Raw genomic sequence first — 142,832 nt, 5'->3', positions numbered from 1 at the left:
CAGCCTCCCTGGGAGGAAGGTCCAGGACTATGCACTCAACAGCACATCTTCTCACAGCATGTTTCAGAAGTAGCTGTAGCATGTGCTTTTGGGATCTTCTGAATTGCAGATCAACAGTCGTTTGAACGCAAGAGAGAAATCTCATAACTGCAGAAAGCTGCTCTGTAACTTGCCCTTTCTGAACTGGAAGAATATTTTAGATGGCTCTTAAGTAATTTGTAGAAAAATCTTCAGCTCAAAGAATCTTGTGGGCTCAAACCGTGTAAAGACTTTGAAGTGCAGACCCCTGGCTGCAGCTCGGAGCATGGTACAATTAGCATGGGCTGTGAAGGTGAGAAGAGGGAACGCTCATGTTATTTTGTAAGGCCTCCATGTCTGGCTTTATGGGGTCATCTGAAAGCGTGATGCAGAGGCTGCTGCATACTGATGAAGTGTCATATCAGGAACATGGGTAAACTGACTTGAGTCTCAGGCTTCAAAGAGTCTTTGTATTCCAGACTCTGCCTAGATGAACAGTGATGCCCCTTTTCCTCACAGTGCTGAGTTGTTTACCAGTGTGTGGACCTTGCATATGGATTTGACCTGCCTCTGTCATCTTGGCAGACGGAGTTTATGCTTGTGTGTCATCCGTTGCAACAAGAAGCCTGATAAAATGTCAATGCTAGTAAAGCTACTTTCTACATTGCTTTAAAAAACTCCAGATTGGATGTGGTGTGTTCTGTCCTTAGCATCGTTCCCTAGTGCTGTCCTTGCCTCTGTCCTAGCCCAGCACTGCAGAGGTAGATGTAATCTCTGAAAAGTGCTCTGGTGGTGGTGAGATGAAAGGTACTGCACCGCAGAAGCGTATGGTAATAAGGTCATTTTTCATAACCACTACCCTGTTCACTGATGGTCCTTTTTTGATCCTTTAGGGCCTACCGATTTCCATGTATGGCGGCGCTCTAATACCCTCACACCCTCAGCTAGCGGATGGCCCGGGAGGCCCTCTCTTCAATGGGCTCCATACTCCAGACCCAGCCTGGAACCCCATGATCAAAGTTGTCCAAAATTCAACAGAATGTACTGATGCTCAGCAGGTACCGTGGCTGCGTTTTTTCCACCTTTGCTTACGTGGGGCTTTTTACAGAGTTATACTTTATTTTGTTTTCCTTTTTTCTGGATAGGTGAAATTTTTTTCCACTCTTAGATACTAGAATTAAGATGGTTTGCATGACTTTTTTTTCCCCCTACAGTGTGCGTTTGTAAATATATGTGGCTTTCAGATAAATGACCAGAATTTCGAGAATGCTCAGCAGGGTACAAACTTTATTATAAGTGATAGGGTTTAGACGCGTACTTAGTATGGTACTGGTTGTCAGTCAAAACCTGGCTGGAGCTGAAGATAGCTCCCAGCCTTTTGACAATCTGATTATATCCTAGGGGGAGCCTTATGCTTGCCCCCTAGTGCTTAATTGCTCTGTTAAAGGAACCTTTATTTGTTTTTATAATAGACGTATTTTTTCCTTCTTGCTGTAGATTTGGCCTGGCACCTGGGCACCTCACATCGGAAACATGCATCTCAAGTACGTCAACTGATTTAAGGGGGTCTATCCTTTTTAGCCTTGTTTGGGAAACCTTATGACCTTGAAGAACCCTGGGGATTTTTTAATGTGCCTAACTAAGCAATTTTCTGTGGGCTGTAACAATGGAAACTTGATTGCCCGTTGTATAAGAACAAATTGATTTACCTATACAACTGATTCTGTTCTCCAGTTAGTTTAGCCATTTTGAACTTAAATCAGATGAAGCTAGTGCTTTTGGCTAAACACTGCTGAATGCTACTTGTATGCAGCAGAGAACTAGATGATTACATGATTTCAACCTTTTAGGGTGGTAAATACATGTATAATTGTTTACATACTTAAGAGGAAAAGTTGAGTAAATTTCATGTCGTATAGTGGCTCTACTTTATGTAGCCTGTATTAATGTGAAATATTTACCTGAATATTCAATAAAAGGCAAACAGTATTTATAGGTTGTGTGTGAGAATTTTGGAAGAGGATGCATATTGTCGTTGGTAGCTGCCATGTCCAGGGGTATACCTTTTTAGGATCACTTAATTAGCAAATGGATGCGGTTGGGGAAGGGGAGGAGGGTTTTGAGCTGCAGTCATCTGTGATACAAAGTTTGAGTGCTTCCCCCTGCCGGTTGTTACCCTTTTGTTTTCTGTGAGCATGATTGTGTGGATTTGGGGTTTTGTTTTGTTTTGTTTTTCTCTTCTGGATCAGTTCTACTTCTTTTAGCACCCTCTTTACAGGTGGGTTGCCTGAAATATCAGGTATTGTTCAGGGGCTGGAAATAAGGGCTGACTTGACACCTTGGCAACCAATGACGTCTTAATTTGCAGAAGGCAAAACCTGAGGTAGCTCCTAGATAAATGCAGGGTTGCTTCACCCGATTCTCTGTGACCAGCTGCCCAGAAGCAGATATTAGGAAAGCAGAGACCACTTCCCACCAGACAATAATGTAATGTGTTTTGATTTTTAAGCTTCGTGTAACCCTTTAAATCTGGTAAGAGCTTCGCAAGTCATTCCCATGAGGAAGAAAAACTTTTTTTGCATACCGTTTAAGACGCAGATTCACTGTCCACACAGGCAATACTGATTCCAGTATCGCTGTACCTTGGAAGCTTTCCACTTGTTGCATTAAGAGTACGCTTATTTCTACTTTTGCTCAGTGCTGCTGCAGTAACCACACTGAATATTTGGTCCATTTCTCAAGCAGGTAACTACAGTGCACAAAGTGTCCAATGTAATGGGCCGCTTTCGGTGGTCTCTCAGGCCAGAGAGCAGATGGAGACTTCCCCACCTTCCTTCCTTCCTCCTCCTGACCATTCCTTACATGCAACAGCAGAGTTTCCCCAAGAAAAGCGTGAGGAAGGAGCAGCCAAAAGAGAGGATTCAGTGATAACTTGCATGGAGTGAACTCTTGAAATAATGTAATGGCATGTGTTCTCTGTCCCAGTTACTTCTGAATATTCAGGAGTGCTGAAAATATGAAGTGCACAAGTAATATGAGAGTACCATAGGCAAATAAATCTCAGAAGCAATGCTGGATGTGTTCAGACATTCTACCTAGCATTCAACAAGGACATGCAAAAACCTGAACTTTTGCTCTTACTGCCATCCTGATAAATGCAAACGCTAAAGGAGAAACACTTGTGTTAACAGTAATTGTATTAAAGGCAAATGGTGAAGGAAACAAATGGTATTGTAATACAGTAGCTTTTGTGCGAACTAGGCGCTTGGTCTGGGGGTTGCCAGCATGAGTTGTCGTAGACGCAGTCTAACAGTGTTCTGCTTAGGAGCATGGGAACGGGACTGCGTTTCCAGTGTCTGGGCCAGGATGATGCCTGGCCTGGGAGTTAGCCTAGATATTGCATTGGCGAAGAGTGAAGACCGACGGTCTGCTCTAGCCGTCCGGATAGCTTGTGTTTGCCATCGGCCACTACCGAGAGTGGACTGGGGGAGACAAAAGGCTGACCGGGCTTCCCAAGCTGGCTTTGCGGTTGCTCCGGGAGGAGCGCGTTTGGAAAGGTGGACCCGTAGCGCTGCCCGGCTTGGTTCAGACGCGTAGCAGAGAGCGGGGGGAGATCTTTCCCGGTGCTGCTAGGGTGGAAGAGGGCTCGGAGAGCGGTGGTGCCCAAGCGCCAGGCCCCTTCTTGGGGGCGGGGAGGGAGAGCGGGGCCGTGGCGCCGGGGGCGGGGAGGCTCCGGGGGGGGGGGGGGCGGCCCGCCCGGCGCGCCCCGCCCCGGCCCGCACACGTGTCGGGCCCCGGCGCCCTGCACGGCTCGGCTCGGCTCCATGGCCGCGGTGGGCACCGCCACTTCTTCCTGCCCCATCCCGGGGGGCCGCGATCTGCCCTGCCCGGACGGCTACAGCTCCACTCCGGGCGGCACCCTCTACTCCACCACGCCGGGGGGTAAGGGCGGGAGGGCCCGACAGGGCGGCCCCTCGGGGGAGCGCGGTCGTGCCCGCGGGGCCCGGCCGGGTGGGAGCGGGGCCGGCGGCTGTGTGCGCTCTGCCGGCCCGGGAGAGCTGGTCCTGGCCGCGGGCCTCTGCGGGTAGCCCCGAGGGAAGGTGCCCTGGGCTCGCCCTGCCTGAGCTCTTCCCTTCCCACTCTTTGCTGCTGCCTGCGCCCCTCCGCCTCGGAGCAGAGGCCGCTCGGTGCTCGGAGGTGCAGCGGCAAGCTGCGCGGTGCTGACGCCCGGGCCTCCTGCTGCAGTACCGTGGCCTGGGCCCCCGGCAGTCCCCTCCCAGGCGGGTCCCTGGGGTGTGTTACTTCCTTAGCTGCTCGGGGCAGGTAAGGGAGCCTAAAGCTTTGTAGGGTGGCCTTACCAGGCGTGTACAGCTGCTGCAGAGGCCGTCACTGCCTTGTGCTGCGTCCTGGCCCAGGCCGAGACGGTGCCTGTTCCTTGGGCTGCATCGCTGGTGAGCGAGCTCCTGGCAATGCTGCCGCAGTGTCTGGATGCGGTCCTGCTCCCTCTCTGGGACAGGGCTGTGCTCGGCAGCGCGGCCATGCAGTCGCCCTGGTGCGGCTGGCCAGAGCTGGAGGGGTTGCTGGTGTCCCGCACAAAACTCTGCTTGGAGCAGAGCTCTCCAGCCCTGCGGGCAGGAACAGGCTGGTACGGCTCGCACCACGGGGTACCTCCAGCTCACTCCACCTCCCCTCTTGCAGCCCCCATCCAAACGCCTGGTTCAGCTACGGACGGATCCTCTCTTTCGACAGCTGCCCGCTCCTTGGAGCGGTGCTGTCCTGCACGCGTGAGCCGAGCAGGTTTCGGTTGGGCTGCAGGTGCCCACCCAGTGGGCGCTGGCCCCATTGTGTGCCCTTGATAAGGCCTATCTGGGGCCTGCGGGAGCCAGGCCAGGTGCTGGCACGGCCGCGGCGGGCGCCTGCGCGGGTTGTGTAACGTGTTTGTCATGTTGGGAAGGGCCCAGCCCATACAGGGAGTTCTGGGCAGGGCTAGTGCTGCGCCAGCTGCTGCCCTCAGCTGCTCCCTGCCTTTGGCAACCTGGTGCCGAAACACTGCTCTGCCCCCTCGGGACCCGGCCTGGCCTCCCACGGGGACAGCGGGGCCCCTCGCCGCCGTGGAGAGGAAGGGCTGGCCTTCGCGAAGGGGAGCGGAAGTGTGGTGCGGGCTGCTTCAGTCCCGGAGCTCGCCTCAGGCGCTCGTGTGCGGGGGGAGCCTGCGCGTGCCCTTCCCTGTGGCAGCAGCCGCCTCGGATGCTGGGGTGGGGGGTGCGGGGTTATGCCCAGAGCTGGCGCTCAGCACATCGCGTCCCGTCTAACCCGGCGCCTTCTCCCTTTGCGGGGAACGCAGGGGGGCCTTGCTCAGCTGAGCTGATGGGAGTGGTGCCCTCAGTCAGGCCTCCCCGTGAAGCTAACGGGGGGGGGGGCACACTGGGTCTCTGCTGTTGAAAGCTGAAGGGATCCACCCCAGAGCCTGCCGCACTGCAAAGCGCAGGCTCCTGGATGCTGGCATGCGCTGGGGACCTCAGCTGTGCCAGAGCCTGGGCAAGCCTGCCTGAAGTTCTGCAGGCAGCACAAAGGTGACTTGGGATTTTGGGCTTGCTAGCGCCACGAGGGCTGCCGTGGGGCATCCAGGCATTTCCCCCCGCCCATGCTGGGCCCCAGCAGGGCTCCAGGAGCTTTGGGAGGAAGGAACGATGCAGGGAACAGCTGCCATGCAGGATGGGTTTCACTCTGTCCTACAGGAAATCCTGCAATGGCTCCAAATGTAGCCACGATTCCCAGCCGCGGCTGAGTGCTGGGTCCGGCCCCTTGCCTCCCCCTGCTCTGGGCTCAGGCTCTGGCTGTGGCACTGGGGGAAGGGGGCTGCCAGGGGCCAATGGTGCCTGACTGCCCCCTGCTTTTGGCAGGTACCCGCATCATCTACGACCGCAAGTTCCTGCTGGAGTGCAAGAATTCACCCGTGGCCAGGACCCCTCCCTGCTGCCTGCCCCAGATCCCCGGTGTCACCTCCCCGGCCCAGCCCAGCCTCGTCAAGCTGGGGGAGCTCAAGGAGCAGAATGAGAGCGAAGAAACCATGCCAGGTGAGCAGCCCGGGCACTGCATCCCCTGCCCAAGCAGAGGAATAGCCCCATGCTACCTGAGGCATGGGGCTCCCACCTGGCCAAAAGAGCAAGGAGAGACCCTGGCTCAGCCCAATGTTCAACTTGGCCCAGTCTCAGTCTCCTGCCCCTGCAGCACTCTCTTTTCCTACGCATTTCCTTCAAGGCAGCCCCATCTTAACCCTGGCCCTGTCTTCCCTCCCTGCCCTTCCAGATCAAGACCAGTTTGAGATGGACATCTGAGTTCTCAGCTCCCCGTCTCCAGGCCATGGCTGGGCCTGTTCCTGGGCCTCGTGGAGGTGCTGGCACCATGACCGGCTGGCTGCAGCCCTCTCTGTGATGCTGGGGATGGACGCGTGACACCTCATGGGCGCTGGTGCGACTGCCTAGGGAGCTCACGCTTGATCAATAAACACCATGAAACCCCTGTGCTGGGCTGGTGGATCTCTGCATTGGGGCTCAGGTGGGCCCTTAGAGGTCTGGGGAGGGTGGTCAGCATGAGCCAGGCAGCCCCGGATGACCTTTCAGGGTGTACAGGATCTCTCCTTTGTGCGATGAGACCCTGCAAGGTGAACGCAGGACCCCCAGGGTCATAGATAGCAGTGCCGAGGCCTGCAGTACAGCTGATACCACTCCAGCAGCCTTGGAACTGTGTGGGCCTGAGCTGGAAGCAGCTGAATCTGCTGCCAGGCTTGGGATGCCACATGTCCTGCAGCCTGCCCCAGCTGCGGCTGTCACAGGGTTGTGCCAGCCATGGTCAAGGCAGGTGGATGAGGCCTTCCTGCAAGTGGAGGCTGGAGACACAGCAGTCTCCCTGCACCTGGGCTCACTAAGGACACAGCCTGGATCCCCACTGTCTTGGGGGTCAACAGGGTTTGAGTCTCCCAGGCCTCACACTTGGGTCTGAGCTGTGCCAGGGTGGTCAGGACCCCAGATGCTGAGAGTAAGGACAGGTGTTGCTGTGTGGGTAGAGCCAAGCTGCAGCAGCCCACATCAGGCTGCTCCAGCATGGCTGCATGTTGGCTTCCCCAGCCACCCCAAAACTTTTCTAGGGCCTGACTCCTTGCAGAGGAGCTACATAGCTGGCCTGCTGCTGTGGGTCTCCCCACCACTGCCAAAGACTTAGCTAGAGGGGCCCAGACTTTGCCAACCAACACAGCAGAAAAACTTGTCACTCTATCACAGCAGCTCTGCCTGGGCCTGGGTGATGCCGGAGGCACTGCTTCGTTGGGAACTGCTTCCGCTAATGAGCTGTGGGGCTGGGAACGCCCTACTGAGGTGAGAGCTCCTTGAGACCAGCCTGAAGCTGTTCTGGCCTCACCCAGCATCTCCAACCACTCACTGAAGAGACAGGACCCAGCCTGCCCCAGAGTACCAGGGCAGCCTGTAGCCAGGGACAGATTGGTGCTATTTATTAAACATCATGTAGTGAATCGCCACTAAAATATCACGGTGATTAAAATCCCCCTTTTCTGGGAGTGGATTAGGAGCAACGGGAGATGCCCAGACCACCTCAGGCACTGAGGCCCTTCTCCTGATGGTGGCCCTGAACACAGGCTGCACTGCCCACAGTCTGCAGCCCTGTTCTCAAGCATCAGGCAGCTTCCTGGTCAGGCAGGGTCTCAGTCTCATCATCCCTGGGTTCAGCCAGCTCCACAGTGGGCACGTTCCTCATCTCGGCGATCAGGCGCTTGACACCCACCAGCCACTGGCTCACCTCGTTCACATGGTCCACCATAAGTGAGCGGTGGATCTCATCAGCCGTGTCCCAGTGGCGCTGCTGCAGCTCTGCCGAGGAAAGAGAACCCATCGGTGGCTCCGTGTCAGCATCCCAGTGGGCACCATGTGCCCAATGGCCCAGGCTTGACCCAGATCCAGTCTCTGCACCCCTCACCTTGCACCAGGAGGCTCATCCTCTTCCTCACAGGGGCTGACAGCTTCCCCTGAGCCCATGTGTCCCTGAGCACCGTCAGCCGCCGCCCGATGTCATCACACACTTGTTTCTGGAAGCACCGACAAGAGCTGGAGTGAGCACCTGCTCCATGGAGCCTCTGGGCAGCCTTCTGGGCAGGGGTGGCTCTCCCAGCCCCAGAGCTCTCCTGGGAACCAGCAGCCCCTGCTTGGCCCCCCTCTGGCTGCTGAATCTCCCTGCTCCCTAGTACAGGACAGCAGCACTGTGTTGTAAGAGCAGCCACTGCTGGGTGAAATGAGCCTTGGGCCAGGAGGTAGAGGAGCAAGCACTGAAGGCCTCACCTGCACTGTGGGCCGGCAGGCATCTAGGGCTTCCCTCAGGGGGATGAGGACAGCATCTGCCAGCACACTGCAGTCCTCTGAGGGTTCCTCTACAGTCCACCTCGCGCTTTCTGTCCGGAGGGCAGGGTTGACAGGCCCAAGCGGGGGTGGCCCCAACGATTTGGGGGAAAGGGTTGTGGAAGCAGCCGGGGCACTGGTGTCTGGAGGAGTGCCTGGAGGGAACACACACTGGTGCGGAGAGCAGTCAGCCCAGCGCGCCCAGCCCCAGTGGCAGGAACGCCCAGCCTGGTGCAGAGAACTGCACATTCGCCACCCCCACGAGATGTGCCAAACGGGGAGGGGAGGATCTCAGACCCCCAGCACCCCCTAGCTTCATTGCCCCTCTGGCTCTCAGGGCTGGTACTAGGTCCTTCCTGCACAGCTGGGCTAGCGTTGCCTGGTCTCTCCGTGCTCTGAGGGGCTGCAGGAAAGGGACGGTGCCACCAGCCCCATTCTCTAGAACCAGCATGCGATGCTGATCGAGCACAGAGGGGCGACGCAACAGCCAGGCTAGGCCAGGCCGCGGCTCCTGCTGGCTCCGAGCAGGGCGACGGACCCAAAAACACGGAGGAGAGGAGAGGCCCCCGCCGGGCCGCGGCTCTGGCCCCAGCAGAGGTCGGTACGGGGGCCCTGCCTCTCCTCGCCGTCAGCCTCGGCTCCGCGGGGGCTGCAGCGCGGCCCGGGCAGCGGGGCTGTGCGGGTGCTCTGACCTGGGGGGGCTCCCTGGGCGGGGGCAGGCGCCCGGCGGGTGAGTGGCGCTCGCTTGGGGCCGCCGGCCTGTGTCTGCAGCCCGTAGGAGAACTGCGGCGGGTCGTTCCAGCCACGCGCCTTGTTCCCTGCCGGGGCAAAGGGAGGCAGTGAGAGCCGGGGCGGCGCCCCCCGTCCCCCCCCGCCCCCGGGCTGCTCGGGGTCCCCCGGCCCCGCGGGGCTCTCCCCGCCCCCCCGGGACAGCGGGGCTCCCCGCCACCCCTCGCGCCGCAGCCCCGCCGCGCACGGCCCCGCGCGCTCCCACACCGGAAGTGCGTCCCACCCCCACTCCGTTCTCGCCGCGCGGCCCCTCACCCGGTTTCACGTACAGCTCCGCCATGCTCTCACGTCACGCGCCCGGCCCCGCCCCTTCCGCTCGGCGGCGGGGGCGGCCAGGAGGCGGGGAGCGGCGCCAGGGCCCGCGCGGGGCGGGGCGGGGCGGGGCCTGCGACACCCCCCCCCGCGCCGAGGAGGCGGGGCCTGCGCGGGGCGGTGCTGGGGGGCGGTGGAGCGCGGCGGGGGGCGGCGGCGCGCTGCCGCAGGCGGGGGGGGCCGGCGGGCGGCGCGAAGCAGAGGCGGGGCGGCTGCATGGTCGTGTTTTATTGAGAAATGGTCGGCTACGAAAGTGTCGCTGAGGTAGACTCCGGGCGGGGGCCGGGCCCGCTCCGCGGGGCCCCCCGCGGCGCCGGCAGGGCCCCGCGGCCGCGCCGGGCCCCTCGTGCGGCGGCGCTGGGTGAGATGGCGCCCGCGGTGTGGCTGCGCCGGGGCCGCCCGCCCCTAGGGCGTGTGGAGCAGCGAGTGCTTCTGGCGGAAGGACTCCAGGAAGGAGAAGACGCCGCGCTTGCGGGGCCCCGGCCCGCCGCCGCCGCTCGCCTTGGGCAGCCCCGGGACGAAGGCGCTGCCCGCGGCGTCCCCCGCGGCCGCCGGCCCGGCCCGCGCCGCTGCGCCCTTCGCTTTGGCCCGCGGCGCCGCCGCCACCAGGCACTTCTGGTACTGCACCTGCGGGAGGCGACGCGCGGCGTGGCCCGGCCGCGAGGCACCCGCGACGGCGGCGGGGGGACCCGCCATGGCGGGGCATGGGGACAGGCACGGCAGCGGGGCCGTGTGGGAGCCCGCGACAGGGGGACGTGGGGACAGGCACGGCAGTGGGGCGGCGGGGTGACCCATGACGGTGGGATGTGGGGACCCGCAACAGCAGGACGTGGGGACAGGCATGGCAGTGGGGCCGTGGGGGGACCCACGATGGCAGGATGTGGGGACAGACCCGGCAGCAGTGGCAGGGCCGCAAGGCCGGCCGTGTCATGGCCGGGCTTGGGGACCAGCCCCTTTACGCCCTGCGGGGGGCTGAGCCGCTGCCCCCCTGCAGAGCCCCCAGGCTGTCTGGCTCCGTCCCCGACCCGGGTGAGCCCTCCATGGGGGCACCCCGGGGCCCCGCTCACCATGCAGGCTGCCTGCACCGCCTCCGAGATGGTGCCGGCATCGGGCTCACACCAGAACGCCGTGCACTGGAAGCGCTGTCCCATGTCCACGATGAGGGCGAAGGTGTGTGCGTCCCTGCCCACCCCGATGAAGGTCACGTACCGAACCTGGCACTCCCAGATGTGAGTCGCCTCCTCTTCCTCCTGCCGGGGATGAGCCCGTGTGTCGGGTGCCAAAGCCACGCCGGAGTTTGGTACCTGGCACCATGCCACCAGGCCGGATGACCACTCCGAGGCAGCTCAGCCACCCCAGGCCAGTCCCTCCCCAGTGGGATGTGTCCTCCCACCCTGGTGGCAGCAGGGTTCCTTCACTGGCCCCAGCAGCTGGTGCCCTTTGGACCCCCAGGGCCCCCTGCTGATGTTGGCCCCACCTGCGCTGGGTGCACCCTCATGGCCGTGTCGGACACGCTGATGAGGGAGGGCGTCCAGCGCTCCCGCCCGGGGCCTCTTGTCAGCTTCTCGATGGCCTCGTTCAGCACATCCATCCCTGGGGGCAAGATGTGGCGCTGGCGGTCACAGGGGGGACAGGGTGCCGCACAGGGTGCTGCTGGGTGGCGGGGGGTACTGAGGCCCCACGGGCAGGACCCCTTGTGCTCCAGGGCATGGCCCAGCCACGCAGCTGTCCCTTAGCCTCCTCAGCAAGGGGACATCTTCAGCCACCATGCAGGCAACGACACTTACCCATGGCCCTGGGCACAGGCAGGCTGCCGATGTACAGTGCCTCGTACTTCTGGACTGACTGTCTCACAGCATCCAGGATATCCACTGACAAGGCAGGAGAGGTGCATGGGACCCCTGCACACGCAGGCCCATGGTCCCCGAAGCCCCCAAGGATGCATCCAGGCAGGACAAGGGGCTTCAGCGGCCATGTGCAGCACAGCCCCACTGCACCTGGGCCTCTCTTTGCGCTGGGGCGGCAGCACGCAGGGCTGGGGACGTGGGGAGTGTGGCGGACGGCCCTCGCAGGGGGTCACCAGGGTGCCCGTGGGACGGTACCTTGCAGCGGCAGGTCATCAGGGGAGAGGGGCTCCAAGCTGATGGCACGTGGGAGCCTGCTGCTTGCCACTGCTCGCTCAGCCATGATCTGCAAAGGACAGCATCATATGGGGCCCCGTACTTTCAGGGGTGCCCTGGCTGGGTGGCGGGGGCATCCAGGCACCCCTCAGCCCCTTGTTAGTGGAGGGTGGGCAGCATGCTGAGGAGGGAAACTGAGGTGTGTGCTGGCTGGCAGAGCCCTGTGACCCCCCACCCCCCCCCAAAACCACGGGGTCGTGTGCAGATACATCCCCATGAGCTCCACCACTCCGTCTGCCTGGGCTGCGGGTGGGCTCAGCCCAGCTGTGACCCACAGACCCTGGCACCCCACCTTGGAGCACATTTCATGCAGTGCCTTGGCGATGCCCTTGGCAGGCACATTGCAGTGGAAGACGTGACACTTGAGCACGCAGGTATCCTTGTCACTGGCCACGAACGCAAAGTCCCTGCAAGGTCAAGGGCAGGTGAGGGAGGGCCTCAGGGAGGCAACTCCTGGCATGGCCCTCTTGCCCCACACCACCTTACCTGTCCCTGCATCCACCATGGCAGTCAGGAGAGAGGAGAGCAGACAGGTTACTGCGTGGGTCCCACCATCCCAAGCAGGCAGAGCCAGGGCTGCCAGAGTCCCCTGGGTGCCAGGCCATGGCTCCCAGGTGCAGGGGCACCCCATAACCCATGGGCTGTGCTGCTGCCCACCATGGAGGGGCCCCTGCCCCCGGCACCTGCCATTGTTGCAGCCAACACCCCAGACGCGGATGTTGAGGATGGGCTGGCAGTGGATGAGGCTGTGGTCCAGGGGGTCCACCAGGCTCATGGTGTCCTTCTTCAGCATCATCACCAGGTTCTGACCCTGTGGGGAGCCGGGGGTACCCTCAGCCTGGTTGCAGGTTAGTCCCAGCCACCCCACTAGCCCCACACCTGGGCACCCTGGCACTGGTCTTGTGTGCAGGGACAGCCCCATCCACCCAGCCTGTTTTCACCTGGGCACCTCCCACCATGGTCCCGAAGTGTGGTGACAGCCCTGTCCACCTGGCCTGGCCCACACAGGGGCACCCCTGATACAGTCCCCATGTGTGGAGACAGCCCCCTCCCCCACCCCAGGCACTTAACAGCAATGTCCCCTTGTGCAGGGAAAGCCCCAACAGCCTGGCCTGCCCCACATCTGAGCACTGCTGTCTTTGACCCTGTGTGGGGAGACAGCTGGCTCTACCAGTGGCTCTGGTCCATGAGCTCCCCAGGCCTGGTTCCCATATGCGAGGACAGCCAGCTGCAGCAGTGCTGGCCCCTGGCCACAGCTGTGGGAGCCCCCCCCAGCAGCACCGTCCCTGTCCCTCACCTCACTCCGGCTGCCTGCAGAGCCCTGACCCTGGCTCTTGCTGTTGGAGAGCTGCTGGATGCAGTTGTTGACGGCGATGCTGCTCTTACCAGGTGCCAGGTCCTCCTCAGGGATCTCAACCCAGCCCAGCGAGCGCACGGCGAAGCACTGAGCAGGGACACAGGAGGTTTGTGTGCCAGGCCATCATGACCATCACTGCCCTCACCCCCATCCCTGCGCCTGCCAGCTGCTGCGTGCTCCGTGCTGCCCTCCATCCCTCCACGTGATGCCTCAGTGCCACTCCTCCAGGTGCTCTGAGACAGGGGCAGGAGCCTCCCAGGCTGTGTGCCAGGAACCCCCCACCAGATGCAGTACCTTGGAGCTGGGCTCGGTGGTGTGCTGGAAGTCATCTCCATGCCAGGGCAGTGAGGTCCTGCAAAGGGATGGGGCGGTGAGGTGTGCAAGACTTCCGCTCAGCAGTACTGCCCCTGGGCACCAGTGCCCTGAGAAGTGCCAGGATGCCCTGGCATCATAGCAGGAGGCCATGCTACAAGCTGGGGAGCATCCCATGAGAGTGCCCAGCTCGGTTTGGCTGACTGCAATCTGTGTGGCTGCTCTGGGGGAGGACGCTAAGGACCAGCACCCAGCGGTGGGCAAAAAGGTGCCCACTGCATGGTGCCCCAAAGTCCCCACTGGCCCCATGTTGGCAGAGTGTGTGGATAACCCTACCTCCTGGACAGCGAAGCCATAGGGCTGGGAATGGGCCTGTCCTTCAAGGGGTGATTCACCGTGGAGGCCTGGCGGTCCTGGGAGAAAGAAGGGGATGAGGGCAGCGAGAAGGGTTGTTGGAGGGAGCACATATCCACAGGGGCCTTGGCATGTGGCCTTCCCTCCAGGAGAGCAAAGCCTTAACCCAGGGGGACCTCAAGAAGTGCCAGGATAGGGCCTCCCAGAGTTCCGCAGGGAGTTAATCCCAGCCAGGAAAGGGCTGAGGAGGCCCTTGGGGTGATGGAGACAGTCCCATTCCAAGGGGAGGCTGGACTAGAGACACCCAGTGGTCCTTCACTAGCCCCTTTGTGGTGGGCTCCTACCAGCCTTGGGCTAGCTGCTCTGGGCTGCTCATCCCTGGTGAGGGGATCCAACACTAGCCCTCACTCCCCTGCCCACATGCCCTACCATTTCCTGGAGCATCTCCTCTCCATCAGGCTCCAGGCTCCTGCCTGGGCCAGCGGTGCATGCTGGGTGCTGCCACTGTGTTGTGCCGGTGGGCACATGCCAATAGTAAGTGCCCAGAGAATCACGGATTTTCCTCCAGCCTGAGGGGAGGTCAGGGTCCGTCTCCAGGCTCTGGTCACTCCAGAGGTTGTCTAGGCAGAAGAAGAGTGTGAGATGGGGTAAAAGTTCTTACAGCTGCTTTCAGCTGCAAGAAGGCCTGAGAAGCAAGAGGCTTCAGGCAGCAGAAAGCTGTGGCTGCTGCTGGGGTAGAATACGGTGCCCCAGTGCAGAGCTGGGCATGTGGCTGAGAAGAAAATTTCTCAACGGGAAGCCCTCGAGAGGTGCCAGAGAGGCTGCAGTAGCAGGGCCCAGTCCTGTGGGAGCTCAGCTCAGCCCAGCCCTGTCTGGCCTCATTGCCCATGGAGCAGAGTGTGGATGGCAACCCCCTTGCCCCAAGAAGAGCCTTCCTCCTGCCATCAACCAAAGCACAGGGCACCCTTTGTAGGGGGTGCTTGGCAAGCTCAGAGCTGTCTGGAAGCCATGCCCCTCGGTCATGGGAGAGATGTGCCACTGTCAGGATCAGACCCAGGGGCAGCAATGGCCTAATACCTTGCTCTACCCACTAGATAATGCTCCCTCTCTAGGTTAGTGGTGGTGCAGACCCCAGGAGTCCTGGCACCGTGACCAATGCAGGCAGTTGGCTTACTGCAGCAGGAGGGAGGGGGTGACTCCAGCATGGGCACAGGCCAGTGACCAGAGGAGAAGGCACAGTGCAGAGGCACCCTGGCAGGGCACAGGGCTGCCAGGCCAGAGATCTCACTGCCAGCATGCATTCACCAGCCCTCTGCCAACACCCTCAGGTGCCCAAGCTTGGCTTCTACTCAACTTTGCTACGGGAAAGGATTGGTGATGGACCCCTGGAAGGGAGAAAGCACCCTCGGAGGGCTGCAGGGAGGGAGGGACAGATTAACCCCCCTCCTCCCCACAACCCCAAGCCCAAGTGAAGTCGAAGAAATGGCTCCGTGGTGCAGAACTGTAACAAGATCTGCTTCTGGGAATACAGCTAAAAATACTCAGAGGTCGGCATGCCTCTTCTGGGTGCTTATCCCATTGAGCTGTGCTGCTGAGAGGGACAGACGGTGGGTAATCAATCAATGCCAGTGATGAGCCATACTCTGCTTCCCATGCTCTGCTGGTCCCCAGACCTGCTCACACAGTAGGTGGGCCCAGCCATGGCACAGCACAATGCCGCAGCCTCCTGCCCCACATCTGCTCTCAGAGTCCTGTCCACAGAGCAAGGGGGTGGCCCTGCTCGATTCAGGGTGTGGGTGAGTGTCCCTCCCCTACAGTCACTGGGTCCTGCTGATACCTTTGTACTGGGCACCAAGGGGATGCAGAGAAGTGGGAGGAAAATGAAGGTGCAGACAGTGAAGGTCTGGAGCCAGAGGTGTCCACTGCAGGTGCCCACTGCAGGCAGGCACCAAGAAAGCAGAGAGCCTGTCAGCCCATGGCCAAGCTAAACACCCCAGCCCTCAGGCCCCTGTCTCTGCCCATCTTGCCAGGGCCCAGCTGGTCTTCCCAGGCCTTGTGGTACGTCCTGCCCCGCAGCTGGCAACACACAGCCCTGCGCTGGTAGGGGCTGGGGCAGAAAGTGCCTTCCCTGCCCTTGAGAGGGCCTGTGGGGCAGATGCCCTGAAGCCCCAGCCCTCCCCCGCGCAGGTACCAGGCCAGGGCCTGCTGCCCCACGCGGGGGGAGGCCAGCGCTGGCGGAAGAGGGGGTCGGCGGCCCCTGCCTCTTGGGCCCAGCGCCGCGGGCCCAGCGCAGCCCCCGGCCCGGCTGCCCCGCCCGCAGCGCCCGCAGGGCCGGGCAGGAGCGCGGGGGGCCCGGGCCGCTCCCGCGGGCCTCGCCCGTTCAGCACCGCGGAGAGCGGCGGCGCCGCGCCCGCCCGGCCGGGTCTCCCCGGGCCGCCCAGCCCAGGCCCCCCGGGCGCGCACGCAGCCCGCCCCGGCCCCGGCGGCCCCAGCAACGATCCCCGCGAGCGCGGCCCGCCGCCCCGGAGCCCCCGCAGCGGGCACGGCTCCCGGCACCCCCCGTCGCCGCCCCTCCGGCAGCCGCGGCCCCCCCGCAGCCCGGCCCCACTACCGTCGCAGTTGACCAGGATGATGGCCAGCATGTAGTCCTTGCCCAGCATGGCCCCGGTGCGGGCCCGCCTCGGCCCGCCGCTCCCGGGAGGCGCGGCCCGAGCGGCGGCTGCGGTGGGGGCGGGCGGCAGAGGCGGGGCGGAAGCGGCAGCGGGGGCGGAGGGGAGAAACCAGAGTGCAGACTCTGTGTGTGTGTGTGTGTGTGTGTGTGTGTGTGTGTGTGTGTGTGTGTGTGTGTGTGTGTGTGTGTGTTTAGGAATGGCAGCACGAGAAGGTTGTATTTGGATGCAGGAAGGGTGCAGTTGGATGCGAGTGCGGACCTGGGGAGGTTGTTTGGATGCAGAGGATATCTGAGCTCAAGAAAGAGGTATTTGGGTACAGGTCGTGGGGCATTCGGGTGTAAGAGAGGGGTATTTGGATGCAGGAGGGGGTATCTGGGTGCAGGAGGTGGTATTTGGATGTGGGAGGGATATATCTGGGTGTGGGATGGGTATGACAGGGGCATTAGGGCATGGGAGGGGGATAGTTGGGTGCAGGGAGATGGTACTTGGGAATGGGAAGGGGGTATTTGGATATGTGAGGGGATTACTTCTGTCTTGAAGGGGGCATCTTTAAGTGCAGGGAAGGGTATATTAGAGTGTGGGAAGGGTATCTGGGGGCAGAAAATGGGGTATTTGAGTACAGTAGTGGGTTCAGATCAGCTGTATTTCCTTCCATGTGCCCTTAGGTTAGCTCCTTTCCCCTCCATGCACCCTTAGGTTTCCTCCATTTCCCTCCATTTTCGCACAGATCACCCTTATTCCTCTCTATCCACACTTATTCTGGTTTCATTCTCTTTCTTGCATGCTCAGGTTCTCTCCATTTCCCTCTGCCTGCAATCCAATCTCCTTGAGACATTACTGAAGGCACCTAAATGTGAGTGCCAGTCATCTCCTTTTCACCACAGGTCAGGAACTTTACATCTCTAATTTGAGACTTCTGTTTTCCTTGCCATGCTGCAAGCTGATGATCCTGAATGTTGCTCAATACTTCGGGATGGAAGCTCCAGAGAGATTTGTTATTGCATATCTCAGCTCTCCCCCTGCCTTGGATCCTTCCATGTCCCCCCCATAGACAAAGCCATGTGGGCCTGGTGACATCTTCCAAGGTAGTTTGCTATCCATGGCATGTCTCACCAGTCCATAGTAGCCTCTTAATGTTTCCTTCTGTGTAGCCAGCGGCTAGTCTAAGAAGGACTTTTTCTAGCCTGGATGTAGCTTGTGTTCTTGAGAGCCTCCCAGGCCACCTCAGCTACCCTGGTTCTTTCTATGCATTGCTGTCCACAGAGCTTTTAGTCTTTGCAAGAGCAGAATGAATTTTTCATGTCTATTCACTTGCTTTTAGCCAGGCTTTGCCTCTCTGCTCAGAGCTCGGCCCCATTCATGCCCTCTCTGGGCTAATTTTGTGAGACTGTTTCACAGTACCTCCTCCTGCATTTTAACCTCGCTCATGTCGATCGGCCTAAGGAAGACACTGGCTGCATAATCCAACTTCGCAGTAATCTGCATTCATTTCCATCTATGCATCTTCTGTTGAGCTTTGTTCTTTTGGCTACATCTTCTGCATCTGTCCGGAGTTAGCAGGATCTCTGAGACCAACCCCCTGTTTGAGCACTGTGTCCTTGGGACATACCTCACCAGTGTAACACCCCTCCACCCCTAGGCAGGGCTGAGAGCTGCTCACTGCTCCTGCCTGAGCCATCCCTGAGGTCCCAGCAAAGGCCTGGCTCAGCAATCGAGGGGAAACTTTCTGTTGAGCTGCAGACAGCTGAGCTCTCTTGGTAGTGCTCTGACCCCTCTTGGCAGTGCTCTGACCCCCCCTCCAATTTCACCGCTTTCATTGCCCCACCTGGGGAAGAGCAGAGTCCAAATCACCTCTCAGAATGTGGCTCTCCTGGTCCTTAGCAATGGATATCTTCCAGCTCTATGGGAAGGGACTCTCCACAGCAAATGTTGAGAACCATGCTCTGGACAATCAGTTTAAAGATCCATTTCAGTGCATGATGTTATCATGGCACTGTGCAAACAGTAATAAGCACTGGATTTTGCCAGGATGATGCTTAGTTGTGGCAGTGCACTGTTCACTAAGCACATACCAAACCTTTCCACCCTGTGCACTGAATTGCAAACAATACAGATGGAAGCAGTTGCTCTATTGAGGAATGCATTAATAACAATCAGTGCCAAGAGCTTATATTTATTAAGCAGTATTGCCTTTGCTTCCTGGAGCGCTGAACTCAGCAGTATGCTCTGGGCACTTCGCCACATTTTTCCATCTGAGGCCAGGAGCATGCTGGTCCTCCCCATCTGCCAGGCGCCGGCTGTGGCTCTGCACAACTGGGAATGGAGCAGTGGCGACCCTCTGCTCCCAGCACACTTGAAGCATCTCAGCTTTCCACATTGGTAGTTAAGGTACCACTTTTCTTCAAGATAAGAAGTGATGGTTGCCCTGGTCCTGATTTCCAGTGGGAGCCCATCCTTAGACTTTCCCTGGAAATGAGCCACATGAGCGGGTGCCTGAAATCACTGCTACTCCTCTGGCAGAAACATCCTTGCATGAAGGAAGCTGCCCCATACTCCTCTAATGGAAACTCCACTTTCCTGTTCACCCCAGCCATTGGGTAAGAGCCCATATCACAGGAGGCCCTGCTGCAATTGGATGGCCATTTTGACATAACCCCAGTGATCTCAGAATCCCCCCCGCACACACACACCTGTTTGGCCTCATGCAGTACCACCACACACCCCTGAGCTCTTGCACCGGCACCCTCTGGAAAGCCCAGTGCTTAGCTGAACTGGCCTGCCCTGCAGGAGCAGGGGAGACTGGGGACTCCTTGTGCCCTGTGCTTAGATGTGTCTGGGGCAAAGGGAGTCGGAGAAGGTTGTGGGTCTGCTTTGCTCAGACCGACTGACATATCCTGTTTTTCCAATGCCCAGGACTGAGCATGGTGCCCTATGCTACATCTGTTTCTGTGTCCTCAGGTCAACACGGATTTTACGGAACATTTCAAAAACAGCTTGACTGACCAGAAAGGAGAAGGCAGTTCTTATATTAACTTTTCCTGCTCCTGTTCAGCACAGCCGACAGTGGCCTTCAAAGAAAGAAAGGGGGAAAAAAGACTGAAGATGCCAGATAGGAACCACCCTCCCAACACACACCTGCTTAGTAAAGCATTTGGCTATCTGAGTAAAGACTAATCAAATTAAACACAAGGGTCTTGGGAGGGAGGGAGAGGAGGGGAGAGGCAAGATGACTAAAGGAATAGCGAAAGACAGAGGGACCTCTGTAACCTCGGCGAAAACAGAGATAGGCTATTCATCATAGAAGAACAGTTACACCATTGTCCCTCATGCACAACCCACCAAGGTGACTCAGTGAAAACATCTCTTTCCCAGGAATGCCATGCAGATTAAGAGAAATATGGCCTAAAGGCAGAAAGAACAACTTACAGGATGCAAGGGGACAAGAATTTCGGGATGGAGCAGATGGAACTTGGGAACTGTATGAAACTGATTATGGGATGTTTAGGGGAACAGACACAGGAGAAGAAAGGGAGAGCTCAGCACAGACAGGGGAGAAACAAGCAAGGGAAAACAGCAAGAAAAAGGAGAAAAGGGGCCAGCAGCCTGTAAGCAGTCAGTATGCTTGCCTGATGGAGCACTTTGTGTGATCACTGTAATCTGTCCTAAATTTTTATTAAATCCTGTTTCTTCTATGTGACTGTGCTCCCTGTTCTGAGCCTGTTTGAGAACAGCTAGTGAACTTCAGACTGGACTAGCTGCTGAGCAGGATAGGAGGTCTGGGTGTTGGCCCCTGGAGAGACCCCCGCTCTGTGTATGTATGCGCGTGTGCACATGTGTGTGGGCAACTGGCTGACTTCCAGCTGGACCAGCCAGCATGTCAGACAGGGGAGACCCTTGGCAGAGCTTTCCCCTAGGTTTCTCTCTGCAGAGTCAGAGTCAGGCTATTTGTGCTTCATGGACTTTTGTGGGTGCCTGTCAAGGTTTCACCCTCCTGTCTGTGCTAGTCTGTCTACAGTGGGCTGTCTCCATGTGGGGTGTGTGTGTGTGTGCGTGTACGTGCATTTGCACATATTTGGACTGGGACTAGGAACAGGATCAAAGGAGCAACCTCTCCTCTCACTGGCCCAGGGAGGGAGGGGCATGCCCTGATTCCTACAGTTCATCAGGTTCTTTTACCCCAAGATAAAACCTCTCTGAGCATCATTTAAACTGGTGGGTTGCTGCCTGAGTTTTTTGCCAGTGATGTGTACTGATTTATTATGCCTGTGAGTGAGCCTGATCGGAGTCTCCATCTCTCAAGAGGCCTGCAGCACTCCTTTCAGTTGTCTGAACATCAGAGGTTGGGGTGGGCTGGAGAGCGTGAAAGCAAGGGGATGATTGAAGGTGTCTAGCAAGAAACCTACTCCCAGCTCCAGCAATCAGTACTGTATGTCCAATAAAGAGGACCTCCCATCCCTGAACAAAAAAGACGCCAATACATAGCATCAGAAAAGTATATTTTTGGATGTCAGTGTAGTGGAAAAGAGGGCTGCTGTCTCTGAGGAGTCCCAGTTTGTGTCTGTGAGGAGGGACAGCAATAAGCATTGTGCTGTTCATGTACATGCTTGGGAATGTGACAAAGAGACCAAATCAGCAGGATTGCCTTTCCACTGGCTGCAGAGGTAAAATAACACTCTAAGAAGCTTCATCTTTCATTTATAATGGCTTTAATGTCTTGTTGATTTTTTTTCCAGATCTGTGGTCACTTCCTTATCTATTAAATCACAAAGCTATATGAGAGAGTACTTGATCAGGGGCTGTTTTCAGTTGCAAAACTCAAACAGAAGAAGGAAGTGTAGAGAATGTGGAAGAAGGGACAGGAGAAATATAGACACATTGTCTGAGTTTGCAGGGATGCAAAGAGAAAGGCCAAGGCCCATTTGGAATTAAACCTGGTAAGGGATGTCAAGGGCAACAAGAAGGGCTTCATTAAATACATCTGTAACAGAAGGAAGAGTAGGGGAAATGTGGGCCTGCTGCTGAATGGGGCAGGAGCCCTAGTGACAAAGGACACAGAAAAGGCACAGATAGTATGTTGCCTCAGTCTTTACGAGAAAGATTGGCCCTCTGGAATCCCAGGCCCTGGAGACCAGGGAGAAGGTCTGGAGAAAGGAAGACTTTGCCTTGGTGGAGGAGGATCAGGTTAGGGATCTCTTAAGCAAACTGGAGATGCACAAGTCCATGGGCCCTGCTGGGATGCACCCACAAGTGCTGAGGAAGCTGGTGGATGTCAATGCAAGGCCTCTCTCCGTCCTCTTTGAAAGGCCATGGTGATCAGGAGAGGTGCCTGAGGCCTGGAAGAAAGCAAATGTCACTCCAGCCTTCAAAAAGGGCAAGAAGGAGGACCCAGGGAACCAGCGGCCAATGAGCCTCACCTTCATCCCTGGAAAGGTGATTGAGCAGCTAATGCTGGAAACCATTTTCAAGCAAATGAAAGGTGATTGGGAGCAGTGAGCATGGGCTGACAAAGGGGAAATCCTGCTTAACCAACCTGATGGTCTTCTGTGGTGGAAGGACTGTCTGGGTAGATGAGGGGAGAGCAGTGGCTGTTGTCTGTCTTGACTTCAGTAAGGCTTTTGGCACTGTCTCCCCTAACATCCTCATAGGCAAGCTGAGGCAGTATGGGCTAGGTGAGCAGGCAGGGAGGTGGACTGAGAACTGGCCGAATGGCAGAGCTCAGAGGGTTGTGATTAGTGGCACAAAGCCTAGCTGGAGGTCTGCAGCTAGCGATGTAGCCCAGGGGTCAATACTGGGTCCAATCCTGTTCATCTTGTTCATCAATGACCTGGATGAAGGAACAGAGTGCACCCTCAGCAAGTGTGCTGAGGATACAGAAGTGGGAGGAGCGGCTGATACACCAGAGGGCTGTGCTGCCATTCAGAGGGACCTTGACAGACTGGGAAGATGGGCAGAGAGGAGCCCCATGAAGTTCAATAAAGGGAAGTGCGGAGTCCCACACCAGGGGAGGAGTAACCCCATGTAGAGCAGGACCTGGGAGTCCTGGTGCACAGCTGGTTGACCATGGGCCTGCGATGTGTCCTTGTGGCCAAGAAGGCCAATGGCATCCTGGGCTGCATGAGGAAGAGCATTGGCAGCAGGTCGAGGGAGGTGATGCTTCCCCTCTAGTCAGCCCTAGTGAGGAGTAACCCCATGTAGAGCAGGACCTGGGAGTCCTGGTGCACAGCTGGTTGACCATGGGCCTGCGATGTGTCCTTGTGGCCAAGAAGGCCAATGGCATCCTGGGCTGCATGAGGAAGAGCATTGGCAGCAGGTCGAGGGAGGTGATGCTTCCCCTCTAGTCAGCCCTGGTGAGGCCACAGCTGGAGTCCTGGGTCCAGTTCTGGGCTCCCCAGTAGAAGGGAGAGATGGAGCTACTGGAGTGAGTCCAGAGAAGGTCTACTAAGATGCTCTAAGGGGCTAGAGCATCTCTCATGTGAGGAAAGGCTGAGAGAGCTGTGACTGTTCAGCCTAGAGAGAAGACTGAGGTGGAGGGGGAGCTTATGAATGTGTTTAAATATCTGAAGGGAGGGTGTAAAGAGGACGGGGTCAGACTCTTTTCAGTGGCATCCAGTGACAGGATGAGAGGCAATGGGCACAAATGGAATCACAGGAAGTTCCTTCTGAACAGAAGGGAAACCTGTTTTCCTGTGAGGGTGACTGAGGACTGGAACAGGTTGCCCAGAGAGGCTGTGGAGTCTGCATCCTTGGAGCTATTCAGAAGTCATCTGGACAGGGTCCTGTGCAGTGTGCTCTAGGTGACCTTGCTTGAGAAGGGGGTTTGGACTAGATGATCTTTAAAGGTCCCTTCCAACTCAACCATTCTGTGCTTCTGTACAGTCCCTAGCCTCATGTGGTCTCAGCAATTGCAAAAGGTAGTCTCAGCCATGCCCATTCTTTTATCTTCCCACCACCCTTAGGATGCAGCCACTGCAACTGCCAAAATATGGTCAAAAAACCCCCTCCAAACCTGTGCATAAAAACCCTGACCCAAAATGCCTGGAAGCTTGGAAATCCTGCCTAGCTTTGGGCATTCCTGAACGGGCAATTCACCAAGTACCAATATTAGTGTTACTGGCTTTTGCCAACAACCCCCATTGTGTCAAATGTTCCTTGGCTGGAGGTAAGCGCCCAAGTGCCCCTCCTGCCACTACTCCAGCTGGGAATCAAGAGTCCAGGAGTCTCCCAGCCGCTTGTTACCCTGACTTGTTGGACATATGACTAACACTGCCAGTCAAAATTTATCAGTCTTCTGAGATGACATGGAGGGTGCAGCTTATAGGGTCTTTTATCTGGAAATAGACATCACCATTTCTCTTTCCTCCAAGCACAGCCTGCAGAACCTTCTTGGTACTTCAAATTTCTGGCATTCCCATGTTCCTTGTTTTAGCCAACTAGCTTGTCCTCTGTATTCCCTAATGCATAAACATTCCACCTGGGACAGGAACAACACTCATCAACAAGCTCTAACCTTACTCTTCTAAAACATTCAATAGTATCAGTATTTAGCCCCCCACCCCCCAGCCCCACTGGTAGATTGGAGTTCAGGGTCCACTGCAGTGAGCATGGAGCCTGGTGAGGCCTACTGCAGGAAAGGGGCCCTAAAGCTCCCACTCCGAAAGCGATCCATTTTGGTAGCAAGGGGTACACAGAGCCTCATACCAAGAATGAGAGCACACCTTACTTGCTACTTTTTTTGACCTTTCTGACATTGACAAACTCACTGGGGATCGTCCTCTCCCACTTAAAGTTCTGCATCCCCTTCTCCGTGATGTCCTTTGCAATGTTTTCTTTCTGGAGGGACGTGCACAACCCATCACAGTTCAACGCTGAGTCCTTGGTACCTCCGCCATCGTTGACTGAGTTCGCCCTCTGGTTCCCAACCATGTTGTCCTCACTCCACTATCTTTTCCCTATCCTGTTTTAGATGATGATCCCCCAGACTTACCTATTGAAGAAGTGCCTTCATTCACCGCTTCACGTGAGAGTACTTGGTTTACTGATGGCTCTGCAATTTTCTGCAATAATGTTTGGTTCAGGTGTGCTGCTGCCATTCACACCTGTGACACACCACTAGAGGGGTGTCCAGGATTCTTTTGGATTCCCAGGTTAGTTGTACTGAACTTGAGAGATCATCATTTGTCAAGTGTGAGAATTTATTAGAGCTAAGAGGTTGTAACAAAGCTGAAAGTATAGCAAAGCTAGAAATATAACAGAACTGAAAATATATATACATATCAGAGCTCTACAGTTCTGTGGTACAGTGACTGCTCTTGCCCCTTACAGGCCACCCTTGCAGTCTAATTTCCACCCTCCCCCTCCCCCTTTTCTCCTCACCATGCTGTTGACATCAGGGCCTCCTCGCTGATGGGTGGGTCCTCAGGTCTACAGGCCAGCTGACCGTGGGTCTGAGTCCACAACAAGCATATGTGGCTCACTCTTTTATATCCAGCCAAAACAATGCCAGGCCACAGCCATAAAAAGGCCATGTGGCTCTAGTCAATACCAGCATGCACCATCAGCAGATCACCTCACGCTCAGCCCACAGCACTGCTCAGTGGCTACCAACATGCCCTTTAATGGGTCATTCTGTGTGTCGAGATGTCTATGATGTGGGTCTGCAGTGTCACTCCTCCTTCGTCTGGACTGATCAATCATGGGGTCATTAGAGGGTGTGCCCCCAGGCTGCAGCAACCCCACAGTGTGGTGGCACCCGCCGCGGTGCACCCGGGGTTTGTTAACTCTAGGGAGCACCCCAGAGCAAATCCCTCTTCTACGGGCTGCACCATCCGGTGTCCCATGCTTGCCTGTGTGGCGCCTGTCACTTCAGCCCTTGACACTGTCAGACACACACATCTTTTTCAGAAGCCAGCAAATTCCCTTTGGTGTGCAGTGGGAGGCTTTTTGGTAGGTGCTATGTACTGGGGAAATGCGCACTGTTATTCATAGATGCCAAAGGCAAAGCATACCTATTTGTAGTAACACATAAAGAACTGTTAAAATTAACAATCTCTGTTCTAATAGCAGCAAGATTTGTTTGGCCTCTTGACCCAAATTGGGTAAATCAAAGTGTTGTTCCAGTTGAATATGTTAACACAAAAATCTTATTTCCCTTAATTACAAGCATTTCTTTCCTGCACAGAAAGATTAGTTTGATCAGATACCGATACCGAGGACATCTTCATGTGAGTTCCATGTGATCTTAGGTGAATTAGTGTCCTAACACAACACATATTTGCAAGCAAAACAGGCACCTTCCTTCAGTACAGGTTTCACAGCATGAAATACTGGCCTCCCAGTTTAACACTGCATTCTTTTACAAACAGATCTGTTAGGGCAGCTATCCTTCATACATTCCTCCTTGAGAGGCTAGCAAATAATCAAGTGCAAAACCATTTTACATCTTGGTTTAAAAGTGTTAAGGCATGGATGGTTCTGTTTTCTATCGCTGCTATGGTTACAGAGAGATTCACAATTGCTTTTTCTAGTTTAGCTACTCCCGGTCAGGGCATGAGTCTAGAAGGAGAAGGAAAGAACACAGGTCTTGGACAGGCATCCAAGCCAGAAAGGTTAGTGGCATATCAATATTACGCCTATGAAAGGATCCACCTCTCTGGTAATTCAGATTTGGTCCCCAGGTTTATATAACCCTTGCAGTTGGGTTTTAAGGCTATTTGGCCCTTGTAGTTAGGCCCAGCAGCAATTTATATCTCTCAAGATGAGAGATAAAAGATTGCTATTAATCAGTTTCTTTGTTCTCCAGACTAGAATATTTCCTTTTCTAGAAGCTTCAAATATAGTTGCCCCCCCCATTTCTCTCTTCTGTATAATATACAGAAAATTTTACACTTTAACTTAAATCAACAGTTGTTCTGCATAGATTTCACCATTTTTTTCTTTTTTTCCTTTCATGAAAGAAAGGTGTTACCCTACCTAGGATCATGAATTTTTACAAACACTAGGATATAGCTGTTAAGCTTGGTTGTCAGCCTGGTGCTAGTATCTTCTCATTCTTCTTCCTTTGATGTTATTTCTATTCTGTCTCCTAGATTCACTCTGTCACTTACACACTTTGAAAAAAAACACATTACTGATCCCAACATCTATCTATCGCTATTTCTGGCTGCTTCTTTTCAAGTTGTTTTCTTTCAGAGGGTCACTCTGTAAAACCCGAACAAAAAGAAAAGTCTACAAAGGCCATTGGGTTGTCGTAGTTTGGCTTTAACTGTAACTGTTGAAACTGTTTCTTTTAAGATTATTCAGTTACATCAATCTATTATTCAAATTTGAACAGTTTTTTTTCTTTCATTGATTTTTCTTTATGATCAGAAGTTTTTTACTACATCCTGAGGCATTTTCCAGCCCTTTCTCGTTTCTGTGTAACTAAAGATGCTGGCCTTTCACATTATAGATCCTTTCTTGTTTTGCAACTGTGCCCCTAGGGCTCTTATCTGCAAAGCCTGATCTCCTCCCTGAATGCTTCTGTGCCTCAGTGGCAGGCAGAGCAGGTATGCTGGGGAGGTGGAGGCACAGACCATTTCTCACCTTCTTGAGATTAGCCTCTGCAGCAGCACAGAGTGCAACAGCTATCACCTCTCCAGGAGCTTTGACTTCCATCCTTCAAACATTTAACTTTTCCATCTGTTTACCATTCCGGTAAGCAACTCTTTATCATTGCATTTTTTTTTTCTGCACTCACCCCATAGATGTTATTTTCTTTCATAGGGTGATGGAGCAACTCTTTATCATTGCATTTTTTTTTTTCTGCACTCACCCCATAGATGTTATTTTCTTTCATAGGGTGATGGAGCAACTCTTTATCATTGCATTTTTTTTTTCTGCACTCACCCCATAGATGTTATTTTCTTTCATAGGGTGATGGTACAAAGCTTTTTCCTCCCAAAGGTATGGTTTTCAATAGAACTGGGAGTTTTGATTCCCTCACTTAAAAGATAAAGTTAACCTATACAGGACAAGACATCCCTCTGCATTTTCTTTAACTGTTTATCCAATTTCCAGTGAACAGATACATTTTGCTCCTCAGTTGTTACGTTTTGGGTACATTTGCAAAAGGATGACTCCCCCAAGCCCTCACACTGGGGCCCTGTTCCCTCGGGAACACTCTCAGCTGTGCTGCCATGGAGCAGCAAGCAGGATGGACTTCAGGACCCAGGGAGTCCCCTTCCCCTTGCAGCCCATTGCTGTCCTTTCACCTGAACACCTTGGTTAGGTTCAAGCAGAATGGTTATGTTCCCGTGCACACCAAATCTCTGGTGAGGCATCACCAGCACAGGAGACCCCAGCCACCATGCAGACCCATGCACTTGCAGCCCCAGAAGCATGGTGGTTTACAGGCACACAAAATCCCCAGTGAAGTCATGATGGGCCCCGACCAGCTGGTAGACTGGTGTACTTGCTGCCCAAAGACGTAGTGGTTATCAGCATTATAATGCAGCACCTGACCCACACACTCTCCTGCTGGAGGATTAGGGCTTCTGCCCCATTTGATTTTTTTCATATGCTCAAATTAGCCATTGCTCTAGTTTTTGCCAGTAAACTTCAAATATGGTCTGCAATTTTCCCTGGGTGGACTCTTGCACAGATGTGGGCCTCTCTGCTTTTTCACAACTGATGGCCACACAGATGCGTGTTTGAAGCTGTGATTCCTCCCATCCTGAAAAAGTTTTTCATGAATTACAATCTTGAGGACACAGTAAAACCTTCCTCTCTGGCTGTTTTTTCTTGATATGTGTGTAGTTCAGCTGACATGCTGAGCTTTCTGCCAGGAAAAAGCCAAGAAGAAGGAATGATTAGTCCTCCAGATAAAAATAATAATAATAAAATGATGAAAATAAGCTCATGGAAGCTTTTTACTGTGCCTAGTATTTCACACACCAGTCAGATGGGCACAAAGTGATAGGACATAATATGGTCAAAAGGCTTGGTAATCTGCACATCCTATTTCTGTAGCAATGTGACAGCTCTTTGCAAGCCATTTACTTGCACAGTTGGTCATGACTAGCATGAGAGAAAAAAGTGTATTTTGTTCCTTTGGCAAGAAATGTTTTTCAACACAGTCACCATTTTATCTTAAATGATCACTTTTTTTGGATTTCCGATTTCTCTACTGCATTGGGGAGTCTCAGTAGATTCGGTCCCATAATTACAGTGAACCATCTGTGAGATATTGGCTATTTAACTGTTTTAGTACAAAATTTTAAATTGGAGAGGAAGCATTTTAAATAGGTTTTAAGCACAGTCATTAGAAATTACTCCTACCTCTAACAGAATTTACTCCCAGTTTATTTAGTTAAAAATATACTTTACCAATCTCTTTAGATCATATGCTGTACTCTTAAGATACAAAACAATCTTTAACATGAATTGCTATAACAGTAAACACACAAAAATATCTCCTTCCATCAAGATGGAAGCTAAATGTGGGTAGAATTATGGCCCCAAATACATGCAGTCAATATCAACCACATTTTTTTAATAAAATTCAGAGAGCATAAAGTCAGCCAGAATGTCTACTTCAGGGAATCATATAATAGATTTTAATTTTGAAACATGAAGCTACATTCAAGTGCCATAATATTTAAAATACAAGTTCTGCATCACACAGATAGCTTGCAGTTAGCCTTGAACAATAGTAAAAAGTGCTTTATATACACATAATACCTTAATATGAACTAACTATAGCTAATGCATTTTTATAGCATAAAGTATTTTAAGATTTTGAAGAAGCAGTATGAAAATTGAAAGATCTTTTTAGAAAAGAAGAAAGTTCCAGGATGTTATTTGCAGTGTTATTTTCCATGTCACTGGAGTGTTATTTGCAGACCAGTGTTATTTGCAGGTACTTTAGCTCCATTCCACTGTGTAGGCTCTGCCTAATTCAAGTTCAAGCTGTGTGATTAACAGGACCTTTGAAAAACAAACAAACAAGCAGTGACTAACTCTACTCTGAAGACGCCTTGCTTTTCTACAGTTAATATAGAAGATAGCAGATTCTCATTTCAGATTACAATAATTTATTCTTCTTTCCCTGATGTTTCTACCACTACAAAGTTATTTTAACTGGAATAGATTTTGGATTCCGGATCACGGGGCTCTGATCCCTTCCCTTTTATTTAGTGGCCTTTTTAGAGATTAAGTTCCTTTTGTTTTTTAAAAAACCCCAAACTTGGCATACATTTTAATTCAACTGTGCATTCGAATTCCTTCCTTCTCTATCCAAAAGAGAATGGAAAAAGAAATACTTCTGCTTGCATTCTTAATTCATCTTCTTGGTTACATGCAAAGCTTATATATTTTTGGCTTGCCATTGAAAGGCAGAAAGAAATGGGACTCAACAAAATACTGAGTTTTGTAGAAAAGGTGGTAAAATGCCAATAATTGAAGAGATTAGGTTGTCTCACTCTGTGAGAAAACTGGCAACACCAAATGCCACAGCAGTTCTGTTCATATATGGAAAATGTTCCATAAGAGGCTGTCTTGAAGGGCACTGCGATTGCACCAGCTTGTTTCAATCGTCTTTAGGAGAGCTTGACTTTATTACCTTGGGTCACCTGACTTCTCTGTGATAACATATACGACAGCGCACAAAGGAAAACAATAAGAAATGCACTGGATGCATACAAATCACGTAGATTGAAACCCTGACACACTGAAGTTCATGGAAACTTCGATAACAACTTCAGGACTAGGATTTTACTCCTACACGTAGGAACCCTGTGCTGAAAGTGCAGGGAGCAACTAGCGCCTAAATCTAAGACAGAAGAAGAGGTGTTATTAGGCAAATAGCGTTAGGAAATGAAAAGTTGTTAGAGAAGACTGACAACAGGGTCACGTAGAGACTCAGAAAGCACTTGTAGTAGCTTTTTCTTCTTTCACATCTCACAGGTTGCTAATGAACTATTAAAATCAGTGAAAAACAAACAGGAAACAAAATCCACCAGTTTTTCATAGTCAGGAGAGATTTGGGTTCCTCCACACTAATTTCTACAGTGAAATGCGCCACTGTGCGAGCCGCATGATATTTACTATTTATTAAACAGAGTTTGACATAAACATTAGCTGACTAGAGCTTGTGTGTCTTGCTGAAAACTACAGCAATGGCTGGTGAAAATACTTCAGTAACTGTGTAAGAGAAATTTTTTGTTGCAGAGGTACCCTGAGTTCTTACCTCTAATATGCCAGTGGTTTTGGTACAGTGAAGAAATATTTTTAAATATGATACTGCAGCTGAGCTCTGAATCCTGAATGTTTAAGAACACACAGGTAATTGTCAAGATAGCATTTCCCATGAAATTGTCTACTCACCTGACTTGTACTGTTATAGTCTAGACTATGAGCAGATGCAAGTGCTTCACCATTCTGTGACACTGTCACCTCCTGAATGTTTGACGTCACCCCCAAGATGGTAATTTCAGTAAACTTTAAATTGTTTGGATCAGCATAACCGTGGTGCAAAACCTTGATGTCTAAAACATTCTGAAAGAAAAAGAAAAAAAAAAAATCAGTGATTTGATTGTCTGTTGACTGTTGCATGTCAGAGTATGCTTTTTTCAGCCCACTTGAGCCTTACGGTTTTTTCCTCTTATTCTGTTCTTTTTTTTAATCTTCATGCTGACATTTATTTGTCAGATATTGAAAGCTTTGATTTTTCTTGGATTGTTAATCTGACTAAATGCTGGCCTCTATTATGTCTTTAATTGACGCTAAACTGAGGCACAGCAAACTGGGCTGTCTCCATTGCTTCACTGGGGCGCAGTGAAATACCTGCACACTCATGACCATGACGCAGGCAATGCACAGTACAGTTTGCTAGATGGGGAAATCTGTACGCCAGTATCACTGGGAGAGAAATTTTGCCTGGTCTTCTAGCATGTATGAGGCCAAACTTGGGGACCTTTCTCCCTGCTTTCCACACTCCTTCAACAGCTCCTCCATCCTCACAGGACACCAAACTGGGAGAAAGAATTCATCGGTATTCCCAAAGCCCCTGCTCCAGTGGTGGGCTTCTCTAAAAATTTTGGTACCTGAGTAACTCCTTTTTCTTTAAGCATCTGTATTTTAAAAGAACAGTTTTAAGTGCCTGTCCTGAAAAGAATCCCGAGACTGGCATCTCTGTTGGGTTGACATACTTCTTTGCAGCTGTAAGCCAGGGTCAAATCAATTTATGTTTAATGTTTTCCAACATTTAATTTTAGTTTCTTTCTCTTCGAGCAAGGATTGGCTTTCTTGATGTGGCCTATTTGACGCTGCAGATTTTGTGTCATATATAGATACATGCGCTTGACTGTGTGGCTTTAAAATGTGTGTGAACTGATGATCTAAAATGTATTCATTTAAGTAGACACTAGCAAATTATCTTTAAAAGTGACACTGACTATGCAACTAACAAAATACCATTGTACTTGTACTTACTTGATTTTTGCATCGATGCATGTTTTCATTTTATAAAAATCACTTATGAAACAAACTTGTACGTTCAGAGTTACATAAAAAATTATATCATAAACACATACCACACTTAAAAATAAGTTAAAATAGATACCTTCATAATCCTTTTTAAATTTGTTCTTAATACAATTTAATATTAATTGTATTATATTACATCCTCACCAAATATACTGCTTCTCAGTTCCTTCATGTATACCAGAAGAATTGGCAAATGTATATGTCTAGGATTCGCATCAGTCTACTGTTAAGCTACAACCTACTGTCATGTTGGAATCGTATATCCAGATATGGAATATGAACCAATATCTGCCTTAGAGGTTTCAGGCTGGATGGGCCACTGAATACATATATATGCACATCTGTGAAAGGACCTCAGTGAACTTAATTAAGTTGTCCTGATTTCTACTGATACAAATAATGCAAAATGAGTTTATCCTTCTAGTATATGTTACTTAATTTTATTGCAAACTTGCAATCCCAAACAGTTTTTTGAATCAACAGTTATAGATCTGCAACAGTCCTCATGATACTAAATAAGAACTAGTCTATCACAGAGAATTAATGTTATTATGGGCTATCTGAATATCAAAAGATCTGAATTAAAATACCTTGGCTAAATATATAACAATCATCACCCAAAGTAATCAAAAACTGTAAGGGAACATTACATACCTGATTAGCACTAAATGATGTTAGCAGATATATACCATCTTCATATGCATCTGTTAAAAAGAGAGTAAAGCAAAATGTACTTGCTCTTCACCTGAATATTTTTTTTTAATGAAATAGAAGAATTGTGTTTCATATACTGTAAAAAAGGTTTAGAGAAAAAATACAAAGGAAGGCAAACAAACAGCATTAGGAAGATGAAGGATGCTAAAGATCAGCAACAGAAAAATGTTTCCCACTGAAGAAGTTATGGCAGTGATTTCCCACATCCAACTCTATTCTTTGTCCCAAAACACATTATCATGATAGATGATGATGCTTCTTTGATATCACTGTTGTATATTTTGTCAGCTCAATTCTTAAGCACCAAAAGAACTCAAGCAACCACAGGCATTTTAGGTATTTGCCTTTCTGCTCTATAGAAAACAGATCACAGAGATCCTGCTGAAGTGCACCTTGTGATCGATGTTAATTTCCTCTATCCTTAACCTACCGTGAACATACATAGTCATAATTTCTAAATTTCAGTGATAACAGGTGGTGATGTATGTAAAGCACCTCTAAATACACTGATAGCATCCTGCAGCCTTCCCAACATGTCATTATGCTAACTAACAATTTTGTGCATTACTTGTAGTAATCTCAGGTGATAGTTTATGGTTATTACAAGGATAATACACTGTGAATGTAGAGGATAAGAGACTTCTAAATATCTCTTATCTGAAGATAATTTAAATATATTAATTCAGAGGAAATTAGTTAAAGCTTCACACTTAATCCATGGTTATGCTTTTCATAGGTACAAGAAAGCATTCTTATTATATATTTTGTCCTTGGTCCAGGACACAATTTAATTTATGCAAAATATGAATTCTATAAATAACACTATCATGGAGTTTAAATAAGAAAAAAATCATTTTATTATAATTTTCTTCTGGTCTACCTCTTTAAACACACACTTAAGCTGCCTGTGCCTTGTCACACCGTCATTGTACAACAGCTCTGAAGAAAATATTACTTGTTCACATATTAGCAATTCACAGAGCTAAAGAGAGACAACAATCATGCACTGAAGGCTTGGAATTAATTAGGTTTATTATGAAAGCAAGAAACGTTGTACTTACCAATGCGAACCCCATCATCCCAATAAAGCTGACCTTGTGCAAGCTGACTATCATTCAAAGCAACAATAAGTCCCAATGGATTTTTTCGGCTATGAAAAACAGAATAATTTTTCCTCAATTTTCTCAGGTAAGCACATTTTATGTTTCTCATTTGTTATAATTTACATTATAGATATTGCATGCAGCTCAGTTTATCACTGACACTAGTCTTCCTGAATTCATAGTACTAAATTTAAAGGAGGCCATAAGAAGGAAACTAAATCCAAAAGACAGCCATGAAGCTAATGTGCTATCATACATGTAGATTTTCTCAGGGCTGCTAATATTTATATGAAATGGGAGATATTGCTGGGCATGGTGCACATTAAACCAGAAAATTCTACTTTTCCCAGGTTGAACAGAGGAATCCAGAAAAAAAGCTGCCACCATGTAATTAATATGCAATTTATTTTCCATAGCTTTAATTACATACTTACTTTTAAAAGCAGAAAATAAAATGAAATTAATTAAAAAAAATTTAATTAATCTTATCATACCTGTAAAAAGTAGTATTAGCAGGGCTTTGTGTAGCAAGGATGTAACCACCCCGGATATGAAGGTTGATGTATTCCAAAGGAGCTGATAAATTTCTGAATTGTCCCCTAAAGCCAATGAATTCACCCTATATATGAAAAAATAAAACAAAAATTAATCTTCTTGTTGAATTGCTCTTGATTTACACTTTTTTAAGAATGAAGGCTATAAATATATATATGTAAATATTAAGAGTTGTTGCTGCAAATACTTTTTAAATGCAGAAGTAACTACATCATATTTTTAAGATAAGGTATGAAATTCTGCAAACATAAAATAATGACTTGACACTAGCTGACAGCAGCTGAACCAAAGGGTTTAGTCCAGTAAAATACTAACTAGTGAAAGATGAAGTGACTTGTGATGCCTGCTATTCCTTCCTCTAAATCTTTATTAAATTTCTGTGAAAGGCTGATGCAGCTAAAACTGTTTCATCTCCTGCCACTCCAGTATTCTCAGCAAAGAAATTCTATATAGCTTTCAAAGGTTAAAAAAGTCAATAGAAATACTTCAGATTAAAGGTATTATTCCATGTTTTGATTTACTTCTACTGGGGTCATGTTAAAAATATTGCATTAAAAGGAACTGACATTTTTCGTAAGAAATCAGCCAGGAAGATGTGATTGCTACATGCTGGCTGCATGGTGGTAAAATGGGCACAGTTGGTTCATACCTGGCCACCATTCTCAGCAACCACGCTGCTGTCTAAACAACATTAGGAAGAACATATAAGTCAGTTTTTAAGATTACTTACAGTGTAATAATCATACCAGCGGGCATTCGGTATGTAAGCGTCCACTGTCACAGCATTCTGGAAATAAACATTTTTGTTTCAGATATATTAAAGCAAAAAGCAAAGTCTAGCTAAAGTGACTTCTAATACATTCCTATACATAAACACTTGAGTAATCAAAGACCTACTGCTTCCATTACGGGGCTGATGAGCAGTGCAGGTCCCCACAGAAATTGTTTATCTATTTCCCACGTTGTTCTGTCTTCCACAAATCTGCAAGGTAACAAACCAACTGTGAGATATTTGGTATTACAAAATGTTTCCTTATTTAAGTTTTTTTGTTGGCAATTGAATCTACTATTTCCTCAATTTTATTTACTATTTATTTACTATTATATTATATTATATTACTATTTATTTACTATTAATAATAGGCAATAAAGATTGGTTATTGAAAATATATCTCATTTAATTATAAATGGATCAATTAATGCTTGCCAAGAATGTATAAAGAACTTAATGAGAAAATGGTTAGAGAAATGCAACCTTCTACTTTGTTTTCATTTCTGCTGTTTCTTTCCATTTGCTTTTCAGTATATTCAGATCATCGAACTCAAAAGATCAGTTTTGCTCAGTGGGTATTAGTAATAGCAAAATTAACTACTGGCCAGACTGGGAACAACTTTCTAATTTGTAACATTTCTTTCTTAGGTACTTTGACAGAATCAAGTCAATACATGGAAACGGTTCAATGCTCATTAGTGGAAGGCAAGCATTTAGATATTAGACTTCATCATTAGTGTTAAAAGTTAAGCTTTTGCATGTGCTGTCCCTTCTGAACAGATACAAATAAGGACTTATGTCTCTTATAAACCTGTCTTTTTTTCATCTGCTATATAAGTTTGGCCAAAATAAGTTACATTTCGTGCAAAGCTCTCATGATTTACGTCAAAATTCTCCCTCCCTCTTTTTCTGTTTTTCTGCTGTGAATTTTGACCCAGCTGTTTTTGCTACATTTGCTTTTTGATTTTACATATGTCCAGCACCAGACAGAACTTTTGTTACTTACCACCAAAGATGATAGGAATGAGCCTTAAAATTTACATATTAATCCTAGATAAGAAAATTTTCAATTTGTGAAATATTTGGGTAGTATGGAATGGAGAACTAGTGCTGCTGAAGTGTGACTTGATGTTGACAGCTTGTATTCTCACTCTCATGCAAATTTTAAAAGAAAAAATTCTATAATCCTTGAGGGAAAATATTATTTTGTTATGAGGGTACTGACTGTGAAAATTCATGATTAATGGAGAAAAAAGAGTCACACTTACTCGTGGAGTAGAGGGCGGATCACAGTACTTCCATGAGCATGGGCTTCATACATTAATGTGTAGAGATAGGGTAACAGGGTATATCTTGTATTCAGTACATTTCTGGAAATGTCTTCAAATGTTGAATTCCAGGCAACAGGATCTTGCCTCTAAAAAGAAAAAAAGAGACTACTGTTATTCAAACGGGATTATTTTGTTTTGAAGCAATTGGGGCGGGGGGGAAGCACGGGTTAAAGAATTTGCTAATGGTTACAGTGGAGTTCATATTTAGCATCTTTTTTTCATCTTATACTTCACCTATAAAATCATCTGTGGTAACAGTAACTTTCAAATGTGTATCAAAACCAATATAGCAAGACATAGCTAAGGAAATTTCTGACAACTCTTGCAAACTCCTTGTCCTCTTGTAATTTAGAGCACTTTTATTTATTTATTCTTTATTTAAGAACAAAGTGATAGTAAAAACAGTAGATGGCACTGTCAGCCTCAAGCGGGGAAACTAAAAAAGGGAGAAGATGAGAAAAAAACTAGGGGGAGTACTTTAAAAATGTTTAATGCAAACTCAACCGACTGTGAGACACATTCTGGTGTACAAAATATATTATCTCTCTTTTCTGAAGGGCAGCACTCAGGACTTTTAAAAAAAGAATGAACCACTAGTGAGGATGTCAGTAGCGCTTTCAGTCTTTATTGGATATATTGAACAATACCTTGGCAAATTGGGTAAGACTGGAAGCAACATGACAACCTGTAACCTGCATTTTTAAAAGCTTTTAAAAGTCCTATCAGAAAGTGCGCTGCAACAAGATAAAGCACACTATTTTTCAAAAGCAGACTTCAATCCATTAGATATATGCCATATAAAGACCTGTACTCTGCCAGACCTTAAGCTCTAACTAGAATATAAATGCTGTTTCAGTTATTTTCATCTTTCCAGTTATCTTGTTTTATGGATTTCTGTAATACAGACCTTAGACAGCACGGTTCTACATTTAGACTTTTTTCCCTTTATTCTTAAAAGAACTATTGTATATAATGAGAAATAAGAAATTCAATGTCTTATGGTGGGAAATGTGCAAAATACAGCAATTTCAGATACCCACCCAAGAATCTCATGACACTGCTCCATTTTCTGATTTGCTGTGTGATTATGAACAATTAGGGATGGGAACACCAAGGTCAGTTTTGCCCCTTTAAAGGTATATTGCCATAAAAGTGTTCTGTTTTAGTCCTGTAGATGTGGTGTGTGCAAATAAAAACGGCATATGTGAAAAAATAAATACGCAGAAGTTTGACTCACTCAAAGCACACAGAACAGGCTGACTTCATGTGGTCTAAGTCATGAGGCAGGCTCTCTGTGAGTGTTAAACCTGATAGCAGAGGGGGAGACTGAGAACAGAGCTGGCATGTGGCATATAACCAAAGAAGTGTTCTTTTCATGTCTGTTTTGCTTAGAATGCATGTTTTGGGGGGGGGGGGGGGGGGCTGGTCTCTGTGTGTGATGTTCTGGCTGGTCTGTTCATGTGTACTGCAAGGGGCACAACCATGACTCACCTTTGCTCCTTCCCCATTGTGATTCCTTGAATATGGGTAAAAGGCACCCAGCTCCATCCAGCGAACACACATCTCATACTGTGCATCTTGAAAGAAGCCACATATATCTGCTCCTGTCTGAAAGTTTAGAAAAGAATCCAGTTGGAATACTATAAATTTTTATATCGAGTGAAGATAATCAAATATAAGGTAATAACTGTTTAGCTTACATAAGGTATTCCAAAGAGACTGAACTCCATCATACCTGCAAGGAAAGGATAATTCAACAATAATAACTGGTTTTTTTTCCTTTGGTATGCTAATGGTTGCATAGATGATAAGTATTGAAATATAGACATTCCACAGTTTCTCCAATATGTTGTGGGTTATTCCATTACAGAAAGACCAGAGAGATGGTTCTTCAGAAGTGAACAGATGTTGGCCAGCAGGGGCAGGATCACTGGAAGGTGGTGGGAAACGAGTGGGGGGAGACTGTGGGTGGTAGGTGGTTGAATCCAGCAGGAATTAGAGCACTCAGTTCCTGATACAGCCAAATCCAATTACTATAGAAATTATAAAGAGTTTTGTAATAAGCAGTAAAAAGAAAAGGTCAAAAAGGAATTGACCATGAATTCTGACTGTTGAATTGAGTAATTTATTTCAGGTAAAAGCACATGACTATTAAAAGCAAGTGAATCAAGAAGAATTTACTGCACAGAAAAAAAAATGATTACAGATCCTTTTCTTTCTACTTACCAATAATAGATTTAGCAAGCTGATCCCAGGCTGCAGTATTATCACCAAGCCAGTGTCCTGCCCACTTTCCACTACTGGGATATGTTGAACGGGTAACAATAACTCCACGCTCCTTCGTGACATGCTGCAAGGCACTAACATCAGAAATAGTAGAAGAAACAAATTACATGAGAATCAAAATAATTTAAATAGATATTACATAAGACACTGAAAATAAACCTAGTGACTCATCTTGATATAGCGAAGTGCAGGTATGTTGTTCTTGTGAGCATGAGCAGGCATACATCCAATATGTTTTGTATTGGGATTCACTGTGATTCACATATATACAGAAACTAAGAATGGTCAGCCAGCCTATGATTAGAAAGTGAACAGGGAGGTGCTAAAATACAGATGTCCAATTAAGGCTAGTTAGCGTATGGGATTACACATTTTTAATGGTTACATGACATGGTCCAGGGCACATCATTCCGTTATTACAAAATGAGAAAATTTGCAGCAACAGTTGAAAATAATCTCAACAAAATTCAGACCAAGAAGATAGTAAGGGGGAAAATAGAGGTACCAAGAATATTGAACCTGCCAGCATAATATGACTTGCTGAAATGGTATTGGAACAAAAAAAAAAAATTCATCTGTAATCATTTCAAAGATGATATGAAATGGTCAATGTGGACTTGTCTACAAATAATCATATCAAATCAGACATTTTTCTGCTCTGAGCAGATAACAGGCCTCACAGTTAAGAAAGAACCAGTTGAAGTGACATATCATGGCATTTTTGGTCTCCAAAATTTTAGAGCAAGGGTTAGTAAATATTCAAGAATGATGTGCCAGAGCCATATTTTTCTCTCCCAAGTTAGAGGCAAAAGCATGTAAACGGAAATGGAGTAAAAGTCAGGGAATGCCACTGGCAAGATACTGTTGATTAGTATGGCCCTTGCCTCTGCATGAGGCTCCTTGCTCACACGGAATTCAGAGCACAGAGGCAGTCGGAGGCTAGACCCACTGGAGAGAGGCAGACAAACACGCCTTTCAAGATTCGCAGATCATGGTCTTCTTGTGCATTGCTGGCATTTTTAGGGACTTAGCGGGGAAAGAAGGAAACAGCTAGCACAAAGATAGGACTCCATCAATGGCTTTTCCAGATGCTGTGGCATAGAAACAGCATGGGCAAAAAGGGGTAATATATCTTCTCAAAGTCTCAATCTGCAGTATGAGCAGGGATCCTTGGGAGACAAGTTATGATGATTGTCATGAGCATCAGTACCCGGAGGTGCAAGTGTGCTCGTGGTGCATTCTGAAAACATATAGTAGGGAAAAGATCGCAATTGTGAAGAGGCTGGGATGCTGGGCAGGCTGGAGGAACTAGGTAAAGTTGTCCATTTGGTGTGAAGACTTTTGACTGCATTTTCCTCTTAGAGAAAAGGAAGAGATGCTAAGAGGCAATTAAACTGACAGCTTTCACTTGGTTTGCTCTATTTAAACAATGCTTTGGAAATTGCAACTAACATCTGAAATGTGAAGAAAGTATGTATCATGCATAGAACTGCATATGTGCTTAAAGGAAAATGTGGCCTAAGTGTTTTGCTGACTCAGGCTTCCAGGACTCTGTGCTTTAGGACTGAGCCTAAAGTGTATATGTGAATAGCAATACCTCAAAACGGTTACTGTATTCACTTTCAAAGGTTCTGGCTTTCAAGTTTACACAAAAGCCTTGTTACTAGAGAACAACATCAAGCCAATATCAAGAAGCTACTTTTAACTGTTGGAGAATAGAAATTACGTCAAGTTATGTAAAAAATTACTGTTCCCATTTAGGTCACATGCTTCTGTGAGTTTTGTGTGCAAATGAACTTGCTGTTTGGATGATCTGATATTAGAATAAATTATTATTACAACATTTCTCCAGTTACCCAACTGCTTGTCCAATTAGCAATGAAGAAAAAATTGGGAGTTGTGATTTTTTTAAGTAAGGCTTTTCTATACCTTTCAAGTGTGAGAATATTTGTATAAGCTGTGTAATTTATGAGAGTCAGTTCTGTTATAGTGCCTCTTAAAACAGAAGAAAATATTTCTTTACACTTGAGTTCACACTTCATACACAGAAGCAATGATAATATTCCTCTTTGTGTTAAATTACCATCTGCTCACAAAAACTAAATTCCATTTAATTTGGCTGATAGCATTAGTATCATTCTTTCCTGTCCTGTCAGCAATACTGTGACTACCTTGGCTGAGAGTGATGCAATGGAATGCTGTGAAATGTAACATCCACTCAGTCAAAATTTAAGTAGCCTTGACATGTTATTTATTTTTGGTATTCTCAAAATTACCAAGGACTTTAAGGTCATTGGTAACTGTAAAGAAATACTGCTTCTTGCATAGTCATTGAATTGGAAGTGAAACGACACTGCTATATTAGAAGTTACCTAAAATAGCCTCGGATATTATTCATTAAGAAATATACAATAAAGTTTCCTTGGAACTGAGAAAATAAATTCTTAAAAGGAAAGCCTGTGAACACAGTTTACATTTAAAAAATTTACCTTTCAGCATTATTCAATTTATTTTAATGATGTTATGAATGCCTAAATTGCACTCTATATTTAAAATCTATATTCATTTTCCCCTGCAAGTAAGCTTGTACAACACAAAATTTATATGGTTGAAGTCATTAGAATTGTTATACAAGGAGTGCTCCCAGCTAGGTGAGAAATAAATTTTTTTCAGACTTGGGTTAACTGTCTTGCTTAGTGTCTGTGGTTTTAGAGCTGCTAACCTCAAAATCAAGACTGTCTGCCTGTGCTGAGATAAGGAATGAAGGTGTAGACAGCTGCAGGTGTAGACAGTGCCTGATTTTTGTTTTTTGTTTTTTAATCTCTAACTGGCTACAATTGCAGATGGCATTAAATGAAGGATGGAAGCAAAGATTCAGCTCTGGCCTGCAAGGACTGTCTTACCTTCTCCTGCATGTCCCTTTTCAGCAGCTCAATTTCATACCATCCTGATTTCACTATCAACAAGATTATTGTGATACCTGAACAATAAACTTGGCTGAGATAAAAGCAATTACAAGTCCAGAGGGCAAGCTATAGCACTGGTTTTCAACCTTCTTAACAGTGAACTCCACTTTTACCTGAATTGAAGAACTGAAGATATTAAGATGAAAAGCAAAAATTACTAGGCATGCTAAATAAACTGGTGAAAGTTTTGTTCTTAAGAATATAGACATAGATAATTCATTTGTTACATATTTTGGAAATAACAAAATAATGCAACTTACTCTAGGGTAGGTTTTGTTTGCGACCATCCATAGAGATTATGGACATCGTAGTGTCTAACTGGAGTACCATCCGAGAGATACTGTTGACCTTCCATGCATAGAGTTTTGAAAATTAATCCCTCTGATCTAGAGCCTAAAGCTAATGGAAAGAGAATGAAAACATTTCTGTTTTAGTAATTAACATTCAATGATAATTTCAATGAGTTACTTTCTGTTAATTTTCTTAATCTCCCTAATTCAGAAAATATTGCAAGTCTTTGTTGGCACTGCTGTCTCATCCATATAGACAGAAAACCGGGAGGAATATTCTGAATATTAACTTTCTGGCAAATCCTGAGACATGAAGCATCATGATTAAAGACAGCAGTAAGCAAGAAAAATATTCGAATAAAGTATTAGTAATTATTACCAGTTAGCACTACTGCACACCAGTACTTAAGTAAAGCCATGCTAAGAATGCTAAGTATTTCAAGTGCATTCCTCAAATGAGGACTTATATTTTTACATGTAAATTACTGCTCATGAGAGGAGACATGAAGATATTTTATGAATTTTCACTCATTAATTTCATTATTCAGCTGAGAAAAACATGCAAAATACTGGGAACCACATTCTTGATCATGTCCAAAGCAAAGGACTTAGATATAAAATAGGTATCAAACCCCATATGCAGGCAACTAGCTGAAAATGACTTAAAAAGTGCCATGTGGTCACTGTTCTCACCAAAACAGATTGGAGTTAAGCATGTTCTTTGAAAACAGAGCCACTTTTTAGTTAGGAGTTCAGTTATGGATTTATTTACCTAACTTTAATCATTTATGCCACATATATTATATAAGAAATTATACATTAACCAAAGCGGCCTGAAACTGTTTTAAGCAGTGATTAGACTTACAGGGCATATAAGGTGGCCAGCTTAGGTTGTCATCTCTGCAGCCATCGATGGCACCATTAACAAAGTTGGAAGGTTCATTCATGTCCTAAAAACATAAAGCTAAACTAATTATATTCGTTTCATTGTACAACACACACTAAATCCTAAATTGCAGAAAAGCAGCATAGTAAAAGTCCTCAGGAACATGAACAGCTGCAATTTGTGTCTGCCATGTTACATTTTCTTGACATAGGTTTGCAGCTGTACTTCAAAAGAAAAGAAAAAAAGAAAAGTAGAGCTTTCTCTCCTAGGAGTAGCAGTTCTAGTGTATAATAGTTGTAAAGTTTAATTTCTCCATTAGAAATATTCTCTGAAAATACAAGGTTACCATGGATCCACAGGGAGCCTTGAAGTTGATATTCAAGGTATTCAATTTAACTGTTTCTTTCATTTTCTGCGTTATGTCCTTATAACTTCCACTAGGCTCTTAGGTCTCCTTCCTTCTCTTTCCTTCAGTCAGTCGGCTCCATAGACACACTCAACACTGACATGGGCTGCTGCTGAAAGGCTGTTCCCATCCTTCCTTTCTCCCACACCTGGACACCACTTGCACTCCTCCATGCAGCTGGTTTGTGAATGGGAACCAGCAACTGATCTAGCTGGAAACCCCTCAGGGAAAGAACAGGGCTCAGCTGCTTCATCTCACTCTCAGGGTGGCCACCTGCAGTGCTGGATCAGGACTGAGTGGGTGGCAAGGATGCAGGGGAGGTCCAGGAGAGTGCACAAGCAAAGTGACATGGAGCTGCAGCTGGTTAAAAGCTGCATACAACAGGGATGTTCTCCTTCACTGAAAGTTTCCTCTTTTCTTTAAAGACGAGCGGAAGTGGTGCGGCCCCTGTTTCAGAGAAGAGCCTAGTGCTTTCATTCTTCATAAGGAAATGAAGACCCTCATTTAAATTTTTAGCTTGTCTGACAGAATTCAAACAAACTTTTCTGTAAAGGGCCATTTTAAGGGAAGTGAAGGAAGAGTAGGCTCTATTCCACACATCAGAACACTGTCATTGTGGAGAAAGAACTTCGTCATTCACTGAGGCAGCAAGAATCTAAAGCACCAAACAAAACTGAAACCTTTAGCTGGTGAGCTCAGGTTCAGCCTGGTGCTCTGGTTCCTGCCCCTCCAGCCTCTTTTTGTACTAGCAGTGCTGTGATCTGTTGTTCTCTCTAAGAGTGTCTGGAAGAGAAAAAAATAGAGCCAAGCTCTTCTTTGTTAATTTTGCTACCAATGGTCTTGATACGGTCCCTGTAGCATGGTGTATTCCAGCACAAGCTGGCATATCTGGCATATCTGCTCTCCAGTACGCCTGTGTGATTTTTCAAGGAGCCTAAAGGAGTGAGATGAACAAATTCTACATTTAGGCAATTAGCTCCTTTCAGCTATTTTAGATTGTGCTCTGAATATTTAATTTTTTTTTTCAGTAGGCTGACTGAATAGATTAACTGGAAAATTCTGATTTTCAGGACTATGTACTGCATTTGTGTCTTAACCAGTGTAAACCTGATGAGAAATTCCCTTCATAGCTAGATTCAGAATACCTTGTTTCTGAGATAGTATAGTGTCTAATTCATAGAGACTACTTGAAGGTACTAAGCTTCAATTTTAAGAACTTCTTATTTAATGATCATATTGACTGAAAAGGACAGGTTTTCCTATGTATAAAACTGAAATCAATACAGAATATATAACCACAGATACATAAACTAACTAAATCTCTGAACTTTGTAAAGATTGCATGTGTCCTCAGTGTCTGTGGTCCTCTGGTTGCAATAGTAAACCAGAGCTGGCATTACAGAAAAACATCAAATATTCTACTGGATCTCTAGACTTTTTTGCATTTTGTATAGCAATATATTAATACTTAATAGGTTCTACAACTAGTGCAATTACATTTTATTTGAGAAACAAACTAAACCTCTCATCTACCTCATTTTGTCTCACAGAAGCAGCAATGGTAAAAAATAGTAGACTCCCACTGTAAAAGAAGCATGCACTTTAGGCACTAATAGAAGAGTAACATCACTGTGAAGCAGCTAATATGCAGGTCAAAGGTAAATAACGGAGATTTGATAGGAAGTAAAATGTTTCATTAGGGAAAAATAGGACAAATAATGATGCTATTAACAACAACAACAACAAACTTTAGTGGACCTTTCATAATATTTTAGCCTTAAATGTCTGCATCTTTACTTCCTCAGAGGCAACAGAACTGAAAGTGATCATATTTTATTGGGTTTTGAGGTGTTCAGAACCAATGTTATGATGAAAAGATAAAGAAAACTCTCAGAAATAGAAAAAAACACACTTACAATCCATAAGCCATCAAACTTTAAGCTTCTTGATGCATTGTTTGGATTGGTGTAGCATTCTATGATTTCTCTCTTCCACCATTCAGCTGTGGAATTGCGGAAGAAATCTGGAAAAGCTGTATATGCTCGGTAGAGCTGTAAAAGGAGTAGAAAAATAAAACATAGATATAGGACTGAAGGCATCACACTATTAAAATGTTGGAATTTGTAAAAAAAAAAAAATCACTTTTTTCCTATTTTTTTAGATGTTCTGGTAGAAAGGCTGGACTGTTTCTACATCCTCCTCCTTAGACTAAATTGTACCAGCCAGTTCACTGTATTAACTGATGTGCTGCTCCCTCTCAGTTTGTGTCAATAACTAGATCACATCAACATTTACCTGCACTTGGGTGTCCCAGTCCAGTGTGTCATCAACTTCTACATTGGGAAAATCTGGCCAGACCTATTAGGAGGTAGGACATATTAAAATAATTAAATCTAACTGGATATAAATGAGGACCAACAGTAAACAGCTGAAGCCATGCTTCACTGCTACATGTTCTAACGGAAACACAAACTGAAGACATTTCAGTCTGTAGCACTGAATGTGTCATCTAAATTCCAGAATGAACAAGTTTTTGCCCCTGAAGATAACCCTGGAGTCGAGAATAACATGATGCTTACCTGGATGCAATATACCTCTACTGTCATCTGTTTTTTAAGAACAGTACCTTTGCATATATAATATCATTGGTATCAGGCCATTTTATGAAGACATCATCATCCACACCTCTTGTGAAAGGGGGGTAATCGGTTTCATTTGCAGATATGGCTGGGTCCTAAAATTGATGGTAATAAAATTTTACTTTTATGCTCAGAAGACAAAAATAGAAATGCTGTTAAATGTATTCTGTATTCTGCAATGATATATTGTAATTTAAAACCAGAATTCAACACTGACCAGGATTAGAATAAATCTCATTCCTTCTTCTTTTATTTTATTAATTAGATCTGGTAATCCATCAAAGCGGGGATTAAGGGTGAAGTCCAATTGTCGTTCCATATAGTCGATATCTGCGTATTGAACATCCTGCAATTCACAAAAACAATAAATGTTAGGGGATTTTTCTTTCTTTTTTTATTTATACATTTACTTTTAATTTATACATGGCAGCAAAAAAAGTCCTGGATTTGTACATATATGTGTATGTATATGTATATATATATGTATTTATGTACATATATAATATACACAGCAAGTGCATGCATATTACCACACATGGTACAGAAACAGCTGGAATCAATGGTTCTATACTGAAATCCTTTTTTGTGACATTCTCAGCAACAACCTGTGCCAAAACATAACTGTCTCAGCACAGAATAATGTACGTTTTCAATGACACTGCTTAACTTTCTTTCCCACCATGTTTTGCCTGTTAATCCCTATTCCTTCATACCCAGCAGAGTGAGAGGCAATGACTGGTTGGAGCATCTAGATGGTTCTTTGATGTGCATGTGTGAAAATGACCTACGTGGCCCGTTTTGTGAACAGCTTCAAGTGCAGAAGCTCTCCTTTATCCCAGGGAGCTGGTTTGGATCTTGGAGGTGGAAGGCTGGGTTCAGATAGCCATACCCCAAAGACTGAACCAACCCCCTCCCCACTGCAAATGTTGTATTCTCTAAGCTACTGTCCAGTATTACAGTGCTGTTCTCGTCAAGCTATGTTTTGAAACAAAAGGCTTTTTTATGAAAAAAGAAGCTCAGATGCACAGCCATGAGAGGACTTGGCCCTGAATTGCCACATGTGAGACAAGTCTCTGCAGTCTCAAAGCTCTTAAATCTTAAAAATAGGATGCCAGCACCCTGAATTTTCTATTGCCTGTGTAAGATTACTTTCTACTTAATATACTAGCTTCTGAAAATGGCATTCTTGGGTGCCTTCCTCACAGTGTGAAAGGGCTAAAGCCCTGGGCGCCTAGAACAGCTCTGAAGCTGAATGTGCTATTTGGCAGCTTGTTAGGGCTACAATGCTCAGACCCATGGTGGCTAAGCATGCCTTTAAGAGCTAGGCCACAAAGTTTACAAAAAAATTTTCTTATGGCATAAAACATAGAGTGCGCTCTATTCTTCTGTGGCTGTTTTTCACTGTTTTAAATTTGACAATACCCTGAAGCCAGAAGTACAAGCATCATCATGAACTTTAACCAGTATCAACATACATAGGGTATGCGAGCTGCCTTCATTGCAGACACTAGCTCAGCAATTTCAGAGTCATTAGCATATCCATAGCGACATAGCTGGAATCCCAAGGACCAGTAGGGTGGCATGAATGGTCGTCCGATCAGCTGAAACCAAATAAGAAAGAATATTTATGGCAAATAGGTGTAAAGAAAACAAAAACCAGTCCTAGTCTGTAATAGAAGAAGAAACGTACTGCAGTGTATTCCTGAACAACAAGCTCTGGTGTTGGGCCCAAAACCATGTAAAAGTCCAGAATTCCTCCAATTGTGCGATATGTCAGAGCAGGAGTTGGCTGGAATGTCACATCTGAAAATGGAGGAAATGCAATAAGGAAATGTATGTCTGGATCAGCCACTATTGCAGAAAATCGAATATTCAAATAAAACACAGAAAATAAAGTGAATTTTGTTTTACCCATTGCATTACTGTTAAGCAAGAGAACTCCGTGGGCATTGCCATCTTCTTCAAGAGCCATGTAGAATGGCTGAACACCATATGAATTCAACTTATACTGCAAAAGAAATAAACTGGTTTCTACTGGAGAAACATTGCAAGCATTCAGTTATCTACACCTACTAATAAAGTTAATAAATGATCAGACACACAACTGCCAAACATACAATAAATAAGATTCAAAATCATACTACGGTAATTATTTAAATTCCCAGAAAAGATAATTTTTCAGCTTCAAATTTTGAGGACAGTCTGGTTCAGACTCCTTAAAGGAGAAGAAAAGCAAATGTATTAATGCCTTTTAAAAAAATCGCTAATATGAAATTCTCTTCTTTTCAAACATCAGCAGGTAACCTGTACAATCAAGAAAAGCTCATGACTTTCTGTTATTTTTCATTTACATTTCAAAGCCTGAACTGGAAATTATAGATATAATAAGGTATCTCTATTTCACTATTAATTCCCTGCAAATTGAAAACATTGTGTTATGCAGAAAATTATACATTCATACACATAGACATAAGATTTTTGATTTACTTCTGTAAATTCTACTTTGATCACAGATTCATGGGATTTTGCCTAACACAAGTCTAGCTTTCAGAATAATTAGCTGAGAAGCATTAAAAAAAGCATTGATGTGTTGTTATTTCTAAGCCATTTGTTGTTATCCAATGTCTGACTCAGCCAGAGTCAGATGGGCTTATAGGTCATGGTTGATTTAGAGGAGACTGTTGCCACTGAAAAAGCAACAGAGTTAAAAGCCTCAATAAATATGGCCAAAGCTAATAAATGTGTCCAGTAGCCACTGACTTCCACTAGACTTTAAAGCCCTACTGAACACCAGTGTAGATTAGGTTCACTGATCACTAATATTGGTATCTGTACTCCTAAGAGAAGTCTAAAGACCCAAAGGAGTTATGCGTGATCTTTATGCTCTATTGGAACATTAATGGTGCAAAGGTCTGGCCAAGGGACACAGGCAAGTTCTGCCTTGGATGGCAGATCACAACAGCCAATCAACACAGACTGGTGCAAAGCAAAAAGCAGTCAACTATGCAAAAATCAGAACTGCAATTTGTTTCCACTTACACCAGGAGGCTGGTCTCTTGCGAACATTCCCCAGGTATTCCAGTTCATGTCATGTCGAAATGTGCTATGTTCACTTTCACCAAATCCATATATATATTGGGATGCTAAGCGGGTAGATATCTGAAGGAACATGTCACTGAATGTGAAAGTTGGTAGCTGAGAATCCCAGCTAAAACAGGAAGAGGAAAATAAAAAAAAAGACCATAGCAGTTTTCAGTGTTGTGTGTAGCTGAGAGTCAACCTTCTGAGGCCATTTTTTTTTTCCTCTAGAAATCTCATTCTTCACTAAACTTGGGATAAAACTGCTACGGTTATCAAGAAAACTTACAGGACATGAAACAAGGATGTCTAAGAATTACATACACAGTCCAGAGGTGCAGAATGCCCCATTTGTCTCAGACACATATATAGTATGCACAGGTATAATTCATATGGAATTACCTCACATTTTTGCAATTCATTGGGAAAAGGCTTCTCAGGAAAGTATGAATACATTTTCTATCCAGACTGATCCTTGGTGCTATGTGTGAAACAGTAAAAAAAGAAGTATGTTTTTTTTCTTTTTAGGGTTTAATGGACTTTTTTGTGCAGATTATTTTGAAACATTAGTTGTAAATCAGTTTCTTTATTGTTAAAAACTGAATTACAATCTAATTGTACTGTTCTGATGGATGACGTACTTCCAGGAGACTGAACTTTGGAATGAATTTGGCAAAAAGGAATTCAACCTGCAGTTTAGTTTTGATTACATTAAAGAATGCCATTAAAGCATTTTTATTTGGAACCGAAATGTAGGACCTATAACGGTTAACATCATTGCTATCTGTTTTCTAGGTCTGACTAATGCTTCATTAAGGAAAGAAGTGAAACTCCTGCTAGATTTATTAACTGCCATGTTACTAAAACCCATCTGCAAGTTAGTTGACACACAATTTTCTTCTATTTTTGTATTCCTAACCATTCGCCCCCAAATAACCCAACAAATGAACAAAGTCTCTCCATAAAAAATGCCACTGTCACCTAAGGCAAACATTAGAAAGCCTAGAAAATTGTTGCATCTCCTAGATACTTGGGAACTGTACATAAACCAGCCTTTGGAAATGCCTGTGTCCTGTACTTTAAAATGATGCAGAGGACTTCTAGCATGTGTCAAACTACAAGATGACAGGGAAACATCTTAGCCAGTTTTGAGAAAAAACAGGATCTTGCTCAGGTCACCTTCTGAGTCCTTCCCCTGGGTTAATATTCTCATACATATGCAAAGGCCAAGCAATTCCTGCTTGCTATATGACAGAGATACCATTTTATAAGGTGGACAGAAGAACTATTCTCAGGTAATTTAAAACACACCAGAAAATAAAATGCTTTGGTTTGAAGACAGCTAACAAAAATAAATGAAATTAAAAAAAAAAAAAAAACCACATGGCTTACATAACTGTCCCTGTGCTTTTGCGTCGAACCTGTATACCAAATGGTTTTCCGTGAACTGATACTTCATAGAGTCGATTCACAGCTGTGCTCACTGGGGAACTAGGGAGATTTAGTGGTACTGGAACCTCATATCGTTTGTTCTGGTAATCATAAATCTGTGAATGAAAAATTACATGAAATACTCACATAGCAAACACCAGCAACAGTCAGATTTTCAAGAAATCAAGACAATACTTCAAACACTATTTCCTGTATTCATTAAAGACTGATAGAAATGAGTCTATAGCCTGGCAGATTCCCAGTCTTACATAAAGACTCGTTCAAAACCTTGCCAATAATGATCAGAAATCTGAATTAATTAAAAAGAATACAGAAAATAGTTGAGCAAATTTTCTGAGATTGGGGTTTTTTTTGATGTGTGTTTTTTTTCTGTAATTTCCTCAAAATATTTGGTTTGGAATATAAAAAATCTTAAGGAGTTGTTCTGGACCAGGAATGACTCATTTAATTATTTTGGTTCACCTTTTAGCCAGCTTTGAGATCCTTTTTCAGGTATTCTGTATTCTATAAGCCGGCCTAAGTTAATTCAAGACTTGATGTCTGATCATTTTAGTAATGTATTAAATTTCATAGTAGTTTTATTAAAGGTATAGTAATAAATTATAAAGTATTAAAGATTTTAGAAAATAAGTAAAATGGTTAACAAAAAAAATTATAACCGTAATAACTCTTACTGATAATTGTACCTGCATCCTAATGAGATATCTTTAGTTCCAGAGTTGCTGCTTGACATTACATGGCTACATTGACATTATATCCTTGATTCATATGATCACATTTTAAAAGCTGGGACAAAATTCTTACCAGAGGAAAAGATAGGGCCTAAGAGCAGCAAAAGTTATTTGTTTAAAAGGAGAAATCTATTCAGGCAAGAGTGCCATTGTCCAGATAATACAAAATTGCCTAAAAACATTATTTCCATACATAAAATATTTTTTACACCAGTGGAACAATATAAACTGGGAGAAATTCCAGAGAGAGATTACCTTAAACTGCAGCATATTGTTGTCATGATATTTCACCTCCAAGCGAAGTGTACCAATAGGTAAAGTTGAATTCTCATAAGCTTTGGTATTGACATTGTTTAAGGTGAGGTTAGCTGTGAGACCTGATGAGGTATATTTTACATCATCAACAGAATAAATGTTGTCAGAAGTATAATAGCAGTAGGGAATAGACAAGTCTGAGATTACTTCCTGCAAATGAAAATATATTGCCAATTGTTAGGTTATGTAGTAAAAAGCTCCTCTCCCCAAGCGCAATATGGACATATACGTGTGTCCCACTAATGGACCTTCCTCCTGATCAGCCAGAGAGGGGAACAGGATGCTGCTGCTTGTGCTGTTGGTTTGAGTGCTGAGTGTCTGTCCAAGCTGACTTGTGTGGTGGGCCACATATGTATATATATGCATGTAAATAAATAAATAAATAAATATATATATATATAAAATGCTGTACATGTTTGCGTGCCAGAAATGCAATCTCAGCTTCATTACTGTTTGGACCTGGTGACATGGAGCTGTGGCAGCCTCACCCCGTTAAGTTAACAGGCTCGGCCTCCTTACCTATCACACATGCCTTTTTTACTAGGTAGCTATTTAATGTAGAGTTTTTTCAAAAACTTAATGCTATTACTGAACAATAAAGAAGCAACAGTGAACCCACCGTTCCCTGTACTAATTCAGATGAGGTTAAATAGTTCAGTCAAAGCTGTACAAATAGCGCAGTGAGGAAACTGTATCCTCAAAGGAAAGATGGTTTTATATTTTCTGTATCTGTGATCTTCACTTCAATCCCATGAAAAAGACCTTTACGCCTGATCTGCTGATATTCCAAAAATTTCCTCTCTTCTGGTCTCTTTGTCATATGGTCTCCGACCTTTTGGACACCTTCAAGAGGCTGTGCCCCAAATTCTTTAGATATTTATGCAACACCAGATGAGAGCTTTCCGTAAGCTTTTACACTAAAATAACCACTGAGAATTGCATCCTATCTATCTAGGATTTCCTGACAGCAAGATCAAAATTACTTCCAATTTTCTGCTCTAATTGAATATTGGTACTCAAACCATTTATTCTGAGGTTAGATGTGCTGATGTAGGTTAATGCATTAGCTTTCCACCTCTGAATACTTACCATCAATCCTGTCTAGTGGTACAAATGAAACTATGCCTGCTAATCACATCTTAATTCCTAATGAATATTTATCTGCTGTCACCAAATTCCAAACATCTTCCAACTTAAGCAAGTGTTACAATGTATCCAGTTCATAACTGGATCAGAAGGTGATTTCACACAAAAAGATATTTCCAATTATCCAAAATTACAAGAGTACACTGCTGACATACATTTATAGCCATGTGATATCCAGAAATAAAAACTATCCAATAAAGAACTTCATTTCAGGTATCCAAATCTGTCTGATAGACAGGGATGCAGTTAACCTCACAAAAAGATAAAAATTCCCTGAGATTCAAGAATTTTTCTTCATATTGTATTCCATATATTAATTGAAAAGTGTTTCAGTGAGTACACATGCAAGATGAAGTCAAAGGCAAAATAAAAACAAAGACAAAGAGTTGCAGGTCATAGCTGCAGTTAAGAAGAGTTGCATGAAGATGTTGATCTCAAGCCTATTCCACTTTTTACAACTCTTATATTAGTTGGTATCATCTTTCAAAAAATACTATTTTCCCCCTCTATTTTTAATACACTTTGAAAGACTTCAGGGTGTTAAAAATGGTCCTAGTTTCAATGAAGTAAAGAAAATCTACTAGTACAAGTGGGCTGATGAACGTACCACAGTCTGCCAGACTACCTTTTTCACTGTAACAAATACAAAAAGAAAGTTATGATTCTTAAAATGATCTTTCTCATTTGGTTTAGACAAATCATTTTTCCTTACATCCCAGACGCAGCCAAGCTGTTCACATTTTTCTTTTGTTGCATCTTGATTGGGATAGCAATCATATCTTTCGTTGACACTGACTTCCAGAGTCCATTGTAATGAGTATGATTTTCCGAGTTCAAGCTGAAGTCCTCTTATATAAGCAACCTATACATATTAAACAATAAACAGTTATTAAATTCTACTTCAAGTCAATCTTTTTTTTCAGCCTGTAGAAGTGCAGAGCATCAGAAACAGTAAGTTGTCCTGCTCAACAACTCACAAAAATCTGTCTGTCCTGCAGCATTAAATATATTATTTTTACAAATGCATGCACCTGAAATTCATGCACGTAAGATCTGAAAAAAGAGCTGATCCTGTATGTCCTATGGAAGCACACAAGGAATGAAGATAAGTGCACAGCTCCTTAGCCTTTTTAAATTTCAGTGTAAGTGGTCAGGAAAAGTTAAAATACTTTCATTCTGTTTGAGTAACTGAGATAACGGGCAACTCAAACCTCAAAATAATTATAGTGTACAATGCAGGTTCAAACCAATGTCAGCACTGTTTTTAAGCTGGTAAAACATTTTCATGAAAACTCCCTACTAGCAGCATTGTGCTTGCATGCCTAGCACATTCATTTACTGCATTGCTGCCTCTCTGTATTGGTCCTCTGAGAAATGCTGTCGAAAATGATGAATGAAGTGTCAAAACCATACTTCTTTTTGTTTTATAATCATTGCTCAAAGAATCATTAAAAATGTAAATATTATTTCACCTAAGAAAGCTATTCCTCTCCTTATAAGTCAAATGTACCTACATGAATAACTGTATAACTAAACTTTCTGTTGCATAGAGTGTCTGAGAGCAAAACAGAGATTCACTTTCCATATAGTTGAGTTTAATGTAATTGCACTTCTGTTCTGTAATAAAATAGATAGCATATTCTGTGGAATCTACAATAGTACTGAATACTATCCTTTGCAATATGTAAAATAAAGGTGGTACAACTCCAAAGCTATTTAGTTCTAGTTTTTTTATTATTATCTACCTTATCTGTAGGATAATAGGTGATATTATGTGAAGAACTTTGCACGACATTGTTTTCAGATACAGTAACACTTGTTGGTTCCTGGACCAATCCCAAAATTCTGATTTCTTCAAACTTCAAGTTGTTTGGGTCATTGTAATTGTTGTTTATAACATTCATTTGTAGAACATTCTGAGAAATAATAAAACAATCACATTATATTGTCAAAAAAATTCCCAGTTTAATTTTGAGTTACATTTAATTTTCCTAAATAATTCTTGACAGTGCAGTATAAAGTAAGCCTTTTCCTCAGTGCATTAATTGTTGTCTTTTTTGTTATTATCACTTAAAAGCTAAAAAATGTTTTCTACCTTCTATATAATATGCTTCATACTTGTATTTCAGCTTCCGTTTTGGTTTCAGAAATAAAAAGATAACAGGTGTCTGTGATAGGGCAACATACCTCTACTTTGGTGGAATCTTGCTAGTGAGAGATTGCTAATTTTGCTGGATCTTATGACTGAAAGACTACATTCAGTGTTCATTATATAGAAAAGCTAGGCCCTGTTCGATTACTTTGGACAACACTGGATTAAGAGTCCAGTCATTTGATCTGTACTATCGCTGTCATATATGCCATTATGTATCTTCCTTACTGCTGTCTATGCAAGAATTTACATTAGCTTTCATTCACAGTAAACCTTCAGCACCATTACAGACAACAGATGATTCAGTTCCAACAGTCACAAGCTCTGATATTAAGTGAGATTTCATATCCAGAGTATTACCAGATATATTAATTAAGAAAAATAAAAATTACGAATTTGTTCTATTCCCGTGCTTCCCTTTCCATGTTCCTGTGCATTCTATCTGAATTGTTGTCCTGGTGTTTCAACATGGCAAGGGAAAGAATAATTTCAGCAGATAGTATTTTAATACAAAAAATAAATATCATACTATTTGGAATCCTTATAATATGAAATCTCCAAGCAATATGGAATAGAAAAGCTATCCAGACTTTACCTTGCTAAACAGAGGTAATTCCTATTAAAAAATACATAAATAAATAAAATTAATGAAGTGGATTCCTCAGGTTCAAACATTTTCCTCTCACTCACTGGAAGAAATGTAGCTAAGTTTTACAATATACAGGGTTTATTTTTTGAGTTTTACAACTTTTTAGAATCACAAACAATACATTAATCTCCTTTCACACTCTGTTTTAACTGCCACTGATGTTTTACAGTTATCTTGCTCCATAAACTTTCCTGCTAAGTTTACTATGTGACAGGAAGTAGGGATTCTTTAGATACTAAAAGTAATTAGGAGAACAAAATGTAAATATAAGATTTACCCCTCAATCAGATGACAATATTTTGAAAATGATACCTCGTAGACTAAATGAAATATTTCTGAGTGAATACTGTGGGAGGGGGGGAAAAAAGGATACCCTTAGAAGATATTATTGATTAAAACAGAAAATGAAAGTAAGATCCTTAAAAAAAAAATACTTACATTGGAAACTTTAAACTCATAAGCAATGTATGTTTTACTGTCAACAGTACCTAAAATGTGGAGAAAGAAATTTTAACAGATTTATAGAATCAAAGGCATTGAAAACAGGACAGTGCTACAGTTAGAGACCAGTATATTGCTAATTATTATTATCATTATTATATTTGCATTCAGAAACTGCCATCAAGATTGCTACTCCACTGAACAGATGCTGCATAAACTGCAATAAAATAATAAATTCTGATTATTTTTCAAAGCAGGAAAATCAGTTTTTATATTTAACATTCTGCCAGTTCAAATCTTGAGTTGAATGGATCCTGGGTATTCATATTTTTAAATTGTTCTGAAATCATGTTTTTCCATATTATTTTTAAAGCTCAGAGTTGAAGATTCATTAGTTTTCTATTTGGTGTAGAGTATAAGCCGGTAGAGAGATGTGCGGGAAGTCTCCTGTTCGTGAAAACACTTTGTGTGACTGTAAACTATACTTTGAAAAGTAATTGTTTTTCCATCTTCTACTGAATCTTACTGCTAAACACAGTTTAGGTGCCTTCTTATACTCATTGAAGCTGACTTGAATACATACAAGAATATAGATCAATCTCAACAGTGTGGTTTAACAGTCGGCATGCTAATGCATCAAACCTTTACATATTTAAGACTATTGTGAAGCCCAAACAGGCGAAAAAATGGGAGTGAAGTAAGAACCATTATTTTTCCACCTACAAATGATGAAAAAAATGATAATAGCTTGTTGCATATTAAAATCAACATTCACACTGACTTATTCTTGTTCTGTAAAATCAGTGAGAAGAAGAAAATCTGTAAATATTAATATTTCAGCTATCCTAGTTATTTATTCTGCTCACCTGTCGATTCTCCATCATCCCAGAATAACTCCCCAGAAGCTTCATTATTGTCATCCAGTGCAATTATAAGTCCCATATGATTCTTACGGCTGTGAAAAAAAGTATTCATCTTAGATGTATAATAAATATCCAGAGAGTCTTACTTCATCTTTAATATTAATATTAAAAATATAAATAGGCTTGTAGAACTTTGAGAATGGTCTTATATTAGTCCTTGGTTGCTCAAGATTTTCATGTCCATTAATTTTCATGTAAATGGATTAAAATACATGATAAGTTTACAAAATGCTACACAAAAAAATCTGTAGTTAATCACTAAATATGCAGTAAGTTGTTTAAGTGTGCTGTGACTGACAGTTATTCCCAAATTTCAATGTGCAAATACTCAATACAATAGGCTGCAACTTATCTGCAAACTGACAGTCCTGAGCCCATTCTTGAGATCATATTTCACACTACTCTAGTCAAAAATGCATTCAGTCTTAAAACTTACCTTGCAACTGTTGTGATATCTGGTTGTTGAAAAGGGAAAACATAGCCTCCTCTCAAATGAAGTCCCAGTTTGTCCACTGGTAGGTACATATCAATCCATTGTTTTCTCCATGAGATTTTTCCTCCCTTATTAACAGGGACATAAAAGCAAATCAGTATGTTGCAATACTCAGTGATATGAATGCTGTCTTAAAGCCTGAGTTTGAACTTAATTCTTCCTTTTAGTAAAAAATTTTAAATTATGCAAATACCCATAAAACTGCCAATGGTTGCAAAAATAAAACAGCCAAAGGTTAATATGCTATCATGTTATAAATCAACACCTCTCAGTATTTAATTTTAAGCATTTGAAGTGAACAATGCCCCTTTTCACTCATAAAAATGATCATCCCAGCAGTGGGGGAAACTTACTTGCAGAAATGAGATTAGTAAAAGATATTTGCAAACCATTTCATGCATTATTATTAATATTATACTTCACTATTTCAAACATGATCTTTGCGTAAGTTTTCATTCAGTCTGTTTTTGTATCTTCAGTATTCTGTCCACATCTGTCGATCCTTTTCATGGGGCTTCAATTCCCTCACTCCCTTCTCTCACTATTTCCTTCCTACAGGCTTTCCTTTAAATCTCTATCCCTGGAGCAGGGCTGACAATACTATTTCATCCAGAAAAATTTAGAAAGCCACACCATATTACCCTATGTACATACTTACTGTATCATAATCATACCACACTGCATCAGGAATATAGGCTTGCACTACGTCCACGCCCTAAAAGGCAAAAGAAGAAACAACTTTCATATTTGAAGGCAAGTTAATCTACTAAGACAAAATTTGCAAAATTGTAATAAGGTTCACAGTAAGAAAATTTCCTAAGAGAAGAATTAGATTCGCTAGAGGACTGGAAAATAGAAGTGGGATTTAATAGCACAACATATAAGATTTTCCATTTAGGCAGTGATAAAAATATGTTCTGAGTTGTGGGCTCTCTTGCTGGAAGCAACAAATGAAGAAAAACAAAAAAAACCCTAGGCTTATTAGGAGTCTCAGGACAACCATATTGTTTATATTCTGTATCCACGAAAAATGGATTTATCTAAGTTTTATCAGGAGATATTTCCACTAGAGACATAGCTATATTAATGATAATGAACAAGGGCCCCTGCAGTCTCTTTTGGATTACTGTTTACAGTTCTGGTCAAGACTCACAGCTCCACAATAAGATAGCTCATTGTATGTGACCCGGAGTCACGGCACTTCAAACACACTGTCTCACAGGATATTCACAAGCATCGTTAAAGCTTTTCTAGTTTTGTTTTTTCCATGCAGTTCAGATTAGAATAGCATCAGAGCAAATTTACTAGATTCATCTGGGAAGTAGAGGGAAGTATTTTTCTTTTCAGCTTAAAAAAAGAGACAGAGCATGACTTCAGGATGACATGTAGTGAGTAGGGCAAACCTAACTTTCAAGCTGAATAATATTTTCACAAGACCGAACTGGCTGAAAATTAGAAGGTAGTTTCTAAGCAAAGGAATAAAAGAATGATAGGAATAGAGGGTCAAGAAATTTTAGTTGTTGGGGATTTTAGTCTGGAATTCCCTGTAAGAAAAAAGAACCGGAATAGTGACTCAAAGTGTCCCTGTTCCCTTTAAATTCATTAGGAAGTAGATGGCAAGGCAGTGAAACGTACTGGGTCAAGTACAGGTGTAATAAGTAGCCCAGGACCCCATAAGAACTGCTTATCAATACTCCATGTTGCTTCATCAGAATAGAACCTAGACAAATGGGAAAATAACAACATTAATTGTATTTACTAATTATATTATCATGAGTGGTTGTAATATTTCAAGTTACCGATTGTCTAGAATCACTATTGAAAAATCATCACAACATCACAATATTATTTTCATCTGAGACAATATGAAATTTAGAAGGTAAATTTACAGGATTATTAGTTTAGTTAATATTGATTATACATATGCATAAGTGTTTCTGTGTGTGGATGTTCTCGTTAGAATTTGATAGAGCTTTATTCAAGAGCTGCCAGGCAAGGAAACAAAAATTCTGAAATGTTGTGAGAATAATTTCATTAACTGGTGAGAATAATTCCATTAACATAGTGAGAATAATTTCATTAACTGCCTATGACACTTTGTAATGGCTTTTAGAGTAATTGAAAATAATATATTTGTGTATGCAGAAATTATAGATGGCTTTTAATTACTCTTCGGATTACTTCAAAGTGGTATTTCATGAATTTAGAAGTTGTCTATACATATTGCAATGTGCACTGTCTTTTACAAATTATACATGTGTTTAGAAAGTCCCTAAGAGCATTCAGCCTGCCCCAATTCTTTCTTCCTAGTAGATGTAGCATGAAGTCTGGTTAGTAAACTCACTCATGCAGAACTGGTCGTACAACTGTGTCTCCATGAGTATGAGCTTTGTAAAAGAGTGTATACAGGTAAGGCAGCAAAGTATAGCGTATGTTCAAGTAATGCTTTGATGATTTCACCACAACCGAGTCAGCTCCAAACACAGCAGGATCTTGAGGCTGAAAATAAATAATATATTATGATTGTTTTATGCAGAGGGAATTTGGAAAACACTGTACATCAGATACGCAGAAGCTGGATGCTGCTTCAAAGACACTGCAATTCAATGGTGTACCTCTGCAAAGTGTCTGCCTTGTAGAGTGTGACCTGAGGTTCTGGTCCTCCAGTAAACCAGTCCAAGAGAGGGTTGCTTTGCACTGCAGGCCCTTCCTTGCCCACATGCATTCTGGATGTAACTAGGGGGTGCTCCCAAGAGTCAGGATGATGGGTCACAGCAAGTGCCCTTCATTGTAGATATGACCGATAGCGATAAAACTTGCTGACCAATGAATGTACACCCAAGTGCATATAATTAGCCCCATGAAGCTAAACCTTTTGGAACCAGAATTTCATAACGAGAGTTTAAGGTTGTATCAATTTTAAACTAAACAGCTATCTAATTATTAGTGATAAAATAATAATGGAAGTGTGATAGTGTGTGGAAATGTGGTAGTGTAACACAAAAGTAGGTAAGAGAATGTACAACTTACTATGTATAATTCACCATTGTGATTCCTGGAAAATGGATAAAATGCTCCTACTTGCATCCATCGTGTGCAAAGTTCTTCTGTGGTGTCATCAAGAAACCCACAAATGTCTGCTCCAATCTTAAAATACAAACAGAATACATAAGAAGTACAGCACATTGCACCTCTAATCTCTACAAAAAAAATCTTCAAGTAGTGATTTTCAGAGATTTACTAATTCATCTCTAATTGCTAGCCAGGGTGATAGAGCAATTCTATGTAAAATCTGTCTTCTTTCAAATCTCTCATCCACACCTAAATTTGCCCACTGTATTTTGCTCTGATTCAGCTCCAGAATTACTAAAGTTTCTAAGACATTATTTGAAGCATAACTAGCTAGGTAAATACCTATTTTTCAATAAAGTCAAATAGAGGTCTGCAAACAGGTTTACAGGCCACCAGCTACACGAACTGAATTGTTCTAATTCAAGTATAGGTAGTACAGAAAATTAAGTTAACTACTCGCTAACACTGATCATTGTTCTCTTTCTGCCAAATATTTACCTTCCTGTTTGGTGCTAATATGCATACATTAGCAAAGCAGTCCAAAAGCCACATAATACCAAATCATGAAAAGTAATATGGGCATTTCATTAATAAATAGGTGCTCCTATTGCATTTGAAGATGAATAAAAAAGTTGCAGAGGTAGAAGGTGGATTGAAACAAATAATATATTTGATAACCATGCACCTACATAATCAAGACAAGAAAATGCTAAAATCAATTATTACCAGGAACAAAACATTTAAATCAGACTCCTAAGGGGATTCATTTACAGCTTAAAAGAGAAGATGTTTATACAGGCAGTTTTGATTAGATAATCAGGTATTACAGATTTACAGAGCATTTCTAAAGTGTTTGTTTTGAAAAGAAATCACAGATTACTGTATCGTACGTAAGGAATTCCAAAGAGGTTAAATTCCAGCATTCCAGGTATTGCCCATTTTATGTGATCCCATGTTGCTGCATTATCTCCCAACCAGTGTCCTGAATACTTTCCTGATCCTGCAAAAGTAGACCTTGAGAGAAGCAAGCTTCGTTTTCCAGGAAACAAAGAGTCAATGGCTCTGAAAATAAGAAAAAAATTGGAATTATGCAAAGAATAAAAAAGACATGGAGCTGGGTAGTTCTGTATAAGGCAAGTTTATATTTGTTATTTTACGATAACAAGTCAAAGACACAGTTTCTCTTACATTTAACTACGTGTGTTATAGCTAAGTGCCTTATATTAACCTTAAAGAACTTTTCTGTAAGTTTTTGCCCACCAAATTTGGTAGTATTTGAACTCTGCACATAATAAGGTCACAGAAATCTGGCACATCATTGTAGGATGGGAGATGTAGTCAATTATGGAAAGACTGATTTTCCAGAGGCCCAAAAATTCGTACTCTCCCAAAATCGAGTTCCTTTGGAAGTGAAACCACTCACTCAAAAGTATCTCAGAAAGCAGGCCATACACTACTCTACCTTTTTTTGTACAGATATTAGGAAGCATTCCTTACTGTTTTGTTGATAAGATCATAGAATACCCAAACAGGCTGTGAACATCATACTGTCTCCCCCACATCTGCACTGCATCCATACAAAGAGTCTTGGAATACAGGAGTCCATCAAGAATACCTTTGATAAAAGAATACAGATAACAGTTCTGAAGTGCACGTTGCTTCTGAGTATTTCCATTCTTTTCCTTCATGCACATACATCATATTTAGGTCTTTTTTTTCTGTTTAGTGTTTGTATTAACCCCAGTACTGCAAGGGCAAAACAATAACCACTCATCTGTATCATGTAATGTTCTAAACTTGGCTGGTTTTATTCATCTTTGCTTTAACTAAGGAGCTTTCTGCCTTGAAGCTTCCCATATTTCGTGGCAATCAATACATAAATAGATACACAAATAGCAAAAGAATTCACCCAGTGCTGCCAGAACTTGCACGAATGCAACTTTATTAACCGAGTGGAATTTAGCAGACTGATGTATAACATGCTTCAATTTGTCCAGAACATATAACAATTAACTCATAGAGTCTATCTGTGTTTAAGTGCGATTAAATAGTAATCACAGGCTCCCTTCAATGCCAATGCTTTCTGTCACCCCTTTTAGTAAATCTTTGCACAAATGAAGCTCGCTGGGGTCTTTATCATGAGCATGGAAGCAAAGAGATGATAAAATATGCATTATTTAAAGTTTTATCTTTTAGTCTACCAAAAGGTACGCCTTCCCTATTCTTTCACCTTAAATACTGAAATGGGAACACTATAAAGTTTAAATCTGGTGCAGAGGGAAAGGTTTAAATTTCATTTGAACCCTGCATCTATGTCTGAGGTCAGAGGGAATGACATTTTCACTTACAAAGTTTGTCACTAAAATGATACACTAAGTAATTAATGTAGCTCAACGTAATTCAACTTCATGCCATCTAGACTTCTCATGCAGACACTGGTTCACCCATGCAAAGAAGGACTGCATAACTGCATCCCAAATATCTAAATCACTTGATCTGACAATGTACTGGCAATGATCACTCAAAATATTACTTAATAAAGCATTTGAATTCCACCTGAAGTTAAAAGAAAATTAATACTGTTATTAGGTTCAATTAAGGCAACAACAAAATTCAGTAATGATTTGGAAAGGGAAAAAAAATTTTTTTCTCATGAATTATATAAACAGAACCTTTGACCTGGGCTTAAGTATATTTGCATTTTCTGTCAATAATAATGTTCAAAAACCATCCATAAAACCAATAATAAAATCTCTTCGTACCCTTGTAGCTGATAGCACAGTAATTCAGAAACATTTTGATTTCTTTGCTTCCCAGTTGAAGAAGATGGACTTACAGGGTGTAAAAGGAGGATAGTTTAAGTCATTCTGCTCACAACCATCCTTTGAGCCTTGAACAAAGTTGGCTACTTCATTCATATCCTGAAAAAAATAAGCATAGACTATGCTAATGTTTCCTCAAGTATGTTTTCCTAAGAAAATTCTTATGCTTTATTCCTCTGATCCTTTAAGGAATAGTTAATTAGAACTAGTATATAATTAGGTATGATGATATAACTGAGATACTGAACTGGCTGAGTCTTGCTTTAATATGAGTCTAAATGCTGGACAGATTTTTTGTGAGTGAGCAGTATGAGTTGGGACACCTCAGATGACTGTTGACTATCTGTGGATCTGAAGCTTTTAGATGCCCTTAGATGCCTGACATGCAGGATATAATTATCCTTCTTTAATATTGCAGGTCTCCATTACCATTTCTGTTTAAAGAAGTGACGATATTCCTAAGCTAAGATGAAGTCCTAGACTGCAGAAGGATGCAGTTCCTCCCACAGTCAGGAGCTGCCAAAAGGCATTCAGCTCTCCAGCTATGCTGAGGAGGGATTGCAACCGACCTCCTCTTACTAAGCATAATTTTTTTCCTCTCAACCATGTGATTAGCCATTACTAGAAGCCAGCACACCAAGGAAGCAGAGCTCAGAAAGCAGTGAACCATCCCCACAGGACTGTGGGGAATGATTGGGTGAAACCTACCCTAAACTACATTTATGCAATGGAAGAGCAATACTTCTGAACTATGCAATATAGTTACACAGTACACTGCCTCCATGCCCCAAATTGTTTCAGCATAAATCAAATGGAATTTAGCTTCTCAAGCTGAAATACAGCTTTATCCTCTCTTATTCAAAGCCTCTACCTTCTTTTTGCTTTGTGTGAGACTAGCCACAAGACCATTCCCAGAATTTTAAATTCCAGACGTAAGTTTAGAGTCATTGCGATGTGAGTTCATTGTGATGAAAACAGTAAGTTTCTTAGGGGATCAGAAACTATCAGCAGACAAGAATGGTATACAAATCTATTTTATACTTAAGCATATTTTAGATATCCTGATTTCCTGAGTCAAAGGCTATTCTGTACTTTCAGCCACAACATAAGGAGAAAAACGAAGTTATCATACTTAAAGCTGTATAGTCCTTCAAACTTAGGTTTTAGCATTACAGCTTGTATTAGTCCAGCACAAAGACAGGGCATTATAGAAACACACTTAGAACCTTTAACAAGTGTAAATATAGATAGGCATTTCCAAAGCATGTTTAGTTTCTGAATCCTTATCTAAGCACCTAAACGTAATCTTAACCTATTTTTAAGGCTATTGAGTATCTATAAATATTTCAGAAGTAAAAATGGGTTTTAGCTGCTCTGTATCTTCCCAAAAGAGGTTAACCCCCTGTTCAGGAGCTAATATGGGGATTAAGAAGCTTAAGAACAGATCTCCCTTAGGTATCTATCTCTGAAAAGCTTTACTACAGCATATTCCTGTAAAAGATTGATTTGGTAGAATCAATATGGCCCTTGACCTTACTTAAGTTCTATGAATTATGCCTACAAACAATTGTGCTGGACTGTATGTTAATCATTTGATGGAAGGAAATATTTAGGGAGCCTGACTTTTCCAAATCTTAACTTGGAATACTAACTGCAAATGTACTAATTTGAAAATCCATGGGCTATTTGGAGAATAGACGTATAGACTATATTCATTTTAATCTTTCAGTACCTGTTCAGGACACATTTACTTAGTATGTGTACAGGTTTCCAAATATTGTCATTCTGACTGTAGGAGGGTGCTATCATTTGCCTTTATCAGTGGTTCATCAGCTGAAGTATGTTAGATGTCAGTGAACATCCACAAATAGTACACTCATTTAAGTGACGTGGTTAATGAATCAAATTCAAATTTCAAATAAAATATCAAATTTAAATTGCAAACCCAAATATAAAATCATTGCTATAGTGTTTATTCATAAATGCAATACTTCTAGGACTGTCTGAAATATTCTTAGTGACAATTTGTTATCAGAAAGGAATGAGGAGCATTAATTAAGAAGCTTAATGTTTCTGTAAGAACGTACTCTCTTATAAGAATGACTCTGGCTGAAGAGAACACGTTTGAATAAATGGATCTTCTCTTTTAAATAGTGGCTTGACTGGTCTTACCATTATTTTACCATACCACAGGTTTGTAGGCAGCAGGTATGACTGAGGGCACAATAAGAATAATAATTATAAGCTGTTGAACTACTTGACCAGAAGCCAGGACACTGTTGTACAAAATAATCAAAGAAAAGATAAGAACATCCTTTTGAATGTCAAAAAGACCATTTTGGAGGAAATGAAGATGGTAGAACTTCAACCAAGTTGGAGAACTCACGTACTGAAACCTGTGTATGTATGTATAGCTTTGCTGGGTCACTGTTCATTGGTACAGGCCTTGAATACAACCCATACTCAGTCCTATCAACCTCCCTAGACTTGAGCAAACTCTTCCCTGATTCTGCATTATAAAGGATTCTGGACTTAATTCTGGACTCAGAAAAATGAGTTTACTCTGTCAAGGTTCTACAAATGATGTAATGTTTTTCTCTTGAGGGGAAATAACTTTTACTTACACATACTGCTTATTAAAAGTAAAACCCAGTGTAGGAACTATAGCTTTGAAATGGGGCCTCAATCTGGTTAGTGGCCCACAATTTTACATGCTGTCCTTCTGCATATTTGTCTCATAGTCAGATGTTAGACAAATTAGGTTTCTTCACATACACCTGTAGAATACTGTCAAATGCACTGGGTAAATGCCACTTCCAGCAAAAGGCAAGATTTCTTTGACACCAGAAAGACAAGGATTCCATGCAGTATGTTCAATGTTACAGAAAAGATAGACATATGCCACATTGATTTCAGGTTATTAATAACAAATATCTCTTCAAATTCAATGCAGATTTAAACAAAGCATCTAGCCATAAACCTTACTTGTCATTAACCTATTTCTGCAAAACATGAAAGTTCTGAATTACTTACAATCCAGATCCCATCATATGGCACTTCATTATAAAATATTCTGCATTCTTCTACCCACCAGCTGGTGCAGTCTGGATTGGTGAAATCTGGAAATACAGTTCTTCCTGGCCACACCTACAATATTCAAAGGGAAATAATTGATTAAACTGTTGATTACATTAGAGAAAGATTAAAATACTCACATTCAGATTTATTTGAATTATTCTTTTGGATAAACATTTGATATTAAGACTTTATATTACAAATTTTTCAGGACAGTGTTAATATAGAAGATATATACATATATATAAATTTTCAGGAGTGATAATAACTTACACTCAGCAAGAATGAACAAAGAGTATGACCTTGTTAATGTCTTCTGAATTTTCAACTGAGAAGTCAATATGAAGTCAAAATTATTTTTCAATTATATGAGTCCCAATGAGCAGCTTAATTTGTAAAGTATTATAAGGAAATTTTCAAAGCACAAACTGGGAATTGGTTCTCCAATCACTGTTGAAAATAAACAGAAGTTGGCTGCCAAAGTGTCTCCTGAGCCTTTAAAATATCTGTTTTCCTTTTTACTTAATGTAAAAGATTTACTAAAACACAAGAAATACTGAAACATATCATATCAAAAAAATTGAACGTATCTCACCCTGACCCAAATTAAATGACATGTAGTGCCAACAGATTATCAACTTCATAAAAATCCAATTACCTCTCCAACTAGTTGTGTTACTCCATCTGATTCATTAATCCAGACTTTCTTGCTTTCTCCCCTGACATAGGCTTCGTAGGGAGTACCATCAGCTAGAGCCTCTGTGCTAATAGCAGGATCCTAAAAGAGAGAAAGAAAGGGGAGTGGGCAAGGGGACCAGGCAAGGGGAGCGGGAGAGGAACTCCACCAATTATTATTGAACATGAGACAGGCAATACATGTAATAATTACACAGAAGTATGCTAAGCATAATAATAAATAATTATGATGATATTATTTAAAATGGAAAAAGAAATAGATAAATTCTTACCAGTATGATAACATATTTTTGTCCATAGTTATGCATGTAAGTTCTAAAACTAGGAAGATCTTTAAAGTTCACTTTGTCATATGTAAAATCTTTTCTTGCTTCCATATAGTCAATATCTGTGTACTGAACATCCTGAAAGAGAATGTCATTATATGTGAACATTAGAAGCAACGCTTAAGTGTTTTACATATTGCTCCAACATAGTTTTCTTCTGATAATTCCCATTCACTCTGAAGTGCACTTATTTTTGTGACTGTATTGCAGATAGACAGACAGTATGGCATTAGGATCATTACGAGTAGTGTGAAAATATTCATTATTTCAGACAGGAGATCATGCAAACTATGAACTGTAGTTGGAAGAGCTCAAGAAGTACATGGAGAACTAAGCAAATACAAATTTCAAGGATGGAAAACAAGAACAGCCATCTTGGCAGGACAAGACAGAACAACTCCGAGAGATGACGGAAAATGCTTAGCAACATACGCTGCAGAGCTGTTTTGAAACATTAAGTATGAGGATTAATTTATTGGGGGTCTGCTCTTGTCAACAGGGCAAGATCAGCCAACGTTGTGGGCGCCCTGACTATGGCATACGTCCTCTATGTGCTAGAATTAGATTAAAGTTTTCAGAAATGCACCTGATGCTATATCCTAACCACAGTCAGCAGTATGTAGGTGTCTAAGTGTTTTAGAACTGTTATCCACAAATCTTGTTTTGTCACTACATCAGAAAACCCCCCAGCTCCCTAAGCTCTCCTAACTTTCTAGAGCTTCTGAGAGCATAAAATTAATTTGCTTGCAACGGTTTGACCTCAGTGATTCACAGGACCAGATTAGTACTAGCCTAAAGAAATGTGAATAATGTGGATTGCAGTTCCACAGCACCAACCATTTTGCTCTATGTACCTGCTCTTATTGGTCTGCACTATTTGCTAATGCAGATAAATACACAGTTGTCAATCTTGCTTCAGATAAATGTTGTAAAAGTCAAATGAAGGTGAGCAGACGAGCACAAATAGTCTTCAAGAAACAAAATAATCACCCATTTTTTAATGTATCAAAAATGCAGTGGATGAGTTTTTGTAAAGTCCAATGTTATTACACAATCACAGAAAGTTCACAGCCATGTCTAATGAAAGTCAAATTTGACAAAAGTAAGTATTCCCTACATTTAATAATTTCTTCCAGGTCTAATGTAACTCAACATTTATTCTCATTTTAGTTCTTCAGTCTCCGGAGAATGAATTCTGGCTATCATCTAACAACTGCCATCCCATTGAATTGTAATGCATGTCTTTTTATGCCTATACTCTTAAAGTCAAACCTTTCTTCTAAAGGTCTAGCTTAAAATTAAGGAATTCTATGGAGTGGTACTCTCAGAGTTGAATTTTAGGCACTGACTTCATTTCAAAATTGGGAGGTTTTCTACCTAGGCTCTTTATATAACTGTTAGAGAGAAACTCCTTTGAATGGCAGTTCAGAGCCCACAAGTTGGGTTTATGTTCTGCATTTCCCTTTATAAAGCTTCTTACTTGGCAACCCGGCTGTGAATACTGCTTCTCTCTGGAAGAGATGCTTATGTCTCTAAAGAGCTACCATTACCATAAAGAGGAAAATGCTGTAGGTTACCAGATCTCCCTAGCAGGAGATATCACTGCAGAACAATGATTTCTTCAGATATCTTTTCCTTCTCCCCAGTTCTTTTCAGCCCCTTTCAAATTGCAAATTTATGTGATTTTAAGCTAAAAGATTAATTTAATGTGACAGATTAAAAAATCCAATTTTAAAAATCTAATTGGAATTTACCCCTTCCCACCAGTTAAGAAGTAAACCATAGTTCTATAATCACCATTTCCACAGAACACAGGTGAAAAACAATTTAGGAGGTTAGGTAGCAGATTAGAAAATAAATGTATATAGTTGGAAACTGTAACAAGAAAATTACTTCCACAGAATTGTTACAAAAAAACAAAATTGTTTACAAAAAAAAAATAATTCATCATTTTATATAGATAGCTATATAGCCAGTAAAAACTACTGTACTTAAAAAGGAAAACCCTCAATCTCCTGCATTCTGATAGTTGGCCCAACATTCAAAAACATAAAGAACTTAACACTGGAAGTCTATAAAAGTTCTTTTATCAGCAGTTTTTACTAACTTGAACCAACTTGAAATGAACCAGCTGAAGGTAAAGTAAATAAAATCAGAATCTTATGATAATTTCTCCTCAGTTGTTCTGCCTTCACTATCAGAAGCTTTACTTACATAAGGTAGTCCAATTGCTCTGTTTCTCTCTACGACAGCTTTCACCTCGTCAAGAGATCCGTAATTATAGCGACTAAGCTGAAATCCAAGAGTCCAATAGGAAGGCAATGTTGGCAATCCTACTAGCTGAAAGTGAAAAAAAAAGGAAAAATAAAATCAGAGGCACTGTCAATTGAACTTGAATGTATCAGAGATTCCCTAAATCTGTGCTCCTCAAAACCAACATTGAACTTAAGTATGGGAAACTAGGTTTTATGCAATCATCCACAGTTGCAGTATTTTTCTGTACTATTTTTTCAGAAAAGAAAAATGTTGGAAAAATTACAAAACGGCCACCTTATTTTATTTTCTGACTTTATACTCACTTATTTACTGTCTTATACAAGAGTGTCAGCTCTTCATTTTAATAATCTTCTATTATTACATATTTTTGCAGCACCCACTATATGGACCCGGGTTCATGACTTAGGTAATAGAACATCATCCATACCAATGACCTGAGGAGCAGTGCTAAATTATCAAGGAGAAGCAAAGTAAACAAAACTATAGAATGAAACAAAAACAAATTTAACTATGGAGATCAGCATGAGGAATGACTTGTCACAGCTGGAATGGGCTAAAACTGCCCTCAACAGGCAAGGACAGCTGACAAGTCTGCTAACTGGTTGTATGCTTTATAAGGCTCTGTCCATACCTATAGCAAAAATTCATTTCATTGGTAATGAAACCAATTCTTCTTTCAGTCTCGGAAAGGAAAAAAAAATCCCACAAATAGTTTAAAACCCCCATTATATAGAAGATCAACATCACCATCGCATTTTAGAGATGAGGTGTCAAGCAGAGTAATAATTTGCTCATGCTGATTAGTGGCAGGGAAAAATGTTATGGACTATCCTCACTAGGTAGTTTGCTTGTGTGTGTATTCAAACCCAAGCTTTTCATATTACATGAGCTATTTTGCTGAAAGTTGTGTTGATCTAAGGGGAAACTGCATAAAAACAATGAAAGTTACTTAGTCAGAAATTTAACCAACATAACAGACGGTTTAAATTATTGGTTTAAATTACCATTGCTAATGGCACGTCTATTACAGAGAGAAATTCAATACAACTAAATGTAATGTTGCTTAAAAACTTACACATACTTCCTTTAGAATTCATTGAAACAGGATCACACCCCCCAAAATACAAATGGAAAATAATTGCAATAGATATTTTTCTACCATAAAATTGTGAGAAATTAGCAAGTACATTATATACCTTATAATATTATTATATAAATAAAAAGAAAATCTCATAGAGCTTGTTAGCCTCAATGAGCAAGTATGTTATTCCACACAGCCCATCAGTAGCTCAAATAGCAGATGACCACACTGAAAACCACTCAGAGCACACATATTGATGAAATTAGGAACTGGAATGGCTATATCCTCTCTGCAATAGTATTTCAAGCAAAAGTGGTGCCTCTCATTAACAAGCCAGCTAACCAAATCTACACCCCAACTAACTTCAGATAGTAATTCCTGATGGCAACAGTCAGGTTGGGGACAAATCTTGAGTTATTTTTAGATTAATAAAATAGTGACAATACAGGGTAGTGTAAAGAGAAGAAAGAAAGAATGAAAAAGATCCACAAGCACATAACCCCCCTCCCAAAAAATCTGCTAAATGCATAACCTCTCTAGATAAATCCATGAATCATAGGATTTTTGAGGTTGGAAGGCACCTCTGCCTCTCTAGCCCAATTCCGCTGCTGAAGCAGGGCCAGCTAGAGCAGGTTGTCTAGGACTGTGTGCAGTCAGGTTTTGAGTATCTTGAAGGACAAAGAATCTACAACCTCTACGGGCAACCCATTGTTCAGAAACATACGTTCAGATACTCCTGGACTACTTGCTCTGGAGTGTCTCCCAAGAAGACATAAAAATCAAGAATTCCACCAATTGTTCTGTAAGTTACTGCTGGAGCAGGCTGCAGGGCAAACTCTGTCAGTAAAGAATGCACAAATCATTTTTGAATATTAACTAAATCTAAAATAACTGTCGCACTGATATGAAAGATAAGAGAACTTGTGTAGGAGAAAATGTAAAACAAAAATACTCAAGGAAACTCAAAATGATTATTCAAACTTGCAATGAAGGTAAAAGGTATTCAGATTTTTTTCTTAATATCCATATTTACATTCTTTTACATGCCACAAAGAGAAATTAAATCCAGTGACACAGCTCCTTCTCATTAAATTTTCTGTACAACTTTCCAGTCTCAAGAGACTTGAATATTTCTGTTAAGCATACAAATATGTATACTTATCTAAGGAAAATTAAGGTAATATATTTTCAAGTGCTGCTCACTATAAAAGATTCTCATATCCTATACTGAACCTTCCATGAACCTGATCAAAATTGTATACGCTTCAGATAAGCCCTATTCAGGTGTATGACACTAGTGTTTCCAATACGATAGCACTGATAACTTTGTTTACATTGCTGATGCTAAACACTAGTAAATGCTTGTAACAATGAATGCCATCACATATTTAAGACAACTTTGTATAAAATTCTACCTGTGACTTTATTTTAAAGAAGACATTTACATCAACTCAATCTGATCACAGTGTAATAGTCCTGCTGACCATTTAAAAAGGTATTTAACTGCAATACTTAGCGCTACGGAGAAAGCTTTCTTACCCATGGCATTGCTATTCATTAAGAAAACACCGAGAGAGGCTCCAGTGTTGTCCTCCACACACAAGAAAAAAGTTTGAACACCATATAAGTTATCCATGTTCTTAAAAGAAAAAAAGAAAAGCAAGCTATTTACAACCTAGTAACTGTATATACTCCATGGTGTCCCAAATATATTGTATGCAAAGTTAAACTTCTCAAAATATAACAAGTTACTGAAATTACCAAAACTTTCCTCAGTTTTGTTTTTTATTTCAAAAATATCTCTCCTTTATGTGAATTTCTGTAAGTTGCTTAAAATACATTGATAACACAACTTTGGGGAAGTCTGCATATATTACAGTGCTATTTCTGAGTAATAAATATGCACATCAAGTAAACAATGTATGTCATAAATCTTTAAGTGATACAGTATTTTATATCTAACATATAAATAGGAGGACCTTGTTTCTCTTGTATATTACTACTATTGTTTTTTCTCTTTGCTGGGACCTTTCTTTCTGCGGTCTCTACTGGGTAGCCATTGAAGGATGGTGGACAGACATTTAGGCTTAAAAACATACAAATTTCATCAACTGTCTCACTTTGGTATCTGTCTGCATCTTTAGACACCTTATTGCCTTTAACAATCTAGCCCATAATGATGACCAATACTGACACACTTTCCTCTCCAGTGAACTCATTCAGAGAGCCTTCATCTGACTATACATCAACCCAATGTTGCAAGCCTTTCTCAGGGAAAAATCCCATAGAAGATGTCTCAAAGTTGTGAAGGTAACTTATTTCAAAACATTAATTATGAACAGTGAGCTCTCCCCTAAATCTTGTTAGCATAACTTCTGTTTCAGCAAAACACTCGGTGCTCACTCAAAGATAAGAATATGGATTGGTGCTGCATTAAACTAAGATAATATGAAAAATGTTGTTTAATAAAGGTTGAACTGATACAGTTATAAATAAATTATTTTAGGGACTACTATAAAAGTAAACATAAAAACAGTCTTATTAGCAAACATTCCTTCCTTCCAGATCTATATTTATTCCTTGCCCCATAAGGTTGATTATACATGAGACATGTAATGTTTTCGACAATGCAATGTATTTGGACACAGTTATTTATTCTGTTTATTAGTAGAAACTGAAGATTGTCATACATTAATACGATGAGCTGATTGGCAATACTTCACATAAACACAAATATGAAAATATTTATAAAAAGATATTCTGCAGGTAACTTTATTCAGTAACACCTGACATTCAGTAATCACATGCAGTGCCTGGCAAGTCTTCAGAGAAAAACTCAGTGTGTATTATTAAAGTAGCTACTGCGTGTGTTTGGGTTCCAGAATTCATCTGCAAAGAATAGAGCATAATAAAATAAGTCCTTACTCCAGAAGGGGCAATATCCCTGCTGAACATGGGCCATGTTTTCCAGTAGACATCATGCCGGTATTGCTTATGAACATGTTCTCCCACACCATAAATGTTGCTGCTAGGTAGTTTGATTGACAGCTGTAAATACTGGTCAGCATACTGCAGTGGTCCTATGTTAGTATCAAAACTGATTAAACAATAAAAAAGTTACTTCAGCACTGACTGGAAACCACCTGCACAAAGTTACCTGATGAAGGTTATATACAATAGTACAAAGGTAGTGTTTGCTCAACACAAAGAAACAAAGCCATTACTGAAGAAAGCTTTTGAGTCTTGTGTCACTAGTAGCTTTGCCACAAGCTCTATGCACAGGACATCATACTTTGTCTTGATCAAAACCAACTGGGCTTTGAGAATATCGTTCCCTGTGTGAATGTTACAGTCAGTAGGTTTGAGCAAAACTGAGCAGAAAGAACAGCCCACCTTTAATTCCTGTTTACCCTCCTGTGCGGGTAAGAACAGAATAAGCCCAATTTTTAAATTTACGTTAGTGCAAAAGAATTGCAGAAATGAGGGATGGCTCTAAATGTAGCCAAGGAAGTTCAAAGACCAAGACATCATGTACTGCAGGTCACATTTGCTCTTCTCAGCCCTGAATATTTAAGTAGCTCTCCCTGCTGTTTTCTCTGAGGGAATGATTACTGCAGGATTAATAGTAACATCTGCAAAAACATAAATTGTTTCTACTCCCTAGTAGAAACAATTAGTGCAGGACAAGTAGTGCAGGACAGAAACAGTGCTGGACAGCAGATTCAGATTTTGATACAGCTGACAGGCTGAGGAGAAGGAGGTGGAGGGAGACAGTGATAAGCTAGAGCAGAGCAAACCTCACACAGACAATGATATGTGCAGTGCCTATTGATGATATAGAAAATCCCTGTACAAGTGGCCAATCTATATTCTACTAAATTTTTCCACCAAAGCTTCCTATCCTGTATCTTTTGCACTGAATACTGAATCGGTTCTTTGGGTGGCCACATACTGGGCAGATGGAAAATTTCAGTGAGTGGCACTGAATAGTCCACTTTTTACCAAATTTCTCAAATCAGCTGCAGGTTGTAGTCACCAGGGAAAATGAACAAGCCCAGTCCTTGCTTCTGAGTCCTGCTAGGCCAGTCAGTACAGGGGAACCACCAGGAAGAGGAAACTGTGGCTACATACCAGGTGGTTTCTCTGTCCTGGAGCAAACCAAGGAACAAATTAAGAGTATCTTTCATTTGGGGTAGATTGAAGTGATAATATAATTCTCAGTATTTAAATGGTTCAAGTCTCATTTGATGGCTACTGCATTTCGAGTAGTAAATTTTGTACAAAGCAACTGAGAAGGTTCTTAAGGAACACAAAGTTATTGATATGGAAGATAGACACTTACGTATCTGCATAAACAGAACAAGCCTATGATGATAATTTTATACCTTTCTCCAATCCTTTCCATTACTGACAAACTATTAGTCTTCTGAACAAGAATTTGGAGAGTTTTAAATATTTAAGAAAAACCTGATTTCATTTGTTCTTTCTACAAAAAAGATTTGAGAAAGAGCAGGGAAATTTGAGTGGTGTTGAAGCTGAGCTGCAGTGAGAGTCTGATTCCCTCACCTACAAGGTACAGCGGAAGGATGCAACAAGAGGCAGTCTGCTGCAAGGGGAAGGTCTGACTGATTAATTTGCTCTCCTCTTTGTTTAGCTCTGCATAATATATTGTTCTGAGTAAGAAACCCTAGGAATGTTCCTTTTTTTTTTCTTTCTTTCTTTTTTAACATAAAAAAGAAGCAGAGTTGAAGTTTACATTTTTTTTTCCTATGAAATGACAAATGAGAGAGGAAAAGAAAGTTCTGATCTATTGAAGGATTTAATTTCATTAATTATAAACTTACCAGTGTTTGCTTTTTTTCTCTTACAATTTTGATCATTTCCATTTCAGAAATGGATAGAGTCCAGAAATGGACAGAGTCAAGCATTAGTGTGATTTTTTTTTTCTTTAAAGATATAAAATGCAGCCATTTTTATCATATTAAATGAAAGCCCAAGGAATTTTCCTTAGGAAAGAGAAACAATCAGAGGACTGTTCCAAACTGATCCTATTGAACTATTTTACTCACCCTCCCCTCCATACACCTATTAAATCAGTCATGGAATACTAAATACTAAGTCCATCTATTGTGCACTTTGTAACTGTAAATCAATAATTATAGAAGCTTTTAAGATAGTAATACTAATAACAGCACAAAAGTAATTCCTGTTAATTAAACTTGAAGAGTTGATAACAATCCAACTCATCCTAGTAGTCTGACAGGTAATAATTAGATTGATTTAGTGAGTATGTTACTCATGACACTTTCCCCTTTTAATGAGTCTTAGAGCTAGGTTGTTAGTTTAGGTCTGTGTTATTTATTTAGTTTTTAGAAAATAAATGGACTGAAATCATTCAATATGTAAGTACTTCATTTACATTTTTGTGTGACTGGCTTAGCACTGGCTTGTATCAAATATTCTTGTATCATATGTCTAAACAGCAATCTGATTTCCGTGAGTCAGAATTGCAGGAGTATTGTGACAAACAGGATACTAAAGGTGCAAACAGAAGTGTTCACATATCATTTTCAGCACTGGGAAGGACTTCTTCTCATAATAAAGAGGCCCAGAATTGACGGAAAAAAGTATTGTGAAGATTTCCCTAGTATCTGGGGAAAAGAAGGAACAGAGCCAATTTGGCTAGATCTAGAACATTTCAGACAGAGCTCTTCAGATCACAAAATTTATGTTGAAAGACATCACAAGAGTCCTTTCAGAAAGTTTATCAGTCAAAAGAAGAGAAGTAGCTTACACGTCCAAGAGGGCACCTAATACGTGCCAACTTGGACATGTATTACTTATGTTGCAACACAGACTTTCGGAGAAAACAAATGCCACCAGCATTATTCATAAAAAACACAGTAGTTACTTACAGAACTCTTCCATTGCTTATTCTGGTCACTGTGATGCCAAAGGGATTCTGATTAACTTCAACTTTATACTTTAAGTTGGAGGCTGCAGAACCACTGAAAGGTCCTACATGCTCATGGGGGACTTCAAATCTTTGTGTTTTAGGATCAGTGATCTGCACACATTTAAACAACAAAAGTATTAGGTTTTTAACAACTTATGTCTAATTCTAGCATTTTCCAGCATTACCATATATTTCTGGCTTAGCAAAAACACTCATTGTCAAAACAGCATTAAGATAATATATGATAAAAGTCAATAAATGGCAGAAGGAAAACTGTGTAAACTTACCCAGGGTCTTTGTTTATATATATTACGATATTTCCCTTATTGCTGATCTGAGAGTGTTTTTCACATGAACTTGTCTATCATTCAGAATTCTGCACAATTGTATTCTCAGTCATTTCATAGCCCTTCTTCAGTACCTCATTTTTAATCTTTCTCCATGTTCAGACATTGGCTATGCATAGCCAAACCCAGCTTGCCTTTCAGGTTTCCTAAAAAGCAGTCCTGCTTGTGGCAGCCCTGCTTCCAGCACCAGTCCCAGTTTTCTACTCCACTGCATATTTCCATCCCTGTCCCAGTCTTCTTCCTCTGCCTTCATTACTACTCTCTTCCCACTTTCACCACCCAGTTTCAGCTACTTCCCTATTTATACTTGACTCTGCCTTTTCCTTGCTCTGTATGCCCTGCCCAAGTATAAACCTACAATAACATGAGTTTCTCTCACAGAAAAGTCCTACTTAGGCCCAGAATCCACGGGGATAGCATATTCATCATACACAGACTGCTGAACAGAAGGCTTTGGAAGTGCTAAAGCTTTCTGACAAAATGATTGAGATATGGCCAGAACATAAATAAAAGTAATAAATACATTTGATCCCAAAATATTTTCTGATGAAGAGGGGAAAAAAAGGTAAATAGTATAAAAACAAATCTTTTCACAGATACTGGCATTTTTTTCATACATAAATCCCATTGTATTAAACCATGATCATATGGCTTGTGATAGTGGCTGAGTGTAGCCATAGCTCCATCTCCTCACTGTTCCAGAATCCCAAGTGATGTATGTCGCAATAAATTGACCTCAAAGCAAAAGAGCAGGATTTCAGTTGACCATGCCTGAAAAGACTGAGAATGAATGGGCACTGTGCATCTAGGCTTTCCTAAAAAGCTTTAAAAATGGCAGTCTGTGTCTTTCCATTAATTTTAGTTTGCATGGTTAGATACATTATCTCTTGGTCATAGTATTCTCTTGGACGTACAAGGATACACTTCAGTGGGAATCATGGGAGTGCAATGCAGAGAATTAACCCAGCACTTATAACCTCACAGCTTTTAATTTCTTCACAGTAATAGCCAGAAAAAATATCTTGCATATACCATGAACCTTCAAACAGCATAAAAAAATAACCTTGAACCGGAAGCGATTTTGTGTCTGATACTCTCCTGTGAGGAGGACAGTGTTGATATCATTTCCAAAAAGGGAAGGTGATGACAGCCTTGTTAATGTAGCTTGGAACCCTTAGGAAAAAATACATGTTTCAGTATTACTGTGTTGAAATGGACAGTTCAATGTACATAATTCTAGGAGCTTATCCTGCCACTTACCTGCCTGAGTTGTTCGCACTGCTCCATCCACTCTGTATCCATGGTTTGAAGAGAAAAAACACCAGGGAACACTGGAATCACTCTGGGGACTCCAGCAGCAGCCACGAAGGCTGCAGAGGCTCTGATCCAAAGGCATGAATGGCACAAGTAAGCTGATTTTATACAAATCAATTTTGTATACTAAAATAATTAAAATACACATAAGATGCATTTTACTTCAAACTTCAGAAACCTGTAAAATATTTGCAATCAAATCAACTCATTCTATGAAAAATCTATTAGGTCAATTTGGTGGCACAGAATATATAAAAAAAGTGGTTTTCAGGATTCAAAGTAGAAACTTTTTAGTTTTGAAAAAGAAAAAGAGAATTTTGGACTTTTATTCCTTCTTAAAGCCACAAAGGAGAAATGAATCTTAAAAAAATTATTGAATCACTTAAGCTGTGATCGATGCAGTATAGTCTGAACAAAAGTCATTTACTGAAAAGTGGATAAAATTATGGTTGTTTTTACTATTTTTTTAAATAATAATTTTGTGTCTAAAAGCAAAACAATGACTTTTGGTACTGGCTTATAAACATCTACATATGTGGCATTGATCATCTGATGCATCACTGATGTGTCATTAATCATTTTAATTTAATGTTCAAACATCGGAAATGTTAAGATTAGTTCTGCATAACCTCAAATTGAGATAAATAAACTTAAAAAAGCCCCAAACAATTAAATCTGTTGTTTAAAACATATGCCTGAGTGGAGTGGCACTAACATTTACACTTCTTTTTAGCAGTCCAGTAAACCAAATTGCCTTTGCTTTGCTCTTAGAAATTAACTTACTCATCCACTGTTTGCATGAATTTTGCATTTAATGGCAAGATTCAGGTAATTACATTTCTTTGCGTGTCCACACATTTTCTGTCATTAAAGAAATGATGCATTACTCAGGTCAAAGTGTAATAGTGATATAAGGAAATTCTCTAAGAGCAAAGGGCTATGTCATAAATGATCTCAGCTACCCAAGTCCACCACCTCTCCCTCCATCTGCTAGCTAACAGAAAACTGTTGAAACTATCACTTTCTTCATCTCTCTGTTGTAAAATATTGCTGGTGTTTGTGTCACGTTTCTTTTAAAATATACCACAGCTTATTATAGCTGGAGGTGTCCCAAAGTTGGGTCTTATTGCTAATAGTCTTGGCCCTGGGTTATGCAACAGAGTCCAGTAGGAGAAGTGCATATACTTCTGTTAAACTTTGAACAAAACAAAGACAAGCCAATTCCTAACCAGAAATAATGCAAGTGCCAAAGGGAAGTACAGAGACGGAACTCGCAGAGCTGATAACCTGGGATTCACCCTATGTTAACATGTTATTTAGTGGCAATAGCACTGAGCACAGAAGTGTCTATAAAACCACCCAAGATAAACCAAGTTCACCAAATAGATATACATCTCTTTCTCCTCCATCAAGGAGTGATCAGATCAGAACGTATTTATCCTGTCATTTTGATCAAGTTTCACACAAAAACCATGGTTGGAGGAGAGATACTGGTGACTCATTTTTCCGTAAGGATTCACAGATAGGTACACTTACTAGGGATCTGAAATACCTGTGTTAATTTCCCACCTTACCAATTCCCACCAGAAAAGCTACTTATTCCCTAGGTTATAAGCTATTTCAGAATGAATCAGAAGTAAGAAGCACCTATTCCCTCCCTCTGAAATTCTTTTTCATATTAATGACTAAATATTGTAAAAATTAGATCTCTGTTCCCTTCTTTTCCTTCATACATAGCATATACTCACTACACAGTTACAGAGTTATTTCATCACTTTCATTATTCTTTGCTAGACCAATGGTTATTTAAATATCCCATGCAAAGTAAAATAGCTGGAACAACAGAGGTTATCCTAAAGCCTGGTTGTGCAAGTATCCCCTTTCTAGTTTCATAAATACATTTTTATGTCTTCCAGCTACTTCTAATGAATACTCTTTGGAAAATTTTCAGCAGTTAGTTTACTATGTGGTGCTATTCTTCTAGTTAGATCTAATAGATCTGTAAGCCATAGATTTGTATTTACATGAAATATCAAGCTTGCTGCATACAGAAGCACATACAGAACAGAAGTGTAAGATCTTTTTTGCCTAGCACAGAGAAAGGAGCAGAGTTCACCAAAAGAGTATTTGAAAGAGTATTATAAAAACTACACTGTAGATAAAGATGTAAACTCACCACACCCTGTGAGCTATAAAAACAGCACAATAGATAGCAATACCAAAAAAAAGTCAATGAGAGAAAGCCAAAGCTGAATTAGAGATAACCTTAGATACATGTAAATAGTTTATGGTGGGATAAGCTGTGAGATAGCTTCTGAACATTGAACTTAGCACCAAAGATTAAAATAATAGCTTGACTATATACTTAACTATACTGTTGCTTTTATGTAAATCCAAACAGTTAAACCTGTGTCAACATGGTATTACTAGGAAAAAAAAAAAAAAAACACACCACCTTTCAATGGTAGAGTGAAATACTAGTGCATGCACTAGTCATAGGAGTTCATTTTTCATTGGCACGTTCTTATTATCTAATCAAAGTTTGCTATAGCCACAGCAGTGAATAGTTAACAAATACCTACTCTCAGCATTTCTATCTTCAGCAATCCTTTGAATGGTTAATACATATTTATTTTCTTCCCACACTTCTATCCTTAGTAATTCTGCTTATAAAAGCTCATTTTCTGGCATTTTAGGATATTTTGGATGAATGATGAAAACAAAACAGGTACTAACTTGAGCTTAGGTAAATCACAATTTTCCAAACTGCAGTTTTCACTCCAGAGAACTGATGCATGGCTGTGGTTTGAACCTCTGTCTTCTGTAACCTGGGCAAAAGTTGCTTCCTGATTTCTCACAAGTGTAAGCACAACTGAACTGTGTTTGTGCATGAGGATTGTGGTAAGCTGGGACATGGCTGTATAGGAAGTGATGGGAATAGAAAGGAGTAAAGCTGGGAAGGCAGGACCTCAAAACCTGAGCTTAATGCTTGTACTTTTTCCTGAGAACCAGCCTGAGTTTGTGGGCTCCAGGCTGGGCAATGCTAGAGCTGGGTTATGGTACACCACTCCTCTGCAGTGGCAACCTGTGCAGGGCCACTGTCTTCTCTGCCTTTGTCTAACTCCAGCCCTGGTCTCTGCCCAGAGATCTCACTGATTAGTAACCACTAATCAGTGAAAATGATCATACTTCCATTTAGGGCACTGTAATTGGGCCCCAAGTCAGACACAGCTGTGAGTTGGATCTACCTGCCTCTTTACTTTAAGGAGTTCCTTAGCAATATCAAAGTCTTTCATAGCCTAAAGTCAGCCTGGGGCAGGACGAGGCTGAGAATGAGGCAGAAGCAAAATGAAAACATAAGGTCATTTGTAAACTGCTCTTTGCCATCAGTGTGTCCTTGCAGGGTGGTCCTTTCCTTGGGGTTTGATATTAGTCCAGCATATCAGGAACTTTTGAACTGTAACTAATTCTATCAAGTCCTCCTGGTTCCCCTCCTTTCTGAGTCCCATCCCTGCTTGTCCCTGGCCCATCAGCAGCTTCTTGGCCTTGGTCCAAACAGCAGCTACTGCTCTTCTCCGCCACTCTGACACATTTTGTCCAAGCAAGGTGAAAGCCTTTGTCACCCTGCCGAGGCACATTGCCCAGGCCATAACATAGCAACACACAACACAACCTGATAGTTTCTCACAGATATTGAATTAAATGGACTGTTTTTCCATTTTTATTATCAAATTCAGAAATAGTTAATACCTTTATTATTAAAATGATGAGATCTTAGGACTGGTGTCTCAGTCAGAAGGCCAAGCTACATCCAAATCAGTTACCCCAACATTCAGACCTGCATTTGGTCCTACTTTTCTGCTTGTCCTTATAAAATAAATTATTTTTAATCAGGCATTCACAGATTGAAAAAGGATAAAAACCCACTGATGTAATATAGATGCTTTTTTTTGTAGTTAAACATGAGCCTTTATGGCATAAAGCCCATTTTCTAATTCTCTCTATAATGTGTTCAGACCTTTGATGCCACTTGATCCGGGATGCAGTCAATTCTCTCTGATAAATTTATAGCTGGACATTCTGGAGCAAATTCTGTTAGGGAAATAAAGTAATGTGTTATTATCTGTATTTAAATTATAGGACTATATGGATTACCTCTAAAATCATTAACTATTTCTGCAGGTTGTTCCTCACTATCTTGAAATTTTGTAACCATTATTATCAATTCAAATCAGGCTAAACTATTGCTGATACCTACGAACTGCTGCAGTCTCCATATGCAAATGGTTGCAAATCTGTAAGACAAATGGTTTCTGAAGTGCCAAAACATTAGAAGGAAACATTACAGGTTTTTATGGCTATAAGTTTATCTCCATGCAATATGGCTTACTCCTGAATAGTCCCCGTCCTTTCTTGTCTCTCTCTCAGTGATGCTTTATATTCAGAAATATTGAACTTATATTCTTTCTGTGTTGAAAAAACAAACTGAAGAAAAAGAAAGTGCAGGCTTAGGGGGAATGGATAAAAGGTTTTTTATGGCCCTTAATGAGCCAGAAGAATCATGAAGTTTATTTCTTACGTTTACCACTATTCATGTTATCTGTAAGAAGCCATGACTATGGTTTACCTTTGGTTAATGTTAAAAATATAATAATGACACCAATCGCCACAGTGAAACAATGACTTTGCAAAGTACAACAGAGAAATGCTTATGCTCTTTTTTTGTTTGAACTTCAATGTTCTTGACAAATCTAATTCTGATAGTCATTGAAATTATTCCTATCAGAGCCAAAGGGTAGGAACCAGTTTCTGAAGATTCATAGCATGATTATTTTATCAAACAGACCTGAACAATTCAAGCTCAGGAACATTTTTCTGGTTCTATGGAAGCAATGATAAATACTTACGTGTACTTTTGCGTGCAGTTTGTCCTGTTGCCAAAAGTGCAATGGAGACACAGGCTATGATCACCACCAAACAAAACAGGACAATTAGTGCTATTTCCAATCCACTGAACTTCCTCTTTCCCATCTAGGTACAGAGAAACACCATTGTGTAAGAAAAACAGAAGTATCAGTTTTGAAAGCCCTAGAAATTATTTATGTTTTAAATCATATCCCCTAATACAGAGATGAAAACAAAACAGCTCCTTATGGACTAAGTGCAAGAATTCTCATAATCAGAATAATTCAAATAACATAGTTTACTGCATTATTAAATGACTGGGCAATCATTGAAGAATTTATTTTGTTCCCTGCAAACTTCTTTTAAATATGTACAAAATAGAATTTTCATCCAAATTTAAATAAGGAAATTCTTACATTTTACTGAAACTCCAGAACAGAAAACAAACTAATCCCTAAATTTCAATCTTGCAAGGTTGCTTTCTTTCTTTAGAACAAGCAAAAACTAACTCCTGTTTTATAAAGGATGTTACTGATTAGTTATAAAAATATACTAACAAAGTAACAAGGTAAGTTACTTATTTGTAAAACAGAAGAAAAGAGTGGAAGCATAAACCCTTGTGATTGCATGGATGTTAAAGTTTAGTGAAGGCAGAAGTAACTACTATGAGCAGTATGCTGACATATATATAGCAACTGAAACAAGGTAGAGTTCGTAGATGGAGTTAGTGCCTTAAATTGCTGTGTAAAACTAGTGAGTTTTTTTTGCTTTTGTGACAAAATTCCTACACTCCAATACCGTGGATGAACAACAGAGTAAGGCACATGACACTGACACAGAAGTAAGAGAGATTCCCAGTGACTGCTTATCACTTTCATGTTAATGTGTAGGTGTCTATGTTTGATCTTTCAATGTAATCTGTAAGTGTAACTATACCAGTTGCTCATCTCTGACAAGACCCCAAGAGACATTGAGTATTAGGAATGTTGCCATCATTAACAAATACTGATGAAGTGTTTGGGCTGCACACCCAGCTACTCCGTCTTGTGTGAAGAACATTGTGTGATTAAAGTTTAACTTTACAGCAGCAATAAAACTAATTCAAACTAACACTCAGCATCCAGATGAAGATATACTGGCAGCAGTAATGGCATTTTTCATTTGGTTAAGAACATTTAACCTTTTAAATCAGTGTTAAATTAGTGTCTTTAGTTATTCCCATATGTACACATTACACTGGCATATCAAAACACTTTCACATGATTTAGGGATAAGCCAAAAGAGGAAAAATATTTTGAAAAAGCTTTCTTGTAGAAGAACAGTGTAAATCTATTGCAGCTCCTCACATCTCATATCCTCCAGGTATCTCCTATTGCCCCACCCGTACCTCATTCATAAAAATCGAACAGCCAGAGGAATGAATAGATAGTAAGAGCAGAAATAAAACAGTCCCTAGAAAATAAAATTAGTACTTAGAAAAATTAGTTTTCAGCGTGGTAAAGAAGCTTTTATAAGTAGTACAATGCTATTCATATTCTCCATATTAATATAAAATTCTTAGACATTTTTAATATTATTATTGCTATTTCCTTGGGAATGCTGTATTTAAAATCTGCAACTATATTGTTATATTGAAAATGATGCATTTTAAACATTGTTCTCTACAATAAAGAAATGATACTTTGGCTGCTTCTCTCTGCAGTTCCCTTTAATATCGTCTGAATACATGTTGACCAGGAGCCATAAGAAATAACATTCATTTTCAGGAAAACTAGAATATTATTAAAGTTTTTTGTTGCAACATCCTCCCCTCAATCCCCCAACAATCATAACATTGCATTTTAGTTCTTTCATTCTCCAGGTCTGCCCCAGATACTGAGATTTTGAAAATAAGGATATATAACTTAGAAATGTAAATTCTACTGTGTGACATATACTCGGCAGCTAGGTAAATATCTCCAGAAACTTGGATGCAGTAGATGAATTTACATACCTTACAACCCCTTTTCTTCCTTCTTCATCTGCAGCTCTTTGATAAGACCCAAACCCATGCTTTATTCTATGCTGTTATCAGTCCATTCCATTGTTTGTTAAGTAATCTACCAATGGCAGGTACATATAATTACAGGCAGATTGTGTAAGGGTGTGTGGACCATGAGAGCATCTGCTTCATTAAGGTTATATGATCAAGGGCATTTTTCAGAGCAAATAAGTCAATAAGCAAAGGGTGAAGTGATAAATGGAACACCCAGAGACACCAACCTGATCGACAAAGGGATAACAGAGACAATAATAAAGACCAAAAGTCTCCAGATACTAATCGATAGCCCATTAAGAAATTACAGTTTTGGATATGGCCAACTTTGTAACTAATAAGAAGGCAGACATGAAGATTTTGGATTGTTCATGGGGAGTCTTACGGGACTGTGCTAAACTTACTAAGAAATATTTGATAGAGGGGAATCAGGGAGGAATAAGAAGGGGGGAATAGAGAGGAGGGGGTATAAAAAAGGCTAGTCACATGTAAACAGGGGCCTGCCAGTACGCTTGTCTGATTGAGCCCTGCACCTGATCATTGCACTCCTCTTATCAAATGCTTTCTTAACTATCTTTCTGTGTAATCTCATTTTCTCATTTGTAATCCATGTGTGAGTTCTATAAGGTCTAGATGCCAACAGCTGGAGAGGCAAGAGTGAGTGAATTTGGGGCCAGCAACTGAAGTTAGACCTTAGGCAGTGGTGGCCCCTGTGCCTGTGCTGCCAGAAACTAAAGTGAGAGAGAGTTCCAGCATCAGTAGTTGTTGGGACCACAGGGTTATGGGGCCTTGTGTCAGGAGTGCCAGCTACTGGGGGGACCAGCATGAGTGAATTCGGGGCCAGCAACCGGAGTCAGATCTCAGGTAATTATGGCTCCTGTGTCTGCTGTGTGAGCAACTAGAGCAAGTGGGAGTCTCAATGGCAGCATCTGGAGCTGGACCAGGAGTTGTAGTACCCGTGTGCCTGGGCAACAGCTCCTGGGAAGGGGCCAGAGTGTTTATATTCTCCCCTAACCTGAGGGTGTGTGTGTGTGTAATTTGCTAGCAAACCTCAAGCTGGACTAGCCAGTGAGTCAGACATCCAGGGACCAGACAGGGATATTGGACAGGCAGAGGGCCCTCGCTGATATTTGAGGCATCTGTGAGTGTGGGAATGCTTGTGGGGTGACTGTGTGTATCTGCTCATTAGAGACCATTGGGAGGGACTAGCAAGCAACTAGGAGGCCTGTATGGTGGATAAGGGGTCTCAGGATCTGGGCAGGGATATCAAATGGACAGAGGATCCATACTGACATTTGAGAGACCCAAAAATATGCATGTGTTTGTGAACTAGAGAGTGAGAGCGTGTGTGCATTCACCAGTGGCCTTCAATCTTTGCTAGCCATAGAGGAAGAAGGGGACTTGGCTATCTATACTTATGTTTTATGTGGGTTCTCTTAGGGTTTTAAGTAGGTATTGTTGAAGGCATCACCTTGTCTGTGGCAGTCTGTGTAGCTGGCTACAGCTACATGTTAGTGTCATCTGCGTGTTAGTGTCATGTGTATGTGTGTCTGAGATTACACACTCAGCCTCACTACTTGTTGGACCTGCAAATGGGAGAGCAGGAGCCACATCTATCAGCCTGGAACGGAGAGACCTCGGGGTCCCAGGCACACCAGGCTGAGCCCCAGCAGCCAGGTAGGAGGTATCCCCATGTCCCGGAGCCCACCAGAGGCAGCTGCCATATAGCCTCCCTTAAGAAACTGCAGAAATGCTTTGAGCTAAAATTAGTGGCTAGGGTTATTGCAGAGAATGGCTAGTCGAGCAATAATACCACTCTCAAGGATTCTGTTTTTGAATTGCAGGCTCGTATTTGGCTAGCTCACGCTTTCCATTTCATTTTAACCACATTATTCTTCTGTGCATGTGTGCAAACAAGCTCTGGATATCTGATTCTAACAGCCATTTCTTGCTATTGCTAAATATGCTGCTTTATGAGTGCATATTTAGGCATAACAGTTTTACATGGATTATGTAGATGTCAAAGGTTTGGGACATCCTGCTGTGACTGACCAATAACCCCTACAATGGAAGAAGGCTCAGAGGAGATGGGCAAGGCTGAGGTGCCCATGAAGCTCAGGAATCATGTAGGATGTGGCTCCTTTATCACAGCTGTTGCACAGAGAACTGACTTTATCTCAACACATAGGGCACCAGAGGATAACCTTTGTGTTAGATAAGCAGACGTAGCTGTTGAGTGGATCAGCTAGTGTAAATGTTTCTTCCCAAGTTGATCAGAATAATGTGAATGTCTCCCTGAGATTAGCCAGACCATCATGAGGGAAGTGTATACATGGCTCAGCCCAGCATAGGGTATAAAACCTGAACAACTAACAAAGGAATTTTGAAGAGAGCAATGGGCCTGAGCTGGCTTCAACCCATGTATTCCTTCTTGGTGACTGGGGATGCCCAGCGTCGTGATGGTGAGCATATTATAGAGAGCAATGATGAGCATATTATAGAGAACGGTAATGGCAATCACATTGGTATTGTGATTGAACTGTAAAAGTGTACACTTGAACTGTGATTTCAATACATTGCTGGATCACTCTGCTAAATCAAAAATCCCATGTAACATCAAACATCTTTGAAATAAACTTTTATATTAAACATCGCATTCTCCATATGTGTGGAAGCTCTAAAAAAATCTGGTCAGAGAGTGCTGAACTCTGACACCTGCATATCTGTTTTCCAAGATTTATAACTTCATTTAGCTGATTCTGCAAAATAGTCCAGGAAAGCATACAACCTTGGCCTTTACTTAAGCACGTGTGTAGTCATCCTCCCACCACTATAATTATTTGCTTACGAGCTTTCCTGAACTCATAGTGCCACAATCTTGTATTATTAATCATCCAATGAATATTTTTTTATGCAGCTTGAGAAGGTAAAAACAAAAAACCAAAAGGTAAACCAAGAGGGTCAATCAGCAGGTTTTGTAGTTGAGTAATTTTTCACTAGTTTACAAAGGATATCAGCAACAGTGCTTTTAGGTCAAGATATGATACTGAACTACCAGAAGCAGGAATGGAAGATTCTGCACACAGGAACACTGAGAGACTGTAAAGACAGCCGAAAACTCTATTAAATCAAGACCTGGAACAATATGGTCTCTGTGGTGTCCTGATTTTGTTTCTAGGAACTAAGAGTCAGTTCTTCTCTGACGATCAATAAGTGGAACTATTAGAAGCCTGTGAGTATAGACTAGATGGTAGAGAATAGTCTAGGAAAATAAGCTAGGAAATCAGGTACTGTTAAAAATGTAGACATTTGAAAAGAGACATTTATCCCTCATTTTTTATCTAGTCCATTTTTAATTAAATCGTATACAAGGTTGAACAACTTTAAAAACTTGTTATCCAATTGTAGTTAGCTCCCAGATTGCATTGATTCAGAGAACTGTTAATAACTGGGTTTTCAGTTAAGGGACCATATTACAAAAAGAATAGCTTTTACTTTTTCTACATCTTCACAAGATATGTTATTCCACTGTCTTGGTATCAAACACTTACTTTAAATTACTCCTTAGAGCCTTTAATTACTGCAAGAAGATTGCAGATTACCAGTTCATGAAGCAATATAATTAACCAACACAGAAGGGCATGTATCAATGATCTAATGGGAATGCACTCGCCCTTCCATATTCCCCAGAGCCTTCTGATACAGCAGAGATATTTGTGTTACTTAAACTACACTACGATCACAGTTCAGACAGTAGAGAGCTCTTCACTGCAGTTGTGGTCAGGTTTCGTATTCAAGGGAGGAAGAAGGCTAATTGACTTTTAGAGCCAGTCTTAGAGAATCAAAGACTCATCCCTCAAGCATGGGAAAGAAGAACAGGCTTTGTCTTCTGTATATGACAAGTCAGCTGCCAGCTGCAGTTTCCTCCCTTCTCAGTGCTACTAGATGCAGTTCCTGTTACTTCAGAAGTAAGAGATATCAGCCCTTATCACTGTTTGGGTACAGAAACACAAATGACTGCTCAGAGCAATGAATCATAGGAGCAACTAACAGAGGCAGCCAACAGACAAAGCAGTTTGAATCGCAGTCTCTGGGTTCTGCTTTGGGATCTTCTGAGGACTGGGTCTGGGAACACTGGGGACTTCCAAGAACCCTCTGAGAAACCTGAGTCTGATAGTGCCAGGTAAGGACAAGGTAAGGGGAAGTACAGGAGTGTGGACCTGGGGAAGCTCTAGCAGCTTCTAGCAAGTTCAGTTAGTTGCCCTTGACCCAAAGATGCGTGGAGCCCTTGTTGCAATTGACCCCTGATTATTGAGATAAGAATCTACAGTTTCACGTGGATTACGCAGATGTCAATGGTTTGGGACATTCTGCTTATCTGTTTTCCAAGATTTATGACTTCACTTAGATGACTCTGCAAAATACTCTTCCATGTGTGCCAGTGAGCGTGAAGGGTGTGAGGAGTGGATTAATCTTGCATGTCAACAGTTGGCTGCACAACTAGTGTTGGCAACAGGGTTTCGGTTTCTATGACCATTGGACCCTGTTTGAGGATTGACATCTGCTTGGTTAGAGAGATTGGATCCACCTGGTGAAATGGAGCAGAAGTATATTTGCCAACAGGCTGGCCAACCTGGTAAGAACGGCTTTAGACTAGGAATGAAGGGGGAAGGAGAGAGCTGCCAGCAACCATGTGAGGGAGTGATAGATGAGGCTGACAAGCACAGGCCCTGGGGTAATGTTAACAAAAATGGAACACATAATCAGCAAAACATAGTTTAAGTGGGAGAACCTCAAGCATTTGCATGTAAGCAAGGAAATGGCTACAGAGTAGCATTATGGGAAAGCCTCTCATACCATTTCTGGGAAAACAGCACACTTGGGTGCCTCTGTGAAATACCTGTACATTAATGTATGCAGCCTGAGGAATAAACAGGAGGAATTATATATGTATGCAGTTGCAGGGCTGCGATCTCATTTGACTCGTGGAGAGGTGGTAGGATAACTCCCATAAGTGGAGTGCTATGATAGATGGATACAGGCTCTTTAGGAAGGATAGCCCAGGAAGGTGAGGAGCGGGAGTCACCCTTTATTTGAGGGAGCAGTGGGAATATATTGAGCTGTGCCTGGCGTGGATGATGGGAAAATTGAGAGCTTATGAGTAAGGATTAAGGCTCAGACTAATATGGGTGACATTGTTGTGGGTGTTTGCTACAGGCCACTTGATCAGGAAGAAGAAGTAGATGAGGCCTTGTCATGGGACAACCAACTATCTTTACAGTCCTGGACCGTGAGGGTTTCGTGTGGCACTAGGGAGGGGAGGAGGGGATTTACTGCTTGACTCCACAACTTATTTTAAAGATCTAAATTTACTGCACAAGTTACAACAGTACAAAGCAACAATTCTTATCAACAGAAACGTAGTTCAACTAGAATACTTATTTTCCGGTTCTAATTGACCTTACCCACGCATTGCCTGAGCGGCCAACCTACCCTCAATCCCAGGGAAGTAACTGGGAGAGGGCGTCCCTGTCCCGAGGGGATCTGCAAGTTGGCAGACCCGCTGTCACCCGCGAAGAGCCGAAGACAGCCTCCGGGGCCAACCTGTTTATACCCTTCAGGGGAAGGTGGAGGTGGAGTCGCTAGGCCAGTTGCAGTTCTCTTCACACAGTTGCAGTCCCGAGCTCTCGGCTGCTGCAGGGTTCAACTCTCCTCCGTCGTCGTTATGACGATCGTGCCCACAGTCATGGGGTGGTGGTGGGGAACAGCCAAACACCCCCAAGGGCAGGCTAGCTGCCTTGAGCACTCTTTAGCACTGGAGAAAGGATTTTGAGTGACTGTGAATGACTGCTTTACTCTTGCAGTGGTGGTCCCAAGGAGAGATCCCAGAGCTCGGGTGAGAAGGAGTTAATTCCAGTCCGCAATGATTAACACTGCCCCAGCAGTGAAAGTAGGTGTTATCTCCCAAGGTCCTGATGAGGAAGAGACAGTCCAGACTACCCTAATTAACACTGTTCCAGCGGTGAGAGGAGGCTTTGTTTCCCAGGGTCCTGGCGCCCAAGCAGGCCTTATTTCAAAGCCTTGACATCCTCCCTTTCAGAGAGTGAAGCAGAGGAATGCAAACTGCTTGTAACTGGCACCAGATTGGGGGGGGAAGCTGGGAGCATCCCCCCACAGTCCTTCTAGAGACAACTAGAAACAGTCTCGTGCTCCCAGGTCCTGGTCCTCACAGGTGAATTAATCACTCCAATATCTGCTGGACAACACGGTAGGACACAAGCAATCCAAAATGTTCCTGGACATCATTGATGACATCATTCCTGATACAGGTGAGAGTGGAACCAATGAGGAGAGGTGCCCTGCTGGACCTCATACTTACAAAAAAGGAAGAGCTGGTTGGGGATGTGAAGATCAGGGGCAGCCTTGGTTGCAGTGACCATGAGATGGTGGAGTTCAGGATCCTGAGAGGTGGGAGCAGGACAAAAACAGGATAACAACCCCTGACTTCAAGAGAGCTGATTCTGGCCTCTTCAAATATCTATTTGGAAGAATCCCATTGGATAGGGCCCTAGAGGAAAGAGGGGTATGAAAAAGCTGGTTGATATTCAAGGATCACCTTCTCCAAGCTCAAGAATGGTCCATCTCAATGAGCAGAAAGCCAAGCAAAGGTGGCAGGAAGCTTGCATGAGTGAAAAGAAGCTCCTGACAAAACTCAGCATAAAAAGGAAGTACATAGAAGGTGGAAGCAGGGACAGATAACCTGGGAGGTATATAGAGATGTTATCTGAGAATGCAGGGACAGAACTAGGAAAGTCAAGGCCCATCCATCTAGAAAAGGGATGTCAAGGACAACAAGAAGGTTTCTACAAATACATCTATAACAAAAGGAAGAGTGGGGGAAATTTGGGCTTGCTGCTGAATGGGGTAGATGGATGATGTCATTCCATCTCTGAAAGGTCATGGTAATCAAGAGAGATGCCTGAGGCCTGGAAGAAAGCAAATGTCATCCTAGCCTTTGAAAAGGTCAAGAAGGAGGACGCAGGGAACCAGCGGCCAATGAGCCCCACCTTCATCCCTGGAAAGGTGATTGAGCAGCTAATGCTGGAAACCATTTTCAAGCAAATGAAAGGTGATTGGGAGCAGTGAGCATGGGCTGACAAAGGGGAAATCCTGCTTAACCAACCTGATGGTCTTCTGTGGTGGAAGGACTGTCTGGGTAGATGAGGGGAGAGCAGTGGCTGTTGTCTGTCTTGACTTCAGTAAGGCTTTTGGCACTGTCTCCCCTAACATCCTCATAGGCAAGCTGCAAGCTGAGGCAGTATGGGCTAGGTGAGCAGGCAGGGAGGTGGACTGAGAACTGGCCGAATGGCAGAGCTCAGAGGGTTGTGATTAGTGGCACAAAGCCTAGCTGGAGGTCTGCAGCTAGCGATGTAGCCCAGGGGTCAATACTGGGTCCAATCCTGTTCATCTTGTTCATCAATGACCTGGATGAAGGAACAGAGTGCACCCTCAGCAAGTGTGCTGAGGATACAGAAGTGGGAGGAGCGGCTGATACACCAGAGGGCTGTGCTGCCATTCAGAGGGACCTTGACAGACTGGGAAGATGGGCAGAGAGGAGCCCCATGAAGTTCAATAAAGGGAAGTGCGGAGTCCCACACCAGGGGAGGAGTAACCCCATGTAGAGCAGGACCTGGGAGTCCTGGTGCACAGCTGGTTGACCATGGGCCTGCGATGTGTCCTTGTGGCCAAGAAGGCCAATGGCATCCTGGGCTGCATGAGGAAGAGCATTGGCAGCAGGTCGAGGGAGGTGATGCTTCCCCTCTAGTCAGCCCTGGTGAGGCCACAGCTGGAGTCCTGGGTCCAGTTCTGGGCTCCCCAGTAGAAGGGAGAGATGGAGCTACTGGAGTGAGTCCAGAGAAGGTCTACTAAGATGCTCTAAGGGGCTAGAGCATCTCTCATGTGAGGAAAGGCTGAGAGAGCTGTGACTGTTCAGCCTAGAGAGAAGACTGAGGTGGAGGGGGAGCTTATGAATGTGTTTAAATATCTGAAGGGAGGGTGTAAAGAGGACGGGGTCAGACTCTTTTCAGTGGCATCCAGTGACAGGATGAGAGGCAATGGGCACAAATGGAATCACAGGAAGTTCCTTCTGAACATAAGGAAAAACCTGTTTTCCTGTGAGGTGACTGAGGACTGGAACAGGTTGCCCAGAGAGGCTGTGGAGTCTGCATCCTTGGAGCTATTCAGAAGTCATCTGGACAGGGTCCTGTGCAATGTGCTCCAGGTGACCATGCTTGAGTAGGTGAGCTGGACTAGAGGATCTTTAGACATCCCTTCCAACCTCAACCATTCTCTGATTCTGTGACACTGTACTGCTCCCAGGATACCTCTAATTAGCTGCCAGGTGGATTTTAGCAGGCACACATTGTCCGTTTGCTTCCCAATTTTTACTGTATGGATAATAAAGACAACAGAATTTTGGTGAACCCTTCTGAAATCCTTAAATGAAAGAAGCTTCATGAGAGCAGAATGATGTTCTCAAGTCACAACAGGACTCAAAAATGGAGTAAGCAAGGGAAGTTTCAGTGAAAGCTTCAAGAATATTCTGAGTCGATCAAAGTTACTTTAACTACTTTTATAGTACAGATCTGAATGTATATTCTTTCTAAATTTATTTTAAAATGAGAATAAAGGAAATGGTTATTCCTATTTTTATTTACAAAAACAATGTGTTCATTTTGCAGGCCATTTTTTGCACTTGGATATTTTTATGAGCTGATATGCACATTTTTGCTTCTGTTCTGCAACCTGTGTGTACAACAATGCATCACAAGTTCTTCACATCCACACAGTTGTATTAAAACAAAATTACTTGTGTGTGAATGGAATATCATAGGGCCTCCACAATATATATTTCATTGTGAGGTCATATTAAATGATTTTTGGTTTGATTAGTAATATATTAGAGTTTTCTATCTAGAAAACAGAAGAGGGTACAGCTTTCCCAGGAGTAGCTGGATTACTATTCAGGAGAGCGTTAAAGCTACAGAAGTTTCTGGCAGTGATGTCTTCTTGAACAAATGCATTGTTACATGTGCCCTGAAGTCTTAGTCCACAGTCAGCCGCTCTGGCAGGAGTACACCGTGCTCCTTCCTGCCCTCCCTTAGGCTTCTTTCTCCATAAAACCCCAGCATGTGGATGGGAGGTACACATGCAGGTCTCATTCTGGTGGAAAGGACATAGCTGTACTAGAAGTTACTTAGTTTGGTTCAGAGCTTCTGGAATCAGTCACATATTTCTTTGGATTTGAATGAGATCTTTGAGAGGAAGGATGTATGGTAAACCTTTTATATATATATAAAATTATTATATAAACATAGTTTTCTGATTGGCACCGGGATGTGCTTGAAAGTATAGGGTTAAGTCATGAACTACAGGACAGCCAGGCAAAGCAGTGTGAGAGACAGAAAAGCCTTCAGCATCAGATACCAAACCTTCAGAAACGTAACTGACATATTACATTACAGATGTGAGTTTGGTTCATAATCAACACTAACAGGGTATAGGGAAGATTGTGATTCTAAATATTTGCTTTCTAGGCTTGAGAAGGCTAGCAGAGGTGGGTTCACAGGATGTATACTGACACAGAAACTGACCAAGAGAGGAAAACGTAAGCAAATTGTGACATGGCCCTTAACTGGGACACTCGCTTTTCTGTGTGTGTATTCCTCTATGGGATAGATCACAAGGGAGGTGGCTACCAGATCGACAAAGGGGGTCTATGTGTCAACTGAGACCCTTCTGTGTATGTGTGTCTGGTGTGTGGCACACATGTGTGTCCAGGGGTGAGGCACCTGCAGGAGTGAGGATTTAACTGTTTGTCCAAGGCCAGCTAATGGATGGATGCACAGTGTCTGTGTGTGTTGGTATGGCTAAGGGGGTCTATACCAGCAACTGGAGTGGGGCTGCAGGCCTCAGGGGCTTGTATGTCCAGGTGCCAGCAACTGGGGAAACCAGGGATCAAGGGGCCGGCTACTGGGTAGACTGAGTGTCTAACTCCACCTGCTGGAGGGATTCACAGTGTACAAATGCACGTACATATGTCCCAGTGGTGGATCTTCCTCCTGATCAGTCACAGATGGGAAGAGGATGAGGCCGTTGGCACTCTTTGTGTTTGAATGAATACTGAGAGTGTCTGTACATGTTGATCTGTGTGGCTGGCTACACAGATATGCCTACCGTGTTCTAAATGTATCTTGGTGTGAGTGCCTACTGAGAATACATACATATTCACTCTAGCTACTGGTTGGATCTACAGATGTGGATCTGCAGCATTCCTGCCCTGTGGGATAACCAGATTCGGTCTCTTTACTAAACACACAGCCAAGTTCTCCTGGGCCACTACGCTGGCCCTGAAATGTCTATTACAGCCCCAAAACAATGGCACCTCTGCACTTCCTCTGTCTTCACAAACTGACATCAGGCCTACTGGCAGATTTGCACAAGAAACGCAATGCTGGCTCACTTTCTCAATTACTCACTTTCTGCAACTGCTAATAAATGCTCAAAGTGAAGTTCTCTTGAGCCTCTACACTGGCCTATTACAGCCCCACAAAAACTGCCCCTCTGCATTTCTTCTCCTTGTCCAAACAAACACCATAACTACTGGCAGAATTGCACAAGAAACACAATACTGGCCAAACTACTTAGTTGCTACAACCACTAAAAAGTGCTCAATGCTGAGTTCTCTTGGGCATGGCATGCCTATTTCAGCCCCACAATAACTACCCCTCTGCATCTCCTCCCACTTCCCAAACTGGCGCCATGCCTACTGACAGGTGTGCCATATAGATGTGATTCTGGTGAAATGGATCACTCACCAAGACATGCTCACAGCCAGATTCTTGCTGTCCCCTGCAGTGGCCCTGGCATGTCTATTCCAGGCCCACAACAACTGCACCTTTGCTCTTCCTCCATGTTCCCAAGCTGGCACCATGCCTGCGGGAGATTAACGGACAGCACTCCAATCAATATGATTAAATGCTGACACTTTATTAAGCCTGAATAGCGTCTTTTATATGCCTTAACCGTGATCACATGAATCAAACTATACAGTGATTGGTACATGTTCATTTAGCACGCACATCTGAACAGTATGTGATTGGATAGCATGTACTGTCCCCGAGGAGGCAAAGAAACTCCCCTAAGCCCATAAGTTTCTCACTGAACATGTAGGAGTTGTTTTTCTCGTTCCAAGGACAGTTTCTCACCACATTGCATGCTCTCTAGTAACCTTACCGGTAGGCCGCAAAACCTACTTTCACACTCCTGCTATTAGCATTAGGGCTGGATTGCTCACATGTCCGTTTTCCTCCAGATAATCCTCCACACATGCCTACTGCCAGATTCACCCAAGAAATGCAATACTGACAGAAATACTCACTCGCTGCAACCACCAGCAAGTTCTCACACCAAGTTCTTTTGGGCCCCTACCATGACTATTCCAGCCCTACAACAACTGCACCTCTGTGTTTCCTCTCTTTTCTCAAAATGACACTGTACCTCCTGGCAAATTGGCAGCACAAATGAGATTGTGGTCAACTCAGAGCACAGTTCCTGCTACCCACTCCTCTCCCATACATATTTCAATGGATTGAGGGTGTTAACTAAGGGCTTATTGGGGAATACAGTTCTGCATTACAAGCAAAGAATTTCTAGATTACTGTCATATTAGAAGAAAATAGTGTCTACACCAATTACGTATACTGGTAGTATCCCCCAATTAGTCTTTGCTAACAGGAGAGAGAGAGCACCTAGTATGCTCCAGTCTAATAAAACTTGCTGTTGGACAGATCTCAGAAGTGTTATCTTCAAGAATTTCTTCCAAGGAACCCTTCTCGAAAGATGACCTGTTACAATCCAAATAATCTAAGCTGCATATCGATATGTATTTAACAATATATCTGTAATATCTTGTATCACCTCATGAGACAGGAAAGTCCAAATGAAATAAGCAATGCAAATCAAGGGGAATAACAGAAAAAAGACAATTCAAATTTATTTCACTACTCTGTACTTCCCGGCACCTGTCAATGATAATTAATATTAGCAAATACACCCTTCACGCATTGTCTTTCTCTGACAGCATATATTTCAGCTAGAAAGCTGGTACTTCTGAGTGCTTTGTTTTTATGTTCTTCAATTCTTAGTTGTATAAATGATTTTTTTTGCTTTATACAATGTCATTCGAAAAGTAATACACTTTACTTACACTGAATGTGGTTCAATATACCATGGTAATCACAGACTTAACTTTTCAATTTTTCATTTCTTTTCATCAAAAAGGATGTATTAAACATTATATAATGCATTTATGAATAAATTGGAAGTGATCTTGTGCTTCCTTTCTATTTCCTTTCTAATGGATAGTTTAAAAATTAGAAGTGGTCAATGAATATTTTGCTCTTCGGTAGCTTTTGGAGCAATCTGAAACAGACTTATTGAGGTAGATCAATACATACAACATGAAGAGCTGAAAGTCACTAAACAAAATATCACTTCTTCAACACACTTCCAGTTAACTACAGCTAACATTTCATTCCCTAGTAAGAGCGGAGGAGGTTGTTCCAGTGCTTGTTGGCCAGGGTAAGTTTATTATAGACAGCGTAAGTCTATTGAGAGACATGTAGCAATGTAATGACAGCTTTTAAGCTAGAGTTGAAAAACTGGAGTTCAGACAATCACAGTGTCCCATTGGCACTACCTTGTCATAGTTATTGTGTGCTTTGGTTGATTCTGGGTCTTTGTGTGTGAGGAAAATACAGAAAATATAGCAAACAGCATACTAACTCCCTCCAGTGTGAAACACTGAAAAGTCAAACTGAAACTGAACACATTTCAGTTTTCTTATCAGAACAACTTCTGCTTTTAGGAAAGTGAATACTTCTCAGCTTTTATCTTTACCATTTCTACCCAATGCTTTTCTGTGTATATTTTTTCAAGTATTAAATAGGAACAACTGCACAAGAGAAAAGCAAACCACGTTTTTCATCAGTGTACACAATGATTTCCAAAGGTTAGTAGACTATTTTATAGTACCCTGAGATCAGAAAGAAAAAAAATCAGAGGATTTGCTTTGAAAAAATTGTATCTATGTCTTTTCTAGCCTGATGGAATTTATTTTTCCTAGTTTTCCTCTTGCCATCTTTTCCAATTAAGGCACATTTAAGGCATGTGCACTCATGTAAAAGGGAGAAACTTACTCCTTTGTTTTTTGGAGATTCCTGGGGATGCCTTTAACTGACTGCCACTAAAGACATGTCTTTTTATGTTGTCCTTCATTTCATTTACCGCAAACCACAGCTCTGTTGTGAACTGGCTTGGAGTTAAAGCTTCATCCTGCTGAAGTCAATGGAAATTTTACTGCTTGCCACAGTTGCATCCTGAGGTCTTAGAAGGACATGGAAAATGACCTGTTTCAAGTTTCTTCTCCAGTACAATGGAAGAGATTATGACTCAGAACATGAAAAGCTTTCCTTGTACTTCCATGGACCTACTGTCATTTTCTTGAGCCTCTAGCACTCCATTTTAGATCCTTCCAACATATTTTTTCTTCCTACATCCTATTCTTTTCAGGAACACCTTGAAAGGTGTGGTCAGTATATTGCCACATGGGCAGTGACAACTGCATAGCAGTGATTTTTAGGACAGATTTCATTCTAACTTGATATGAGAAAAAAAGGATGAAAGAGAATGAGTGCATGAAATGTATCTGTACTTCACAGAATGTCCTCAGCATGTACTTGGAGCAACTTTGCCAGCTTCTTCTTCATATGTATTTGTTTTGAGGATGGAACCGTCTTGCCACCAGTAATTCGTTATTGGTAGGGGCTGCATTTATTTGAATTAATTATATGTGAACACCTTCATCTAGGGGTTCTGTGTTCTGACAGTGTTTTGGGTTATGCCAAATTAGATAATATTTCTCTGACTGCAGTCTTTGGGAAAGAGCCCTTTGCTGCACATTGAGTTACTTGGTCTATGCACGGGTGAAACTGCCTAACCCCTCAACATCTATCAAGCTGTTCACATGGGCTGTGGGCTTTATAAAAGATTTATGTTTTTTCCATTTTCTTTATTACTCCCATGATTTATTACTTTGCATGGAATCGGTATTCCCAGAGGCAGCTATTGTACAGGCTGAATCATTTATCTACAGCCAGTGGTAACATATTTGGAAATTGTCCCTTCTACGCAAAAACATCATGACAATCTTTTCCTCTGTTGCAAAGAGGTGACAGTGCATGGTCTGTTGTGGGCATGTGCTTTCTTTTTCCTTGCACATCCATTCTATAAATCATTTGTGCCAGGCTGAGACTTATGAAGTTGAAGAAATTGTTTGTTGTAGCTGGCATCATTATCTTCCATGCTGTCAGTACTTTGTGAAATCTCAGCCTCTATGCTCTGAGTGATATCTGGTGACCTGATTATAATTCACGTGTATCCAGGGGTGCCAGCTTGCTGAAGGAAAAGTGAGCGGTGCCAACCCCTTGGCACTCAGTGGCTACAAACTGTCAAACAAGATTGTGTAGATGTTCACATTCCTTGGAATCATGACACATAAGGTATTTGAAAATACTGGTATTTTCAAGGATGTGAGTGCACAAAACAGTAGAGGTAATAGGTGGGACCCCTATTAGCTAGATAAAAATATTAATAAAGAGGGGAATAATTTGGGTCACAAAAGCTCAGCCAGCACTGTTTTGTCTCCTGGTAGATAAATATCACTTATAGAAGACATAACTAAAAACAAAACAAAACAAAACTATCTATTTGTTTGTGCATAACTAAGAATACCAGTATGCACTTTTATGGTGAGTGAGAGTGAAAAAAAAAAAAAAAAAAAGTCTCCGAAAGAACACACCTCCCTCCACCCACCCCTGTTTCAACAGGGCTCACATTAGCTTCAAGAGCCAAAACACTTTTAGTAATGTTTCAAAATACTGTATGTGGGTTAAGAAAAGAGACTTTGGGACACTGTCAGAAGAAAGACCTCAACTTTACCTTACTTTAAGTTCTCTGTTTTGATGGAATCAGAAATAACAGGTCTTTCTTTAACAAAAAATCAAAACAAAGCACTATCTTAACTAAAGAGAAGGCAGAAGATTATCAAACTTTCCATCTACCGTTTCTGCAATCCTGTCTTCTTCCTGCTTCAAATCTAATTACAAATGTTTTGGCATTTGTTGTACTACAAATGAGGAATAAACATGCAGATATTAATTGGTTGTGTAACTTATTCCCAGCTTCATTCAGAACAGAGCAAATTCAGACAAGAGAAAGAGGGTGACAAATAAGCAGCACTCACACACAGACGAAGACACAGTCACACTGTCCACAGCAAACCATAAGGTTTCTTGTTCTGGCCTTGCTGACTTTGAGCACTGAGGAAACAGCCAGAGACATTTCACATCCTCACGGGTCAATGTGAAACATGGTATATCTCCACTTCATGGAACCAAACTGGCGACCTGCTTTTAGTGCTGTCCATGAACAAATAGCAGAACACAGCAGACAACAGAAAAAACTCTAGAAAATGGTGGAAAATAGAAAACAAGAAAAGGACAGAAAAAGGCAAAAAATGTCAGGAAACAAGAGAAATTGAAGGAAAATGTAAAAATCCAAGAAACAAAAAATGTAAAAAGCAGTGCAAAACAAGAGAATGCAAAAAATGGCAGGGAATGGTGTAAAATGGTAGAAAAGGTAGAATAAATTGGAAAATGCCAAAAATAGCTGGAAAAATGAAAAAATGCCAGAAAACATGGAAAACAGTGGAAAATGACATAAGGCTCAACAAGTGGAGGAAAATGCAAAAAATGGTAAAAAAAAAACCCTGCAGAAAATAGTAGAAAATGGCTTAAATCAGTGGAAAACAGTAGAAACTTGCAAAGGGGTGGGAAACCCCTTTACACTACTGTAAAAAACCCTGCAACACCCAAAACAATCTGCCACAAAAATAGTGCAAAAAAACCTGCAAAAAAGGCAAAAGAACCCCAAAGACAACCATCACTCCTCCCCAAGAAAAACCTGCTAAAAAAGGGAGAGAAGGAAAAAATGACAGAAAATGTCAGAAGAGTGTCAGAAATTTCAAAAAATGGAAAAGAGGCAAACAACACAAAAAAGGTGGAAAACAGAGAAAACAGTAGAAAATGAAAGAAAAAACAGAAAAAGGCAGAAAAAGGCAGAAAACTCAATTAAAGGTGAGAAACAGCAAAGAACACACACAAAAGGAGGCACTCTTTGCAAATGCTCAGTTGCTCCAGCTTCTCAGAGAGAACATCCCATCTGACTCAGGCCCAGCTGCAGCAGCTGCAAAGGCCCAGGCCACTGGGGAGCCACAAGGGCACAATAAGAGCGAGGGCCGGGGAGAGACCTGAGCTGAGCATTGTCCCAGTACCTCCTGAGAACAAATCTCTTCAGGTGATGGCTGGAATAAAAAGGTGGCCCCAAGTGGCAGGTGGAGGAGTGGGCAAGAAGCAAAACATCACTCATCCCACAGTAACAAGGGCCTTGGAGAACAACAGGCATATTTCACTGTAGAAACAACATGAAGAAAGCCTCCAGGCACCTTCCCTCCAGTCACATTTGGGCAACCCCCACCATGTTCCCCAAAAGCACAGGGCATTGAAAACAAAACATCTCCTGCCTGGGTGGGGAGAGAAGGGGAGGAGGCTGTAGGGCAAGAGCAGACTCCTGCTCTCATCAGCCTCTTTTGCAAAGGGGGATGGTTTGCCAGAATTTCTTGTTGGGATGTTAGGGATGGATGGCACAAGAGATTTCCGTCAGGGCTGGCCCACTCTGGAGCTCAGATTTAACTTTGCTCCTGCTTCTCTGAGCCTGGCCCCCCTCTCCCATGGGGAGAACATGCTCCAGCTGATGCCTCTGCAATGCAGCACCCTGTGCCCACTGCACAGCCCTGAAAACAGCCCCCTTCTGACCACCTCAGTCATGGGGCTCTTGCAGGCACTCCTGGGATCACCATGCCTCTGGCAGGCATCAAGGGATCCCTTCTGCGTCGCCCTGTGAGGATGCACCAAGCAGAAGCAACCCTCTGGAAATGGGGTTACAAGGTTCCAAAGCCACCTCAGGGTCTAGGTTTGGTCAGTTGTTGCTTTGGAGCACTTATCTGACATCTCCTGTGCACACATCCTCCCTCTCTTTCTGTATAAGCAGAGCTGTGCTCTTCGCCAGGGGCTTCTGATGCTTCAGTGCAAACAGCATCACCTGTGCTGAGACAAAGAAGATGCTTGTGGGTAAATGAGAGCAGAACTGGGACAAGACCAGCACAGCTCTCGCCAGGGTGCCAGGTCCCGGGTCAGGCTCCTGCCCAATTCTACCACCACTTCAGCCTCTCCCTGCAGTACTGGAGGAAAAGAGAAGCAAAAAACCAGCCCTTGAGGCAAACACCCTCCCCATGGCTATCACTAGCCAAGCTGTGAGCATAGTCATTTGGGCTCATGCCTCAGAACCAAGGGAGACTGGTTTGGGAAAAACACTGCTGTATGCGTTGGGCCCATGCACTGTTTTCCCTCGCTGTGCCCAGCCAGATGTCTCTCCTTTGGTGAGGATACTGAGCCAGCATTTCATTAGCTGACATTGGTGACCCCAATTTCCCTTATGGTGCCCCCTCAGATCCCACCATTGGGGAATTGAGCCTCCCAGGGCCCTCCTTCCATGCAACTTTCGGTGCTCCCCAAGGGCGTCTGTGTCCCTTTGATGTGCATGCTGTGCCCTTCTGGGCTCCCCTTGGTGTTGCAGGGCACCCCAGGTCCTCCATGTGCTGTGTGAAGCTCCCCACGGTCCCTCTGTGTGCGTTTTGCTGTTCCTGCAGTCCCTCGCTGTGCGTTTTGGGGGTGCTTAGTCTGTTGCAGTGGCTTTCAGGGCAACCCAGTGGCCTTCAATCAGCCTTTCATGTGCTCCAGGGGCCTCTGGTCACCTTTTGGGGCATGTCAGAGGCCTCCACCTGTTTTGGGGGGGTCTCTCAGAGGCCTCTGTCTGTGTTTCTCATGTCCCACGGGCTGCTGCCTGCTTTTTGGTGAGGCCCAGGCCCCTCTGAGTGCCTTGCGGGGTGCCCCTGGGGCTTCAGAGCGCTTTTGGGGGAACCCAGAGCCTTTTGTTGCATCACAGCACACTCTGTCGGCCCTTTGGTGTGTGCCAGGGATGGCTGCCTGTTTATTGGTTCACTCCCCAGACCTGTGTGTGTCTTTTAGTGAGTCCCAGCAGCCTGCGCGTGCCTTTTGGTGTGTTTGTTGCACCTCTGCGTGTCGTTTGGTGCAGCCCAGGCAGCTCTGAGTGCCTTTGGGTGCAGCTTCCCCAGGAGCCTCTTCTTCCAGGAGCTTCATCCTCAGTAACCTCTCCGGGTACATGGAGACTCCTGCTCCAAACGCCGATGCACCCACTGCTCACCTTGGGGCTCTCAGGGAGGGTGCAGAGCACCCAAAGGGGCGGGGGCTTTTTCCAAATGCCGTCTGTGACTCCTGCCCCATGAGAGGCTGTAAGACATGTGGACAAAAAGGCTCTACTTGCCTCCGGACTTACTCAGCCCAGGATCAAAAGGAAAATATGCACCAGGAGGGAACGCAGGGGCAGCGTCACCCTTCGTCCGAGCACGGTGATGCTGGATCAGCCCATCGGGCTGTGCCCTGTGCAGGCTCCTGGGAGGAAGGGCTTTGCAGAGGACTTTGCCTCACCCTCCTCTCCCCGCACAGAGACCTGGGAGACCCCTGGGGCGAGAGCAGGACCAGCAGCAATAAGAAATCTCCGCTCATCCTCTGGTCATTTCCAGTCCTCTGCCTTGGTGGCCTGCTCCCCTCCAGCTCCCTGCGCTCAGCTCAGGCTTGTTGCAGGGAGGCAGAGGGGAGACAGACCACGCACCCATCCCAGGGATCCCAGCTGCTGCACTGCCGCCAGCCCAGCTCTGGCCAGGAGTCCGCACTGCTTTCCCACCACCAGAAGAGCTCAGCTCCCCATGGTTGTTCCCTCATGCTCTGACACACAGGCCCCACTGCCTTCTCCCTGCTTAACAAACTCTGGTGTCTGGGTTGTGGGGGGAGGCTCTGAGGACCATCAAAGTCCAGGGCATTGGCAGGTCCCTGCTCCATGCTGCGCCAGACCTTTGATTGTCAGCACACAAGGCTGCTGAATGCTGCTTGGGCCTCTCTGCACACAAACACCCAGGCTGGCTATGCCAAGGAAATCTCCATCCTGCACTGTCCCTGCATCTGCTGACCTTGCTCAGCAGGCTGCAAACCCAGGCTAGGGTTAGGGGCAAAGTTACGGGCTGGAGTAGGGCTCCTGCAAAACCTGGGCAGGCAATAAGGCCTGGGACAGGGACCCTGGCAGAGCCTGCATGATCCATGAGGCCTCCCCAATGATAGTCATGCTGACCCAGGAAGGCAGCCTGGTAAAGCCATGCTGGCAGCCTGCAGTTGACAGGAGGTGGTGGGTCACACAGTGGCTTGGACTTTGCTGGTAATCAGGTGGTGTGGTGGCTGCTTTCAGCTCCCGCTGACCCGTTCATCTGCCCTGAGTCTTTCATGCCATGGCTGTGCTGCACAAGGAAAAAGGCACTGAGAGAGGGACAATGAGCCAGAACGCAGGGCCGGGCTAGTGTAGCTGGATGCTCCTGGCCTCGAGGCAGCAGCCTTCCTCCATATAGAGGAGGGCCTCCATGTATCAGAGCCTACTTGGAGAGCTGTTCTCTGCACTGCACCCTCTGTGGCCAAGTTGTGGTGTGTGCAGATCCCTGGCCCTGGACACTGAGCCCTGACGAGAAATCAGCATCCACAGCACTTTTGGCCGGGGGGGGAGGGGGGTCTTTCCTTGCTTCACAAAAGGAGGTTCTTTCACACATGCAAGGAAAATGCAGAGCCTCCTCCCAGACGTCATGGAGTGGCTGTAGAATGCTCACAGGGACATGTGTGTGGGAAGCCTGATGTTGCTGAGAAACATCCTCAGCTACCTGGAAATGAAGGGGTCCAACGCCATCGCTCTGCCATTGGCAGAGAAGCTTCTGCCATGTTTTGATGACATAAGGCTGGTGGGAGAGCCAGGGGCTCTTCTGGCGTGTCCAAGGGTCTAAATGCATGGCTATGGGTGCTGTGTGTCACTCTGCACATATTCCCATTGGCACATGAATTTGCATCTTCTGCCACAGACCCTGCTGCCTGTCAGGAAACCTGTGACTTCATGAGTAGTCAAAGGCTAAAAAAGAAAATAGTGGAATCACTGCTGAATGGAGTCGGAGGCCTAGCGAGAATGGACACACAGAATGCTGAGGAAGACCTCTGTGATTAGTGCAAAAGTTCAAGGAGGAGAACTGCCAGCAGTGGATGAGGATTGAGTCAGTTGTGAGAACTTGACATCTCAGGTCCATGGAACTCAGCAGGCTGCATCTGACTGTGCTGAGAAAAATGGACAGCATTGTAGGGAACGGCGATCGGAAGATCTCACGATGGCACGGAAAGAGGAAGGAAGAGGAAGGATATGACGTAGAGATAGCAGTGTGCTTGTAGGTATATAAGCAAATACATGCGTACAATAAACGCCATTTGCAGCATCCTCATATTGGTGTCAGTGCTCATTGGCCCGGAGGCTGGGGGAGCCTCCGTGCCGTCTCAGGCGAACGGGAGAGTGTCGCATCAGAAGGCGACAAGTGGTGACCCCGACGTGATAGCTGAGACGGCGGACCGCAGGCGGTCGAGAGGATCCGGATCATGGACGCGGTACTTAAGGTTGTACGCGTGGGTGCCCGGGAATGGGTGCTCTCTATGAGAGCGGATGCAGTTGCGAACTGCGTCGGGCGGCTCCTGAAAGATGGAGCGATAGTTAGACCAGGGGACATTTTTTCCCCTTCTAACTGGGAGAAGTGCACTCGAGCACTTGCTCAGAGAGCTATGGCCACTAAGAAGGCCGCAGAGCTTAAGACGTGGGGAGATATAACGATCATTTTAGAAAGGACTAGGGAGGAGCTTGAGACCTGGCAGGCTGCCCGCGCGGCGCTGCACATGTCCGCGGAAATGGCAACACAGACAGCAGCGAACGCAGAGGAGCGAACGGAGGCGATAGAGGGAGAGGCGATAGTAGGGGATGAAGTGAAAACGGAGAGTGTGGAAACAGACATAAAGGAGGAGGCGGTTAATCAAGAACCAGAGCAGGGAGAGGGGGAGGCAAAAACTCCAGAGGCTTACCCAATAACGCCCTCTTCTCCGCCTCCGCCGCGGTATCCGTGGAAAGAAATGAGGGCGATGGAAGGGGGAGAACTAGGAGAACCAGGAGACCTTTGTGGAGACCGAGATATGAAAAAGCCAGAGGCGGGTAGAGGAAAAGAAAGCAAGGTGAAAGTGAAGGAGGCAGAAGAAAAGGAAAGACTGCTTATAGTGGATGATCCCCGAGACTGGCTACCGGGGACCATGATTCGGGTGCAGTGGGAGGACGAAAGAAAAGAAGCAGGGGAAAGACCAGAAGCAGGGGAAAAACCGAGGGTGCCGCACCCGGGAAAAGATGGCGCTGGCCGAGAGAGGAGTGGGCGTCGACCAGCATTGCAGGAGGAGGAGACTGAAGACTCAGGTACAGACACTGACTCCTTAGAAGGAATAACAACGAAGATGCAGCAACTAGGGCGGAGTTCCCCGCGCAGTCAGAGGCGGGAGAAAAAAAAAGGGAGGAAAGTTACAAGAGATATGGAGCAGATGTTTATGCTGCTTACAGCTCTGGAACAAGAAATAGCTAAACAAAGAGGGCTATTAGAGGCAACAGCTAAACAAAGAGGGCTATCAGAGGCAGCAGCTAAACAAAGAGGGCCATCAGAGACAGCAGGTTCTGCCCAAGCGGGAGGGGGAAAAGAAATTCCCCTAACAGACTGGAAACTGATAGCGACGGAATGTGCCCTGAGTGGCCTCAAGTTTCGTGCGCCAATAGGGGCCTTCCCAGTACGAGTTGCCCCGGGGGGGGAGGCAGTGGAATGGATGCCCCTCGATCCAAAGACGGTACAACAGCTATTGAAAGCAGTGCAAGAACAGGGCCTGCGACACCCAGTGACACAGACGTTGCTGGACGCTGCACACGCGGGAGGCCTAATACCGTGGGATTGTCGCGCCCTCGCGCGACTGGTTTTATCGCCCACGATGGTCCTTATGTGGAAAGAAGCGTGGACCTCGCGCTTGCAGCAGGCGTTGATGGCCGCACAGGCAGACCCGCAGAACCCACTGGGCCAATCCACCCTACCGCGGTTAAGAGGAAATGATGCGGCCATGGCTACACCCCAGCAGCAGGCAGCGGGCCTGACACCTCGGGAGATACTGGTGACAACAGAAGCATCTCGAAAGGCCTTTGATGATATTGGGCCACTGGTGCAGCAGACAGACCCATGGACGACTGTGAAGCAGAGAGTGGGAGAGCCGTTTGACAAGTTTTGTGACAGGCTACAGGCAGCAGTAGAACTTGCATCTTTACCAGACGCTGCAAAAGGAGCGGTGATGTTGGAATGTATCAAACAACAGGGTTGCCACTACCATCAGCAATACCAAAGAATTGGCCAGTGGTGGTGATGGATATCCAAGATTGCTTTTTCTCTATACCATTAGCCCCTCAGGACAAAGCTCGATTTGCCTTCACACTGCCCTCAGAGAATCTGCAGGAGCCAGCAGCGCGATATCAATGGACAGTCCTCCCGCAGGGCATGAAAAATTTCACCTACGATTTGTCAGGCGGCAGTAGCTAAGGTATTGCAGCCGGTAAGAGCGCAGTTCCCGCGCGCGCTTATCATCCATTACATGGACGACCTCCTAATAGCTGCAGAGACCCAGCAAGAAACCGATCAGGCAGAACAGGCAGTAATTAACTGCCTAAATGAAGCGGGATTGTACGTCCGGAAAGCGAAAACGCAAAGGGGAGAATCTGTCGACTATCTGGGAACCACCATCCTCCCCAGAGCTGTGGTCCCACAGCCGATAAAGCTCAATAAAGAGATACGAACGTTGCATGATGTACAGCAATTGGTTGGAGCTCTCCAATGGCTGCGAGGGCTGATAGGTATTCCCAAGGAGTGGATGGAGCCACTGTTCGAGTTGCTCAAGGGCCACAAACCATGGGAACCGAGGCAGATGACACCGAACGCGTTAGAAGCCCTCCGAAAAATAGAAGATCTCATGGCAAAGGGCGGAGTAACGAGATACGACCCGGCCAGACCAATCAATCTGTACGTGGCAGTTACAAGAACAGGAGCCATAGGCGTTCTAGGACAAGGGACACCGGAGCGTCCGGAAGTCGTATGGTGGATAGTGTCAAACCAAATAAGTACGGCATACGTCACAATCGTAACAGCGTTGGCACAGATGATACAGAAGGGACGAACCGCCACCGTTCGGCACTTCGCGAAGGAGCCTGAGTCCATTTACCTGCCGGTAAAAAGGAATCAATGGGACAGCGTGGTCCAGAAACAAGATAGTATAGCAATAGCTTTAGAAGGATTCCCAGGAACAATCAGATTATCACCTGTGCTGGAGATGTATACACACCTCACCGTCCTTCGGCCCCATCTGAAAGCCCGAGTGCTACAGCGACCTGCACCAGGGCGCACAGTGTTCACCGACGCGTCATCGGTGACCAGGGCAGCGGTTGTTGTGTGGCAAGATCAAAAGGCCCAATGGCACCGAGTGAAGATCAGCGAGCCAGACAGTAGCGTACAGCATCTAGAGGCCCGAGCTGTGGCGCAGGCATTACAAATGTGGCCAGAAGAGCATTTGAATGTAGTGACAGACTCCATGTTCGTCTTTAAATTGTTACACAACATGTCATTACCCGGATGGGCCGGATCGCCCATTGCGCTAATGCTAGAAGAGGCCCTACAACAACGGCGGGCCACTGCCTCCATTATTCATGTTCGGAGTCATGAGGCAATCCAAGGAGTGTACCAAGAAGGCAACAATAAAGCCGATCAAGCGGCCAAAGGTGTGTGGACAGTCGCAGAAGCAAGGCAGGTGCACGACCTTCTCCATGTTGGTGCAAAAGCACTGGCAAAAAGCTGCAACATCCCCCTCACCACGGCTCGTGAAGTGGTTGCGGCTTGCCCGTGTTGCCAAAAAACCCCCCTGTGGGGCGCCGGCATCAACCCCAGGGGGCTGAAAGGAAACCAAATATGGCAAACGGACTTCACAATGTGCCAGCGACTTCGACCACGGCCCTGGCTGGCTGTCACAGTAGACACACACAGCGGTATCATCGTTGCGACCCAACATAAACGAGTCACAGCGCGGGCGGCACAGTTGCATTGGCACACGGCAATGGCCTGGCTGGGTGCCCCAGAAACTATTAAAACAGACAACGGCACGTGTTTCACAGCGCAAAGCACGAGAGAATGGGCCGTACGCTGGGGAATTAAGCTAGTGCACGGTATTGCCTATAATAGCACAGGTCAAGCCATTGTCGAGCGAGCAAACCGCACTTTAAAGCAAAGGATCGAGATTCTTGGGGAGGGGGAAGGATATACACAAAGAATCCCCGCGCACAAACAATCAGAAATAATTATGCGCGCCTTATTCGGTCTGAATCAGTTCATCAGGGGGGAGGAGAACAAGACGCCAGCGGAAAAGCATTGGGTGGTCCGAGCGATGCACGAGGGACCAGACGTAAAGGTTCGAATCCCGGAAAAAGGGGAATGGGAAGAGGGGTGGCAGCTGGTAACCCAAGGACGAGGGTATGCAGCGGTCAGGCAGGGAGAAATGGTAAGATGGGTCCCTATGAAGTGGGTACGCCCAGACCTCAGGGCAAGGACAAGACAGGAAGCAGAGAGTCAGGTGAATTAATGAATGTCTGAGTTTTATTGCAGGGGAGGACCACCCTGAAAAGCTGATGATCCCTTCTAGCAGCAAAGACAACAGACAGGAGAAGAACAGATGAGAAAAGGCGCGTGAAACCACAAGAAGAACGCGTAACCAGAAAACCTGAGAAGATGGCAGGGGGGAGCAACCCAAGTAGCTCTCCTCGTAGCGATGCTGGGACTGGGACTCCAAGGGGTGAAAGGCGAACCAATGTTAGTGAAATGGGGTAGTAACAATCTATGACTCACCTGGCAAACCGGACAGGAAATAAGCAATTTTGCCTGATGTTGGTGGGTGTGGGGCAGCCCTTTTAAGACATGCTTAATAGGGGTCCCATTGAATTTGACCGTAGACCTACCAAAGCTGAGAGAGCATTGACACGCTGAATGCGTCATTGCCCTGGGACCCGCAAGAGCTTGACCTTCTGGGTTCAGTAGTGGTAATTGGCTTGGGCTAGGACCATGGGCCAGGCAATTACTAATAGAAGAGTTGCACCTGCTGCTGATGCTCGTGCTAGGCATATTAGTATGTAGACTAGTGTTTAGATGCTTGGTAAGACAACTGCTAGAAAAGGGGTGGTCCCACCCACACCCACACTATGAACGCTTAACCCGCGACACGGCAATTTAAAGCAAATAGCATAGTCAAAGCATGGGGAGGGGGAGATGTAGGGAACGGCGATCGGAAGATCTCGCGATGGCACGGAAAGAGGAAGGAAGAGGAAGGATATGACGTAGAGATAGCAGTGTGCTTGTAGGTATATAAGCAAATACATGCGTACAATAAACGCCATTTGCAGCATCCTCATATTGGTGTCAGTGCTCATTGGCCCGGAGGCTGGGGGAGCCTCCGTGCCGTCTCAGGCGAACGGGAGAGTGTCGCATCAGAAGGCGACACAGCATCCTTTCCCAATGGCAGGAGGAAAGCAAAGTTTGCTCCCTTCTTCAAAAAAGGCCAAAAGCATGATCCAAAGAACAACAGGCTGGTGGGTTGTTCAGCCAGCAGTGTGCCCATGCAGCAAGGAAGGCCAACAGCAACCCAGGATGTTTGACCAAGGGAGGTGATCACTCCCCATGACTCAGTGCTTGTTAGACACAATAGAGTACACGGGCCCCACTGCCCTCTCCCTGCTTGAGAAATCCTGGTGTCTGGAGTGTGGGGGGAGGCTCCCAGGATCATCAAAACCCAGGGCATTGGCAGGTCCCTGCTCCATGCTGGGCCCTTGGGCTAGACCAGGAGGGGGTTGATTTGCTGGACCCCCCCCATTGCCTACTGCAACTGGCTTGTGCAGCACTTGCACTGTGAGGAGAGGTGAAGGAAGAGGGCTTGTTCAGCCTGGAAAGGAGATGGCTTTGGGGGTAATAATTGAAGCTTTCCGATACTTACGATGTGGTCATAATGGTGATAGAGCCAGGCCCTTCACAGTAATGTACTGTGGGTGGACAAGAAACGACAAGCAGAAGTTGAAAACAGAGTGGTTCAGATTGGGCAGAGGTAACTTTTTTCACCACGAGGATAGTTAAGCATTGGAAGAGGTTGCCCAGAGAGGTTGTGCAGTCTCCATCCTTGGAGGTTTTCAAGGCTTTATGGGATAAAGCTCTGAGCAACATAGTCTGACATCAACTTGACCCTCGCCTGAGCAGCAGGTGGGACTATGGACATCCAGATGTCCCTTCCAACACAAATTATTATTTGATTTTATGATATATGTTTCTGTGACCATTTCTGACACTCCTTTGTACTAGAGAAAGGCTGTAAGAGTATGGAGTTGTCCTACGGAGCTTCAAGGTGATTCCCAGACTTCCCAAAAAGCAGATGGAGGCCAGAGACACACTACAAGGGCTACAAACAGGGAAAGGCCTTCTGCACATCAGCACTCCTGAGGGGATGAGGAGAGCACATGGCAATCTCCAGCACACACACCTATGTTGACACTTATACTGAAATGGCTGTCATTCTCATAAAAAAACCCAATCTTCCCACTGAGGCAAAAATTTCCTGTCCTTAGAAGCTACAGCACAAATATCTGCATCTATGGGTCCATGCTCCCCTCCCTTTCCAGCCAGGGCAGTGGCTGAAGAGACTACATCTCATGACATGCAAGTCCACCATGATTAAGAGGAATCAGACCTCCTGCAGCTTGTATTTGTGCTACAACAGGAGCAAAGGAGGCCCCTGGGCACCTTCCAGGAAGGAGAGATGGACCTGAACCAGGAGGACACATCAGTAGCTCTGCTCCTTTCAGCCCCCGAAATGCCAGGCCCCTGTGCCTCAGAGACAGGTTTGGGGGCCCTGTCCCCTCAGGGAACAGAGCCTGGCACCCCAGCGGGACTCACCCCATCGCCCAGGGCAAGTCTCCATGGCTGGGAGGAAATGCCTGTGGCTCAGCCTCTTCCTCCCTGCTGACCATTGCAGGAGGCTGGAGAGACCAGCTCAGGTGATCAGGGCTCTCTAAACCTGAGAGAGTCAGTGAATAGATGGTTGTCTGCAGGGAGGGGAAGGAAATCCCAGGTCATGGCATCTCCCCTGGTTCTGCTTCACGAGGTTAGAGGAGTCCTAGCATTGCCTTCCTCAGTTCCTTTTCAAAAGAGCATAACCCAGAGCTGAAATCACCCAGAATTATGAAGAAAGGAAGCCTTGCCAGAGGAATTTACAAAGTTCTCACAAGCTCAAAGGTTTCAGTCTCCTTTGAGAGCCAGTTATGCATTGCTCACTCTCTGCAGTCCCTGGGGAGAGCTGAGCTGTGGCAGAAACCTTCAAAGACTTGTTTCCACTATAAACGTCAGGACACTCTGGAGAGCTGGGAGCATTTGGGTACTTCTGGTGTCTCACTTCAGGAACTGCTGGAAGAAGATGACAATGGCAGGAAAATGCCTGAGCCTTGGTTTGGGGTTTGCAGAGTCCAGGGAAGACAAGGATGTGATGGGGAAGATGCAGAGGGTGAGACCCTGACCTTGATCGCCATTCTGAGGCACCATCAGTGCAGAGGTCATCCCTTCGTGTTGATGATTCGAGGTTGATGCTAGATGTCCTGAGGCAAGTCAGGGTGCTGTTTATTTTGCTGCTGGGTGTTTGCACAGGGAAAGTTTGTGAGTGAGACCAGTTTCAGTCTTGTCCTTTCCTTCTTGTCTGCCAGCTCCCTTCTTCCCCCAGACTCCCCCACACCCAAGTCTCTGGCACCACACAGCAGAGATTCTGGGGAGGGGTTGGGGACACTGGCTTACAGCTGGGCTGCTGGTGTGTTGGAGCTGGCCCCAGGGCTCTAACCCACGTCAGCCGGGACGGAGGAACAGTCTAGGCAGGGAGTCTTTCCTACTCTCCTTCCATCTATTCTTTTCTCTGTGTCTCTTTTGCCCTTGGTCTCTGTTTCCCTTCTGCTGCCTCTCTATCTCCCTGTTTTTCTGTTTCTGTCTCTTTATCTTTCTTCTTTCTGTCATTCAAAGATCTGTAAATTTGGTGTGAGACTCTCAGATTTTTCAGCACTGACTCTCACCCACCCAGGCAGAGGCTTGCGGATGTCAGCCATTCTGTAGTGATGCTGGTGACCTCTCCTAACATTGCCTGTCATTATCACCTGCAGAAGCAATTCATCCCAGCTAAGAAGGTGGGTCTAAAGTCAGTTTAGGGGGGGAATGGCTGTTTGGATGGGCTCATCCCTCCCATGAACTCTCTAGGCAAGCTGGGTGTCTGGCTTTGTTGTCTATAAGTCACTGTAAAGGTCTAATGGCAGGTAAAGGGAATCATCAGGGAAATGATTTTCTCCTTCCTTGTTCTTGTGAAACTCCCAGGAAGGGCACTGGGCAGAGGGCTGTTGTGACTCAGGCACAGACTTTCCCTGACCACGCACTCAGGCATATCCTGGGCATTGTCCATGCCTCTGACCCTGCTCCTGTTCTCCTCATCCCAGCACAGGTGGTGGCCAGCAGTGCTGAGCAGGGAGCCCCACGAGCACAGCTGTCCATACTGAGGTGGGCTGAAAACCAGCTAAACTCTCAGGCTCAGAGGGTTGTGATCAGTGGCACAAAGTCCAGGTAGAGGCCAGCCACTAGTGGTGTCCCGTTTATCTGGACCAGACTCACTCTGACTTCCTGGCTTGATCTCAGAACTGTCTCGTCACTATGGACCTGCCTGGTGATTACTGTGCTGTACCTCACTGTGGTTACCATCACTGGATCTGATCCTGACCCTGACCTTTGGGTTGATGTCCTGGCTTGACCTTGGACCTGCCTTGTCACCAGAAGTGTGGCTGGAGATCTGGACTCTCGGTTGACCCCCCACTTCAATCCCCAGCTTACCTGCTAAACTCACTTGGGTACCATGGGATGCGGCCCTGCCTGGTGAGGCACCTGCCCTCCTGACTGTGTTACCATGCTCAGCTCCCAGTTCCCTGTCCCTTAGGGAGCAGCTGGCCCTTGCTGTGCTCCCTGGCACAATACTTGCAGACCTGAAGGAATAAGTTGCTTTTGGTTCTATTTTAAACAGACATGAAGGATCTGGAAAGGCATGTGGTGTGTGCCAAATATGCCTCTAGGCATGTGGGATACTGAATTTGCTGAATGGGAAGAGGCAGAGGAAAAGCAGTTCCTAGTGTAGAAGTGAAAGGAGAAAACATTGCTGCCTTGATTGTTTCTTTTATAAAGTAAATGAAATGAGAAATGATAGTCCTGTCTTTGGGGACTGTTGAAATGTCATACCCTTCTTCAACAGAAGAAAGGAACTTCAACTGAAAAGTGAGCTTTTTCCAGGGGCCATCATGAACATGTTCTCCGGACTGTGGGTTCCTGGAACAGGAGCCCTCTCCTACAGGTTTGCATGTGTCCAAGGTACATTTCTGTATCTCAGCCCATTACCCTGGCTCTTCTGCTTTCCTGCGATGATACTCAGGTGAGCAGAGTTGCCCATACCCATGCTGGTGCCTCACATGGTTGCAGGTGCCTCAGGATACCCCAGGCATGTATGTGTGCTGGGCACACAAAATGGGGACCTTGGGAAGAGGTCAGCTGGGAATTGAGGACAGAGGGGAAATGCAGGCAGTGCAGAAACATGAGGGCATCTGAGATATATCATTGCCCATGTGTGGCCAAGAGCACTTACTCCTGCAGGCAGAGACTTCAGTGCCAGCCTGTCTGCAATTCAGTCCCTGCTGAGGCCAATGCCAGCGCAGCCCACAGGCAGCATGCCTGCAGAGCCGCTCATGCCTTTCAGGGAGCCCGGAGGATGAGAGCAAGTGGGGAAGTGTGGGTCAACCTGCTGCTATAGGGGAGAGGAACCCTTCAGAAGCCCCTCTCCAGGGCCTGCCTGGATCCTTCCTTTCACCTGACTCAGGCTACCTGGTGGGGACATTCATCCACGCGAGTTCATCAGCAAAGGCTCCCTCTCCATCCCCCAGCCAGCAGAGCAAGCAGAAAGAGACACACATTTAGTCTTTCCTCTCCTCACGCATCGTGTAGTCCAGCCCCATGAACACTTTGGTAGCTGCTTGCTGGACTCACTCCAGTTTGGCCTTGTCTTTCCTGTCCTGGGGAGCCCTCAGCTGGACGCAGGACTCCACATGTGGTCTCATACTTTCCAAATAGGAGAGAAATAACCCCTATCCTAGGCCTGCTGGCTGCACTCCTACTAACACAGCCCAGCAGGCTGCTGGCTTTTGTGAGCAGTGCACAGGGCTGACTGCTCCTCAGCTTCCTCACCAGGAGTCCCAGGCTCTCTTCTGCAAAGTTGCTCTCTCACCAGGTGGCCTCAGCCAGACTTTTGCATGGGGCTATTGGGGTCATTCCATTCAGGTGCAGGACACTGCACTTCCCTTGGCTGAATTTCATGAGGCTCCTGTCAGTCAAAATTCTGCAGTGTGTTGAGGTTCCTCTGAAGATCAAGCCAGCCATACAGGCTATTGAGTGCTCCCTGCCATTTGGAATCATCCACAAATGTGTCAGCAGTGCACTCTGTCCCAGTGTTCATAGAAATGTTACACAGCATGCATACGGAGCTCTGGAAGGTAAGGACATGTGGTTTGTAAGGATATGCAGTGAATGGCTACTAAACTTTAGAAGCAAAGACAAGGGACTGCAAAAGTAAAAAAAATAATCACACAGTTGCACAAACATCTCAGGTCACTTATGGATTGACATTGAAGGCGCCTCCCCAGTGTAACCTTGGAGAGGATCAAGGAGGACTTTGTAACTGATAACAAGAAGACAAAATTAGTCTTGGTCTCTTGGGAAAACACAAACCTCTTGTGAAATACTGGAGGGGGTTTTGGGGACTGCGTAGAACAACTGTAGGGATGTTTTTAGGGGACTGTGAGAATGTGACAGCTTATGCTGTAATGTTTAGGGGGAGAGTTAAAGGCAGGAAAGAAGAGGGATGCAGGTGAAACAGAGAGGAAGAAACCTGGGAAAATGGAGAGGAGGGGTGATGAAAGGGAGCAGTCACGTGCCAACAAAATGCTGGTGGGTATGCTTGTCCGGCTGAGCCCTGCACCCAGTTATTGTCCTTCCCAAAGAGGGGTGTGGTGTGAGATCCTGCCACACAGAGCTTTGAACAAGCCAAAGTCTGCTCTCAGGCTGTTCAGGGCTGTAGTGCTGCTGTTTGTCTCCCTTCTCTCCAGATTTGGATCTCCACTGTCCCTCAGTCACTGCAGACAAGGCTGTCTCAACCTTCATCTCCCCAGTCTGTTTTCTTGGTTTGTCTGTGAATAACAAGTCAGGCAGAACACCTGCCCTAACAGGGTCAGGGCCCTGGATGCACTAATAGGCCTCAATTGCCCTGTCCAGCCCCACTTGGAACCTGCCCTCACACATCCGTGCTCCAAGGTCTCCATTTTAGCTCTAGCCAGGAACCTCAGCCCTGTCCTGAGCTATGTTGCAAGTGTACCTGTCTCCAGCACTGTCTTTGTCTTTGTTTTATGTTGTTCCAGATGGGTCCCCCTGGATGGACATTGGACCTGGTTGGTCCCCTTTCCACCCCTGGGACTGTCGATGGACCCTGTCACCAGCACCCTGCTCTGCTCACCTAGCTCAGGTGTGGTGGGACTGTGCCTGTTGCTGAGGGTACTGCCTGTGCTGGGGGCACCTTGACTCCCGGCTTGTCCCCCCTCATGATGCAGCCCCACTCTGGCTGCTCCCTGGCAGGAGTGTGGAGGACTTCCAGCTGAGCAAATGGGAGTATTTACTTTCACCTGAACTGCTCACTGGACACCTTGGACTGTGCTGAGCTTGGAGTGGGTGAGAAGGAATGTCATTGCACAAACAGAGGGTGAGGAAACCACTTTCAATATCAAAGGTATCTTATGCAGCCTCTAGTTGCCACTCCAGAAGAGTGATTTTTTTTTTTTTTCCTTCCCATAGTTCCCATGCCATATTTGCCTATTCTGAGAAGATGCCTTGGACACCTCCAGTCCTTTTGAATGGCCATAGACATTTGGCAAACAAATCCCCATACACGAAATCACAAAACCTCTGTGTAAACCCCTGAACTTAGGGGTGTGAAACTTAAGCTGAACTCAGCACACTGATATTTTGAGAATAGAGAATTCTTTTCAAGGGTCACATTCTTTCTCTCTATATCTAAAATTAACTACTTCTCCAACTGACCTGTGGCATCCTGGACAACTGGTGCCAAGTGGGTCACATCTGCAAGGCTTTGGGGAAGTCTCTGCTGGACCATTTGATCCCATCCACCCCACACACCCTTCATCTCAGGTCTTCTCTGGTCTATTCCTTGACAGAATGCAAGTGAGTCCATGATGGTTAGCTCAGATGTGCCATCTCTCCTGCATGCAGGGACGTTCAGGGGAGATTAATCCTACCCTCATCTGGCTGCACCCTAAACCTCTGTGGTTGAGAAGGGATCAAGGGGAACACGATTACTCCCTTCTTTCTCCACTAGCTACATATTATATTAGTGTGAGAAAATACCACCCCCATTCACACCTGTACTATGGACTTCTTTGAAATAGTCATCAAGCCTACAAGGTGAGCAAGAACTCAAGCAAATAGAAGGTGAAGGAACCGCTTTCAATATCAAAGGTATCCTCTGCAGCTTTTAGCTGCCACTCCAGAAGAGTGACTTTTTCTTCCCATAGTTCCCATGCCATTTTTGCCAGTGCTGAGAACCATTTTTCTGTTCCTTCTCTGCTGGAAAAGGGAAAGTTATATATAAAGAGAAAGTTAATATATTAAAAAAAACAGAAAGGAAAAGATGTTGCCTAGAAATTAACAGCATACATATACCAGTAGAAAAAGGAGAAATCAAATGTGCTCACAGTTAATGATGACAATTTTTTTTTGCGCAAAGTGATTTTCTAAAATGGGTCCACATCTTGCAAATACTTTCCATACTTCTATAATGAGATTTTCCATTTGTAGAAAGATGATATCCTCTACAGCAAGATATTTTTCTTTCTACAAATGAAAAATGTCTGCGTGCACATACAGTAATCTTGTATTCCTAATATTTTTGCTAGTTAACACCTCAACCAGCTAAGTGTTCTTCTGCCTACCTTGCCATAATTTGTCCACCTGCCTGCCTGTCTGTCTAAGTTTCAAGAACTTCTGTTCCTATCTGATATTGATCCCACCTTATCTTTGTGTAATTGCTGGCCAAATTTCCAGTCCAGAGACCTGTCACTCATTCCTGTCTCTAATCATCTCTCTACCCGTCCACCTGTGATCACCTCTATTTAGCTACCTATGTCTCCTGATCGCATACTGATCTCTGTCAATGGGGGCTGGATCTGTTGTGTGGGTATATTTTACTGTCATGGGAAAACATTACAAGAATAATTTAAGAAATGCTATAAAGCATTACTGAGAGGTTGAATAACTTCTTGCATTCTGTGACTTTTGGAAACTCCACAGAATTGTTCACCCTGACTGTGTGTGCACAGGGGAGGCACTGCAGGGAACTGCAGCTGACCCGAGAGCCGCAAAGCTGCATCATGTTGTGCTCTGGCACCCTTTCAGAATAAGTTCTGAAGTGATTCTCAATGAAAACATTACCCAGGCTCTAATAAAAGCATCACAGGTACTGCTAAAACAAGAGGGGGGATTGCTACAAATACTTTGTGCCTTGATGTTCAATCCTCATGTCAGATGTGCTTAATGATACCTATGCGTAAGAATTTTACTCCATGTTTGGAGATTTTGGAACCTGGTTGAAAGAAAAAAGCAAAGAGGAATGTAACTATCATCAGGGTGAGGTTCTGCCTGCTCTACCTGGTTAATGGCAGGCAGCAATGGACATGAAATGAGAAACAGCTTTGCTGGAAAAAATGAAAGATGGAAAAACGAATGGATTGCCATTCTCACATCATAGGGCAATACATCTGATGCCCATCCTGTGATAGCTGCAGAGTAGCTCATCTGCCTTTGCACAAGTGCAAGGAAATTGGCACTTCCAGAGAGCAATTGTTTTTCCCCTTCCTAGGAGGACACTTTGGACTGACATGAACTGTGATCCCAAATTTTCTCTTTGCATACACTGGCCTTAATGCGAGTCCAGGGAGCCCTCTCACATGGAGGCATCAACATTAGAGGCACAAATGCTTGGGGAGATGTTTCAGGATTCATTTCACCCGAGTGCAGGACTCCATGGGAGGGCAACAGGATTTAAGGCCTGGGGTGGTGAGCACGTTGAGGGAAGGGGTGATGTGGTGGCCTAATGGGCTCAGCTTTGTGAGAGGAAATGGGAGATGGTTGTGAAGGGCCCAGGGTGGGGGCCAATATTTTGCTATAGGGGAATCTGTCCAATGCTCAGCATATTTGGGGGTGGTTCCTGGTCTGGGTCAGAAGGGCCTCTGAGCTGGAAAATTTCTGAGAGAAGGAAGCAGCCCACTGAGCATGGCATAGGCATGTTCCATCTCCATAGCTTGCAAGACAGAGGCTGAACAAGGAGGCAGAACTGGGGCAAGACACCAGCTGATTTGGAGGGGTATGATGATTGTGGATTTCCTTTCCAAAAGAGGTTATATTTCTTTTCTTTCTTTTCTTTTCTTTCCTTTTTTTTTTTTTTTTTTTTTTTTTTTTTTTTTTTCCCCTAAGATGAAAGGGCTCTGGCTATGGAGTGAGACATTCTTTAGGGGTTGGTGTTAGGTCAGATCATCCCCAAACCTTTGCCATGGAGGTTTACTGCACTGGTGGCTTCCCCTTCCAAAGAGCTTCTGGTCTTCAAGAGGTGTTAAAATTGCCTCATGGGGAATATCTCCTCCTCCCTTAATGCAAGTGGGGGGCAGCTGGGGTGGAGCTCCAGTGCAAAGAGGCAGCATGCAGGAGGTGGAAGCACAGAGAAACGACAAAGGAGGAATTGAGAAACATGACCCTGACATGGAGGGATGGTGTCAGGAAAGCAAAAGTTGAAGTAGAGACTTTTAAAGGATGTCAAGGACATCTGTTGACAGTAGTCAAAGACTGAACACGGAAAGACTGACGCATTACTGAATGGAGTGGTGGCTTAGTGACAGCAGACACACAGAAGGCTGAAGTACTTCTCTGTGATTAGTGAAAAGGTTCAAGAAGGAGAAGTATGACTAGGAGTGCACAAGGCCCTAGTAAGAGATTAGTTATGAGAACTCAGCTTCTGAAGTCCATGGGACCCACTAGGCTACATCCAAGCATGCTGAGGGAAGTCAGCCTGACACCAAGGGCTTTCCAAAGGGGTTGTGGCCTCGGCACAGCCAGCCCCTGAGTGCTTACTGCTGCTGGCCTCAGTGCCAAGGCAGGCCTGCTGGTCCCAGAAGGGCTCATCTTTGAGCCCTTCTCCTCATCTTTGGGCTCAGAGGCAACCTGCATGTGGAGAGCAAGAACACTCACCTGTGTGCCATCAGCTGGCGACGCTCAGGATACTGGTGCCCTGGGATGTACGGGAGAAAGGGTTTGGGGTCGGGAGATGCTGCCAATGTCTGATGCCAACGTGCGGCTGGCACAGCAACGGGACAATGTTTGTCGCGGGGCTGTAGCAGCAGGGCTGGGCTGGGGGCCACGATGGGCAGGGGGGAACAGAGGTGGCCGGGTGCATGGCAGAAGGGGGAGGTCGCTCGCTGGGTGTGGAGGGGGCTACTGCTGGGGCCGCCCCTTCCCTCCTCACTCTGCATCCATGCTCCAGAGCTGAACGCAGTGCAGAGGGTGGAGGGGATGTCAGCCCCGTGCCTTTGGCACTTTGAAATGGAGAGGACCAGGAGAGGAGGGCAGGCATACCCAATGCCCAGAAGAAAGCAAAATTTGAACCCATCTTCAGAATAGGCCATTCTTTTAATCATTCTTCTAACAATCGAAGGAACAACAGGCTGGTCGGCCTCACTTCAGTGCCTTGGAAAATCATGGAGTGAGTCCTCTTGAGACACATTTGTGAGCACGTGGAAAACAATGTGACTGGTAATAGTCAGCATGGGTTTCACAAGTTTAACTCTTGCCCCATCATCAACCTTATTACCTTCTAGAATAAAACAACTGGATCAGTGGAAGAGGGAAGAACAGTGGATGTCAAGCTGGGAACACAAGTCAGCAAATCAGGATCAGGTCCAATGACACTAATCAGGGTCAGACAAAGCCCTGTAATTGCAGGGCAGTCCCAGAGAGATGAGATCGGTCCAAGGTCAAGCCAGAAAGTTAGGCCATGAGTCAGACTCTGGATCAACAGGCTGCATGGTCAGGAACAGGCACAGCTGTAATACAGCTGCAGAAAGGCACACTTGCAACCTAACTCAAGATGGGACAGAAGACAAAGGCCTGAGCTTAGATGGGGCTCCTGAGCTGTGGACAGCGGTGTGTGTGGAGGCACCCTGTGAGTCTGGTCAGGACCATATAGGCCTGTTAGTGCAACCAGAGCTCTGTCAACAGACTGGCCAGGAGCAGCTACATGGAAAAGGCCCTGGGGGTCCTGATGCATGGCCAAGTGAACACGAGCCAGCAGTGTGCCCTGGCAGCGAGGAAGGCCAACAGTCTCCTGGGCTGAATGCACAGCCAGGAGATGGAGGAAAGTGATCGCCCCCCATTACTCAGTGCCACTCAGACCACATCTAGAGTGCCACGTCCAGTGTTGGGTCCCAAATAAAGGAAAGACAAAGACAAACTGGAATGAGTTCAGTAGAGGAACATCAGGATGTTCAAGGGGTTGTAGCACCTCCCTGTGAGGAAAGGTGATAGAATGGGACTTGTTCAGCCTGGAGAAGAGGTGGCTTTGGGGAGGGGGGAAATAACATCATCCATCTAGTGCGTACAAAGTGGTTGTCAAGAAGACAAAGCCAGGCTCTTCACAGCAGTGCAAGTTTGGAGGATGAGAGACAATGGGCATAATAAGGTGAAACAGGAGATGTTTGGACTGCATGAATGGAGAAACCACTTCCCCATGAGACAGTCATGCACTGGAAGAGGGTGCCCAAGGAGGCTGTGTAGTCTCCATCCTTGGAGTTTTTCAAGGCCCAATGGATAAAGCCTGAGCACCATGATCTGACCTAACCTGACTACAGTTGGACTAGAGACCTCCTGAGGTTCCCCCAAAACTGAGTTATTCTTTGATCCTTTGACATGTATCTTGACAGTTACTTATAATGCTCTTGGGTATTTGAGAAAGACCGAGGGAGTGGGAGATGTAACAGAGCTTTGAGGTGATTCTCAGGCTTCCCAAAAGGCTGCTGGAGGCCAGAGACACACTACGAGATCTAAGCCGCACAGCCTTCCTGTGTACAGGCGAAGGCATCCCATGCATGGGCTTCCATGGACTAAGTCTGGACTCCTCCTGACCCTTTCAGACTCCCCGTATTGTCCAACCCTCCCTCTCTAGAGCACCACCTTCCTCCCTGGAGACTTCTTGTCCTACTACTTCCTTGCACCCAGAGTCTGAAAAGCAGGGTGAGCTGTTACATCACCTCTTACATCCCGCAGCTCCTCAGAGCTGCCTTCTCCCTTCTTTTGCTGGGCAAGCTCTTCAGATTTGGGGACAGCTGCTTTTGTTGCTTTGCACAGGGTCTTGCTCATTAAAAACCTGGAGATCAGAAGGAAACATCAGGTGGGAGACTCACCAAAAGCCGCTACATGCTTCCCACCCAGCCAGAAGACTTAAGCCAGGGGGCACATCAGCATAATCTATCAGTGTTAATACATGCAACACTGCCAAAGGAAACAGCTGCCTCAGACTCGTTCTGGAGCACAGGGTTACCCAAAGCCGGTTCTCCAGGAGTCTCACCTCATTCAATGCACTCCAGTCTGGGCCTTTCTCCTCTCCTCTCCGGTCACCTCCATGTTACAGATCAGCTTTGGCTGAACGTGTCCTCAGGAATGGAGGTGCTTCCCAGCAAGACCCTCTGGAAGTAGAAAAAAAGGAAGCTCTTCACACCTGCATTGCTGGGATGGTTCCTACAAGAAGGACATGCTGGCCTGCTCACGCATGGCTACAGCAGGCCAAGTTTCAGTTGCTGGACCATGAAGAAAGGTAGGCAGGGTGGAGCCGGTTGTTTGGGCGGCTCTGAGAGAGCCCAACTGCATGCAATAGTTGCAAAAAATAATACAGGAGAGGTTGTTTCTCGACAGAACTCTTTGGGCAGAGATTTGTTTTGGGGGAGCCAAAGCTGTCCACCCACCTCTGGAGGGAAGTCGCTGCTTCTCCCAGCCCCTTCCAAAGAGCAGGGAGCAGCCACCCCTGTGCATGGGAAGGGGAAGAGGAGGGTGGCCACCACCTTCTCACCAGGGAGAGTCACTGTGGGGCGCCTGAGTCCCTGAAGCCAGTCCACGTCCATGCCCAGGTGGAAGATGAGTTTTCGAATGGTCAGCACCTTGCCTCTGCGCCGCTGCAATTGCTCTTGGACCACGCAGAAGGTGCCGAGCCCTGCTCTCAGGACAGCCTGCACACGGCAGAGACAAAAAGGCCCATGCATAAGTCTTTTGGAGGTGGAAAAAGTGATGACTGTCCGAGCGTGGGGCCACTGCTCTGTGCCCTCCCCATTTCTGAGGCACGACGGGGCAAGAAGGGGCACTTGGAAAGCTTTGGAGAAGAGCCACACATTCTCCAGAGTTCGTCCACACCCTCCTCGAAAGAACTGCTAACATCCCTTGGCTAAGATGATCCCCGGGCTTTCCGCCAGCCTTGCCACAGACCCAGGAGAACTCCCCGAGCTGTCTGCTTGTTCTTTCCACTCTGGCCACGGGGAACAGAAAAACCCTGGGATGTGTCAAATGCTTTCTCAGACAAGATGTGTGTCAAACGCTTTCTCAGACAAGATCTGGACTGGACAGGTTTCTCCTGGCTGCCCGAGAAGCTGCTCTGTGGCACACTGGCCAGTCGCAGTGTGCTGCTGTGGCACTGGGGAAAGGCTTGCTTCCCGGGGCCCAGGGCTCTCAGGAGGACTAGAGCCCCCTGGGTGTGGGGGTCTGAGACACCAGCCCACCTTGTCCAGCATCAGCTGCTTCATGATGTAATCCGACACAACATCCCAAACAGCGACAGTATCTGCAAAGCAAGGGAAGGACATGTTAGCCCCAGAGCAGCCAGCTCACAACCTCTCAGCAAGCTCCTAGTCCTGGGAGGGAGAGATGCAGGTGCCTGCAAACCCTCCCAAAAGCCACTGCCATGGCTGCAGAGCTGGGCTTTGCCCCAGTTTCGGACTGCTGTCCTTACTCTTAGGCCGGGGGAGGTCCTGAGTGGAACAAGGCACATGGAAAGGGTTTGGGACAAGGGCTGTGGCCACCTGAGGACAGCATCTCTGAGCCCAACACACACTGTGGCAAGCTGGAGGCCCAAGAGGATCCACGGGGAGGACCAGAGGTTCTCCCAAACAAGCAGACAATTTGGATTTATTACAAGGTGGACGATCCATTTCCAACACAGGCATTTCCAGTAGGCTCTCGAGAGCACCACAGGAGCTGCAGGACACTGCAGCCTCCAGGACGCAGGACCCCTTTCCTCCCAGAGCCAGATCCCAAAGGGGGACCCAGTCCCAGGGAAACCTGGCCACGGATTGCTCCTCCTTCCCCCCCAACACGAGGGCGTGGAGCCGGCCCCACAGGAGCCGTGAGGCTCAGGGCAGCCCCAGCCCCAGAACCCAGGATGCCTGTCACATTGTGCCCTGAGCTGGGCGGTGCCCTGAGCTGGGCGGCACCCTCAGGCAGCCCCCAGCCCTCTCCAGCCACCTCCACAGCCTGGGATCCACAGCTCTTTTTGCAGTTAACAGTCTCTGGGCAACATCTCAGGAAGGAGCTCCCGAAGCCCTTAGCCTCGAGAGACAGCCACAGAAGCCCTGGGAACAAGGAACTGTGATCTGGGCTGGTGGCCTCATTCCAGCAACCTTCCATCTCGCTTGACCCCTGTCCTCTGCTTGCCTGTCCATCTGGGAAAAAAGGACACTCTTCCCATCTCGTCACCCAAAACTCCTCTCCTATGTGCTCCTGCTCCTCTGCCTGTTGGTGAGGGGCCCCAACACAGCTTCTGTCCCCCTCTTTGCCATGGAGTGGATTCAAGGGGCAGCGGGGGGGGGGGTGGGAGGGGGAGCACATGAGCAGTGCCCAGCAGCTCCCAGGCCTCATAGGGGAGTGAGGGCTCTGCCATGGCACTGGGGAGATGTCCCTGTAATGCAGTACATCACTGTGGCTTCAGCTCGTGTCATCAGGGGCTCAGTAGGTCACTGCCATGGAGATGATACAGCCAGGAAGAGACTTATTTTCCAGAAATTTCTGTTCAATCCTTTAGGAAAGTCCCGAGATGGTCCCAAAGGCAGTGAAATATCTCAGATGGGGCCCTGGAGAAGTAACTACTGCACCCCTGCACCAATGAGTCTCTGCACTGGGCAGATCTGTGAGGGAAGCTGGGGTTTGGAGGTTGGTTTGGGGGTTGGCATTTTTCAAAGACGGGATCAAAGTCATGTGGGATGAAACAGCCCAAAGCGTGGCCATGTGCTGAAATGCTTTGGTGAGCCTCAAAACTGGTTTCTCCTGTGGGTCGCTCTTTTTGTAGAAGTAGGTTGTAGGACAATATGGGGCAGGACAGAACCTTCCTCCTTTAGGCACCAAAGCAGGATCTTTGTTTTTAAAAGTCCTCAGCAAAGTTTCTCAGTCTAAGATAGAGATGATATACCAGAAAACAGCAAACATGCCCTTAAGCCACATCATCCAGAGGCCTGGTCCCTGCCAGGCTCCAAAGCCATGGGCCAGGCCAGGTAGCAAATCTGGGCAATTTTTCCCATTTCCCATAAATTTTGCCCAGCTTTCCTTCTGGCTGAACCTGGAGAAAGCCATTTCTCATCTCTGGATGTCATTTGGTTTGTGGGCTTTTCAGTGTCACCTTGGGACAGTGCTTCTCCCCTAGGTTCCTGTTTGATTCTGGGGAGAATGCTACAGCTTTTGCATTGTGACCACTCTTTTTTTGGCGACTCGTGCCCCCTGAGGCCCTGATGTGGCAGTGTCTGTGCAGTCCTGAAAGTGAAGGTGGCAATGAGTGGAGCAATGGGGGTCCTTTGCTTTGTAAGAAAAGCAAGAGAAGTGGTCCTTTGTCCAACCTGCCACCTAGTGCTGGTGTAGGAGAGAGCTCCTTTGAACAGCTTGGAAGACAGCAAAGCTTTGGTATCCCAGGCCCCAAGCTCCTTCGATGGGTCAGCTTGGCTGGGGCTCACTGATGTTGGGGACAGTGCTACAGCTTTTGCCTTATGACCACTCTTTTTTTGTGACTCGTGACAGCGTCCCAACTCCCAACCTGCCCACCTCAAAACAGCCTCTCTCCACAAGGCCTTCACTTGGCCTAAGAGCTTCCAGCAAGCAAACCCCTAGCCTGCAACAAGCATCTGCCGTGGCCTCCTCCTCCTCTCTCAGCAAACACTGCTGCAGACAAAAGCTCACCCTTGGAAAAGCAAATGAGAGGGAAGCAGGGGAAAAGCATGCTTGGGACGCATCCCAGAACAAGGAGAAACAGTTCATTAGGAGACACTCTAGAGTGATATAAATTGGAGAACGTTGCTGCCAATTATTCTGAAAGCTGAAAAATAATGATAATCATAAAACCCTTTAAAAGCAGAAATACTGCTCTCTCAGCACTCATACTTGTTTAAATGTTCCCTAACCTGATCCTCCTCACTGAGGGTAAATCTCTCTTGCTCCAGACTTTCCCACAGGTCTCAGGGGCCTGGCAGGCCTGTGGGCAAATCTCACCAGCAAAGACCAATGCAAAGAGAGCATTGAGAACCTTGACCTTTTCTGTGTGCTTTGTCACCAGATCCCCTGTCCCATTCAGCAATGGACCCACCTTGTCCAAAGGACCCACCTACTTTTCCTTTTATCTCACATGGGATTTTTACAAGCGGATCCCTGAACAGGCCCAAGTCTGCTCTCCTGAAGTCTAGGGTTGTGGCCCTGCTTCTTGCCTTGTGCCTTCCTCCCAGGACCATGAATGTCACCATCTCTTGGTTACTACTTCCAAGGCTGCCCTTGACCTTTGCATTCCCAACCAATTCTTCTTTCTTTGTGCATACCAGATCCAGCAGAGCACCTCCTATCCTCAACAACATGATCACCTGTGTCAGGAAGGTATAATCGCCTCTGTAAAGCACTTGGTGATCTACTGGGGAGGAATACTGCAAGCTAGGTGTTATCCTGCAAAGGAAAAAAAGAACACTTGCAACCATATTTGCACCCAAGCACAGTTAGCTCACTCAAACTAAAGACCAGCACATTGGATCACAAATGGAAGTCTTAAAGATGTTTCCTTTTGTTTTAGAAGCTAGTCAGGAGGGTGACTACCTCCATTTGGAAAGGAGATATCATTAAAACCACACATTCTGAAGACCAAGCAAATACACAGGCAGTGAGGCTGTCCATATAGACATCTTTTTTCCTCCAAAAATCAAAGACATCAAAGATCCCCCTTTGCAGCGGGGAGACCTACAACTGTCACTTTTGGTATCCCACCCCACACTCATTGTGCTTTAAAGACATTCAGTCCAGTATGGTAATAAGAGACTTTGTATCTGACCAGATCATTACTCTGAAACCACTGGGGGCCTCAAGTCTCACCACCTTTGGTATCTGTGCTGAAAGATGGGAAAATGTTAAGAGAAAAAACACGTCAGCTTCCAAGGACAATTAAGTGTACGGGGTTGTCAGTTTAGGGATGATAATGCAGACAACTTCCTAATACTGACTGGCTGAGTAGAAAGTCTGAACTCCAAGAAACAGGCCTTTCGAATATCATGTGAAAGTTCATGTGAACTGAAACAGGTCAGCTGCTAGAGAGTTAATTTTGAGACTCCACACTTGCCCACATTAGTCATTTTGCAAGAACAGATGTTGCTACCAGCTTACAAACAGAGCTTATTGTTTTGCACCACAAAACAAGCTTTGCACAAATAAATATAATATAAACAATAAAACTGGGCTCGTCTAGAAAAGGTACAATTCACTTACTTTGTTTGAACGCTCTGCTATCACTAAAAAACAAACAAAAAACCCTGAAGAACAGTTACAAAGAAATTATTTAAGAATCCTGACTAAATTTCACATTAAGTTAACTAAAGGGCACCTAAGAGTGCACAAGGAATTTATCATCTCCCATTACTACAACAGCCAGGCACTACAAAGGTCACCCCTATGAGAACAGAGTTAAGTCTACACCTAAGAAAGTCACTGGCATGCTAAAGGCTCTCTAAAACACTTTAAACAAACATTTGCCCTTGAACAAAAGCCTTACAATGCTACTTCAGCCAACAACTAGCCATGAAGCTTTTTTCTTCCCTGTTTATTTGTTGACTTTCTTTCCAGAAAGAGTTTGTTTCATTCTATAGCTCCTGACAGAAGCTCTGTTAGCATACTCTGGCTGATTTAGACTTTCTCGACCAAAAAATTTTAAACTTTTAGCTGAAATGCTCTCTCTGCTGCCCACATGTAGAGGCGTACCACCAGAAAACAATGCCTGGAGTCCAGGTCACTCTGCTGATGGAGGATCCCTCCTGCTGACACTAGACATAGTGTATCCTCTCCTATTCACTCAGCATAGGTAACATCATGCCTAGGGCTAGCCCCCACAACACCTCCTCAGGCCACACAGACAGTCACCAAGAGAAAAGAATGGATGAAAATCCACACAACTTCAGTAACAAGGATTTAGTAGAAGAACCAGAGTTTTCCAAGGTACATGACACATAAGAACAATAAGGCATATTAACTACCTGAATAATGTGTAACTCCTCATTTTCTCTTCCTTGCTCGAGTCTGGCCACAGTCCACCCCATGTGGCTCAATGCTGAGAAAAGAAGAGGCAGAATAGGATTTGGCAGCCACAGAGAAGTCTCTTAGAGACTGACTGCCCTGCACAGGACCCACACTCCCAACATTACATTTCAGGTCCCAGAGTTCTTCCCTCCAAGCACCTCATGAATCATCTCTGACAGAAACACGGGAAGGTCTCTCCAGCGGCAGCTACTGCCACTGCTGTGGCATCTCACCAACACCCCCGCACACCTCGCGCAGGCAACAGACCACTCACACACACCTACTTCTCCCACAACAAGCGTCTTCGGCCTTTCTCATAGGCCTTCCAGTAACGCCCCCTTTGAGCACCCAAGGTTACCTGGGCATTAGTAGCAACAACACATAATCCCAGTCTAGACATAAAGCTTGCCTCCTTCCTCAAGGAAAGCAAGAGACGAAAGATTACTAAGCCATCTAAGATCATAAGCAAACATGTAAATTACTACCTTCTGTAAGCTCCAGAAACAGAAAAGTCCACGCAGGACAGGAAAGAAAAGACAGAAAAGCAACTCACAGGCACCCACTTAAGTAATGTACTGCTAAAGCAGTGCTCAGGAATGAGGTCTTTCAATAAGTCTCAGCTGCACACTTCCTCACTAGGCAGAAGGCAATAGTCAGTTGAAATATTTTGTCAATTGATAAAAAAAAATGGAGTCTTGCAAAGAGTTCTACTTCAGGAACAGAGACTGAAAGTAGTTTCTAAGGTTTTTTCTAGTTGCTTTCAAAGGGACTAGGAAATACTATAAGGATTCCTCAGTCTTTCTCCAACAAAATCATGTCTTTTCCCCTCTTTTGCTCCCAAACTCAGCTGGTACCATCACTACTAGACAACCTCCCTTTTGTGTCAGGTGCACCAAAACTCCTTACAACAGAACTGACAGTCTTAACTGCACCTTTCACTGAACACAGGGAATAGTTGCTGTCAATATACTACTAAAGTCAAGCAGAAAAAATTGGAGGGTTGATGGTAAACACAAATCTATTCCTAGAAAAATGTATTCTTATTCAGCACGGTCTGCTATTTCAGAAGGGAAAACTCAAGATGACAAAACATTTCTGTGTACTCCAGTTCAACTTTCAGCACAACATAAGTTTCAGTCAAGCTGTCTGCAATCACAGCCTGCCAGCATCAGTCTTCCAACAGAGAGAAAGTAGAATGCCACCTTCACAATGTGACATTCAGGCATAACTAAATTTAACAGTTTAAATACTTGGCTCTGGTAACAATCTTCGCTCTTGAACAGAAGCACATCTTTCTCCAGGTGTAGGAGAGCATTCACCATCTGTCAGTGTTGTTCTGTCCTTCTTTATCAAACACTTGGAGGGTTAGAAGCAGTTTGATCACATGGGAAGATTCATTTTCTCTTCATAATTCAGAAATGAATGGGGAAACCTTGGATTTTCTAAAGCAGCTAGAGCCAGGGAACACCGAGGGACACAACACAGAAGCAAGTAAAAATGAATCTATGCTTAGCTACCTCCATCTCCAGCAGCAATGCACACCTCCATGAGAGGGGTATGCTCTGGCTTTGCAATTTAGATTTAACCAAGGGCTTGGAAGAAAGGAATAAAGACACTGGTGTTGAGGAATGTTGGAAACAAACTGAAAATGTCAGCCCTAACCTCTAAATCTTCTGAAAAGGCTCATCATGCAAAGGTGTGTTCACATCCTTCTCCTCTGACTTGTTGGAAACTTGCACGGGAGGAGCCGACGGAGGGAAGACCCAGACGCTCAATATGAGTGATCAGTGTACTTCAACTTTATTAGGCGTGGTCTTTCTTTATATAGTATAGGACTAATCAGGCTCATACATATTGCAAAAGCTGAGCTCCTTATTGGTAACAGCAACTTGGTTTACCCAGCAACTTCTGCATTACATCACCCGCAAGTTCCCAGGACTAATCATTGATAACACCTTGGAGCCAAGGACAATGTGTCCTTGGCTCTAGCTGTTTTTACTCTCATACGGGACTTGGCTCACATCAACTGTGTGCGATATGCACTTAGTTCTGCTTCCTTTATTTGTTCAATCTTCACATGACCTCTGCCCTCAAGCCAGTCTTCCACAATTCCCCCGTTTTTATTTTGTGCGAGAAAGACCTTTTTAGTTAATTGTTCAAGCTTTTGTGTTAAGCAGCCAAAAATCACTCTTACAACAATTAAAATTAATACAATTATGAATAGAATACGTAGCCCTTCTTTGATCAAGCTCAAAATCCAGGTACTCACATTGCCAAACATCTTTCTAAACAGATCATCAAACCAATTATACTGTACGGTGATTCTCTGGGTGTGGTCCTTTAGCCATTTCAATTGCTCATGGATTGACTGTCCATGATCAGAAAGATTAAAACAACACATTCCTTCAAAATCCTCACACCCACGTCCCTGTGCCAAAAGCAGAAAGTCTATAGCTGCTCTATTTTGCAACACTGCATGTCTCAGGCTATCCATATCCTGTGACATTTCAGAGAGAATTTGTGTAGTAACATTTGATTGCCTAACAGCCCAAGAAGCAAGTTTATTTAGATTAGACATGGCATGCGCAACTGCAACGTTAGGAGCTAAAGCTGCGGCGAAAAACCTTTCCGCAGGCCCCCATAATTCTACATCATCAGCGCAATCTGAACCTAGTTTTTTCAATTCACGTTTGCCTCGACGATTCTCACTTCTTCTATGTTTGATTGCTGCAGTCAGATTTGACCAACGCTGATCATGTAAGTCGTTCGGCCAGCGTTGAAATTTTTTCTTGAATAGTTCGTTTTGGTTGTAACGGTGGTGCTATCCATTCCAGTACAATGGGTTCCGCCAACCCTCTTTTTTCCCCCGTTTTTATTTTGTGTTGTGTAATGGCTCCCATTAGGTATTGTGGGCCACATAAAATAGTAAGATCAAGTGGCTGATTTTCCAGGCGTCGGTGCGTAGCACGCGTAGTAATTAGCGATGCAATTTCCTGGAGTACCCGTTGCTGTTCCTCTGTGAGCGTGACGGCAGCCGCTGGGTCTGTTCCCTTCAGCAAGGGGCGTAGCAGATTTAAAAGTTCATTAGGAATGCCGACAACCAGAAGGATCCATTGGAGGTCTCCTAATAGTTTTTGAGCATCATTGAGTGTTCTTATGTCAGTCCTGATTGTCAATTTCTGTGGTCTGATGGTGGCATTCGAAATATGCCAACCTAGATACTGCCAGGGGCTGGATTCCTGTACCTTTTCCGGAGCCACCACAAGTTCCTTTTTCTTTAATTGTATGATTAGATCAAATTTTTGTTCAGGAGAAAAAGGGGTTTTTTTGTGCCAACAATATATCGTCCATGTAGTGATATATTATGGTCTCTGGCCACTGTTGACGTAACGGTTGAAGTGCCGCATCGACATAGAGTTGACAGAGGGTTGGTGAGTTTCGCATACCCTGCGGTAGTACTGTCCATTCAAATCTTTGGTCTGGCCCCTCTCTATTGATAGCAGGGAGTGTAAATGCAAATCGCTGTTTATCATCTTCATGGAGGGCTATAGTAAAGAAACAGTCCTTTAAATCTATGATTAGCAGGTGCCAGCCTTCTGGGATCATTGCTGGATTGGGTAACCCCGGTTGTAAAGCACCCATGTTACGCATCTGTCTGTTTACAGCACGTAGATCGTGTAAAAGTCTGTATTTGCCGGATTTTTTCTTGATCACAAATATTGGGGTATTCCAAGGGCTGGTAGATAGTCTTAGATGACCTTGTTTGTACTGTTGCTTTACTAGTTCATGTGCTTGAATGAGACTTTCCCGTTTAAGCGGCCATTGCTCTACCCACACAGGCTGATCAGTCCTCCAGCTGAGTGGGATTGGGAAAGTCCAGGCAATGGCCGGTGCTATAAAGGGTGTTCCGAGGTAAGCACCATACCCATCTGGGCAAGGATATCGCGCCCTATTAATGCTTGCACTCCTTCAGGTAGGGGTAAAATGGAAACGGAGCAATTAACCACCTTGTTCCCTATAGTCCATTGTAGCGTCGATGATTTTCGGGCGAGGGTGACCCCACCTACCCCAGCTACCATAGAGCTGGTCTCTCGGGTTGGCCAATGCTGGGGCCAAATCTTAGTGCTAATTATTGATACATCCGCTCCAGTGTCCAATAAGGCATTAGTGCGTATAGATTCTTCTTTATACTTTACAGTCACGGTTTGTCGGGGCCTTTGATGCATTCCGACAGTCAGTAATACTGCACTTCCAGTGGAACCAAAAGCACCATAGCCTCGTGGTTGCTCTTTCGCTGGTGCCACCCCTTCAGTCAGGTGGGGAAGCGGAATAAGTTGAGCTATTCTCGATCCTTGTGGTATGTGCATAGGTGGAAACATTGCTGAAACCACAATTTGTATTTCCCCGAAATAGTCCTTGTCGATCAATCCTGTCAAAACTTGTAATCCTTTCATTGTAGCGGACGGTCTTCCAATCAGTAAGTCACCTATCGGCTCATGATTAATAGTTACTGGTCCATAGACATTCGTCCGGATTCTTGTTGGCTTTGTATCCAATAAGGTGGCGTCTACTGCTGTTGCCAAGTCCAGTCCGAGACTCCCTCTGGTGGCTGGTCGAAGACAAAGGGGTTCATGCCGTTCGGAGTGGAGCTGGGCGCCGGCTGAGGTGGTTGTGTTAACTGCGGGGGTTGCTGAGTTGTTGTGGTGAATGCCGCCTTTTGTGTCGTCGCGGGGCGGCTCGTCCCGCTCCTCCGGGTGTTTCCCGAGCCAGCCTTCCAGCAAGCCGCTCCATCATGTTTGTTGCTTTTGCAGTTGGGACACCATACTCTACTAGCTTGGCATTCTCTGCGAAGATGACCAACAACGCCGCATCGGTAGCAGTGTGCCGATCGTCGATTAGGGGGGATATTTCCGCCGGGATTTTGCAAAGGAGCAAGGGCAGCGAATACCTGACTTTGATTCTGTTGCATATTATCCCGCAACGCCTGTGCTTGCTCTCTCATGCTCTCTCCTAATTGTTTCACCGCCTCTACTAGCATAGCTTGCGGTCCTACAGGTACCTGCGCCATTCTTTCTAGCCCCTCCTCAATAGTCCATGTTCCTGGGAGTGTGGCTAAAATACTACGCATTGAAGGGTTACTATTCTGTATTGCACATTGTTTCAAGATAGTCCCTTTCAGATAATCTGGTACCCCTGCTGCTTGTATAGCATTGGCTACTCTGTCAATAAACAAGCCGAAAGGCTCTTCCCGGCCCTGCTTTATTCCCATATAAGATGGGATACCCCCTTTTTTTTTTTTTTTTTTTTTTTTCCAAACTGCTTTTATTAGTGGTTTCTGACCATTAATATCATAGAGAAAAACTTATTTCACATTGATAGCCTAAGATGGGTGTCCTCAGATAACTGTGGCCAAAGGAAGAGGAGAAGGAGGAGAGGAGAAAAAGGGGGGGGGGGAGAGAGGGGGGGAGAGAGAGAGGGGGGGAGGGGGGGGAGAGAGAGAGAGGGGGGAGGGGGGGAGAGAGAGGGGGGAGGGAGAGAGGGGGGGGAGGGAGAGGGGGGGGAGGCGCTGAGGGAGGAGGGGGGATCTGCCGCATGGTCAATGTTGCTCCTTTTGGCAGGCCTGTGTTCCCAGACCCTCCCTGGGCAATAGTAAAGGTTCGGATCGAGGGGGGCGATGGGTATAGGGACACCTCTGCATGCGGGGGTTCCTTGAACCCATCGGGGCTTCCCAAACGCTCTGCGGCGGCGGGAGCTACTTTTTTTTTTTTTTTTTTTTTTTTTCTTTGAGGTGCGAGAGCATTAGTAACTGCCCTCCACGGCTTCATCAGCTTTTTTGCTGTCTTGTTATCACTTATTACTTCATCAAACAACTTGTCCCCAAATTTTTTCCATTCAGTTTGTTCGAACATGGTATCTGGGTTAACAAAACACCCCTTAGCCACTCCGTAAGCTAATAGCCCTGGGAGTTCCTTATGACATTCTATTCCTTGAGTACCCCGCTTTTCTAAAAAGCATCTTAATAAATAATAAGCCGCTTGTCGCTCCGTGGTTACTCACTTACCGTTGCAACCTTTGCAAGACCTGCGGCGAGACTTTCTGGCAGGACCCCGTCTCGTCCTGGGCACGGACCCCCTTTGTTTGTGTCCTCTCCACCTCCTCTGTAACTCTGGCACGTAGACCCCCTTTTGTGTCTCGTCGCCTTTAGCACAGCAGGACCAGCTGTCTCTAGCACTCTGTCGACTCCTGAGTTTTTAATCACCGAGTCCCTGACCGGCAGGGTCCCTGTTCGGGCGCCATTTGTTGGAAACTTGCACGGGAGGAGCCGACGGAGGGAAGACCCAGACGCTCAATATGAGTGATCAGTGTACTTCAACTTTATTAGGCGTGGTCTTTCTTTATATAGTATAGGACTAATCAGGCTCATACATATTGCAAAAGCTGAGCTCCTTATTGGTAACAGCAACTTGGTTTACCCAGCAACTTCTGCATTACATCACCCGCAAGTTCCCAGGACTAATCATTGATAACACCTTGGAGCCAAGGACAATGTGTCCTTGGCTCTAGCTGTTTTTACTCTCATACGGGACTTGGCTCACATCAACTGTGTGCGATATGCACTTAGTTCTGCTTCCTTTATTTGTTCAATCTTCACATGACCTCTGCCCTCAAGCCAGTCCTCCACACTGACTAACGAAGACAGTGCCCATTTGTGGCCAACCTTTTACTTTCCTACAGGAAAAAAGGAAGCTATCAAAAAAGCACTATAATCCTAGATATACTTACCTAAGCTCAGGCTCTGTTCTTTTCAAACCCCTCTTTCCTCCTCATTACTAGAGATGACAGCTTGTTAAAGTTCGTAACTTAGAGCTGAAGAGAAAAAAGCCACATTTCCACAGGTTAATCAAAAAACCTGAATGCTACTTTTCCGCAGAGCAGTACAACAGCAGCTCATGCCTATCTACTGTCCCCATCAGTTTCCCCACCCGCACCCAGAGCGCTTCATCTCCCCACTGGGGGAGAACAGCAAGGGCAGCAGGAGCACAGAAAACAGCTTCCCTGCTCCTCTCACTCCTCACCTGCTGCCTTGGTCTGACCAGCGATGGAGCTCTCACAGCTCAGGGCTTCTCTGCACCCACCAAGCTGCAGTGCTGGCTGAAAACACCCCTCGGTGTCACCAGGATGTTCCTGGGCAGCCCCTGCCCCCACCCACACAGAGGCTTCTCTCCTGTCCCCTCCGCAGACTCGCCCAGGCCCCGGAGCAGAGCTGGGACCTGTGGCAGCGGCGCCCGGCAGCTGCGTTTCCCTGCGGACGCTGCCCTGCAGTACAACTCCCGCAGCCCAGGCCCAGTCCGCCGCCACTGCCCCCTCGCTTGCCGCCCTCATTTTGAGCCAGCAATAGCTGCCACTGGCTCCGGGCACACGAGCATGTGCCAGGCCACAGCGCCACTCCAGCTCCCTGCGCAGCCGCCAACAACTGCCACTGCCGAGAGCAGCGCTGCGGCCAGGCCAGGCCAGGCCAGCCCAGGCCAGCCCAGGCCAGGCCCGGCAGCTGCGGCGGCGGGGCAGGCAGGCACTGGAGGTGGCCGCCAGGGACACACGGGCCCCGCCCCTGCGGGAAGTGACACCTCCCGCACCACGGCCCCTCCCCTCCCACACTCCTCCATTGGCTCCCGCGGGGCGTGGCCTCCCGGGGCTGGACATGAGGGCGGGGTGGGAGGGGGCGGCAGTGTGCATGCGCTGCGCGAGGGGTGGGGAGGGGAGGGGCCCGAGGGGAAGGGAGGGCAGGAGCGAGGGTGGGTGGAGCATGTGCACTGGCACAGAGGCTGGGGTTGAGGCCGGAGCTGCCCGAGCCCTGTGGGGAGGGAGGGGGCGAGAGGTGGCTGCTGACGCATGGGGCCGCCCGGAGCCTCAAGCCGGAGCACTGGGAGCTGCAATGCCGGGGCCGAGGGCCGCAGACCGGGCAGAGTGAGCGGCTGTGAGCGCAGGGGCAGCTGGAGCTGCCGTGGCTCGGCTGGGTGTGAGCAGCTGCTGGGGAAGGCCCAGTGCAGCCTGGGTCACCTCCGGCCCTGCAGAAGCCCCCGGCTCTTGCGCCCCTTCTGCGGGCGGCCATGTGGCTCGGTGCCGTGGTGGCTCCAGGCTGGGGGCAGGACGGAGCCAGCTCCCTTGTGCCCCTGCTGACAGCCCTGCTTTCCCCAGGGTGGATGCCCAGCTCCTGCCTAGCTTTTGCCTGTGCTCAGCCTGGCTGTGGGCACAGTGATGAGCAGGACGTGCAGAGGCTCCTGATGGCCATGGCCAGACCAAGGCTCTTGGCTATTGCAGCAAAGCAGCTGTGGGAGAGCTGTGCCTTGCTGGAGGGCTCTCACAGCCCCTCTGGACACCTCCACAGAGGCAGTCAAGGGTCTGAAGGTGACTTCTCCTAAGGGGAGTGTTAGCCCACAGCCCCCATGGCAGCCCCTGTGCACTCAGCTCTGCCCCACAGACACCTCCTGGCAGCGGGGCAGTGTTGAGGGGCATCTGCATGTTTGTAGGTGCTCAGGAGCAACTGGGACAGAACCTGCTGGGGCCAGCAAAGGTGCTGCTGCTGCTGCTGTCTGTGGGTGGAGGGTGGGTGAAGGCATTTTCTGATCTTCCTCACAGACCTGCTTGTCTCTCCATCAGCTTCAGAGTCTCGGGCTCTTGTTGAGGCTTGGCAGCTCCTTTTCCCCCTACCCCAACAGCAGAGGCCTGAAAGCAGAGACTCGGGGAAGTTCCTTGCCTTTGGTGTCCTCCCTGCCTGGAGCTTCCTCCTGAGAAGCTCCTGGGGAAGTGTCCTGGGAGTGAGCAGGAGCTGTGAGCAGCCCTGCCTCACACAGCACCCCCTCCATGGGGGAATGACCCTGCCCTGCTGGGGCCACTCCTTCCCCCCAGAGCTTCCGGCAGCCAATGTTCAAGCACACACCCTCTGCTCGCTCGCTCGCTTGCTCTCTCTCTCTCTCTCACACACACGCACATGCACATGCACACAGGATCCAGGCACACCGTTGACACTGCACATACAGACTCCACTGAGGCAAATGCATCTTTGCCAAAAGGCTGGCCCAACTAGTTAGGAGAGTTTTAAACTGGGAACAATAAGAGAAGGAAATGATGAACCACAGCCAAATGAAGTAGTGGTGGACCAGTCTGGCAAGCCAAGTGTGTGGGGCGATGTGGACAAGAGAGACCATGAAAACAACAAACTAGCGCTGATATGGACTCACCTCAAGTGTGTGCACACAAAGGAGGAGGTGCTGAGAGGGCAGCTTGGTGGAGAAAGCTCTCACACTTTTTGTGGGAAACCAGAACAACTGGGCACCTCTCTGAGGTGCCTGTACACTAATGCCTGCAGCCTGGAGGAATTTGAAGTCCATGTGCACTTGCAAGGCTATGATTTCGTTGGGATCACAGACACATGGTCGGCTAGCTCACGTGACTAGAATGCTGCAGCAGATCCTTCTTTAGGAAGAACTGGCTGGGAAGGCGAGGAGGGGGAGTGGCCCTTTAAGTGCGAGAGCAGTGGGAATGCACAGAGCTCTACCTGTGGTTGATGATGAGCCAGCTGAGAGCTTGTGGGTCATGATTGGGGGAGACCTTCCTGACACAGGTGATCATGTTGTTGAGGATAGGAGGTGCTCTGCTGGATCTGGTATGCACAAAGAAAGAAGAATTGGTTGGGAATGCAAAGGTCAAGGGCAGCCTTGGAAGTAGTAACCAAGAGATGGTGACATTCATGGTCCTGGGAGGAAGGCACAAGGCAAGAAGCAGGGCCACAACCCTAGACTTCAGGAGAGCAGACTTGGGCCTGTTCAGGGATCCGCTTGTAAAAATCCCATGTGAGATAAAAGGAAAAGTAGGTGGGTCCTTTGGACAAGGTGGGTCCATTGCTGAATGGGACAGGGGATCTGGTGACAAAGCACACAGAAAAGGTCAAGGTTCTCAATGCTCTCTTTGCATTGGTCTTTGCTGGTGAGATTTGCCCACAGGCCTGCCAGGCCCCTGAGACCTGTGGGAAAGTCTGGAGCAAGAGAGATTTACCCTCAGTGAGGAGGATCAGGTTAGGGAACATTTAAACAAGTATGAGTGCTGAGAGAGCAGTATTTCTGCTTTTAAAGGGTTTTATGATTATCATTATTTTTCAGCTTTCAGAATAATTGGCAGCAACGTTCTCCAATTTATATCACTCTAGAGTGTCTCCTAATGAACTGTTTCTCCTTGTTCTGGGATGCGTCCCAAGCATGCTTTTCCCCTGCTTCCCTCTCATTTGCTTTTCCAAGGGTGAGCTTTTGTCTGCAGCAGTGTTTGCTGAGAGAGGAGGAGGAGGCCACGGCAGATGCTTGTTGCAGGCTAGGGGTTTGCTTGCTGGAAGCTCTTAGGCCAAGTGAAGGCCTTGTGGAGAGAGGCTGTTTTGAGGTGGGCAGGTTGGGAGTTGGGACGCTGTCACGAGTCACAAAAAAAGAGTGGTCATAAGGCAAAAGCTGTAGCACTGTCCCCAACATCAGTGAGCCCCAGCCAAGCTGACCCATCGAAGGAGCTTGGGGCCTGGGATACCAAAGCTTTGCTGTCTTCCAAGCTGTTCAAAGGAGCTCTCTCCTACACCAGCACTAGGTGGCAGGTTGGACAAAGGACCACTTCTCTTGCTTTTCTTACAAAGCAAAGGACCCCCATTGCTCCACTCATTGCCACCTTCACTTTCAGGACTGCACAGACACTGCCACATCAGGGCCTCAGGGGGCACGAGTCGCCAAAAAAAGAGTGGTCACAATGCAAAAGCTGTAGCATTCTCCCCAGAATCAAACAGGAACCTAGGGGAGAAGCACTGTCCCAAGGTGACACTGAAAAGCCCACAAACCAAATGACATCCAGAGATGAGAAATGGCTTTCTCCAGGTTCAGCCAGAAGGAAAGCTGGGCAAAATTTATGGGAAATGGGAAAAATTGCCCAGATTTGCTACCTGGCCTGGCCCATGGCTTTGGAGCCTGGCAGGGACCAGGCCTCTGGATGATGTGGCTTAAGGGCATGTTTGCTGTTTTCTGGTATATCATCTCTATCTTAGACTGAGAAACTTTGCTGAGGACTTTTAAAAACAAAGATCCTGCTTTGGTGCCTAAAGGAGGAAGGTTCTGTCCTGCCCCATATTGTCCTACAACCTACTTCTACAAAAAGAGCGACCCACAGGAGAAACCAGTTTTGAGGCTCATCAAAGCATTTCAGCACATGGCCACGCTTTGGGCTGTTTCATCCCACATGACTTTGATCCCGTCTTTGAAAAATGCCAACCCCCAAACCAACCTCCAAACCCCAGCTTCCCTCACAGATCTGCCCAGTGCAGAGACTCATTGGTGCAGGGGTGCAGTAGTTACTTCTCCAGGGCCCCATCTGAGATATTTCGCTGCCTTTGGGACCATCTCGGGACTTTCCTAAAGGATTGAACAGAAATTTCTGGAAAATAAGTCTCTTCCTGGCTGTATCATCTCCATGGCAGTGACCTACTGAGCCCCTGATGACACGAGCTGAAGCCACAGTGATGTACTGCATTACAGGGACATCTCCCCAGTGCCATGGCAGAGCCCTCACTCCCCTATGAGGCCTGGGAGCTGCTGGGCACTGCTCATGTGCTCCCCCTCCCACCCCCCCCCCCGCTGCCCCTTGAATCCACTCCATGGCAAAGAGGGGGACAGAAGCTGTGTTGGGGCCCCTCACCAACAGGCAGAGGAGCAGGAGCACATAGGAGAGGAGTTTTGGGTGACGAGATGGGAAGAGTGTCCTTTTTTCCCAGATGGACAGGCAAGCAGAGGACAGGGGTCAAGCGAGATGGAAGGTTGCTGGAATGAGGCCACCAGCCCAGATCACAGTTCCTTGTTCCCAGGGCTTCTGTGGCTGTCTCTCGAGGCTAAGGGCTTCGGGAGCTCCTTCCTGAGATGTTGCCCAGAGACTGTTAACTGCAAAAAGAGCTGTGGATCCCAGGCTGTGGAGGTGGCTGGAGAGGGCTGGGGGCTGCCTGAGGGTGCCGCCCAGCTCAGGGCACCGCCCAGCTCAGGGCACAATGTGACAGGCATCCTGGGTTCTGGGGCTGGGGCTGCCCTGAGCCTCACGGCTCCTGTGGGGCCGGCTCCACGCCCTCGTGTTGGGGGGGAAGGAGGAGCAATCCGTGGCCAGGTTTCCCTGGGACTGGGTCCCCCTTTGGGATCTGGCTCTGGGAGGAAAGGGGTCCTGCGTCCTGGAGGCTGCAGTGTCCTGCAGCTCCTGTGGTGCTCTCGAGAGCCTACTGGAAATGCCTGTGTTGGAAATGGATCGTCCACCTTGTAATAAATCCAAATTGTCTGCTTGTTTGGGAGAACCTCTGGTCCTCCCCGTGGATCCTCTTGGGCCTCCAGCTTGCCACAGTGTGTGTTGGGCTCAGAGATGCTGTCCTCAGGTGGCCACAGCCCTTGTCCCAAACCCTTTCCATGTGCCTTGTTCCACTCAGGACCTCCCCCGGCCTAAGAGTAAGGACAGCAGTCCGAAACTGGGGCAAAGCCCAGCTCTGCAGCCATGGCAGTGGCTTTTGGGAGGGTTTGCAGGCACCTGCATCTCTCCCTCCCAGGACTAGGAGCTTGCTGAGAGGTTGTGAGCTGGCTGCTCTGGGGCTAACATGTCCTTCCCTTGCTTTGCAGATACTGTCGCTGTTTGGGATGTTGTGTCGGATTACATCATGAAGCAGCTGATGCTGGACAAGGTGGGCTGGTGTCTCAGACCCCCACACCCAGGGGGCTCTAGTCCTCCTGAGAGCCCTGGGCCCCGGGAAGCAAGCCTTTCCCCAGTGCCACAGCAGCACACTGCGACTGGCCAGTGTGCCACAGAGCAGCTTCTCGGGCAGCCAGGAGAAACCTGTCCAGTCCAGATCTTGTCTGAGAAAGCGTTTGACACACATCTTGTCTGAGAAAGCATTTGACACATCCCAGGGTTTTTCTGTTCCCCGTGGCCAGAGTGGAAAGAACAAGCAGACAGCTCGGGGAGTTCTCCTGGGTCTGTGGCAAGGCTGGCGGAAAGCCCGGGGATCATCTTAGCCAAGGGATGTTAGCAGTTCTTTCGAGGAGGGTGTGGACGAACTCTGGAGAATGTGTGGCTCTTCTCCAAAGCTTTCCAAGTGCCCCTTCTTGCCCCGTCGTGCCTCAGAAATGGGGAGGGCACAGAGCAGTGGCCCCACGCTCGGACAGTCATCACTTTTTCCACCTCCAAAAGACTTATGCATGGGCCTTTTTGTCTCTGCCGTGTGCAGGCTGTCCTGAGAGCAGGGCTCGGCACCTTCTGCGTGGTCCAAGAGCAATTGCAGCGGCGCAGAGGCAAGGTGCTGACCATTCGAAAACTCATCTTCCACCTGGGCATGGACGTGGACTGGCTTCAGGGACTCAGGCGCCCCACAGTGACTCTCCCTGGTGAGAAGGTGGTGGCCACCCTCCTCTTCCCCTTCCCATGCACAGGGGTGGCTGCTCCCTGCTCTTTGGAAGGGGCTGGGAGAAGCAGCGACTTCCCTCCAGAGGTGGGTGGACAGCTTTGGCTCCCCCAAAACAAATCTCTGCCCAAAGAGTTCTGTCGAGAAACAACCTCTCCTGTATTATTTTTT

At 45.2% G+C, this 142,832-nt stretch overlaps 4 protein-coding genes and 1 long non-coding RNA gene across 22 annotated transcripts in view; 1 reads left to right on the top strand and 4 right to left on the bottom strand.

Moving 5' to 3' along the window:
* ANKHD1 (ankyrin repeat and KH domain containing 1) overlaps positions 1 to 6,540 on the top strand; it is a 126,278-nt gene extending 119,738 nt beyond the window's left edge. For 12 of the 17 annotated variants that reach the window (XM_064520708.1, XM_064520710.1, XM_064520705.1 and 9 more), the window contains 4 exons: positions 912 to 1,076; positions 1,516 to 1,562; positions 5,922 to 6,095; positions 6,328 to 6,540. In XM_064520708.1, coding sequence (XP_064376778.1) covers positions 912 to 1,076; positions 1,516 to 1,562; positions 5,922 to 6,075 — 366 coding nt within the window. In that variant the 3' untranslated portion in view covers positions 6,076 to 6,095; positions 6,328 to 6,540. Of the gene's footprint in view, positions 1 to 911; positions 1,077 to 1,515; positions 2,008 to 2,763; positions 3,245 to 5,921; positions 6,096 to 6,327 lie in introns of those variants that run through there. The other 5 variants (XM_064520716.1, XM_064520714.1, XM_064520711.1 and 2 more) reach the window with 3 other exon arrangements.
* Positions 6,541 to 7,509: 969 nt separating this feature from the next.
* Positions 7,510 to 9,558, bottom strand: SRA1 (steroid receptor RNA activator 1). Of its 2 annotated transcripts, XM_026105502.2 has the most exons (5): positions 9,468 to 9,558; positions 9,116 to 9,241; positions 8,367 to 8,578; positions 8,008 to 8,116; positions 7,510 to 7,901 (listed from the first exon to the last, which is right to left on the bottom strand). In XM_026105502.2, the coding sequence occupies exons 1-5, from the start codon at positions 9,490 to 9,492 to the stop codon at positions 7,708 to 7,710; spliced, it is 666 nt and encodes a 221-aa protein (XP_025961287.2). In that variant the 5' UTR covers positions 9,493 to 9,558; the 3' UTR covers positions 7,510 to 7,707. The 2 variants fall into 2 exon arrangements, with proteins under 2 accessions (XP_025961287.2, XP_064376788.1); XM_064520718.1 differs by lacking the exon at positions 9,116 to 9,241 and having other exon boundaries at positions 9,468 to 9,547.
* A 186-nt stretch (positions 9,559 to 9,744) lies between these two features.
* Positions 9,745 to 16,423, bottom strand: APBB3 (amyloid beta precursor protein binding family B member 3). The gene is made up of 13 exons (XM_026105478.2): positions 16,339 to 16,423; positions 14,157 to 14,347; positions 13,710 to 13,786; positions 13,356 to 13,413; positions 13,002 to 13,148; positions 12,388 to 12,515; positions 12,191 to 12,196; positions 11,997 to 12,111; positions 11,627 to 11,714; positions 11,312 to 11,395; positions 11,002 to 11,117; positions 10,592 to 10,774; positions 9,745 to 10,151 (listed from the first exon to the last, which is right to left on the bottom strand). Exons 1-13 carry the CDS (start codon positions 16,385 to 16,387, stop codon positions 9,930 to 9,932), a joined length of 1,464 nt encoding a protein of 487 aa, XP_025961263.2. The 5' UTR covers positions 16,388 to 16,423; the 3' UTR covers positions 9,745 to 9,929.
* Positions 16,424 to 28,969: 12,546 nt separating this feature from the next.
* LOC112986300 (maltase-glucoamylase-like) lies at positions 28,970 to 85,193 on the bottom strand. Its single transcript, XM_026105504.2, has 48 exons — positions 85,114 to 85,193; positions 83,123 to 83,246; positions 82,234 to 82,307; positions 78,162 to 78,282; positions 77,965 to 78,074; positions 76,514 to 76,665; positions 73,524 to 73,695; positions 72,138 to 72,237; positions 71,323 to 71,435; positions 69,455 to 69,580; positions 67,187 to 67,318; positions 66,877 to 66,996; positions 66,177 to 66,290; positions 63,158 to 63,242; positions 61,819 to 61,936; positions 61,212 to 61,383; positions 60,280 to 60,396; positions 59,594 to 59,748; positions 58,885 to 58,969; positions 57,908 to 57,964; positions 57,193 to 57,317; positions 56,700 to 56,788; positions 55,831 to 55,880; positions 54,337 to 54,507; positions 53,304 to 53,453; positions 51,386 to 51,595; positions 50,340 to 50,494; positions 48,909 to 49,077; positions 47,781 to 47,877; positions 47,560 to 47,672; positions 47,345 to 47,470; positions 46,087 to 46,215; positions 45,857 to 45,964; positions 45,526 to 45,588; positions 45,147 to 45,281; positions 42,804 to 42,888; positions 41,909 to 42,047; positions 38,623 to 38,756; positions 38,097 to 38,131; positions 37,888 to 38,004; positions 36,334 to 36,482; positions 35,191 to 35,275; positions 35,024 to 35,080; positions 34,233 to 34,357; positions 33,697 to 33,785; positions 32,576 to 32,625; positions 30,761 to 30,931; positions 28,970 to 29,362 (listed from the first exon to the last, which is right to left on the bottom strand). Exons 2-48 carry the CDS (start codon positions 83,244 to 83,246, stop codon positions 29,300 to 29,302), a joined length of 5,436 nt encoding a protein of 1,811 aa, XP_025961289.1. The 5' UTR covers positions 85,114 to 85,193; the 3' UTR covers positions 28,970 to 29,299.
* Positions 85,194 to 122,875: 37,682 nt separating this feature from the next.
* On the bottom strand, positions 122,876 to 135,884 carry LOC135329976 (uncharacterized). The gene is made up of 5 exons (XR_010391689.1): positions 135,273 to 135,884; positions 124,408 to 124,469; positions 123,708 to 123,864; positions 123,210 to 123,327; positions 122,876 to 123,008 (listed from the first exon to the last, which is right to left on the bottom strand). It is a non-coding gene; the product is annotated as an uncharacterized LOC135329976 (long non-coding RNA).
* Positions 135,885 to 142,832: the final 6,948 nt, after the last annotated feature.

The sequence above is a fragment of the Dromaius novaehollandiae genome, chromosome 15 (assembly GCF_036370855.1).
Source record: "Dromaius novaehollandiae isolate bDroNov1 chromosome 15, bDroNov1.hap1, whole genome shotgun sequence".
Classification (NCBI taxonomy): domain Eukaryota; kingdom Metazoa; phylum Chordata; class Aves; order Casuariiformes; family Dromaiidae; genus Dromaius; species Dromaius novaehollandiae.
The sequence above is the reverse complement of the archived record's forward strand: the minus strand, read 5'-3'. Positions and strand labels throughout refer to the sequence as shown.

Excerpts from the sequence above, each read along its gene's own strand:
- SRA1 (XM_026105502.2), bottom strand. The coding sequence starts at position 9,492 with ATGGCGGAGCTGTACGTGAAACCGG. Across the intron at positions 9,242-9,467 it reads GGAGCTGTACGTGAAACCGG|GGAACAAGGCGCGTGGCTGG; the intron begins GTGAGGGGCCGC and ends TTGCCCCGGCAG. Across the intron at positions 7,902-8,007 it reads GATGAGCCTCCTGGTGCAAG|AGCTGCAGCAGCGCCACTGG; the intron begins GTGAGGGGTGCA and ends TTTCCTCGGCAG.
- APBB3 (XM_026105478.2), bottom strand. The coding sequence starts at position 16,387 with ATGCTGGGCAAGGACTACATGCTGGCCATCATCCTGGTCAACTGCGAC. Across the intron at positions 14,348-16,338 it reads CATCCTGGTCAACTGCGACG|ACAACCTCTGGAGTGACCAG; the intron begins GTAGTGGGGCCG and ends TCTTCTGCCTAG. Across the intron at positions 11,396-11,626 it reads TGATGACCTGCCGCTGCAAG|TGGATATCCTGGATGCTGTG; the intron begins GTACCGTCCCAC and ends CTGCCTTGTCAG.
- LOC112986300 (XM_026105504.2), bottom strand. The coding sequence starts at position 83,246 with ATGGGAAAGAGGAAGTTCAGTGGATTGGAAATAGCACTAATTGTCCTG. Across the intron at positions 60,397-61,211 it reads ACCTCTTTGGAATTCCTTAC|ATTGGAGCAGACATTTGTGG; the intron begins GTACGATACAGT and ends TTGTATTTTAAG. Across the intron at positions 29,363-30,760 it reads ACTATAACAGTACAAGTCAG|GTCCTGTTAATCACACAGCT; the intron begins GTGAGTAGACAA and ends TGTTTTTCAAAG.